General features: G+C 33.7%; 3 protein-coding genes across 5 annotated transcripts; 1 reads left to right on the forward strand and 2 right to left on the reverse strand.

Annotated features, from left to right (window-relative positions):
• Positions 1-4899: 4899 nt before the first annotated feature.
• On the reverse strand, positions 4900-32313 carry LOC150110344 (macrophage mannose receptor 1-like). The gene is made up of 13 exons (XM_090393113.1): positions 32185-32313; positions 29369-29556; positions 27271-27418; positions 24489-24629; positions 21431-21559; positions 18581-18738; positions 18060-18159; positions 14640-14872; positions 14324-14504; positions 11649-11795; positions 10385-10495; positions 10050-10226; positions 4900-5086 (listed from the first exon to the last, which is right to left on the reverse strand). The coding sequence occupies exons 1-13, from the start codon at positions 32243-32245 to the stop codon at positions 5073-5075; spliced, it is 1788 nt and encodes a 595-aa protein (XP_090249239.1). The 5' UTR covers positions 32246-32313; the 3' UTR covers positions 4900-5072.
• On the forward strand, positions 31207-83140 carry LOC150110345 (uncharacterized). 3 transcript variants are annotated; one of them, XM_090393140.1, is made up of 12 exons: positions 31207-31300; positions 54625-54762; positions 56505-56662; positions 58462-58514; positions 63236-63396; positions 66081-66263; positions 69821-69961; positions 75924-75999; positions 76092-76144; positions 76813-76897; positions 78936-78993; positions 82838-83140. In XM_090393140.1, exons 3-12 carry the CDS (start codon positions 56540-56542, stop codon positions 82913-82915), a joined length of 1011 nt encoding a protein of 336 aa, XP_090249266.1. In that variant the 5' UTR covers positions 31207-31300; positions 54625-54762; positions 56505-56539; the 3' UTR covers positions 82916-83140. The 3 variants fall into 3 exon arrangements, with proteins under 3 accessions (XP_090249266.1, XP_090249249.1, XP_090249257.1); XM_090393123.1 differs by lacking the exon at positions 31207-31300 and adding an exon at positions 46368-46460; XM_090393131.1 differs by lacking the exon at positions 31207-31300 and adding an exon at positions 46368-46460 and having other exon boundaries at positions 66099-66263.
• An 11598-nt stretch (positions 83141-94738) lies between these two features.
• LOC150110346 (uncharacterized) lies at positions 94739-121762 on the reverse strand. Its single transcript, XM_090396138.1, has 8 exons — positions 121699-121762; positions 120864-120998; positions 116056-116181; positions 104294-104366; positions 103955-104010; positions 100164-100251; positions 99565-99625; positions 94739-94902 (listed from the first exon to the last, which is right to left on the reverse strand). The coding sequence occupies exons 1-8, from the start codon at positions 121760-121762 to the stop codon at positions 94855-94857; spliced, it is 651 nt and encodes a 216-aa protein (XP_090252264.1). The 3' UTR covers positions 94739-94854.
• Between the last annotated feature and the right edge of the window lie 22417 nt (positions 121763-144179).

A 144179-nucleotide genomic window follows, 5' to 3' on the forward strand; every position in this document is an offset into this window, starting at 1 on the left:
GAAACATGAACCGTTTCTTACATACTATCAGTCAAGAAATGTACAGGATATTATGGTAGTACAACATAAGATCATATTAATACTAGCTTTCTGTCAATTGTTTTCTTTGGGATTAATTTGCTGCGGTAGGCTATTGCTATAGCTAATCCCTAGAGACCAGAGATTAGTTTGTTATAGCATATAGTGAATGCACAATAAAAAAGCGCGCCAAACAAGCAAAAATCACAAATTAACCAAAAAGAATTGCAAATATCATAAACTTAATCATGTAACAGGACACGAAATCACCTTGCAATTTCCACAAAGAAATTTGCAAGAGATAAATGAAATCATGAACAAAAGAAATAACGGAAGCAGAACAAAGGATATAGTAATAAAAATTCCGGAAATAGCATGAAAGTAATTATGAAACTGCAGAAAACAAAGCCCATGGTGAGAAATAGTGCAGTGAATAAAACAAGCTTGGCAGGAACCATGCATAAAGTGCATATAACGACAATGTGAAAAAAAAAACAAATGCAAATAATAAAGAGATAAAGGAAATAAATTTATTAAATTACCATTCTGTGCCATTAAAATCCGAAAACTTCAGCGCATCTCCAATTACAAAGAGAAAAAAGTGATGAACATTAGTCTGAATTACTAAGTCTGAGGGTGATTCAAAAGTTGTAAACACAGCTGATGTTAATGTCAACTTCTTGATTGCCCAGAGACCCTGTGCTGTAGAGTTGGCATAAATTGATGCTCTTCTCTTAGAACTGCAAATTAAATATTTCTCTAATTTAAACTTGTAAAAGTGAAGAAATTTGTTTAACGGTTCATTCTATGTTTGAAAAACTATAAGGTAAATTCAAAAACATTTTTTTTTTTGATTTCTAACCTAAATTTTTGATTTTAATCGTAAAACCCTGAATTTATTTAAAACTAAGCTTGTTTGTGAATTTAGAACTCCTGTAAAAGTCCTGGTTTTTTTAAATCTGTTTTATTGTTTTTCCCTTAGAAAATTTGTGTAGATTTTCATGTATTTAATGTTTTATAACATTTTTTTTTTTATTAAGATATTGCTAATAAATACAGTTCAAAATGGCGCCAAAACGCCCAAGAAATGTAACGCTAAGAAGAGTAGCGAAGTCGAGAACAAGAAGGCTTTCCCCGCTAAGGAGGTTATTGAAGATATTATTGAAAATGAACTAACCTCCAAAATAGTGAAATTAAAGCAAATTATCAGAGAGACGATGCAGAATTACGGAAAGTAAAGAGATGTTTGAATGAATATAGGAAAAGAAAATTAAGCAGCAAAATACGAAACACCAAAGTACAGAAACAAGTAAGTCAGTAAGTAACGAAATTCAGGTATGTAAGGTTGCTTGTAAAGAGAACGACGTTATTTGGTATGGCGACTATATCATAAAACATGCTGTTGATGTGCGGGTTATAACACCAAGTTTTCCAGGAGCGAAAAATAAAAAAAATGTAGCACATGCAAATTCAAAAAGAGAGAAAAAAGTGAGACAAGAGTATACAAAAGAATACAAAAGAACATGCAGGTAGCTTACGTCTATACGAATGCTAGGAGTATCAAAAACAAAGGGGTACCGTTTGTTGCCTTGGTCAATATATAGGGACTTCAGATTGTAGGCATTAGTGAGAATTGGTTATCAGAATCAGACATACTGAGTGTAAAGGGTACAGTATTTTTTAGGGAAGGATAGACAGGGGAGGAGGGGGCATGCTGCTAATGATATTAGATGACTTGAATCCAATTAGTATTCACACCAGATGAAGCCATCTGGTGTGAAGTGGAATCTAACAAAATCAATTACATAGTTGGACGTTGTTACAAACCTGGTGGGTCGGTTGCTTGTGACGAAGAAATACATCGCCAAATAGAGACAAAGGGCACAAGGAGTAATCATAATAGGAGACCTTAATTATACAAATATTGATCGGATAGCAGTAAAATCTCAAGAGAAGAATGAAACTGAATTTATTGAGCTGTTGTGGGACAACTTCCTCAAGTATCATGTGACAGAAGGAACTCGAGGTCAAAGAGTGTTAGATTTGATTATAGCGTCAGAGGGCGTTTCAGTTAAAGATGTAACTATTCTGTCGCTGGTTGGCAGTGATCATGCAGTACTCACTTGGGGAGTGTCTAAGTTTATGAGTTCCATTCAGAAGAGGTTACTTGCTGAACTACAAAGAAGGAATATTAGACTGAGGAGTACACTGAGTTCATAAGAATGATATCACTTGCTGAATGGAAAGAATAATGACAGTGCATGGGAAACATTCAAAGAAGAAGAAAAAACTTAAACGTTGCAATATCAGAATGTGCGCTGTGTGTTCGAAGAATATATAGGGTAGGAGTCAAATGGATGTGTAATCTTATTAAGCAAGAAATTCGTAAGAAACGGATGATGTGGATAGAATACTTGATACACAAGGATAATGTCTGTTATGAAAATTATAAGCAGCAGGCCAGAAGAGCCACAAGTTGCGGCTCTTCTGGCCTGCTGCTTATAATTTTCTTTTCATATAATTTCTTTTCATATAACAGTTGTGGCCCACAACTGTAATATGAAAAGAAACTGGCTCTGCAAGCTAAAGACAACTCACGAGAATTCTGTCGATATGCTGTAAGTAAAAGAGAGAGAGAGAGAGAGAGAGAGAGAGAGAGAGAGAGAGAGAGAATGAATATGAAAGAATAACTTCTGAATGCAGATAGTGTGAGAGCGACAGATGCAGAAGAGGTTGTTTAATTAATGAGTGTTTATTTGCTAAGCAGTGAACTCAGTGTTGCATACATGAGGTTGATAGCTTATAGCAAAATAGGTATTAGAGCTGTTGCACGAACTGAATAAGAATCCAAAAGAATTCTAACATTATGTTGCAAGTAAAAGAAAGAATGAATAATTCTCTTCAATATCGATGGTATGCGAGTGGCAGAAGAGACAACTAATGAGTGCCTATTTTGCTAAAAACTCTCAACCTAGTGTATGTATCACAAGCTGAATGCTAGCGCTACACTCCAGGGAGAAAGTCAAGTGTATGAGGAAGAGGTGCTAGAATTGTTGTATAAACTGAATATGAATTCAGCAATAGAAACTGATGGGATATCAGCATGGATTCTAAAAGAGTGTTCAGCTGAACTGGCTGTTCCTTTGACGTGGCTGTATAATTTGAATTTTAGCAAATACATTTTTTCCACAGAAGTGGAAAGAATGTATGGTAATCCCATTTGCACAAGGGTAGTGCAATCGGTCTCGTATTGAACTATGAGTATCTCTGGTGGTGAAGATTTTGAAAAGTTTGTAAGAGCTTGCACACAGAAATGGGTGAGAATGAATCTATACTTCCAAATGAACACGATAGATTCACTAAGGGAAGATGATGTTTGAGTAACTTGCTCACATTATATAATATGATGGTTGAACTACGCAAGAGCAATAGACATACCATTATACCTTAGGGCTTCGCTAGTCAACAGCATGGACGGCTGTTGCATAAGTTAAGATAATATGGGATAGATATAAACAGCTTGGATAAGAGGCTGGCTGGCTGACAGAGATTAAAAAGTGGTATATAGGGGATGTGAGTCTGCAAAATTTAAAATGACTAGTGGTGTACCCCAGGGATCAGTCCTTAATCCACCATTATTCAATAAATTCAATTCAGTTTACATTAATGACATTAGTAGGATTTAGCAGGAGTCACGTTTTGCTTATGGTGAAAAACTTGGCAGAGTAATCAGGAACGCTGTTGATATGCAATACTTGTTGAACGAATTGAATAAGCTGGAACTGTGAACATGTGCAAATGATTATCAATTCAATTTGAAGTGTATCACTTTAGTGTATTGAGCGATTCAACGGCATGTTATATCAGCGGGATTAAGTTACAAGAATTTACCAAGCTAGAGATCATGGAGTTTTAGTAGATAGGAAGTTGCAATTTTAGGGGCCATAAAACAGTGATTGTGAATAGCACTCAGAGGATAATTGCAATGGTGAAATGATTATTAACAAGTAAGAATATTGAAGTCATTTTCATCTTTACAACAGTTTGGTGCAACCTCACGTGGACTATTGTGCGCAGATCTGGTCTCTTCATTTCTGAAGTGATGCTGAAGATTTTGGTCTTCAGCATCATACAATACAATGCAGATTATAAGGAGAGATTGAGAATTTATGGACACAGATACTAGAAAACAGGAGAAAGAGGGATGATATGATAACGACCAACAAATTTCCGAGAAAGTCCTATGTGTGTGTGTAGCGTACCAGTAGATGGATTGTCTCATTTTATGGAGGGCGGAAAGCAGATGATAGAGCCTCCATCGAAGTTGAAAATGAATGTTGTCAATATGCTAATTTTACCCCATAGTCAGTGTTTTACTGGAATGACTTATCTAAAGAGGTTGTGAACCTAAATAGTGTGAGTGGATTCAAGAGAAGGTATGACATGTGGTGTCATACCTTCTCTTGAAGGTATGACATGGTGTGAGTGATATGTGGGCTTCCTCGATGAGTCTTGACTCCATTGAGAGCTCTTGCTAAAAATAAAATAAATAATAAAATCAGTAGTGCTTTTCTGAGTACTGGAGTTAAAAATCTGATTTTCTCTAAAATCAAATCCGCCATACCACACCAAAACTCAACTAATCGAGAAACTAATTGAAATGGAAACTAAAAAAAACAAAACAAAAAAACTTATTGTTGACTAAACACTGAACCTAAGTTTTTCCTTTTCATGTGATAAACATTACCAAAGTTACTCAAATTCCTTGAATATGAAAATGTTACAGGTGATTTTAATATATAAGTGAATTGCCAAAATAGGCCACTATATAAATATTATTAGCACTCAAAGACATCTCAAAATAGGCCAATTTATAAAACATTTGTCACTAATGAATACAGTTGTATTTTATTGTTACTGCAAAAATATACAGGAATCAATAGTTTTATACATATAATCCAAGCTAGAAATAGTGGAGTTTTAGCAGATAGGAAGTTGCCAGTGAGCCAGTATAATCCAGTTTCCAAAATTCATAAGAACTCCTTTTGCTCATTTCAGATACCATCAACTACAAGAAAGAAATTATAAAAAATATTATTTTGTTAATTCTTTAATTAATATATTCTTTCTACAAATGTAGAAATCTGTGTATTAGTATATTGCAGTTGGAAAGAGGAAAAAAATGTTTTATATACGTATATAAACCAGCTCATTCATATGTACATGTTTTGTAAAATAACAGCTTCTTGGATGATATTGTAGCGCCGCAATCACATGAATTAACATGACATTCTATATAACACTTTACTGGAAGTCAGTTAACTACTCGTATAGACCATTCCATTGTTCCATATTGTATTCATCTGCAGTAGTGTAGCATATACAGTATGTCCTAGCCTATATACTTCCCTGTGTCATTACGTATTAGCAGCTGGTACGAAGTATTTGAAAAAAAAAAATGTTACCCCTCTGCATTATATTACACAATAAGAGAAGAATTGAAGCTTTCTGAATGGCTGATTAAGAACGTTTCCAGTATAATCTTTTTTTTTTTTTTTGATCCATCACTTAAAAAAACAACAATTTGTCCTTATTGCAAACATATAAAGGTTTATTAAAATGAAGAAAAGTTGATAAGAGGGTTTGACTGATGAGTGATAGGAGGGTTATAATAATAATAATAATAATAATAATAATAATAATAATAATAATGGTGAATAATAGTCAATATACCTATGGTATATTGACTAGTAGCAGGAAACAACATGCGTAAGTAAGGAGACTGAATTTCATTTTCTACTTGGGTATAACTACTTTATGCAGTATGTAGTTGAAGCAACAAGTGGAACACAAGTGCTGGCATTAATAATATAACTTTATTTAGTTATAGTAAAAGAAATCAAGATGTCAGCAATTACGAAGAGTTCTCATGCGGTTTTCACGTGGAAAGTGACTAGGCAGATACAAGCGTCAAAGATATCAAAAAGATGTATTGAATTTTGATTTTCATAAATTTAGGAAACAGATTGGTGATGTGAAGTGGATTGATCAATTGAAAGGAAGAGACATCTGCAGTACATGGGACTTGGTCCGAAATCGGTTACTTATAGCAGTGCTGTCGTATTCTTAAGGTTACGAAGATAAATCAACTAGGGATGAAATAATGGAATTATACAGGAGCTTCTGAGAAGGATGATATTATGGAAGAGACATAAAGAACAGGACACCTCTCAGCATGTAAAGTATAAGGCACAGGCTAGGAAGGCAGCTAGGAAAGAGACACTGAAATATGAAAGGAAATTAACTGAAGCAGTAAAGCAGAATTCTGAAGTTATTGTGCTAGCAGAAGAAAAAGTATATATGGTTAGTTGGTCGATTTGAATTTTACTAGAGCAAGGATAGCAAAGATCATACTGCGCTAACCATAGACTAATGATATCGTCATCAAATTCCTGCCATGTACCCTTAAGGGGACAGTATTACATGAAAATTTTACATCATGATTAACTTCCTATCTACAATTTTCCTCCAAATCAGTTTGTTACTTGGCAAACCTCTAACATTATGATCTTATATTTCTATCATCTAAGGCACTTTTTACCGTATCAATCCACCTATATCTTGGTTTTCCTCTAGGTCTTTTTCCTGCAAACCTGGCAGAGAACCCTTGTTTCGCTAATGTTTCCTCTCCCATTCTGTTTAAGTGACCGTACCACCTGAGATTAGCCCTGCTAACACATTCCTGGATACTGACAATGTCAAGTTCTAATGTCCTCGTTTTAATATGATATTGCCATTGATACCGTCTGTTTACACTCCTAATCATTCTCAGGACTTTCATATCTGCGTTCTCTAGTCTTTCGTCAAGTGTTTTACTTCTGACCCATTTCTTAGATCCATAAGTTAAAATTGGTTTTGAACACTGTCTTGTATACAGCTAATTTTGTGTTTTGACTAATTTCTCTTATTCCATATAAATTTATTCAGTTGACTTCCTCCCATACCAGTTTTTGATTCTGTTGTCTATTTACATATGTAACATACCATTTTTACTAAAAATAGTGCCTGAATAGCTGAAATGTTTTTCTTGTTCTGTAGTTCTCCATTCACAATAAAGTTGATATTTTCAATGTTTCTGCCTATTTTTATTGTCTTTGTCTTGTTATTGCTCACCTTCATGCCATATCTATTACAACACTTATTCAATTAAGTCAAGGAATCTTGCAGACTTCTGGCGGATTTATTTAGAAGTATAACATCATTCGCATAAAGCAAAGAGCTGAGATTAACATCTCCAATTTTGATATCAAGTTTAATGCCACTTTCCTTCATAATGTGATCGATATAGATAATGAATAACAGAGGGGGATAATGTACATCCTTGTCTGACACCAGATTTAACATTAAATCATCTTCATGTACTTCCTTCAATTCTAACTGCTGACTTACAACTCAAATAAAGACTAAGTATTGATTGATAAAATGCCCCATTAACACCATATAACTGTAGCGTTTTGAATAGCTTCTCTCTTGGCACCTTGTCATATGCCTTTTCCAGATCTACAAAACTTAAATACAGACCTTTGTTATATTCCCATGTTACATTCTCAACCAGTTGCCGTAAAGCGAAAATGTGATCCTGACACCCTGTATTTGGCCTGAATCCAGCTTGTTATTCACCAAGCTTTTGTTCCACAATCCTTTTCAACCGTTTTTCAAGTGATATCCGGAGAGTTCATCGAAAAGGCAATTAATTGAATGAACAATTCATCGAACGACAATTCGTCGAAAATGAAATTCATAGAAAAACAATTCACCGAAAATTTTAACTTTTCTAAAATGTTGTGATAAAAGTAATCCATTTAGAACAAATACTGAACCGTGCAGAATAAGAAAGCAATGCTAATTTAACAGGGAATAATTATAGAACAATATGGCTTCTTATTGACTTTCTTGTCCGATAACTGTTTCATGTCTGTTCATGGGACTGATTTGCCTGTTTCCGGGGAGGAAAAGCCCAGCCTACGCAGGCTTCATTATTATTATTCTTACTAGTAGTAATATGCGACTTCAATACAGCAATAATTACGGGATGAATTTTATTAATCCCATAATAATCCTATTTGAATTATTATGGGATGAATAAAAGTTTAGCGAATCTGATACAGATTCGCTATTTGAAACTTTACAAGAAAATGGCGGACCGTTCCAGTTTTCAGTTCAGCTATGTCCAAGGCAACAAAGAAATAACGTGTCCAAATTATATATTACAATAACTCTCTGACTTAGCGGAATTAGTAGAAGCTGTCGGTACAAGAATCTGTTGCACGGTCCAGTTTTTGTTCTAAATGAATCACTTTTATGATAAAAGTTTCGAAATGATATTAGCAATTCCGCTTTGGCTGGATCAATTTAACGAAAGTAGTTAAAATTTTCTGTGAATTGTTTTCTCAATGAATTGCATTTTCGACGAATTGTTCGTTCGATGAATTGTCTTTCGATTAACTGTATTTTCTATGAATTTTCATGGATAGATAGATAGATAGAGAGAGAGAGAGAGAGAGAGAGGGAGGAGAGAGAGAGAGAGAGAGAGAGAGAGAGAGAGAGAGAGAGAGAGAGAGAGAGAGAGAGAGAGAAAATATTAATAAATCAGGATGAGAGAATAAAATCTCTCATCCTGAGATTTTATTTAATAAGGTCAAAGCACCTTGTGGCAACTTGTTTAGGTAAAATTCATAAGCTCTGCATTACTTCAACCTTAGCATTGTCAGGTCTGGCTCCCACTGACAACGGTCACTACCTATACCGGTTTCGACCTTTATTGAGGTCTCCTCAATAAAGGTCGAAACCGGTATGGGTAGTGACCATTGCCTTTAATGCATAGCATCATACATCTCCGCAAGGGGATGTGCTTTATATTAAGGGAAAAACACTACGGAAAGTGATCAGAGCTCCACCTTTACCACGAGTTACCTAGCTAAGTGGCACTACCATGAGTTGCCTCAGACTTGCACTACGTGCAGGCGCAAACTTGTCTGTTTGCTCACTTGGGAAATAGGATTAAAAACCAAGTTTATATAAAATTACTTGGTATCTAGTAATATGTATATATATATATATATATATTACTTGGTATATAAATATATAGTCTTAGGTAAACACAGTGATGCTAGTGTGTCTTCGCCCTCCTAAGTGCTACAAGATGGATTTTTATTATTTTTTATACAAAATAAGAGAATTGTATAGGATTGATAAAATTAAATATTACAAGTAAATATAAATAAATTAATATATATATATATGTATATATATATATATATATATATATTAAAGATACCAAGTAATTTTAAACCTGGTTTTACTCCATTTCCCAAGTAAGCAAACAGACTAAAAGTCAAGTTTGCGCCTGCAATTGATGCAAGTCTAACTGATCCCACAGGTAGTGCAGGACCAGGGCAACTTGTGGCAAAGGTGGAACAAGCTCCGATCACTAATCTTAATATTTACCCTTAATGCCAAAACACATCTCCAAGAATGGGATGTATGATGTTTTGTATTAAAGGCAAGGGGCCACGAGTTGCCCTGGTCCTGCACTACCTGTGGGATCAGTTAGACTTGCATCAATTGCAGGCGCAAACTTGACTTTTAGTCTGTTTGCTTACTTGGGAAATGGAGTAAAACCAGGTTTAAAATTACTTGGTATCTTTAACATATTTATACCCAAGGTAAAAATACTTCCTACATATATATATATATATATATTACTTGGTATATAAATATATAGTCTTAGGTAAACACAGTGCTGCTAGTGTGTCTTCGCCCACCTAAGAGTGCTACAAGATGGATTTTTATTATTTTTTATACAAAATAAGAGAATTGTATAGAATTGATAAAATTAAATATTACAAGTAAATATAAATAAATTAATATATATATATATATATATATATATATATATATATATATATATAGAGAGAGAGAGAGAGAGAGAGAGAGAGAGAGAGAAGAATAATTCTGCGCAATATGCAAACCTTTTTGTGACCTGCACATTATTCCACCAAAATCGGAACACACAGTTGGTTGCCAAACACCAAATCTTGAAGATAACTGAACGCAGTCTTTTTGATAATTTTTGGACCAAGCACTAGGTTCATTTTTTTCCCAATTAGTAAATTTGACTTCTGTGTTGTCTATCCAGCCAAAAGTTTCTGAAAAACAGTAATATTTATTATACTTAATAACTGAGAGATTGCACAGGAGAAATACGAAAAACGGAACTAACCATAAAAAGAAAAATAAGGCCTGAACGGAAAGATTTATTATGTCAGTCCCAAAATGTAAAATTTTAAGGATTGATTAAACTTACCGCCATCGTATTTTCGAATTAGTCCAATCCAGAAAGAGGGAGTGTACTTCCATACGTATGGGTGAATTAATTTTTGTATTTCTTCGGAATATATTGTTACCAATTCAGCATCTAAAAAATAAAATTATTTTTATTTTATTTAATTGAGGAAAAGCGATATCATTTTTATCGCTTTTCCTCAAATTCGGTTTTTAGAGAAAGTGAGCCGAATTGAACCAAAGGATCCACACTTAAAAAAAAAAAAAAGGGATATCTCAGATTAGCAGCTCTCATTAACCGCAAAAAGTGAAGTGGAGAATGCGCTTCAATAGATAAGATCAACCTAATTTACGTAGCCACGGTGCAAAACTGGTTCTGGTTAGAGTTTTCAAGACATTCGTACAAATCGACTCAAAATAACCTCTGATTCATTTTCCCTTCTCTATTTATCGTGATAATATAATGTTATAAAGTTAATTTTTAATAACAGTAAACTTTTATGCAAGTTCTGTATGCGTTTCTGTAGAAGTTAAGCCCTAAAGAAAGCATAGTTATTATATGTAGCGGAATATAATTTCCTTTCATATTCTGAAGTTAATCTGCTTTACAAACTATGATACAACTACCAGCATTTTTGCGTTTTATATTCCAAAATGTTAAAAGTTTGAAAATGGTAATAATAAAAAAGCGTTTTCTCTTATTTGCAAATTCCACCTAATTTAAGATGTGCCTATTAATGTTTTTCAGTATACTATTTGTACTCCAGAAATTACTGAAAGAAGTTCAATAATGCTATTTCCTAAGTGAACTTGATGATATCTATGAGGATAAGATCTAATTTTAAAACGTATGATCCATTTTAAATGTTCAATATATTCTCTGGACGTTCCAAAAAGTTAGTTACGGTAGTGAACTATTCTATTTTATATACGGGATCTATTAAAATAATTCCAAGATAGAATTTTCTGTAGAGAAATGAAAGCACATATGATTTGAGTACAAATCGATCCAAATACAACTTTTTTGTTGTACGCATTGATTCCAGAGAATTCTTCATTGTTCAGTGAATGTGTTTTGTTTTCTCTAAGTAAGGCGTGATAATACAGCTGCATTGCGTTTTCGGTGAAGGTTTTCAAGAAGTATATAGATATCCAATGAGTTCCTTACTCCTTGGAAGTAACTATGTTATAATAAATAATAATAAAAAGAATATAGAGAATAATTACTCATATTATCTATATGTATTAAACATTGCATTGAAAAAAAAAAAAAAAGAGATACTTACCCCGCGCGAGACAATAGAACATGGCATCTCCCCACTTCATCTGCTTATTTAGAATGTGATAACAATACTTGTCGCCTATATCAATCCAGTTATTCAAAACCGAAGGACAGGCACCAACAATATCGTTTCTAACTTTCGGAGGCACATCTGTAAAGTCATGCAGTTTTTAAAAGCTTTGTATATTTGATATAAGCTAGTTTGTGAATCGCAAAACTCATATCCAATGAAAGTAACTTGGCTCACTTATTAAATAAATAACTATTAATAATGGTAAAAATATACTAAACAAATTGAATTGCAAGGAACTGGAGGACATTCTAAGCATTTTAAACAAATGCTAAGCCTTTTGACTCTTTAGTTTAATAAATGTTAAGCTTTTCTCTATTTTCTGGGATGACAAACTTTTGGAATATATGAAACTTACATGATACGTAAACTATTATGTCACTTACACAAATTGAAATCCCATTCATTCTTCCAAAGATTATTTTTCATACATCTTTAAACGGGTTAGGTGTTCAAAAACTAGTAAAAGGGCGTTTATTTGTTTATTTATTTTTGTTCATTTATACAAATCACATAATGTCATGGAGTTTGTTCATCAGCCCGCAGAAAATCGTAAGGACAGTTTAAATCACATGCAGAATGCATAAAAGTGTCTGCAATTTCCCCATAAGTCACACATAGAGAAGTGAACAACAAAATAAGCAATTTATTTATTTTCTTTTCATTTGCCAAAATAATAAAAACAAACTCTTGTTAAAAAAATATATAACTGAACGTAAAGCTTAATTTACTGAAATATTTTTTGATATCAGCATGCTGATATTTTTAAAAATAATATTATTTAAATATAGTCACTAAATTAATAAAATATTTTTACATTTTATTTTTTTATATATCTCTTGCACATTACTTTTTGCTCATGTTATTAAAAAAAAAAAATTCTGAATTTCCGAGGTCGCAGAAGACTGCAGATTCCCCACCTCCGCACTATGGTTTTAAGATTTTTAATTTTTAAATAAGTGGCCATTTTCTCCACTTTTTTTTTTTTTTTGCTCGGAATGGAGCGTAAGACATACATAACTAAATTACAGCAAATGATAAGAATCTCCCTAGCTAAGTCGGTTTCGAGGAAGCTCTTTCGTTGGAAAAATCTGGATTCGAATACTTTCTAGGACGCGAAGAATCTTTATTAAGTGATTTTCATTTGAAGGTGAGTTAGCCGATCTCATAGGGAGGTAGCAGGGTTTTTCCTCTCGGTTTTGTTTTGTCCAGCAAAACAAATCAGCCAGAAGAACACACACGCAGTTTATAAACACGGGATTCTATGGGAATAAGGATTAACCACAATATTCTACCGGATCGGATTTTAAAGGCTTGTATGGTTTACGCATAAGTGTAAAAAAACGAAGGAAGGAAGAAGGGACAGCGAATCTGGTTGGCCGAGTAATTAGTGTACCCGCTCTCCAACCAACAGGCTACTGGTTTGAATCCCCCCCCCCCCGATGTTTGTGATTGTCTTTAGGTGAGAGAGGAATTTCATAGTTCGGTGTGCCACCACCGTCTGGTTTATTGAATGCCTGAAGTAGCTTGAAAAGTTCCATGTTTGGTGTTTAGAGTAGGGTTTCTGGACTATGGAAAAATAAATAAATAAATAAGTGAAAAATACAAAACATCTTTAAAATTGATAGAAAAAAAATATTTTTAGCTCGCCCATAATACAAATCTGCTACAGGTTTGCAAATAGCCTTTCGTAGGTGGGAACAACATTATAAAAAAAAAAAAAAAAAACTAATGATGATTTATAGCAGGCCTTGCTTCACTAAAGTCGATATTAACCTTTAAATATCTGAATGCATCTAGCATTACCTCCTTTATATATTTATCTCTATAATTAACTGCCTTTATAAATGTTCATTATAATTCTATTGAAAACGAGTTAACCGATCTCGCAAGGAGGTCGATTAGTTTTTATTTCTGAAACTTTTGGGAGAAAAGATTTTCTCCGGCAAAAACAGATCAGGTGACTGGTGAATACGTCAAATAAACAGGCATACTATACTCATCATGCCCTAGTTGCTCGGGCGCAATTTAAATATTTATCATTCATAGTTAATGATCGTGGGAAGCATTTATTTAAATTACCGTGTCACTGACTGGATTCTTTCCTTCGGTGAACCCTTTTTAATTTAAGCATGATAAAATTCGAACGTGAGGGTTTAAGACTGACTGTTTATTTAAGTGTATAATCTCGGTCAGGATCATTGGCCTCCAGATTATATGTCGATGATAATTTCGTGTATGGTGGCATCTATAGCCCGTCTGTTTTTCTTATATCTTGCAAACGCAGCTGCAGCAACAAGATATCATTCACATTCAACCCAACTTGGGATTCACTAGATATGAACTACTTATGATATGTTCGTATAACATCTTCTAATGTCATTTTCCTTAAATGCACTCGTGAATCTGCCCATCCAGCCCCACATACACACTTTCGATTTTCAGGGAGAGAGAGAGAGAGAGAGAGAGAGAGAGAGAGAGAGAAAGAGAGAGATACTTTCTACCATATCATGAATGGAATGTATAATAAATAATATATACATATCACGCGCGTGTGGTCAGTGTATATATTTAAATATGAATTAAATTATTAAAAATCACCTGTTTACCTTTGGTAAATTTGCAAATGAAAGGATGTTTTTCCTCACACCTGGATACATTCCACTGAGTCTGATTTGTTGTCATTATTGTACATCGTGTAGCTCCTAATACGTATTGGGCTGGTTGATTTTCAGCCCAGTTAGCATAATATACGGGCTGTTTGTCAGTCCAGTGGAAAATTCCGTTTTCCTATATAGAAGGTACAAAATGTCTATGTAAAATGTAACAGACCTTCAGGATTTAATTTATTCAGAACTATTAACTTATTATTGATAGTGAGCGTGGGAACAGTCACTCTGCATTAATATTTAGTCATTGATTTACCTTGTCACTAAGACCAATCCAAGTGTTTGCAGAATCTTGCAGAGCATAAAGAAATGCTTGTTCGAAAGGATCCGTGATGGATACCAAATGTCCACCGTTTGTTTGACAGGCAGTTTCAGCTTTATCCCACGTACTTTTTAGAGAGTTGTATCGATAACAGGAAGAACGATAACTGAAGTCGCTTTTATCAGCACAGGTATTTGTTTCGGGTGGTGGCTTAGGTAATGAGGGATCTGAAATTATATAAAAATGATCATTAAAAATGCTGTTCTTCCATATTTTTTGAAGTTTTCTTAGCTGTTAACATTTTTTTTTATTTGCCTTGACTGAAACATTCAGAAACTAGAAACATTTACTTGGGAATGAATAATTACATGTTTTAACTGTACAGAAAAATAATCGAATATCGAAACAAGTCATGCCATATGTTTTTTCACGATTTTTTTTTACATGTCGCTTCGTAGTAATGAAGATTTTAACTATTATATACTTTGCATTTATTATCAGTAAATAAAGTGGCAATGAACTTCGTCATTTAGAGATTTCGAAAGAATTTTCCTCTTCGGACAAGTCGAACTTGGCTGATCTCTTAGATGGAAGAGAATGATTCTGTTTAGCAATTCTTGTACATGTGAAAAACAAAAGTGAGTGAACATCGCATTTGATACACATGAACACCTCAAATCCTTATGATATAGACCCAACGAGGAATTTACTAAAATTAATTATTACAGCGGTTTCGCTTAAACAGTTGTTACTGTTTAAGCGAAGTGATTTGGATTCAGATTTCTTGTTTCAAAACAATTCGCGTAGGTAAGACTTCATGATTTCTTTGTAAAAATATATATATATTTTTTTGAGCACCTCACTTGATTTTTAAGACAATCAGAAATATTTCTTCACTCAGTTTAACTAAAACGAAATAACCATAAAATGAAAATAAAAACTGAATTAAATTAAAATAAATATTTCTTCTTTATAAAGAAAACAGTCTAAAATAAGACTGAATCTTGAATGATGTCACTCTATGATCAGGGAGTAAATTCACTTTCGGATGGATCGAGAAAGGTTTAGAATGTCAAGCCACGCAATATCGAAAGATTTTCATAGCTTTTTGAAATTATTGTATTAGAAATACAACAAAACGTATTAATACTCTGAGTTTTCACAGAAATTTTATCATACTTCTAGCATTTAATATCGACAAGGAAAAGCAAAGCTATTTTTGTAATGGAGCTTCCCCCTCTACTCAACTTAGGCTAAAATAACCTAAATTAAATACGAATTATCATATTAAAGAAGATATCTTTAATTTAATTTAAAATACCTTTACTTTGACTTAATTTCACAGATAATATACAACCTTGCCTTACTCCTTTTTCTATTGAATTTTAAAAATTTCTCAATAAGATGACTGAGATTTGATCTCTGGTGCCTCTTTCCTGCATGAATCTGGCCTGATCTAAACAGATATCTAATAAACCTATTTGATAACGTGTTACTAATTCTTACTGCACTGTGGTTATTGTTGTAAAGATGACATTAACTGGATAAGATGTTAGCGAAAACAAGAATTAAACATTATTTCCTGTACCACTCTCCAATTTACGAAGTCGAAGGCTCTAGTGTAGTCAATAAAGCAAAAATATGCAGGGCTATTGAATTTTCAAAATTTCTCAATAAGATGACTGAGATTTGAGATTCGATCTCTGGTGCCTCTTTCCTACATGAATCTGACCTGTTATAAACAAATATGAGCACTTGAAGGTGATTATTAATTCTATCATTGATAACATAGAGCATGATTTTACTTGGTTTGAAATACACAAGCAGGTATGACAAAAATTGTCTTCATCCAATTCATTGGCCAGACGTCAATATCCCAAATTTGAATGCATAATCTCAGCATTATTTTTATTATCTCGGTATAAATTCCATCATTACATAGTGTTTTTCCAGTTTTCATATTTTTGATAGCGAATTCCACCTCTCTGAGATTGTGAGGTTAATTTTCCCATGTTCAAACATTCATCATCTAATATATTTTAATTTTTGGGTAGGTCCTCACAGCATTCTTTACATCTCTGTAAAATTTCATTTTTTTTATTTGCTTTGATTCTCTTAGAGTGCTTTGATTTTTGGTACCTCTTTGTTTCATCACCGTTTGCATGGGACTCATTTACTCATGTATTTTCTTGATGCTTGTTTCTTTATCCTTCCTAAAAGATCTCTCTATTCATTTACTGAATTCTTTGTAATATTTTCTATTGCGCTTTCGTTCGTAATTCCCTGTATTTAATTTCTTTCCTGAGGTTAGCCATATCAGATGTTTCTCTTAAAAGAATCTTATTAATTTTATTTCCATTTATTTTTTACAGCACAATGATTTGCTCTTTCAATCAAGGTCTGGCTCCATAATTCATCTGACTTGGCATCATCTGCATGTTGTACAACCTCAAGGAATCTTTCTTTGCTTATATGCTTCAGGGATTCTGGTAAAAACCATATCTGTTTACAGTTTCGTTCTATATGGTTTTTAAACGAATCCTAATATCAGCATTCAGCAGTTGGTGATATGATCTACAATCTGTTCCGAGATAAGTTTTCCATCTGTTTCTAATCATCTAAACTATTTGTTTCAAAATCCATCTCTAGCGGACCTCGAAGTAAGTTTTATTTTTTTGAAAAAAATGTCTTCACGCGGAGACAGTTCATTCTCAATGTTAAAATCTATTCGCATTTTTATCTCTCTCTCTCATTTCTAACTCCAAATCGATATCACGCACACACTCTCGGTTCTAGATAAATATTTCTATTCTCAATAATCGGCTTATCATCTTCAACCCCTCTTAATTATATACCAACTCAGCTCAGATCAGGTTCTGTACCAAGTGTCTCGTCATCCTCACCTTCAAAAAATACACAAGCAGTTATGTCAACTTAATAATTCTCTCATATAATGATTCCTATTTCATTTCGATCTTTTCTTAACTTAAATTAGATAGAGGGGCAGCTCTATTACCAAAATAGCATTGCTTTTCTTCGTTGATACAAACAAAATGTACAATATAATAACAGAAAAGAACTTTAAGACGAAATTTCACATGCTTAGTTTTATGTATTTTTCATGTTATATGTTTTTTTGTATTTCTGCTGATGAACTATTCACTTTCACTAATTTTAATAATTATAGTAATAATTGAAAGGACAAAAATATAAATAAATAATCTTATATCGCAATTTAAAGGCAAACTCTGTTCGTTTCTTTCATTGGTTCTGTATTTTTTTAAATTTTATTCGCCATGGAGTAAGGGAAGAGAGGAGAGTTCTCTTCTGATAGTGTGATATCATTCAAGAATGGTCCTGAAATTATGAAAACTTTTGATTTCAAAACTGAAAATATGATGTTTTTCTACTCACCTGGATTTGTCTGGCATATGTAACCCATTTTATCGGTGCACGTTTCTAACATCCATTGACCAGCAGAGAGACTGTCGGCATTTAAATATCCACAGTTTTTCTAGAGTGAAAAATATATTATTTGGGATCATTTACTGTATATATCTCAGAAGATTGCTTTTCAAAACATTCTGTTGTTTTTAATGGGGCAGAATTCTTCAACCATTTAACATTATTTTTTCTTTAATTTCTTGAAGTTAAGATGATCATATACAAATATGAAGCAGGCAAAAATTGAAGCATGATATAATAGGAAAAACTGTATCAATTAGTTTACATTAAATTAAATTAAACCCGTACTTCGATCTTTGCACGAAAATGACAAGAAAAGACTCATTGAAGAGCTGCTAGTACTTTTTTATAATCATTATGATAGTCATTCTTAATAAGAATATTTTTTTCGGATTTTTTATATTCAAACTTTACTATTGAAGATAAATTTTGAAATTATTCAGAAGAGTGTTGAATAAAATTGGACTTACCCAAGCTAAAAATTCTCCGTAGGGATGTCCTGGAGCCCAATATTCAAAGTCTTTCTGAGTGTTATCTGTCCAAGCATATTCCCTTGCTGTAGCTTCTAACTTGAACAGACCAATCCAAGAATTAAACTGGTGGAAAGTCATGTGACTGGTCAAGAACACTTCAGAAAGGAAAAAAAAAACTTTGTAATCAAGTTGTATAGTTTCTTCTAAAATATGAAACCCTATTAGGGTGTTATATTACAGTAAGGGGTAAACAGATAAAAATTTTAAATCAATTCTTGATTTAAAAGAATTATCCTAATGAGAAACTGTGTACGTGTTCATATTTTAAAAATTTGAACACTTTCTTTTAAACCAAATTAATATTATTCCCTCTAGTGTAAAGTAGGAATGTAACATTAAACATTTTAAATGGCTGCATTTAACTTTCCGGACGTCATTTTCTGGTTGAAAAAATCCAACGTTTTGTGCAAGGTGTGTATGTTGTTCAGCACGATCACATGATTACATAACACGTAACAGAGAATCTCTAATAATGGTCTGTAAATAAATAAAAAAAAGGAATAAAGATATATATGGAGAATTAGGCATTATTAAGAAGACGCAAAATAGGAACAACATAAGTAGGTTTTGTTAGCATTGAAGTTAATGAGTGTCATCCCACTAAAGAATGACCAGGAGAATTATGTTTAAGGCACTGGTTATGGGAAATCAAGTTCTGAATATCTGAGCACTTCAAAGTTTGGGAAACGACGTGGAAGTATTGGAGTTTATTCTAATTATTATTATTATTATTATTATTATTATTCCTGATACCTCCAAGGAGTCCGAAGACTCATCACGGGAGGACATCTACAACTGTCTCTACACCTAACCGCTACTACGAATCATCTCCATCAACGCCATCTACCGCCCACCTCCAACACCACCACAACTAGTAATTTTTGTCTGTAAATTGCGTGTGTTCTGAAGGGCCGATTTGTATGTATGCGGGATGAAAAACCCGAGTTTCCGGGAGAAAAAACCCTGCTACCTCCGTATGAGATCGGCTAACTTAACAGCAAAACTTTTTGAAATCTGTGAAAGAAAGCTATTCATGTGTAGGAGAAAGAAAAGTAAGGTAAATACTGTCAATTACGTGTAGGATAAAAAAGAATTAAAGTGAATACTGTGCTCTGGGGGGAGGGGGTCTCGGGCATTTGCAAAGAATGAAAAAAGAAAGTTCACCATCCCGACACACAGTGAATGATAAGAAGAAACTGACCACTTAATGACAAATGTGGAAGGTATACGCTCCATGACAGAACAAATAAACTCATAAATGTCTAGAATGACACCATGGGTTTTGCTAAACCTTCCCACATGTTATACGTGGTGGTTGATATTATTCGTGACATCAGCTGTGGAAAGAAAATGGTGGAATCCATATTAGTGCTCACTAATTAATTCGCCAGTTTCCGGTGGATCAGTAATTAATCAGTGACTAAACGTTGACCGTCGATGATTCTTTTCATTATTTTTGCTATATTTGATGTAGAGTACGTCTTGAATGAGTGGTTTATGTTAGGCTTAAATCATTTAATTCAGCAAATCTACAGACACAGCTTAAGGATTAAATGAGTTCGTATTTTGTATAGAGCTAGTAGGACGCTAAGTAAAGAACTGCTTGGCGTCAGCGTCAACGGGCTGCTGCGGAACACGAGCAGGACTATCAATCATGACAATCAACAGCACAAAATTTATTGATGTAAGAAACACCGTGAGTGGTACGTATGGTGCGGTGTTTATGATGTGGATAACGGATTACATTTACGCTTTTTGCTGAATAGACCTAGAGAATTTTTTATGCCCGAGTGCCCTGTTATAACTGTGAAGTTTGATGGACGGGTTGTAATAGTATCGAGCCATTTGTTTTCATGTGAACGACATTTAGTTGAAGTGTCTGGAAGAACAAAGGCAAACCAAGAGCGACACACACAGACACACACATTTAATTTATGTTTGTTTTGAAGTAATTCAGCACTGATTATTAAACAAATCGCTAATCGATGGTAATGATTTAATTATTAATAAAATATTATTCCCAGAAACTAACATCCAGAGCGCATTTCGATTCATTGGAAAAACTTAGAGAAACTTAGTACCTCAACAAAGTGGTTAAACAGTTGTGTCATAGGTAAGGCATCACTGAGGTACAATGAATATGATAAGGACAATATTAAAACAACACTTTTTTTTCTAAAGAAATTGGTTGGTTGGTCATGATTATAGCCTTTCGGATGTTTAGGAACAGCCATATATACGTCACTATCTAGGGAAATGACTATGAGCAAGGTGGTTTTCTGTTGCCTTCCTTGCCTTACTATATCCCATGACTGTATCCTCTGTGTTCAAGGGGCGGGTTTGCCCGCTTGCACGATGAAAAACTCCAGATAAACTGGCAGAAAAAACCCTATTGTGCACGCCCAAAACCGGCTAACTTGGATATGGCTGATGAAAATCCTTAAGCTCCTCACGTCGTCGAAGGGAAGTGAACTTCTTCCCCAGACATATGGTCGCGAATCGCATAGCCACTAGGCTAACCGCGCAGACCTAAAGAAATTAAAGACGATTATATACTTACAGTTTGCATCATCAAAAGTATTGAGGTGTTCACAGAGAACCGCCAAATATTCAGTCGCTGGCAGTTTAATATTTAGCGCTTCTCCCTCTTCCATTTCACTCGTTATTTTAATACTCAAAATTTTTAGCAACTTATTACAAATTTTTAATCCAATCGGAATTAGCAATATCACAAACCACTATGCCAAACAGGGACTATAGTAACTTGTCCGTAGCATTAAAACTTACTTTGTTCATCCATGCTATGGATCGATATCAACTCATGACCAGGTCCAAATGATCGACAAGCATGGTACGCAGCTGACCAGTTCTTTTTGTCTTCTTCTAGACTTCCGAAATATCGTATGCATTTGTTTCCTATGAAGAAAACATTTAAAAAATGATAAACTAAAAATATAACACCGTAAAAGACGGAAAAATAGTTTTTGGTTAAGATTTAACTCGGTCACTAATCCCTAAGTTTAACGTATTATTATTTTATTTAGTATATCAGGAGTTGAAACGTTTTAGCCGGACAGCAAAGATTTCTTTAGTCTAAATGGCTTGTCAATATCTATACACTTATCTTAACACTTATTCTCAGAATTTATGCAGTGACATTTTATCATTTAGGTTTTTTTAGACAAAGCACCTTTCAATTTCATTTACTACAAGAATGCTTATTTACAGAATACAACTGTAATTTATATCTTGGAGTTACCTGAATTCATATCAATGCAAAACAATGATTGCAATTTATTCAAACTCCAATACTCGACAATGATATACGTTTGGTGTATTAAAATGACATCTGTGTGATATATCGTTAAGCTTCGTTGGAAGTGTTTTAGACAAGAAAATCCAATCTTCTTCAAGAAGCAGAAAACTGCCGAGAGCATTCAAGCAGTAATCTAGAGAGCAGTTCCTTATCTGTTTTGATAAAGGCTGCAGATTAATCAAAACTTTCAATGTTAGAATTAGGTAAAAATTATTCATAGAAAATTAGTTTTTTTTTTTTTAATTAGAGAAGGGTCTTCTAGGAATCATGTTTATTTCATATTTACATGAGTTTGGAAATGTATTAATTACTTGAATTTGTTAATTTAACGAAGTTAACTAAGCGTAAATTATATCAAAATAAGCGTAAAGACAAATATTATGATAATTTTCTTCATCAACAGATAGAATAATAATGGTTTCTTAATAACCCAACAAAGTTCTGTAATATTGATCAGTATGAAGGCGCTCAACTATTAAATACATAACTTTGTAATATTTTCACTACCACTTATAATATATTGTCCTCATTTATCCAGGGAGGACTGTATTGGTTGAAAAAAAAAGAGTATGAGAGCATGAAGAAGTCTATGCCAAAAAACAGAGGTAGTATAAATAAAGGAAGATGAAAAAGTGAAGACAGTTCGATATTCTTGGAGTTTAACTGTGTGCCAATTTGGCTGCTTGTGTGCGTATACGAAAGTATCTATAAAAAGGTATAATCAGGAAACATAACGCCTAGGAACTCCTAGACGTTCCTAGGATTAGGAACTCCTAAGGAGTTTTGGGTGCAGCACTCCAAATGTGAGAACAATATTATAAATTCGGTCGAATTCGGGATTTATAATATATTTTACTAGTCATGCAGGAGAGACGTAGTGTTTGGGAGGAAAAAGCATATAGAGTTTCTTGGAGTAGGATGACCTAGATGTGAAAGTTAGCCCAAGAAGAGACAACTGTTCTTGAATGGAAATCGGAACAATTGCAATTTTCTGAAGGGCGATAAGACATGAATGCATTTTAATATCATTGCGATTCACTAGATTATCTTCACCCTATGTGAGAATGGTGAGTAGATCAGTTAAAATATTTTGGAAGTTTGAAGCTTGAATCATTTGAACATGACAAGGTTACTCAAATGAAGGAGAGGAATGGAAAGTATTGTCATCAGCAAAATAGGAATTGAAGTTAGAAACAGAGAGAAGATCATTGATGTATAGGAGGTGCAGCATACAGAACTTAAAGATTCTGTACACTCTTCTATCTCCCAGATATTGGTATATATGCTGACGACTAGAGAAGAAGGTAGCAATTCTGGAATACAAATGGAGTGATGCTATCTGGACCAGAATACTTATTTGTATAAATACTAATGAAGTTTTTCTGATGTCCGTCTGGCTAAGGATTAGAGGGGACATGCTATAATCAGTTCGCTGTATTGCATGAGGTGATTTTCCTTGGTCATATCTACAAGTGGAGGTATAGACTGATCACAGGCGGTCTGCTTTATCATTGGATGATTTTAAATGGTACCATCAAGATGTGAGAGAAAGGTAGAAACAATTTCAGAAGTTGCATTCAACAGCCTTAGCATTTGAATGGAACAGTTTACATGTCGCGGGTCGAATCAGAGAGTGCGTGAAGATAAAAGTTATTCATCTGGCCATGCGCATGAAGTGAGCATAGCCAGATGAATGGGGATGACATATAAAATATAAAAGTTGCTATGGGTAGATGAATGGGGATTAAAGATAAACGTCGTTGTGAGCAGATGAATGGTCTCAACGGGACGGCGCTGACATTCCCCATTCTGACATTGCCCATGGTACCAACGGCGCTAAAAAAATTGTTGTGGGGGTCCCGCTGAGACCCCCCAGATGAATGAGGGTCTCAGCAGGACGGCGCTGATATACCCATTCATTTGCCCACAGCATATCGGAAACTGATACCTTTTTGTTTAATAAAAATTAAAACTTTGTTCAGTGATGATGCACTTTTAATCGTTTACTTCCAACTTAGAATGTTATAAAAGGCACAGATTTTCCAAAATGTTGGTAATATCCACATACATTAAAAAAATACATAACGTAGTGGTCCTTAGGCATTTTGCTGGTCCTTGGGCTTAGAAAGGTTGAGAAACTGATCTACATAATAGATCATTATCGTTTAATTTGCTCTCACATTTGTTATTCATTCCAACATTACTTATTCCATTAACTATAATAATACCGAATAGTATACTACACGAGTTGATCTCGCTTCTACTATTTCACATAAGTATGGTCTTTTACATTATTTTTAAAGTGTTTCATATGCAACGGTATTTTTATATACTACTTTAAGGAACTAAATTGGACTTAATATTACACTTCCTAGTTATGTAATAAGTCTATTCCCTTATTGAACATTAATATATCATCACATTATCATATTAATATTGCTATTAATCTTTTACATATTTAAACAACAATGTTCACAACGTTACACCATATGACAAGAATATATTATTACTCTATAAAGCTTAAATTACCAAACTGATACCAGTCTTCCGGACAGTTTCCCTCAGGTGGTGGGACTGGAGTTATCGGAGGTATTGGGGTTGGATCGGAAGTACCATTTCTTTTACAGATGGGTGAAAGGGACCTTCCACAATGCTCCACTTTCCATTTCCCTAAATGGGGGATAGCAGGAGAGAGTTATACGGAATAGAACAAATTTACATAGAATATATTTATTTACTGAAGAAATATACCAATAATAAACTTGAAACTATATATATATATTTTTTTTTTAAGTGCTGTAATTATATAATTTGTGTAATTCACTAAAACATTAACTTGTATAGGTCACTAATAGCAAAGTCACATGCACAAGAAGTTATTAAACCTATAACACTAAAGTGAGAAGTAAGATAGAGGTTAACAACACGGAAGACATTTATACAGAGCTTATTATTTTAATTATGTTGAAAGCCATGTAAATCCTATTTATATGAAGACGATTAATTATGATAATTTTATCTTGTAGTGAGCAGTAGTTCAAGATAAATATTCAATCCCTTTGGAAGTCATTATTTCTAAATTACATATTAAGTAATTTGTATGTATAAGTACTCGTATATACTTATAAAATTAATAAATAATTTTGTATAATAATTAAGCAAACTATTTACATTCTGAACACACAAAGAAATCAGCAATCACCTGCATCTAATTTGGTCTCTAAATTTCCAGTGGCTAAATGCATTTTTTCTAATATGCATTTTATCTTTTGATAAGAAATTCGGCAGCAATAGTACATGTCGAAAATTCCTAAAAAATCAGCTTTCGTGAAGTCTTCCGTAACTTGCACGTATTTGTAGGCGAACTGAAAGATTTAGCGCACACTTTCCAGACATTTTTCCAAAAGACAGAACTATGACAGTTAACAAAGTTAAGAGACTAATATGACGCATAGCAATCAGCGATGGCTTCACATGAGTTTGAGATCCTCGAGTTAGAAGTACAGGCTACATAAAATGCAATAGTGATACAAGCAGTTGCACGCGTGCATACGAAATCAATATTAGCAGATATAAACATAGGGAGTGTTATACAAAATGTAACATTACATGCATAATAAAAATTGCCTTTTAAAATAATTTTCTGTTTTGGTCACCATAAAGTGATTGAGGTCTCAATTTGGAAGTCACTAAATTTAAAATACGGATGGAAAACTGTTGCTAATTCATAAAACTTTGCAAACAGTTTATAATCAATTTGACTTGAAGAAAAAAAATTTAAGAATTATATTATAAAAAGAACTTATAGCATTCACACTACAATCGAGAGAAAAGCGAAAATAAAGATGTGCGGACAAAATTTGTCGCTATATAAAAATAACTTACATTGTGCAGAAGTGATGGAGTTAACGTTGCCCGAGTATTTATGTATTTATTTCTGTAAGAACTTGGAATTAATTTCAAAATAATTTGTTTATTTATTTTTAGATCCTAGGCACAGGCAAGTAAAGTTTTAAACTCCACGAACTCGAGTGTGCTTAACCTCACAACTCAAGAAAATCCATTTTAGAACTTACACTATTTCTGTAAATAATATATAGTGTTATGCTAGGGACCACGAGATGGCGGCAGTTGTCTGCTGTACTCTCCTCCCGGATACTTCTGAAATCACTGATGACTGAAGATTAGTTTTTCACTAGTAATTAAAAAGTTAGGTTTAAACAGCCTTGTCTACTTGTTTCGAGAACAAAAAGCATTAGAGGATTTTATTTCATTTTATTTTAATACATTCAAATAAAATAAATCCTTTAATAAATATGCTAATGGTTTTTATTTCGTACAGGAAGTAGGCGAGGCCGATTTTAGCCCTATCTTGATTTTGGTGGAGAGGGGGGAAAGTTAATTTCCACCAGCAGCCAATCAAAGAGAGCTGGCCTAAGACTGCCATTAATTATAAATGGCATCCGGCGATAAAAGAAAATAAATCATCTATAGCCTTTTATTTTCGAAAGGAAGTAGATGTAGCTTCTCCAAATCGGACTATTTTGAATACTAATTGCCAGCCGACCTCCATCCTTCAAGCATTGATAGCAAGCCCGAACTATCAATTAATGAAAGTTTTCAGTAGAGAGAGAGAGAGAGAGAGAGAGAGAGAGAGAGAGAGAGAGAGAGAGAGAGAGAGAGAGAGAGAATTTCCACCCTTTTAATATATAAAATGTCTATTATATTGTATATTGAGTAACCAAAAAAGTGTAGGGAGGGAACGTAAGCAATATAGAAATTTCATTCCTCTAATTTTTAATCTACTTTATAAATGGAACAAAATTTACTTCGTCTGATTCCAAGACGAATTATTAACTGCACAGCTTTTATCTTTTATTTTTAACCTTCTAGTCAAAATTAAAATGAATAGAAGTAATTCTATAAAGGAATCGAACAGAATAAAGGCAGTGAGAAGGCATGTATCGGATTCCGCATTGAAATCAGCACCACATACTTTTTTTAGTAAACAGGTCAATGAAACCAATGATCTCGTGTTTGATATTAGTGCATAAGGCCAATATACAATTACGAAAGTGTTGTTAAAAACTTTCTCAGAACATCTGATAAACCTGATGGTTTTGATTATGGAAAAGCCTTACAAGGGTGAAATATTGTTTCACATATTTCACAAAATATCCTTTCATTTTATATTTCTAAAAATGACAATTTATTAAAAATAATTCTATGGTTTATGATTTATGCATTTCTTATTTAATTGAAGAATAATCAGGAATACAGAGATAAAGATTTAGAAAATAGATGGTCGTACCTGTGGACTTTTCGTAAATAAAGCATTTCTCTTTATCCAGTTGAACGGGGCTGTCATAATTCCTAAAGTCTGCTGGTGATCCATCTGACCACTTCAGCGCATTAAGTCCTATCCACTGCTTCTCTAGAAAGGAAGCTGTTGTACGCAACTGAAAAATAAATAAATAAATAAATAAATAAAAAAAGTTTAAGTGGACCATCTTTACAAAGTAAGGTAAGAATTAATTTGGAAGTCAATAAATCATAAATAATTATAAAAGCGTAATTGGTCAAATTACGCTTTTATAATTCAAAAGAAAAATTAATGGATAGCAATAATTTTGTCGAATTCACCAGATGTTATAGAGACTCCTACAGACTCGTGTTTCTAAACTTCCTCTATTCCTTAAACTGATAATATATTGGAATTCGACAAAATTACTATTATCCATGCATCCCTATCCTTCTCTCACTTTTGGTTTCTCATGCTGAGCATAATGAGCTGTTGTTGAACTAATATGCATTGCTTGTATTTTCTCTATTATGTAGAAGGTGATTTCCTACTCCTCTCATAAATTTTAAAGACTTCTCTCATAAATTTTACACTTCAACACGAACGAATAGGTCCCAATAAATATCGGTTCAGAACCATGCATTTCTTGATAGTTCTGTGAAAGCAATGCAAATAGAAGGCAAAATATCAGAAAAAGCACGAGCCACATAAATACCTTGATAATTAGCAAAAGGAACACTGTATAGTGAATGTACTGCCTCACACTAGATGTTCAAAATGACCTCTGTTTTCAGCTGTTGGGCCTGAAAAGTTGCTGGGTAGTGTCTCATGGCTGATATAACGTGCGGAACTCACGTTCAACACGTTCCTGCTGTACACATAGTTTCAAATGACCCACAAATTCAACTCCACAGGATTTAGGTTAGGTGACAGAGAAGGCCATGTAAATATTCCACCTTAACCAAACTTATCTTTCAGGAAAGCTTTGATCAAGATATCCTTGCACCTCACAACTGAAATGTGGTGGAGCTCTGTCATGCATGGACTGCATGTTTCTCCTCCGTTTCCAGAGAACATCATCGAGCATATCAGGGAAGATGTTTTCTACCAGATTTTACAATTGCTCAGGATGCATAGTCCAAACAGGCTTAAAAATCCTGTAAGCCTGTTTGGCAAGTCATACATCCCCTTGATCTATCTCCAGAGATACATTAATGGAGAATTGCAGCTGATCTCTTGAATAAATAAGTACAGTATATGTGGATTTTCATTGATCTGTACGTGGTTGTTGTGATAAGTGAAAGAAGTCATATCAGGTGAATTTAACATTATCTCATCCGTGAAAAGCACACAAGAGAGAAATCGTTGATCTCTCGTATATTGTTGTAGAAATAATTGACAAAACAGCAATCGATGGTTATGATCGTTTAAAAGTGCTTGTATCTGCTGGAGATAGTGTGGAGTAAGCCGATTTTTGTGAACCCTCAATATAACTATTTGGAAGACATCCTCTTCACCAGTAATCTGCAATGTGTTTTTTACAATTCCTGGTATCCTAATGGTTCTTCCTCTCAAAACTCAAGAAAATCGACGTGGAAGTTGCTTCACTGAATGCCAATGAAATCACTAACAGCCTTATGTCGGCTATCAGTGAGTGCAAAGGGTAGAGATTGGCAACCTCTCTTAAAAAGATGCTTGTTAAGGCGTTAAAATTCTTCATCTATCTTTTCTGAGCAACAAAAGGCTTTAGACGGTTAAGACGTTAGAAGTTCACACACACACACACACACACACACACACACACACACACACACACACACACACACACACACACACACACACACACACACACACACACACACACACACACACACACACACACACACACACACACACACACACACACACACACACACACACACACACACAAATATAAACTATAAAGAATGCATTGGACTGGATTAGATTTCATTTTAACGACAACGCATAACGATTGATTTGTACGATGTTTTCTGATTTTATTAATGCATAACTGTTGCCGAAGCCGAAGATATTGGCAGAAGAAGATGAAGTGTTTTTGGAAAGCTAACATCATAAAATGACATACCTTTCTCTGAATAAAATCATTTTCTTCTTCTGAATGAATGGATGCTAAATATGCTCCCTGGGACCGACACCAGTTTTCAGCATCATGCCATGGAAGTTTGAGTTCGTAGGAGTAAGAAAACTTGTAATAGTAGCCATCAAAATAGTCCCACTCACGAGCATAGGATTCAGATTGGATGGTAATTTGTACTGCAAAAATAAGATGAGTCCTTAATCAATATAATATAATATAATTATAGGGGTAAGGAAGTTAAATTGCAGATTAAGCCATAACGTTTAAATGCTGCGTATGCAAATAATTCTTCATATGATAATTTTGGCATTCAATATTCTTTCAATAATTAAATCTATAATATTAAATCACTTTAATTTAATACTTAACTAATATTTAATAAATCACAAAAGACTAATATTAAATATTGAACATTTTCATTCAGTTCAATGTATTCAAATTACTTAGGGTATTTATTAATATTCTAATTTATTAATATTTAAATAATAATTATTTTTCTTAAATATTAATAATTTAACTGAATATTTTAAATAAGTAAAACAATATTAAATATAACTAGGAAGTCGATGAGATTGCGGAGAACTCCTCATTTGATTTACAAAAAAATTCAGCAAACATAAAATAATTAAGTAATATGTTTCTTTATTGGTAAAAATTGTGTTAATAAATTATTGTAGAAAATAATAAAATGACGACCATTGTCATCTTTTTATTATTGTCATTGTCATTTCTCTGCCTTTAGCTGTGCGATTTCTTATACAATGTAACCTAAAATATTCTTTTTGTAAGGTAAACGTAAATGTTTTAAATCGGAATTAACTGTTGTAGCTGTTAGTGTTGAATTATTAACTGAAATTTGTTATGCAATTAACTAAATGAAAATAAAAAAAAAAGCTCAAGCATTATTAAGAAATCGCTCAGATATGTAAGTGTGTTATTTTGAAGATGCATGTTCATCTCTACTTGATCTACCAGATAATCAGGAATATCAAACATTCTATCGAGAGGTGACCTTTAAAATATACACTTCTAATCTTGATCCCCCCCCCAACCCCAGAAGGCATTGAATTATGTCGCTATCATGAGGAGTCTTGAAGCAACCGAAGTATGGAGGAAAAAAAACTTTCCTTCCCTTCACTTGTTGGCATCAAGGAGTCGAAATTAAACATGCAACTAACATAGAGGTGCGCATATTTAAATACTGGGGAGGAAGGAAGAACGTTTCGAGTACTAAAAAACTGATTCGGAGTTCCCTCTACGTATTATAGGAATACGAAATAACACGAGGAACAACATACACTTGAAAGATGCCAACGTTTTCTCGTCGTGAACGAGAAATCTGCTAATTTTATGCTGATAACAGACCTATTTATTACCAGAATAAAAATCCTTATATACAATTATGCATTCCCGAGTAAATCTGTATCACACGAGCACAAGTAGTAATGCATCAAATGACGTCTATCCAAGACAAGATGAACTAACGTTGCCACTGCTTCTGCTCAAGTGAAAACGAAGATTTCAGTGATATTTATGCAAATTCTATACTTCTGGCAGACGAAAAAGGAATCTTTTGATATTTTCATGGTTTATGATAAATTTAGTTTAATCCTTTATCCAAGTGTGAGCAAACAAAGTTTGCGCCTGAAAATATCTTCAGGACTGAGGTAAGGTAATACAACACCGGGCAACTCGCAGCAAAGGTGGATCAAGTTCCCAACTCCTTGTCTCAGTATCTTCCATAATGCACAGCACATCACCTTGCGGACATGTATACTGCTATGCATTAAGGGAATGGCCACTACCCATACCGGTTTCGACCTTTATTGTGGTCTCATCAGTGGGAACCAGGCCCAGAGTGGAGATAATAAGACAGAAGCAATAGGAGAGGTCATCCTTACCTATAGGAGTTGCCAAAAGGTGTGCCAACTTATTATTAAATTATTCTAGATTTAGAGAAAGCTCTTGAAAGTTTATTTTTCACTTGGTTAGACTATAATAAATTTAGTTTAATCCTTTATCCAAGTATGTCTAAAGAATTGAACTTGGATAAAGTGATACTTTATCCAAGTATCAGGCGCAAACTTTGTTTGCTCAACTTGGATAAAGGATTAAAATAAATTTATTATAGTCTAACCAAGTGAAAAATAAACTTTTCAAACATCTTTCATGGTTTAAATTTACAAGATTGCTTACCAAATTAAAGGGTTACTTTTATTTAAAGCTGAAACACACATTGTAAATTGGATAACAACCTCCTGATCACCCAAGCTAACCTAAGAGTTGCTAAAGAATCTAAACATTTGAAATAAAATCAGACAAAAAAAAAAGACATGTGAATTGCCTCCATACTATGTGTGCAGTTCATTTTTGAAATTTCATCAACGAAAGATAAGCTGAGATTATTATTAATTTTATATATATATATATTTTTTTCATTTATGCTTGCTCTCAAACTACACACTAAGCTAGAAACTGTAAGCTGAATTTTATAAATATGTGAGTTGGTATTTTTGTTGTTAAGAAGCAAACACTCATTAATATTTAGTTACCCAAGAGCTGAAGTAATAGACTTATTTTGGAATCTTTCAAAGTGCAAAATATAGGAGATATTCGCAGCCAATTATGTCGTATTATATCATGTAGTATTTTATCTTTTGCTCTTATGGTGTTAGAAGCGGAATACAAGTTATTTTATGCGTTTTATGCATGTTTTTTTTTCTTTCAAAGAATAACCTGCATAAAAAAATTTAAAAAACATGTAATACGAACTTCGAAATTCTAAAAAAAAAAAGATAACTTACCTAGACACAAAGTGATTATCAAGACAACTAAATAAGTTATATTTCTCATTTCTCCGAACATCTTTCTAAGTAAGCTCACCTGGAGAGGAGACTGGACAGCTGAGCCACTGTTTAAGTAATATCTTAGCAGGTGTCGAAATTCCTAGAGAAAAACAAGCTGTAGAACTTTGAAAATGACGTGAATATCCACATGAAATACTGAAGACTTGATAAGATAAATAAACCGTCATCTCTTGTAGATAACTTCATTTTGCCGTCTCGCACTTAGGCTAATATATTACCAGTCTAGAAAATGTTTTGTCTACGATATTCATCATCAGCATGGTTTATGATCCATTTCTTTATTCTCATTTCGTCAATTTTGGAAATGGGACATATTATCAGTTGCTTCTTATTAGCAATAACAGAATCGCTGTTACAAGTCACAGTATTACTAAAAATGTATTGAGATTAACATGACCAGTATTATTGTTGTTATTTTCCGTAGGAGACAAAAAATATTGAATCTAGGGAGAACTAGCCTAGCAAAATATTTTTTAAAAAAAAAGAAAGAAAAAAATTATAATGTATACATGCAAAATACCTTTATAAACCCTGTATTGATGAATTCTATTAGATGTTTAAATTGTCTTTAAATTTTTGCGTTTTATACACATACGCATATTTATTTATATTCGTTTAACTAGACATGTTACACATATTTAGTGTTTATATTAAAATATAAATTCAAGAAGATGCAGGTTATTTTTTGACGAATAATAAAAAAAAAACCTCTGTCGAATTTTTGCCAGCCAACAGACTCAATACCATGCCACTGATGATGAAACTAATTATGTTGTTAATAAATAATTAGAACTCGAACTTCTTCTGTGTTTTGCGTGTGTATGTATACATAAATTGACATAAACCTATATATTATTAAATGTTCAAATTTAATAATATATATGTTTATGAATAGGTTTATGGTTTATACATAATTTCTCAATATCTTTTTCAACTTATAGCCATTTCTACAAGCTTCCTTCGAGTCTAATATTAGTATTATAGAAACGGTAATGATAACAATTGCGACTAGTACTAATTATGGATATTATTAGTCAAAAAGTATTATCATTATAATATCCATTCTTAACTATTAGATAATAAATATTACCATATAATGTCTGCTATTAATCAAGTATTTAATGATAACAGATGTTTTGAAAATGTCAGGGTTACACGAATAAAAAAATCCAGATTCCACGAAACAGCTAAATATTACTGGTTAAGTTGAGCGGAATGCATTGTCTGGGTGCGTTGTGGACACATTGGATCAGTTTAAGACGAGGTTGGATGAGCATTGTATGCAATAGTGAGTACCTCCCACGATGAGTCTCTGACTCAATGGAGGTCGGGTGTTGAAAATAATAATAATTATGAACATTCCAAAATTGTTTTATCTACCTGAATCATTATTGTACAACTAAACAGTTAAATATTTATACAAGTAATGTATATTTCAAAGGTATTTTGATATCTGCTTTAATACATAAAACAGACCATAATTCATCTAAATGCATGCATAATAAGCAAACTAACCGAAACAGAAGGGGGGGGGGGAGATCAGGACTAGTAGTTGTTTTTGAAGTAATTGTTTAACTTGTTGCTTCTGTTTTACGAGATTAAATATGGACATTGATATGGCTTTTCAAACGTAGCGGAACAGCAACAGAACAGCTGTGTTCAGTATAAAGTATGTGATAATTTTTTTTTTTTGATTATACTTCATTATTATTAGTTTTTTATATTCAATATTAACAGAGTTCACAGTCGAAGAGTAACAAGAAATATGAAACTGAAGAAAGTTTTTTAAACTTTTTATTATCTGGAAAGAGCTTCTTATTTATTTATTAAACCGTGTAATGGTTCACTTGTAAATTAAATAATAGCTCCCTTGGTTTCTCGAATTTACAACTAACTAGACATTAAAAATGTTCATCTTTAGAGAAAGCAAACTTACACTAATAGATTTAATGACTCTCATCATTACAGATTCCAAATATGCATTTCCTCATCACTGGTAATGAGAAATTCACTCTAGAAAATCACTAGGAATTTATCGTTGTGAATAAATTTTAAACCATTAAATCCTGTGTACTGCTCCTATTGTAAGAATAGTTAGTGAGCGGATTCAGATTTCTAAGCACGCAGGTAAGATCCTAGATAAATGAATTTGCTGTGAAAATTATTTGCTATCTATTCTCAAAATTCAATCTGAACTTCAATAATAATTAAATAAATTGAGTCGTCGCAACTCTCTCTCTCTCTCTCTCTCTCTCTAATATATATATATATATATATATATATATATATATATATATATATATATATATATATATATATATATATATATATATATATATTATAATTCATTTTTACTCGGTGAGAAATATTATTAAAAAGAACAAGTATAAAAAGACAGTAGCGTGTTTGAAAACAAAATGCCAGCTTGAGTTCCAAATTAACGTAAACCAGAGAATAATTGGAATGTACAAAGTAAAGATGTGATTTATCCAGTCGTTAATAAATCCATACTGCCTTGGCATAACAATAAAATGAACACTTTAACAGCGATATTTTACTTAGAAATTATCAAGTCATGCCAGTTCCTCAATTAGTTTAAACTATAAATCATAAAGTCCGCGGGGTTAGCCTAGTGGCTGTGCTCTACTCAACCATATGCCTGGTGAAGGAGTGTCTTAGGTTCGATTCTCGTCGGTGACGTGATGAGCTGAAGGATCTTCTTCAGCCATAGCTAAGTTAGCCGGTCTTGGGCGCAGGCAGTAGTTTTCCCCAGTTTATCCTGGGTTTTTCATCCCGCAAAGCAGACAAACGGACCTTGAGAACTCAACACTACAGACATAGGACACACTGGGACGTAAGGCTGACCACCTTATCCTGTGAACGGTTTGAGGTCTGATGATTAATAAACCCTCGACACGGCAAGGTAAGAGGGAAAAACGAAGATGAGATAAATCATAAGATGAAGCCCGTACTTGGGCAGTCCTTCTTTGTTGAAAATATCATTTAAAATATGAAATACAGCGAATATAATTTAAAAATCCTGAACACAAACATGTTGAAACCGAAACATTTAAACTGAGACAAAAGTAAACAAACTTATACTAAGGTTTTTATTTTTTATTTTTATTTTTATGTGTGTTTGGGGGGAGGGGAGGGGAGGAATGTAATGCTAGTAAGAGTCTCTTGCAGTTTAAGATCTCGTGTGCTTCAGATAAAAAGAATGAAACGCAACGCAATGCCGCTAACTTTATTATTTGAGCAAACTTTACGCCATGGCTGTGCTGTATCTTATCAGTAAATAGTTGCGTGGTCTGATAACTCATAATGCAATACTTTGGTTTTAAGTAAGATTTCTTAATTTTCATGATTTGATAAAAGTTGCGTTGCATTTTTCCTTCTCACTTGGAAAGTTAAAATTTTCATTTGAAACATCTGCAACAAGTGTGTGCATCCTTAATATATTCTTATTACTTGATGCACATTTTCACAGACCACATGAGATTTGTGAGTACAAAAATCACCCCAAATATGGCATTCTCTAGTCGTCGTTTTCTTCGATTATGAATATAATACTAATGTGTAAAGATCCACTTTTTTCCAAGTTTATTTTGATGTGATTTTTAATAATAGTTTTATTAGCTCATACTTATCCGTGCGTTTTCGTAATAGTGTGATATATCAGAATTATCTGCTTTCATAATCATGCCTACGATCATAATTTAAAATAGACCGCGGCATGTTGTGCTATCAAAAATTATTTGAAAATTTTATGCATTACCGTGATGATTTCAAGAATGACTAAACCAGTTTTAAAAATCTAAGTCCTGGAATTATTAGTCTTTTTTTTTAAAAAGATTTCGCAAAGTTTAAAAGTCTACGAAATCTTATAATAATAATAATAATTATTATTATTATTATTTTACACTTCATTTCTCAAAGTTCAGATTTGAGAAATGAACTACAAACTTCTCAAAGTTTTGAAATAGATTTAAAGTAAATTCTACGCTTTTTTATTTTAGTATTTTTATTTGTGTTAATTTTCTAACTTTGCGAAAATAAATGAATAATATTTGAAAGCATCACAAATTTATTGCCTTATATTAAGCAAGGTATTTTCAGTTTGTTATCCTTTCCAGCCCGATTCTGATTTCGCTTATCTGAAAGACACAACGTTCAATGTATTAAAATCTATAATTATCAATAAGAATATACTGAAAGGATCTTTTACGTGATAGAAATATATTATTTACAACAGCGTAACGAATAATAACAGCAATTTTGACCAGAAACATTCGCATATCAGTGCTGATATTCGTGATAAAACTTGAAAAAAATGTTTGTTCGTTTTTCTTGCGGTGAAAATCTCTTCTCTGTCCCGTCTCTTGATGCAGTCGCATATAGTTGAATATAAGTGGAGTATTTAGCTCTCATATCCACTCCTCTTAACTTTGAATATGTAGAAAGTATTTTACGGTGGGTATAATAAATGTTAAAGATACCAAGCTATTTTAAACCTGGTTTTACTCCATTTCCCAAGTAAGCAAACAGACAAACAAGTCAAGTTTGCACCTGTAAGTGTTGCAAGTCTAGCTGACCCTGCACGTAATGCAAGACCAAGGCAACTCATGGTAAAAGTAGAATAAGCTCTGATCACTAATCTTAATATTTACCCCTAATGCAAAGCACATCTCCTGGAGGAGATGTATGATGCTTTGTATTAAAGGCAAGGGGCCACTACCCAGATAGGTTTCGACCTTTTAAATAAGTAAAGCCGTCTCTAAAAATTCGAATGATCCCTAGGCCACTCAATTGTAGGCGAAAGACCGTCCATCTCAGCGTTGGCTCCACTCAGTGATGGTCTTCCACCCACCACCACCACCACCACCGAGCAGATCCGCTCATATTCCGAAGAAAAGCATTCACCGACAGAACCCCTCACCGGGCCGTACCGGAAAACACTCTCCCCGGAGACTCAAATTTCTCCCTTAAGGCAAAAACCTTAAGAGAGCGAACTCATATTAGCACCTCATCGGTTTCAAACTTTTTTGAGGTCTCATCAGTGGGAGCCAGGCTAGAAATACCAAGATTTGACAATTGACATTTATGTCTTTAAGGGTGAAGCAAGATGCTTTTCATATTCCCCGCTATCTGTTGTGGTTACAGTGAGAGTAAAATTTACGAGCAGTTTGCTCGCTCTGAATAGGCATGGAGATTATGCATCGTTATAGGAGGCTAATATAGCTTTTGGTCTTCTATATTTGAATATGTCCGTTGGCTCGTATGCTGCAGCTTGTTGAACAAAATCGTTGGGGTGTGTGGATGTCTTTAGGAAAAACTTGGATGCTAAGGATTGTAGAAAAGAGAGAATATAGGGAATATTTGTGTCTCTGTGGAGTTGGTTGTTTCTAACATACCACGGGGCGTTCAGAATCATTCTCAAGCACTTGTTCTGCACTCGCTGTATTTTGATAATGTTAGTATTAGAGGTGTGGCTCCAGGCCGGAGAGGCATAGGTGATTATTGGACGAATCATCATCTGGTATAGTTGCAATTTGATTCTGTTGCTGAGCTTGCTATTTCTATTAATTAGCAGATAGATCTGAACTATGGCTTTAGATGCTTTTACGCACGCAGACTTGATGTGTTGGTTGAAAGATAGCTTTTTGTCGAGAATCACATCCAGGTAATTTGTTTCTGTCTGCCAGGGAATTTTAGTATTGAATAGTAACACATCTCCTGCAGGAGACATTGGCCATTTTGAGAAAAGAACGGCTGAGCTTTTCAGGGGGCTGACTTCCAATCTCCACTTGGAGAACCAACCCTCCAGCTTTAGAAGGTTTTCTTGAAGCTTTCTGGTAACGAAGTGGGGTCTGAGAGATCTGGTTAGTATTGCCTTAAGGGAGCATGAGTCTTGAGGGAAAGTGTTTTCCGCCACGGCCCGGTGAGGGGCTTTGTCAGTGAATGCTTTTCTTCGGAATATGAGCGGTTCTGCTCGGTGGTGGTGGTGGTGGTGGGTGGAAGGCCATCACTGAGTGGAGCCAACGATGAGATGGACGGTCTTTCGCCTACAATTGAGTGGCCTAGGGATCGTCCGAATTTTTAGAGACGGCTTTACTTATTTAAAAGGTCGAAACCTATCTGGGTAGTGGCCCCTTACCTTTAATATAAAGCATCATACATCTCCTCCAGGAGATGTGCTTTGCATTAGGGGTAAATATTAAGATTAGTGATCAGAGCTTATTCTACTTTTACCATGAGTTGCCTTGGTCTTGCACTACGTGCAGGGTCAGCTAGACTTGCAACACTTACAGGCGCAAACTTGACTTGTTTGTCTGTTTCCTTACTTGGGAAATGGAGTAAAACCAGGTTTAAAATCGCTTGGTATCTTTAACATATATATATATATATATATATATATATATATATAAAGTTGAACTACCGGATAGAACTATATCTGGTAGTTCACCTTAAAGCTATAGCCATAGCTTTTGTCATATATAATATCCTTATGGGTTGCTGTTTGTTTAATGTCTTTACCCTGTCGATAAATCAATAATTGTTATGATTTGTTGTGGAAAAATTCGCCGCATTTTCAAAAGCACGTAGTTCTCTGTTTCAGCATTGCGATATATCTTCTTTCGTCGATTTCTATTCGAACTTCGAGTTTCTTCTTAGTAGTGTTTGCCCCTGAACGTTCCCCTCTTCTGATCAGTATGCTCAAGCTAAAAACAATATTCTTGAGTTTAAGGACCTCATAGTTTAGCTCGTTCACCATACAAACACCTAGCCGAGTGTAACTTTACTTGCAAAATTTATTACCCCCTAAGAAATAATATCCAACTATTATCTTATCTTTTCATAGAAATATGTCGAGCTTTGAAATGTTACAAACATGTGTAGCATTTAAAGTATTATCGTTATCATTTTTTATTTACCGTCTTTCGTTCTGTTTGTTTCTAAATCTTGTATATGTATAGTGTATATCATCGTTTATCACAATGCATTTGTAAAGGCCATTTCTCAATATGCACAGTTTTGAACTTTGAAAACTGTCTTTCAATAAACTGAAGAAGTGATGCTGATGGTTAATATTTTATAAATTCAGGAAAACAGTTTTTTTAGACAAGAAAGTGCTTAATATTTTGAATAAAGCCAAATTTTAATGTTTAATGAAATATATTAGCTAGGACCAAATGGAGCTCGCAATCGACAGCAAATTCAATCTTCTCCGGCTTGCGGAAAAAAAACATTTTGTGTAAAAGCAGTATGTCTGGATGTGTTCTCTGCTTTTGTCATTTGTTAGTGACTGTTTTATAGGAACAAAAAAAAGTGATATATTTTATCATCATTGGTTTTCCCTTCAAGTTTCAGTCTCAATGACAGTCAGAGTCAAGGTGCTTGGCATTGTAGGAATCTGTTTACTATAATGATGGGACAGGAATGCAATCTACATTAGACTTCTCTGCCTGTCAAATCGTGAATTACTGTTTTATGGAATAAAACACATTTTTTTCGCGAATCAAACTCTTTCCGCTATATACGAGACTGGCTAACTCGAGTTCCGTTTAAAATTACATCCTCAATATCGAAAGACGTATAGTTGTTACATTTTCGATACTTTAAAGCTTACATATTTTCTTATTTAATTGTGGGCTTGCGTTTTTTATTTCATTAATTGTAGTCTTGGTTTTTTAATTCAAAATTATGTCTCCTTGAAGGTGACTTCCCCGTGAATATATATATATATATATATATTTCAAAAAATAGATTTAATGACTCCAAGACCGAGATAACATATAAAGATTTTAATGATAAATACTACTAGTTTCGGCATGTAGCAGCCTTCTTCAGGTATTTATAAAGGAAAGGAATACTAATAAACATTGAATTATTTAAACAAACTGGAAATTACAGGTACAAATTGCCTCACATAATCGATACATAAAAACGTTGTATTTTTCAAGTTGTTCAAACTTGCAAGTTGGAACAACTTGAAAAATACAACGTTTTTATGTATCGATTATGTGAGGCAATTTGTACCTGTAATTTCCAGTTTGTTTAAATAATTCAATGTTTATTAGTATTCCTTTCCTTTATAAATACCTTATAAATACCTGAAGAAGGCTGCTATATCCTGAAACTAGTAGTATTTATCATTAAAATCTTTATATGTTATCTCGGTCTTGGAGTCATTAAATCTATTTTTTGAAATGTATAACGACCGAGTAAAAACTAATCGACACATATATATATATAGCTTGGTATCTTTAACATATACTACACCCAAGGTAAAAAAAAAAATTCTATATATATATCTGTATATCTGTTCAGGAAAACATCTATGATACCGGCTAACTCCCTTTCAATTGAAAAAACTCTGATTTGGATATCCTGATTGGAAAATGTTTCAAGCCAATTATTTGTCATTATTTGTTATTTCTCAATGGAACGTGTCATTTTTCAAACAGCTGATTGAACACACTGATTTTATTTATTTATTCGTATGGGGTTCCCCTTGTTCCTCGACAGCCCTTTAGGACTGGTCGAGCTTCCCGGAGAGAAAAAAAAAAAGAGGGATTAAGTATGTATTTTATTTCTGTAGATCTGCGTGTGTTCACTGGCCAGTTTGCCTGTTCTGAGGGACGAAAAACCCGAGGAGTCGCTTCACGCCATGGACGTGAAACGAACCCAGGTCTTTCTGACCACAGGGCTTCGTCTATACCGACTGAACTACGAAGGCTCTAACACACTGATTGAGTGAAAGTGAAAGTGAAAGGAAACTATTGCAAGCGATTGTGCTTCACATCATGCATTTTTGTTTCAGCGCTTTACTTTTTTTTTTACTTTGGTGCAGTTTACCAATCGATCGCTTTTTCGTAAACGGACCTGAACATTTCCAGTTATCAGAGGCGTAGGAATGCTATAGCACTGGAGCAGTTGCCAAGGGAGCCGGAGTCAGAAAGGCGCATCTGAGCAGATATTTTAACAGTTATCCGAATTTTAGTTAAGATAAAAAGCCAAATGGCTAGTTTTCTGGCACCTTAATATAGAAAATAAGGAGATAAACATCCTTTGTTGTTTTATATAGCCAGTAAGCGAAACTAAAGATCGATAACTACGATCTATAAGTTTCATGCCGAAAAACTATCGGCGAAGGCAGTTCGAAGTAAAGGTGGAGCAAGCTCCCTCACTATTCTTGATATTTATCGATCTATCCTAGTTATCGATCTTTAGTTCCGCTTACTGGCTATAAAACAACAAAGGATGTTTATCCCCTTATTTTCAGTTATCCAAATTGTCACACTGAAAACAGACGCGTAGAAACGAGTTTAACAAGGGGGACAGCAACTTATCAATTTTACTGTCGATTATTAATACTTTTTTAATTAATAGTAGAATTAACAAATACGCTTTCTTTTAATTTAGAGAACATGGATTTTGCTAAGGCAAACACTTTTCTTGTGGAATTAAGATATAAAACTCGTAATTAGAATTAGAATGGAAATCACTTATTTGCGTTTTTTTTTTTTTTAATTATCACAAATCTGATTGTCGTCAGTGGACATGTTTGGTTATCTTCCCATAAATTTCATTTTAATTTTCTTATCTACAAGCGAAATTATACCGATGACTAGTATGTTTCATTTTTATCAGCAATTAGAATGCTTTCATAAAAGGATATGATAAAAATAAAACATATAACGAGTATTTATTTATTTATTTATTACATTTAAAAAAGAGACATTAAAAGATTCATTATACTGCATTAAATCTTCTCGGGTACATATATTAATGTCAATTAAACAGCATCGCAGAAGATGATCCATGGTTTGTGTTTGAGCAGCTGTCATTGTCTGTGTAGTCCCATCTGGCCATATTCTGCTTTGATCTGCCCATTCCGGAACGAAGTCTCTTCATTGTCTTCCATCTTTGCCAGTCAAGATGTAAGAAAGAAGGAAGAGATTCGTTTAAGTTCAGAGCCTCTGGAGATTGTTCTTGCCTTATTATTGACCTTGTAGCTTTTATGGAATCAACCAACGGTTCCACTGAGTGAATAAAACTTTTCCTTGATCTTCCTCTAATGTACTGCAACATGTCCATACAAAGGATGCCGTTCATCATTTAGTTGTTGTTTCCGCTCATATGTACTCTGCGTAGTCCTTCTGATGTGAGGAGGTGCAATACCAGACAGTGAGTATAGATGGTCAATTTTTTATGCTTATGGCAGCCGGTAAAAACATGCTTCATTAAGAACCTTATCAACAATTTTGACATGTGATGGTCTTTCTCAAACAGGGATAGCATACTCGGCTATCGAAAAGCAGAGTGCCGGTGCAGAGGTGCTCAGTACTTGTGGATTTGCATCCCACCGAGATGATGTTAATCGGCGCAGAATATTATTACGTGTTTGAGTTTTAGCTGCTGTGTTCTCTGTGTCGCTTATAATTTAGGGTCCCATCTACTGTAACACTTATGTAAGTTGTATTTGGATAACTGACCGGTTTTACACCATTCCATTCTATATTGAACTCTCTCCTCGCCTCCCTATTATGGAAATGGAAAGCACATTTGGGTTTTACTGTGATTTGGTTTCAGTTGATTTTCCTTATAGTAAACTGTAAGAGTTTCTAGCTGTTGTGTGAGCTGCTTCTCAATGTCATCAATATAACCAGTAATCTAAAAACACGCTGCCTTCATAGTTTATATATACCTAATTAATGTATACCTAAATATCTAATCACGTAGTACAAATAACATTACATTCAGGATGTGGATTATAAAACTGCATCACTAACTTTCTTTAGTTTTATTTTGAATTAAAAGATAAACCATATAAACTGCATTTTATCATTTGAATTGAAATATATAAGGATTTTTTTATTTTTCAAGAGAAATATAAAATTATGAAAATCTAGTATCAGAAATAATAATACTCGGCAAAAGTTTTATTTTATATTTCTGATTTTTACTATTTCAATCATTCATTTCCCAAAATAATGTTTTAAAGAGTTCTTTCATGGATGAAAAAACGCCCTAAATATCATATGATATTTGTTTTTTTGCGATAGAACTTCATGTGATGAAAACGAAACTGAAAATCGATAAGCTAGCTTCTAGAATGTCAGTAAATTAAAATTGACAGTTTTTCTTTGGAAAATCATATGAATAACATCCTTAAAACATTGGTAAATGATTGTATTAAAATGATTCTATTTGAATTTCTGTTTCATGCTTCTTTTTTACCAGATGGTCAGAAAAACATGCCTGTCAAAAATAAAATAAAACAAAATAAAATAATAATATAAGAATTCACGAATTCATCAAGACAAGATTATTTAGTTGTTTTTGTTTTCTACTGTAGGAATGCTGGACAGTATTCTTGCACGCTAGAAGGTGGAAAAGAAACAACATAATCGGCAACAAAAAAACCTGCTTTCTTCTCTCAATCATTGAGATTTTCAAAGCAACATTCATTCGTAATTATTAGTGAAACACGTGCATCATATTCATCGGATGTTAATCCAGAACAATTGGAAGTTTAACCGTAATAATAAGCCAGCTGCTGTGAACATCATGAGAAAATTTGTTACGAGATAGGATCAACTCAGTGCATTAGTCTTTCACTATATTAAGCAGGATCGGTTACGTCCATCATTGGTTCACACAAAGTTCGTTTAAACTGTTCCACAAGCCTACATTTCACTTTTAAGGTGTTTTATGTTAGATGTCGCCTCTTTACTGTATAATATATCAATGACGAAATCATAAAACTGCAACATGAGTGGTGTGAATTTCTAGCAACTGAATTTACGTCGATTCCTTCTAGATAATATTATGATCAAAGCTATGTAAAAATTATCTAGTTCATATATCGAACAGGTGGCAGGTTTCGTACAACGTATGATGCATATGCAATGTCACTACAACTTTTCCCAATTTAAATCCTGAAAATCTCAAAAATTATATGTATATATTTTCATGGTAAATACTGAAGTAATAAGTACCAAGATTAACAAAGAAGATCGTGCTCGGCATTTCCTTTAAAGTAGCTTGTATTACTACTTGATCTTATACTGCAACTAAAAAGAACGAGTCAGCATCACTGAATGCGAAGTAAAAAATAATTTATTTGAAAAAAAAAATAAAAAATAAATAAAACTTAAACTGATGCCCTAATTCAGTGTGGGGCAACTTGGGTATTTTTTTCTTAAGTCTTTTCGTTTATTTTTAAATCATATAATTTATTTTTTTTTTCAGGGGAAAGAGGACTGGAGTTTAATTAAATTCTTTCACTTAGATGATTTAGATCACTAAATCATCAGTTTCTTGCTAAATAAAGAAACATTTTAAGGAAATTCTAGTAGATCTATTAGGATCATCAGAATTTCTAGTAAATTCATTTCTTTATTAAAAGAATTTTTGTCTTTAATACAAAATTATTCAATCTTAACTTTCCGTCATATAGTACTTCTAATTACAGTACAGTACTTCTAATGTTTTATGCATATGTTTGCAGCATACCGCTGTTTTTTTTTTTCTAAATCTCAAAATTCAAGTTTTTTTTTTTTTTCCCAGAAAATCGATTGATCTAGTAAGTTTGGGCTCTGTATTGATGCTACTGTCCTCTGATACAAAAATGACATTTTTTTACTAAAATATAATAATAAAGAAAGATTTCTTTATTATTTGTCTTTTCAATAAATTAAATAGACATTTATAGTAAACCTGTGAAATTTAAAATTTTTCACATTCCAATTTTAAACATTAACAGATTATAAAGTCCCCAAAGCAAATTATGTTGCAAAGGAAAACATCCTAACCTCCCTAAAAAGAAAATATTCTACAGTTGTATACTTTCGGTTATGACATATGGAAGTAAAACATGGATACTGACTAAAACAATTGACCAACAAGTTGAGGATTACCCAGAGAAAAATGGAAAGATCATTACTCGGTATTAGCATTCTAGATAGAAACACGCGATACTTGAGTAAGAACTTAGACTTGGGCGAGAGACATTATAATAGTCATTAAAAGATCCAAATGGCAATGGGCAGATCATATTGCAAGCAGTAACATTCAAAAATGGACAAAGCTGATATCAGAATTGTATCATAGAGATGTAAAGAAAGCTAGAAGGTCTAAGAGATGGTGGGAAGATGAGGATAAAGAGATGGCACGAATTCAGTGGCATAAAATGGCTCACGAAGTAATGAATAGAGGACTTGGGGGGGGGAGGCTTTCGTCCAGAAGTGGACAGAAAATGGTTGACGATGAATTTCGTCAAACACAGAGAAACGTGTAATAGATCACTGAGTAATACAGAAGCGATACGTTGCTGACATCATTGGGATAGTTTAAAGCCTTTCAATAACTTCATAAATGAGAATATGAAAACCTTAGCCTTCCTACACTCAAAAACTCGAAACTCCACAAGTCTATCTAAGTTCGTGCTTTAATTAGAAGTTTAAAAGAACCCTGAACTAATTAACTGTTAAAAAAAAAACATTTCTCACTATCATCCCTCATAGGATTCTTCCTACACCAATTAGTTACGTTTTTATTACATATGCGTTTGTACTTTCTAAAATTAAAATGGAAAATAAAATAAGGAATTTATCATATTTTTATATTCACATATTCACATTAGTTTCCTACAGCGATTGCTTTTGAACTGAAAGAAAAACGTGTTTGCCTGTTATTAAATTATTAATTCCCCTTTCACTAAGTACGAACATTTAGTTTTGTTAGGACAAACAACCGTGTCTGTGACCGTGATTGGCGAGGAGTCACAAATAATACGAATTCTAACCGTATAAAAGTCAAACATGTAGAAATAATTTTATCTGTGGAGGCACCAATGATTCTCATAAAGTTCTGTTAAAACTTTAACTGACATCAATAATTCAATTGAGCAGAATGGATATTACTCATGATTTAAATATGCGAAGAATACTGATTTGTTGTTTTACGCGATAATGTAATCTGTAGAGAGGTCAGTGTGATACGACGATATTAACATCTTATCATTCATGGATAAAATAGCGCAATCGCTATTTCTGCTGTTAAATTCCCCAAGTCCCCTGAAATATATCATATCGACCCCGAAAATTTATCAGCTTTCATTCAGAACTCAACGAGTGCAATGGAACATTCAAAGCACTTCCTATTTTTGTTATTATTGATTTTTCTGATTATTTATGGTGCTTGCGGTAAGTACACTATTTGCATTTCTTTCATTTTTTGTTTAAATATTTAAACATCGCATGTGATAATCATCATGTTTAATCATTAAATTAAATATTTAATCTGTATTTGTTTCTTAACTAAAATTTCGTCAGTTTATTTAGATCTGATATCTTAATGTGCGGGACGATTTATTCCGTGGAAGGGTTTCCCGTAAAAACAAGCAAACTTGCTAGAAGAAAATAACACTTTAAATTAACGGATGTAATATACTGGCTTCATAGTCATTAGAAAACCACCAAAGGAAACTGTTTCAAAGGAAACATCCTCATCTGCTTTGAAATAAAAATATTCGACAGTTGAAGAATATGTTATCGAATGCTTCGATCGTAATTCAAAAAGCAATCCCTCCTTTGGATCCCTGAATATTTGGGGGGTACCTTTCCCCCCCAAATGATTTAAACAATTACTACTAAAATAATTGTATATTTTACAATGCATTAATTTCAAATTCTTTCAAAATAATTAAATGAAACGATGAACCAACTGTTAATTTCAGCAGGATTTCGTCAAAAAGTCGTGGAGGAAGTTATGATCTATTTTGAGGAAATTATTAGTTTTTCTTCAAATATATTGTCGGTTTTTTTTCTTCTTCTTGTATGTATTATAAAATGGAATAGTTTTTTTATTTTGTTTCGTTTCATTTGATTTCATTTCATAAAATATAGGCGCATGACAACGTAGATGGGCGATAATGCAGTTTTAAAAGCGAAATAAAATAATCCTGTATGGCATTTTATTATGCAGTTTTTAGTCCTAATTAACTTTTTGGAACGAAGTCGGTAGGCAGCCGATCTCTGCTCATAAACATCGCCAATAGTTGAATTCATGGCTGTCGATGATTTTGGGGATGTCAGTCAAAGACTTTGGGAAGAAATAAGGCAGAAATCTGCCCCATCTCGCATTTCAAACTTCTAAATGGTATTATTATCTGAAACAGCGTGACTTCTATATTCGAGTTTTCTAAATTGAAGCGGAAAAATAAAATAAAACATACTTGCCGGCTTAGCAACCAGAAAGCTGCCTAAAGAAAGTTCTTCTAGTCGGCAACCCGAATCAAACCTACAATGATCCCAAATTCTGGCATTGCAGAAATAGAAATGTTTGCAACAAAGATGCACAAGCATCTAAATCACTTTTATTATTCCTAGTTTTTATTTATTACTTCTTGTTTTCATTAGATTTTACAATGAATTCTAAATATGATTATTAACACATAAAAATGATTATTCCTGATTCGAAAAAGAAAAAAATGAATAAATAAAACAAGTTCTGAAGACAACTTTTGCTCTGTTAAAAGTTTTCGCGTCGCATTAACATCATGTAAGGCATTTCGAAGTGATATTAAGTCAAAAGGCAGAGACGCTGTATTCTTGGCCAACTAGGCTAAAAAGGCCTGATTGATACATTATACATGACTTATTTTATTTTATTTTTTTCTGTAGCTTAAAATCCCACAGTGTCATGCATGCCTGCAAATGGTTTTAGGTAGTAGATAGATTTCATCTATCAATGATACTCTCGCTGCTTATTAGATGCCTGAAGTGGCTTGAAAAAGTACAGTGTTCAGTCTCTGGAGTAGAGGTTTCTAATTTTTCGATCTACGTCTTGCATTTTATATTAGTAAATGTATAATAGATTCGCAAACTTTCACGGATGAGATTAATATAAAAAAATATGTTATCCTTGCGAGCTTGGTGATGTAGAAAAGACTCTGGTCTTCTCTTTACTATCCAGTATTCTAGAGTACGATTTACACTCAGACATGGGTATTCTGAAGGTTATTAGGAAATGATTATTATCACCAGGTGCGAGACTTGCTTACTGTGGGCTTGAAATGGATTGGCACATTAATTTTGGGTTTCTAGATTAGGGTTTCCAAATTAGATAATTATCATCCAATTTAGCCTACCCACGATACTAAATATCATACACATTGTACTACCCCCCCAAGTGGGGGTTCAAAATAATTATATTATTTGAACCCACTTGGGGATTTAGCATAATAGTATCATTTCAATAGTAAATTATAATAATAAAAGCTGTAATAGCATAGCATAAGTTTGATGGAATGTTTAGAAATGTTCTCGATGAAAGTTTTGAATCCATTCGGTAGCAACGTTTGTGACGATTTCCAGAAGCAAAAATGCTTTTAAGCTTACGAATACAAATACATTACTGATTTTGGGTTATGAATTTAGCAGAAGTTTTTTATCACCAAAGAAAACAAACTATCACTGTCGGGCCACATTAGCTTTTTTTTTTTTTGTTGTGAATATTGGAGTGCGACTAACTGCCATAAACTTTAACCTAAAATTCCGAAATTAAAAGAGCACTTTTGTTTTCCACGGTGCACGAGTGACAGAGCACAAAAACCCCACATCTGTTTAATAATCTGTTTACTGCAATTTGTTGTTGCTCCTTATGCGCGCAATCAGTTCGATATGTCAGAATTTGACTTTGCTTTGATACAAGATATCTTTAGAACGTTAACCTTAAAATATCTGATCGACAAGCACATAAGTTGACACATGTCTTTGACAGTATTTTGGATGAATGAACAATCGGATTTTTACGAGGGGAGAAACACGTAATCTCTAAAGAGATTACTTTATTAGAAAATATTATATTAACTTTCGGTTAAAACCGAAAGTTAATATAATATTTTCAAGATGCTTCACGGGGAAACAAGAATTGCTTTTTTTTTTTTTTCATGTGACTGTCACCGACGAAAGGTTGTAAACCTGTAGCATATTAGTACCATGGGTGCGGTATAGATTTTTTTCTTGTATTTATATTTTTGTATTTATTTTTTACATAATCCCGAAAGTGATCAAATGTAGAACTTTTTCCACGTAGGCTTTATTTAGAGTGCTTGTTGAATGATTACTTTATACATTATAAGTGGATGCTGCCGATTTCTAGAAACAAAAACACTGACAAGTGAAGAAACACCACAGCACAAACTTTCTTCATGTGAAAGCCTGTTAAATGTCAAAACTTACATTATTTTAAAGTAGATTTGTCAAAATTTATCGATGTGAAAATTAGTCAGTTACAGACCTGGGTTTTGTAATGCTTGCAATTCATATTTTAAGCTCATTCCTGTAGCTCTAGAATATTTCTTGAATTGTGTTTTGATTATTATTTAGATATTTTCCTGTTATTAAATAACCTAATCAGATTATTATTATTATTATTTTATTCACATAATTGATACACAGTCAAAACAAGATATCATATAAATAAAAATTTGACTGGTGATTATTATTATTATTATTATTATTATTATTATTATCGAATGCCTGAGGAGTAGCTATTTTTTAAGTTTGAAAGTAATATTAAAATGATCATGTCCATAGTCATCAGGGAATACGCAAATCGGCTGGTTATTTATTTATTTTTTTTTGATGGGTTATCATTGCCATGGCAATTAATGAGTCAAGCACCAGGTTAATTTACGTATGAAAAGGAGGGCTTTTAATGAAAATTTAAAATGAATTTTAAATTTTATTAAGAAGTAACTGGAACCTACGTGCCTGTTCCTTTTTCATTTCATTTTCGTCTAATGAACAGCTAGCCAGCTACAACTTCCAGCTTTTCAAGAAAAATATCAATGGATTCTTCCTTAATAGCCTTTCCTAAACAAACCACTAATCTGCTGTTTGTTCTGCAACATTTTATACGTAAGAATGACATAAAAAGTAAAATTAGGTAATAAAGATGAAAGAGAAATAAAATGTTTAGATTTTTTAATGTAGATTCATATCTTATTAGTTGCACCTCTTTCTCTCTCTCGGTTTGGTCGTATACTGCTTGAAAGACGTCAACGGGCACCTTTGATGTAGGACCTTTCGCTGCGATGACTGCAGCAATCCTATAGGGCATGTTTTCCACAAGCGTACGATAGCGATCAATGGGAATTTTCGACCATTCTTCCTGTAGGCATGTATTGAGGTTCTAGACAGCTGTAGGGTCCACGTCCCTTGACCTTATCCCATGCTTCAGTTTATCCAACAGATATTCAGTAGAGTTGAGGTCACGGCTGTGTGGAGACGTTCATGTCCACAAACAACGCAGTTACAGCAGTAGCGCCTTATGGCATTGCTGAAAGAGATAATGGTTAGTTCTGTAGAAAGGCCACAAAGTAGGAAGCACTGCAATGTCCAGAATGTTCAGATATCTCTCAGAGTTCTGTGTTCGTGGCACCACAAATAGAGGTCCGAGGCCAAACAAGGAAAAACAGTACCATACCATCACACCGCGACCACTGAATTTCATAATTGGGATTACGCATTTTGGTAAGTGACGTTCACCAGGCCCCGCCATACCCACATCCCATCCATCCGTTCTGTACAGAGTGTAGCATGATTCAGCTCTCTATAAAACAGTTTTCTCAGCTACCATTTCCCACTTTGCACGCTCTTTGTGCCACTGAAGTCGTTGCTGCATTTTAGTTCGGATAATGTGGAGATTACATATTGCGGTCCCACCATGGAAACTCATGTTGCGAGCCTTAGTTCTGAATGTTTTTGTCCAGTCGATGCCCGGAATTCCTCATTTAACTTGTCGGCCGACGAATAGTGGGTTTACATATTATCCTTCGTAGCACTACCGTCACTTTCGATTTAGTATGGCGGGTCGTCTATTGCGGGTTGCGCTTGCAGTTGATTGTTGATCTGGAATGGCTCAATTTGTCAACAATTTGCAGAACAGATACGCCTACAACATAGCAGTTCAAAACGTCTCTTTCGAACTCCGTCCTCGCAGCCATTTCACTAGCACACAGTCACACTGATTTGGTAGTAGCATCATATTTTAATTCCTCCGATTTATACTGGTTACAAACACGTGACTCGTTACATGGCACGATGCCCCTTGCCCATGGGGATGTTCGTTGACTTCTTTCCAATGAATGTATATGAATGGACTATTGTTTGGAGCAGAATGGGAAAGGAAGGCCTTCGTTCTGGTAAGAATTATTTATTATTCAATGAACGTATGTTGATGACAAGAGCAAAATTAGTAATCATCTGAATGAAAGAAGGCTTAAAATAACGAAACTTATTAATGTTGACAGTGCCAAAAGACACTAAAATGATTGGAAGAATAATATTATGTAGAAAAGGAAATTTTCTTGAGTTTATGGCTGAGTTATGAAGACGAGAGTTGAAACTACTATATATCTGGAAGCATAAGTAATTAAGAAGATATGAAGGGTGTTGGAAGGCTAGAGAGAACTAACTGGTATTCGGATGAATAGATAGCAAAATGCTGAGTTGTAAACGTTGTACTCCTCAAGGAAGGCTACCTTAGGATATGAGCATTTGAACTGCAGAAAATCTTTAAAGGGACTGTAAGAATCTTTAAAGGGAACTAATGAAAAATGACAATTTCTTATAAGACTACTGGGAGCAACAGATAGAACAAATTAATGCAAAGAAATAGGATAAGGAAATAAGCTAGAGCATATCGAAAAGAAAAGATTCACAGTTTCACTATCCCTAGGTTTGGATTGTGAAACCTTATGATTCCTTCTACCACCCACTGATAGAAGGAATCATAGAGAGCATGATTCGAAAGGTTGAGACGGACAAATAGTTATTTAGGATACCAGGTGAGATTATGTTAGGAATAACAGAGTTTAGATGTATGTGAGTGGTGGTGGTGCATAGAAATGCACCACCATTACAGTACACTGTATCCAACCTCTTCGTTTGACAAACATAATAGTCTTGAACGTTCCAAGCTTCTAGAATATCATTTAACTGCTTCCTTAAGCTCAGATCTCACTGCTATTCTCTACTAGAGTGAGGAAAACTTCACAACTTCCTTGTTTCAAAACCACTCTTTCTTTCTCACAACAATGATCTAACTCCGCTCCCTCCCTTGATGATACTCAGACTTTCAGGCAGGATTGTATTTCTTTTCATGGGCTGGTTGAAACCTTCAGCCTTTCTTTTTTTTTTTCTTTTCTTTACTCATCTTCTTACATTTTGGACCGTGCACTAAAATCTACTTAATATTTTTTGATGGTGTTTAGAAGAGAGCAGTTTTGTTAGCTGGTCATCTCTCTCTCTCTCTCTCTCTCTCTCTCCCCCTCTCTCTCTCTCTCTTGCTGGCTCATTTCGCTCACTTTCTCAGAAATTCTGTTTCCGCTTTATGGCTTTCTTCATTTAGTTATACTTATTTAGTTATTATTTCAATGTTTATTTCAACACAGTGTTGCATCGATTTTAGTTCCACTAGAATAACCGCTCGATTATTGTACTGTCCCGCCAGTCTGAGGAAGCAATTGTTTTTCTTGAATTTCTTTTTTTACTAGGAATTCAGCGGATGTATGTTTCTGCCGATGTTGGCTAAACTTCCTAAAGAATGCCAACAATTGCTATTGGAGCAGTTCCTTGCCAGAGCGTCTCATAAGAGGCAATATCTTAGTCGCTATTGGCGAGAAAATATCCTAATCATCTGCTCGCTCTTCAATCATCATAGACGTGAAGGGTGGGGTATTTTTCAGCATAAGTATATTAGTATATCACAGGAGAGAGAGAGAGAGAGAGAGAGAGAGAGCACTTTTTTATATTGTAACAAAATTAGAAGAAAAAAGGAATTCAATGGGAAAAATTCAATGGATGGCAGAGATCATGCAATTCTGTTTATCCAAAATACGGTCTAATTAATATTCGCACCACTCGAGATAGTATTAAGTCCATTTACGATTTAAAAGGGGTCAGAGGACAGCAATATTAGAATGAGGGTCAGTTTGCATGACATGTGCTATATGCGGGAGGTGAAGCACAATATGATAATTGTCCTATTGAATGGAGGATGGCAATTTTTCCTGTTGTTGTTGTACTTAAATCAGTATGTCAGAATGTGATATCTTTCTACTTGACGATAGCGACTGTATAGGTAGTTCTTCCTGATTTTTGTCTTTATAGAAGTCAAGTTCAAATCAATTTTGCTTTAGGAATACCCATTTATTTTTGTGAATCCCCTAGGTTCCGAAAGATCGAACTTTCCTTTGTTCTCGCATGTTTTATTTATTTCTTTGTTTATCTATTTTATTTTATTATTATTATTTTAATTTTTGGAATATTGTTGGAATGATACTGTTTTAGTGGTATATGCTCGCACATTAGTGCAAGCTACAGAATCAAGATATGATGCTTGATTCTTGATGCCTTTTCAGATTTTAGAGCATTTCAGAAGGATTAGAGAATATGCAATTTGATTGTTTCATCCTACCCAATGGTAGGAAGGTTTTTGGTTGATACCATGTTAACTTCTTTACACTTGAAATGCGCTAGTGAGCTGTCACATACTGATTTTTTAATTAATAGCCCAACTCTCTTCTTCTTCTAGGTCGTCGATCAGGTCTTGCTATGATATGAAGTGCAAAGAGTTTATAAATCTCTAATGTTTTGCTATTATAGGTATTCATTCTATATCTATATAATGAATACCTTTCATTATATAGGTATAGAATGAAAGGTGTTCATTCTATACCTATACATTTAGAATGAATACCTTTCATTCTAAACGTTTAGCTTAAGATGATTAAAAACGTATGATAAGGCATAAGTTACACAGACTGCTCTAGTGATCAAATATTTTACTTTTTTTTTATCCCGAATCATTTTAGGCCGGCGGTAGACTGCTGTTGATATCATATGGTCAATTAATCCATATGATGTCAATAATGTGTACTCAAAAAATTACAATACATGAGGTTCATGTTGTATTGGAGATTATATAATAAGGGAACCTGCTCTACAGACTAAAGATGGTAATCCCCCCATCACCCCTTCCCCCAAGCCAGTTTAGACTTGTAATAAATAAGTTGGGGGAGAGAGTTTTACCCTGGATAAGTAAAATTCTCTGACAGATGAACACCTATTTAACAGTGGGATTCAATCTAGAAGCTGGTGGTTGGAGAGCGAAGACGCTATCCACTTAATCAGCTAATCAATCAAAGGTGGAATGTGTACACAGATTGTTGGATTGATTAGCATTGAAAGTGTATAATAAAAAGAATTTTTTAAAATTTAAATATATTTAAACAATAAAAATTTAAATGGAATGCTAAGAGTTACAATTCAAAACTGATTTGAATTATATGTTTTAAAGAAGCCTGTGACACGTTCCACAATAGACAAAAATGCATTATTCGTGGTGCTGTCTGCGTTGAAGATCAAAATAATCAACCAACATGCAGGTGTCCTATTGGGTTTCAACCATATACGGAAGGAGAGAGCTGTGTGCTTGGTGAGTATTTCTTGACAACCTTATGATATGAATAATTCAGTATGTGCAGAATCACACTTTTGTAAGCATTATATTTACTTCTACTAAGAATAAACTGCCATGTTTACTCTCAATATTATATTATTAATAAACATATTAAAATGAGGCTGCAGTCATGGAGAATTCATTGCACTCTTGATTTACACTTCAGGATTTATCTCATTTAATCAATTATACAGTATATTTAATCTAAGAATTAATCATTCATACAGTTAATATGATAATTAGTATCGCTGTTGTTATGATAATCAGATTAGAAATGCCGTGCTTTTTTTTTTTTTTGAAAAACAATAGGTGACGGTACTACGTCCTTGCTAGCAGATTGTAGAAGATGAAAAGGATAGGAAAAGAAAAACTAAACATTATTTACTTAGTTTTTACTTCATAGTGGGATAAGATTATTTTACAAGTATATGAAAAACAAGTAAAATGTATGCAATAGATAGTTCTAATACAAATTTTATACAGAAGATATAAAAAATTATTGCATAGCAAGTATCTTAACAATCAATATCCATAGTGAAAAGTATAAACGCCTTTGATAACCAAGCTTACTTGCATGCCAGATAAAGGTGTAATTATGCGGATCCCACCCATGGATGGTAGTAAAATATTACTTAAGAAGTCCATGGTTTTTTAAACAATAAAATTTGTTTGGGCACTAATATGCTAGTAGTGAAAATGAGTTGAACAACATTGAGGAGGAAAAATAAAAGTTAGAACAAAGAATCTATTAATTTCATTCTCTGCATCCGACTGTGTACATTCGATCTTATTAATTACTTCATTCATTATTGTGCGGGTTTAGTTGTTTGGGATTACATTTAATATTAGCTGAATTAGCTACGATACAGGAAAAGATAATGGGTACATCACAGTCTATTAGAATTCCTCTCAAGTTCGATTCATCTTATCTCATTTGCACCTCTGTTGTCTTATGGTATCAGTTCTTTCATTTCGTTCTTTTCAGAACGATATTCAGAGAGGTATAACTCATTATCATATAAATACAAAATTATAGAAAGAAATCATATATGCAAAGCAAAAACATACACCTTTACTAGTACGTAAGCTTCATTTTTACCTTGTGCCAGATTGCTACATCATCTGCTATTTTTGTGTCATTTGTTATGTGAGGATGGATATTGTTCATATAGATGAGAAACAGGAGTAGGCTTAAGACAGAACCTTGTGGGACTCCATCCCAAGTTCGATGCATGTTGGAATAAATTCCATTATTTTATAGGGAACTCTATCAACATATATTATTTTATACGTTGATAGAGTTCGCGTCACACTTTATGGCTATTATTTCCGATATTCTAAGCATTGTTTCATTGTCTTGTCTGTCTACTATGATGGCCTTGTCGATCTGCGGGGTATGTTTTTGTTCAAAGGCGTGGACAGCTATTTCCGTTTTACCTGTGCTTGTGCCACAACACCCAGAAAAAGGTATGTGCAAATTTCTTGTCCTCTATGCAACATATATTTATTGATAAATATACATCTACAATGCCCTAAGAATCCGTGAGAAAAGAGCCAATGGCATTTAAACTGGGGCACTCCTAAACAGAAGCAGGCAAATAGCCGTAAATATAATTGTTTGTTAAGAGGAGTAACATGGGAGTTTCCCAGAAATAATATCCATAAAAAAATATGATTGCATAAAATAATATTTCCTTAATCCTCTTTTCTTTTTTCAGCAAAATATTCATTTTTAATCCACTTGCAACCTGGAATGAAATACAGATCACCACCAGAACTCCTATTCACCAGTACAACAACGGCCTTAGTAAAAAAATTGTCCTCTTATCCAGACATGTTTAATCTCGAAGTATTTATAGACGATATCAACAAATCGGTATGTAATCGACATTTACGATTTTGTTATGGATATTCTTTGCTAATCAATTTGTTATGCAATATATTCCAGTTTAGAGAATTAAGAAAAATCTGATAAGGAGGACGAGTATCAGAAGGACATCATTCGTCGGACGACTCTTTCTCATTCACCGGTTACCTGCCTGATTGATAGTGAGATCCCAGAAAGATTTGGGCTTCTCTTCAAGACGGACACATATTTCTCAAGACATACGAGTATGCTTGAGTAAAACATGATTTTTTTTGTTATTAGTGAATTCAATAGCATTTGTTTCATATTTTTTGAAAAATATAAATTCTTCTATTCCTTTAAAAACTTTTACATTATCTAGTTATTTTCGGCCAATATGGAGATTCTGGATGAAGACCTTCAAGATGACTTGAAGATTGTTAATGACTTTTTTCCATGGTCGCTCATGCAGGTTTAATGATTACGTCAATTGATTCGTGATTTTGGTCGCTTTGCTTCCCATAGAATCCAATCCAGTACTTCTTTTGTCCATCATTCGTCTTGTCGTCGAGCATTATGTCCAAAAGTGTCATTTCAGATGTTTCACTCTTTGGTTTGATTTCTTATCGAAGTATTTCGTTTGTGATCAAGGCTTGTTTAATACAAGAATTCATCTTTTAATAATAAATTTTGTCGATCTTACATTTTGAGTTTCCTTTGGGTTTAGTTTCTATGTTTCACAGCATATGCCAGTATAAAGATTTCCATATTATATACAAATAATATTTACTACAGTCGTACAATAAAGTACACCAAATAATTAAACTGCAATTGTAGTTATTCAAAAATGTATAATTTTAAACCAATCTTATTTCAAAATAGCCTCGTTAATTAATGTTCTTATCTTTGAGCTGAGGAAAAGACGGCTGCTTCACATTATGTTTAGAGTTTGGAAAGTTTAAAATTATACAACGCTAATAGCCACCATAATCCAAAAAATTACAGGAAGCTTGAAAATCTTTGCATTAATGTTGGATTATGCTGCATTATGCAACACTTTTCGTGAAAAGCAGATACTCTCTCTCTCTCTCTCTCTCTCACACACACACACACACACACATACAGGGTTCTTTCACTACGCCAACTAGTACGTGAGCTATAAGTGTTAGACACAGGTTGACTTATAGGTTTTCAGCGGTAGTGTCAAGTTCAAATTGAATAACCTTCATTGTGCAGCGTGATGTAGAAGACATTGAAAATATTACCACCGACACTGGTAATGAAGGTTGCATGCAGTTTAGAAGTTAGAGTTTTCTCGGTCGTATGCAGTGGTCCTTTCAGTGAAGGTAAGTCGAGTGGACTATGATTATAAAAATGTGCTGAAACGGTTATAAAACTACCACAATCTTCCTGCAAGAAATCATGTGTCAACAAGTTATAGAGAACAAGCGGACTCCTTAATATAACATCAATGTAAACATTGATGTTATGCTCTTCCACCTCTGTATGAGACAGGCTAACTGATCTAAACTTGAGAAGGTTCTAATAAAGGTTCTTGAAATCCTAGATGGGATTCGAACCCCGCTTTTTCCATCGAAGGGAATCATCTAAACCGACTTAGCATTGGTGGTTAATATATACCACGCAGACATAAAGTATGCAAAATAAAATTTCATTCCTTGATCTAAGTAAAATATGACCCACTGAGTTCTATGCAAATTATTAATTTATAAATTTTTATCCACAGGAATGTGTTTTTACTTTCTTTATGCAATTTTTCTCCAGCTTCAATTCTTGTTTAAAAACGGCAAATTTACTATTTATTTTAGATGAAATTTATCTTCGAAGTACGAAGGCCTTCTTGGATCAACGTATTCTGCAAGTAAGAGCCTAGGATATTAAATATTATATATCTACCAAAATGTTCTTTACTAGCGATAAGATAATCTTAAAGTTCCCACTGGTCATTTCTATTAGCATTTATTTTTCATTATATCATTCACAAACATAATTATATTTATAATAGCATGATAATTCGCCATATAACAAGAAATAATGGACGAAATTGTCTTGTTTTGATATCATTCGGTTATGAGTTATTTTGCCTCGTATGCTATTTTTAAAATTTTTTATCATAGTGGCAAATGAAATATTTTAGTGGACTGCCGTTGCTTCAACACAAAAGACAGCATTTCTCACTTGATGCGAAAAACAGCAACTAATTTCGTATCGCATCCTGTCAGAAAACTCCTCATAGCATATGTTTTTAAAAAATATTTATTTCATTAAAACCTACATGTTCTCGAGGGTTAGAAAGTGAGGAAACTCTGTTCTAGAAGCATGGGACGTTTGTAAATCTTGGAGATGAAATTCATCTATCACTGAAATGCCAGATTACTTCCTCCAAGATCACAGTTAGCGAGTTGCTGTTGTTGTTGTTGTTCCGAATTACTGCTCAACTAACTCAGGCTGTGGGACGAGTAAATTATATTTGTTAATTGCATGTGTCCTTCTAACCGGTTTTCCTTCAATGAGGAATGAAAAACATGAATTTTCGAAAAGACAGATCCTTCCTCTTCCGTGTGATACTCACTTTCAGTTAAAATCCTTATAAAGTTTCCTTGAGTGTTAGAAGGGATTCGAATGCATCTCTTTCCAGCCAGATGGCATCGTCGATATCTATTGAGCTGAGGTGACATAGTGAAAAAAAAGTGTCGTAGACCCGTAGTGCGATTCCACTGAATTAGGTGGTCGGCAGTGTAATGGTTGGTGAAAGTGTTTAGCTGATAGATTAATTTCATTGCTCAATTTCATCACCACTTTACTGATTAGAGGACTGAAGTGGCTTGAAAAGAAGCCATGATTGGTCTCTAAAGCAGAAGACCCAATTAACAAATTCTAGCCCGCTTTTGGTTTAGTGCAATAGCTTACAACTTTTTATGGGTAATAACTCATGCTTGCATGTTCAGCAGAAAGGCATGCATAATCTTAAGTCCACAATAGACTCTGTCAACCTATCCGACTAATTCACTATCCTCCAAGCAAAAATCTAGTCCTCATATCCCGGTTAACTACACTATTTCTCAGTTTCCAAGGATAGCCCTAGTTCTTTCATCCCCAGACTCGTTCTGAACAATATTCTCTGTATTAATCTTGAAAACAAAACTTTCAGTAATTTGAATGTCTCCATCACATCACCCCTTTTCCGCCTCTAACCAATTTCTATAATCCACAATTCTTCAACCGGCTCTCGTAACGTTCATTCCATAGACCTGCTACCAACTTGGGCACTCGCCTCTGGATCTTCTCCACCTCTTCCTCATCGCCAATAAACCCAGACGACCAGATCTGGGAGCAGTAGTCAAGCTAGTCTTATCATGGCTCGAAAAAAGAGGAATAATAACCTGCTTATCTCTACTGCTCAAAGGATTCTTCAGTAACCAAGTAATCCGATGAGCTGATTTAGCAACTTTTGCTATGTGCCCTCTAAACTCCAACTTCATCTCCACCAACATTCTCAAATCTCTGGCTTCGTTAGTTTACTGCAGAGTTTTGACAAGATTAATATTAATTTTACAAGATTAAACAGCAACGATCAAGATTAATTGCTAGTCACTAGCCTTCTTCAGGACTCGACTCCTGAATAAACTAATCTCTGAGACAAATGGTTATCCTTTTGGCTTGTGCTTTGCACTGCTCATGTGTCTGCTTGCCGCCTTTCTACTTGAATTCCCTACATATATATATTTTTTCTAGCTCCAGCTTAATGAGGTATTCATCCATTTAACTCCCACTCAATTTATTCTCCTGACTGTTACTTGCAGTCTGCTGTTACTTCCCTCAAACACTCCTTTACCACTTGTCATGCACTATCGACATCCTGTATGCCATTGCACTGATCCAAGCAATCTTCTATGCTTATCATGCCTAACATCCCTGTAATTCCACATATACCCCGTCTTAACCGAAAATTCCACACATTTAGCCATCTCCCAGGTCAAGACCATATCATCACTCTCAGCAGTTGACGGAAATGTGATCATATTGGTTATGAACAACTTCTCTGATGCAATTACTAGATCCAGCACTCTCAAACCTCTAGTATATTCCATAACACGTTGCCTCATGTAATTATTGCTTAGTAATTGAATAAATTCCATTTCCTTCCTTCCATGTGTCCCTCTATTCCTCTTTAACATCTATGTTCCCATAGTCGAAATATACTGTATATTATGTTATGCTGGCCTCTGTGTCACACTAGATGGCCTAAAATGTGCTATTTTTACTTGCCTGCAGTTGATCTTCTACTCTCTTTGGTTGCAGTTCATCAACCACCATCAATGATACTCCTAGTTTCCTGAACTCATTATACCCTAATATTCCATCCCACTAACTATATTATCTTCCGTCAGCCATTTCTCAGTAATGCCAATAGCCTTAGTAAGAAATGACTAGAATGAACTAACCAATGCCAAAAGCTATTCCCTTTGTTCCGAATTCCTGGTATTAGTGTACATAAAGTGCAAAATCCCTTTAGGCCCACCACTGTTCTGACACTTCACTTCATACTAACTATCCCATTTTGGTTTGGTTCCAATGGTAACGTAGACATTTTATTCACATTATTACACCCATCTGCCCCACTGATATCTGTGTATCCACTCAACATCTTCCCCCCACCCTAAAAGCTCTAGTGTCCCTGATTTTAATATTCACTGTCACTTCATTCAGCAACACATTTTCCAGACTATGAACGTCAAATCCATTCAGATGCAAACCATCCTTCTTGTACAAGTCCTTTCGTCCGTTAATCTCAAAGCCTACTCCACACAACCACAAATTCTACACCATTCCTCCTGCATAAGCTACGCATTGACTCTTTCGCTATGTGGCCCTCCTCTACTCGACTCGATCATACCGCGTGATCAAACTTACTATGTTAACTCTGTCAATTTTTTCTTTTGCTACTTTCAGTAATTCTTTCATGTCGTCCTTCATACCATACTTTTCTCCTTTAAAATCATAATATAATCAGTAATATTTCAATGTACAATATCACCCGTTTTAATCGTACTCAATTTTTAAAATAATCATTATAGCTTTTCCGAGACTAAACGAGAAGGATGATTCGGATCACAATAAAACATATTGTGTTAGAATATTTTTCTCCCTTTTTGTGGGTGATCAACATCTGTAATTTCATGGCAAACATATAAGAAAACTAAACATATTTTTTGTTACATATTATACCTTACTTAATAAAGTCTCACTGTCGTGATTTGATTATATGAATAACTATATCAGCCTCCTTTACGTGTGAGCTGATATTTTGTATTCAACCAACACACGCACGCACGCACACACACACACACACACACACACACACACACACACACACACACACACACACACACACACACACACACACACACACACACACACACACACACACACACACACACACACACACACACACACACACACACACACACACACACACACACACAGGGTGTTCGGGATTAATTTGACAGTTTCGTAAGGAAAAAGAAAATCTTCTTTGTATCTATTAAATTTAATGAATTGACAAAAAAACATTACAGGCAGAGTTAATTACAATACTATCAACAAGATTTACTCAAAATAACCACCATTAGCATCGATCACAGCTTCAATTCTGCTTCGGAACCTCGAACAAGCTGATGCTACAGTCTCCCTGGGAAGGGCCGCAAAAACTGTTTTAATTTTATCCATTAACTGGGCTTTTGTATTACTGGAAGTGCGATTGGTGTCTTTTTCAACTGCGCCCCATACAAAATAATCCATGGGGTTAAGGTCTGGGGAGTTTGGAGGCCAAACATTTGGACTGGTGAAGTCGTAGAAATTTTCAGACAACCATTTTTGACTTTTCCCAGAGGTGTGGCAAGGGGCCGAATCCTGCTGCCATACATACGGCCTACCATTGGCTACCCTTGTTATCCAGGGCTTGACTACAGTTAGCAACTCCACGAACAAAGCCCGAATTCCAATGCCAGGGTTCTTCAACACCTGTTCCTGCAGATTTGCGAGGAATTCTGCTGTACGAACGCAATCAGATCGTCTGCTAGGGATCTTTCTTCTTGCTACATCCTCGTAGTCACCATTGCAAGTCTCTAGTTCATGCCTGATTGTTTTTACTGTATTCAGGGAGCATTGGGCAGCAGTCGTAATATCCTTATTTTGATGGCGGGCACGAATCATCATGATACAAGTTATTCTCTTCCATGATTCAGGTGGGTTCCAGCTATCCATCCTTTCTGACATCTTGTATATGAATGAAGAATGGTCCAAACTTTTAAATGAAGAGAAGTGTGTGTTAATACATGTAACTTACGGAAAAATATAATTAATTATAAATATGTCAAATTTATCCCGAACACCCTGTATGTATATATATATATATATATATATATATATATATATTTATTTATTTGACTCATTTCTTGAATAGTATAGTTCTCATATTTTATTTCTTCTTTTAAAAACAATAAAACATTTTTTTTTCCTGATTTATATCTTGGATGAAAGATAATTTATTTTATTTTATATTTTCCCTTTTACTTTTAGCTTTCGGTCTAGTGAAGATTGCTTGTTAGAACTTCAGTTTCCCATCGCATCACTTGATGAAGTTAACATCTTGAAAGACAAATGCTATAATAAAGATGATGCAAACGAAGAATGCATAATTCCTCCTTCTCTGCATCTCAACAAAGTCTCACTTCTGAACAGTAGGTTATTAACATCTGTTGTAGATAAAAAAAGGGGGGGGATTCGTTTGTTACATGATTTCAACTGTGTTCACAATGAACGCAGACTGGTTATGTAGCTAAAACACTGTGAACACAGTTTAACTTTTCAATTACTTTTGGATGAGAAAAAAAGTAATTTGAGAAATTTCTGGGTTCTACTTAAAACAGTTGAATATTACTTAATTTGAATTCTTAATTTATAAATCAGTGAAATCTCTTCCCAACTGGTGAAAATAATAATAAAAACAGCAATTTCGAGACATCACTCTCTGAGAGAGTCACAATAGTGTTATGTTCACAATCATTTAGTTATCATTTCACAATTACAAAAATTTTGCTCCAACTTAAATTTTAAGATAAAATATCAATGCGACTTTACTATTATTTTTGTAATACTTACACTTTTATCCTTACTCATGATAACTTTGCCTTTCATTTCATAGTGTGTTTTGAATGAGTAGTGTATTTTGAATGTGTTTTGAATGAATAAATGAGCTAGTCTAGTTACAATGGACTTTTTCAAAAGAAAAATCATTCGCCCATTCCTTTTCAATATTCTTAAAATATTTTTACTTTATATAGCTGTCACGTGCTTTATTATACCTTATTGCATCATTCCTGTCTATTTTCCGATTTATTTCATTCATTAGGATACACCTTTCGTTTTCATTTATATGTGATGAAAATCAGTGGTATCTGGTTTTCATCATCCAGCATGGGAACTGCTCCCAGCTTAATTTACTGGCCTAAAACTCTACACCATATCTAGTCTCAATTTATAGCAGTGTTTCCAAATTACCTAATCTTTAGGTAATTTGAAAAGACCTGAATTCGAATCTCTAGGATTCAATGTACTTTAAAATGACTTTTCATTAGAAGGTGAGTTGGACAGCCTCTTGATGTGATAGCATGGTTTCCCACAAAATGGACAAATCTAGTTGGTGAACACAGAACAACTGGAAGACGTAATCTTGTGGTCTTAGTAACTTTTACCCTAATATTAGGTTTATAAAAAGTGTGACATCTCATCCACTTTGACGTTTTTCTATTCTCAATTAATTCTTCCCCTCCCCTTGTGTCTATTTCTTCACTCTCTGTTTCATGACAAAATATACAGCAAGTATATTTTGCTTCCACATTTTCAGACGTTTGTATAGTGCACTGTTTCACTCTCTTTCTTCATTTGCTGCATCGATACTCCACTACCTCATTATTGCCAATAGTACAACTTATTTTATTTTAATGTCAGCTACTTGAGGTCAGCAATAAGCAGGATAATGATCCGGCACAGGGAGATGCCATGCTAACACTTTCACAAATATCGATGCACTAAGAAGCTATTTGTTTGCGAGAGGGATACAATCCATTCGACCAGTCAGGATGGCTGTTAGATGAATAAGATTTATGAAAGTGTTTTAGATATCCGTTTGTTTATACTGTAAACAATGCTATAAAAGTAAACCAAAATATATTTAAAGCCGCTCAACAGAAAATTAGACTGTAATCACTTATGATAACTGAAAACGAATTGAACACGGTAATATAAAAATTCCTCAAGAAAGATAACATGCTTTTTTTCTGGCAACTATTCCAATTTTCGCAAATAATCCATGAGATTTATAAAGATGATAATGAAACTATGTATAGCTCAGTAGCCTGCCTGAGCGGTTTTTGCTTATTATTAAAAAATTACTTCTTTCATGCGTTGTGTTTTGGGTTGTTACCAGTTGTCTTTCGTATTTGTCAATTAAGAAACCAATTTCTCTCTCTCTCTCTCTCTCTCTCTCTCACACTCACTCTGTCTTTGTTTCTTATCCAAAATCTCTCAGTTAAATGTATCCATAGAAAACAGCTAATTAAATAACAAAGTAATACATTATGCAAAAACGTTAGTGATCGAGTGTAATTTCATACAATGGCAGTGGTGCTTATTAGTCGAAGTAGTAAACAAAAACCACTGCTATTGTATGAAATAATATTTTGTTATTAGATGTTGACATTATTCTAATGGGTGAATTACTGAAATGGCCGGATTTATGACAATGTTCTCGTTTTGTAGTTTCATTAATGATAATATCTTCCTTTGCCTGATTTTGATAATTAAGGAAATTGGATGTCTCTTTACATGTTAATATTTTGTATATTTTTTTCCGCCATTAGAAAGTTTGAAAATAGAATCTTTTTCTTCACGTCTCATAAGCAGAAAAAGAAGTAAATTCTATGCTTAATTTTTCATTGGTTAAAGGAGCAGCGATGGTGAATTTCCTTCTCTCTTATTATAACATTTAGGGCTAACTCAGTATTTCACGTTTCAACATCCATCGAACAATTTAATTTGAATGAATTTTTTTTTAAAAAAAGGTCGTGGATTAGTATTCCATTATAGGCAGGAATGCTTGTAAATGTCTTGGTTGATAGATGAATTTCATCGATATAAGTTCCCCACCACTATGTTCATCGAAGAAGCCTAAGCGGATTTCAAAAAAAAAAGACACGTGTTTGGTCTCTATTGGAAGTTTCCCCATTATCTGACCTTTTACTCGCTCTAATACTAATATATGATCTATTTGCAACATTCAGCACACGAGATTCATATGGGGCTCTGTAAAGTACCATCTTAAGTTATATTTTGTTAATTATACATCAATTGTTTTTAATTTCAGCAAGTTTCGTTTCTACAGACCCATGTGAAGAAAATATTCGTCCCTCATTCTGCAATGATAACGTTCATGATTGTATCTACGCAACAACAATCCAACCTAAACTGTCATGTGAATGCAAATCTGGATACAGGACTATTGATATTTTCAAGATCAGCAACGACGTGAACACTGAGTCCTGTTTAGGTTAGTATAGAATAATAAACGTTCTTCTGAAAACTCAGTCTTCAGCTCTTTAGACCAAAATATTAATATATGTTGAAATTCATCCATGACAAGCACATAATTTGCTTTGATTTTAACTTCTCTGTTATTAAAAATAGTTATCCACCTTAATCTTGAAAATATTTTCATTAATAGATTTTTATTCATTTAAATAATGAAAGTACTGTTGTGTAGGTCAGCAATTTAATTCATAATAATAAGAACTATTCTGATAAGAGTTAACCTGGTATGGTTTGACTAGTGGATAGTGTACCTACAGTCCAGCTAATAGGCCTGGACTGGAGTTGCACCGTGGACATAGCTGTTTGCCATTGTCTTTCGGGATGAATTCCGTAGTCCGGTGTGAAGATATTAGTCGGACCACCATCATGCTTTTGGAGGCGTAAAATGTTTGGCCTCTGGAGCAGGACTTCAGGATCATCTAAACATTAGACCACTGACTGTAGTAAATTCATTAAATTTAAGTTGTCGTGAAACTTGTAATTTTGAGCTTACCCAAGTAGCTATTGCGATACTTTACGCAGAGTGCAATAGCATTTCCTTAATCCTTATTTCAAGCTCACCGCAAAATATTTTCTGCAATCCATAAGAATTCTACTAGGATAGCTATTTTGTAATATACTTCCTAAAATACAGGAAGTATTTTAGGAAGTATTTTATTCCTGTATTTTATCACTTCCTGTGATTCCCCAGTTTTACCATTAGCACAATTTCATTTGCATAATGTATTTATATCTTGAAAGCACCTCCGTACTAGAGAAACTTAGTGTTTGCCCACTTGTTGATAACACTGGATTTTTAATTCTATCTTAAAACCAAGGGACTTTTATAAGAATGTTTATAAAGGTCCCTTGGTTTTAAGATAGAATTAAAGACAGATGAGTTAGTTTTATACTGAAGTGGTAGGGTTTTTAATTTTGCAAACCGTCAAAAGAACACATGCCATTAATAGATATAATACACTAGCTTTATAGCAATAGTTGCTTAGAGCATAATCCCAGTCATTACCTGGAGTTTTCACGAATTACCAAAATTTTTAGTTTAGAAATGCAATGAATATGAAAACACATCTTAATTCTTCAGCCAATCAAGCACTGGTAAAATCTAAATGTCAAAAACATACACATATTAGTATTGAAAATAAACCATAATGTCAAGTAATAACACATTAATTTAATGAACAAAATATTATAATTTAGTAACTAAAAATAAAATAGCACTTAAAAAAACATGTTCATTATATCAAATAATGTAATTATTTTAAATCCTTTCTACGATATATGACCTAATTTGTCATTTTTGATAAGCGGATAGAATGGGGTTGTATACGAATTATATATATATATATATATATTTTTTTTTTTTTTTTTTCCCGGCTGTACTTTAGAACAAGACGCAAGCGAGCTTAAGGTAAAGCATCACAGTGGCAACAGTGCTTTCGGCGGCAACCTCCCTCGGCAGTTTGTAATAGTGGACCTAGCAAATAATCTGAATCTCGAAGTGAATGATGACGACATAATTCAACTCAGCAGTCTCCCTCGGCAGTTGCCACATGTCTTCGACAGTTCCTCTGTTGATTTTGTGTTTGAGAAATAGGTTATCGTTAAATATTTTGCGATGTTTTGTGCAACATGGCCCCCTACACGCACAATCAAAAAACCTAGTGAAGAATCACAGAAAAAGTGGCGAGCAATTGATCTTGAAACGAAGTTGCAAGTTATAAAGCAATATGAAGCTGGTAAGCCCGTCAGTGTGATCGCACGTGACTTCGGATGGTCTCATTCTATAGTGATGACCATTTTGAAAAATAAGGATGAAATCGTAGAGGCTGTGAAAGGATCTGCTCTCATTAAATCGACGATAGTGACGAAGCAACGACAAGATCCTATCGGTGATATGGAAAAACTAGAGGACCTGAACCAAAAGCGCATACCTCTTAGTACTGTGACCATAACCGCTAAGACACCAAGTCTCTTCAATATGATGAAGGAGAAAGCAAAACCCCATTATGACTACGAATTCAGCGCTTCTTCTATTGGGTTCATAAGATTCAAGCAGCGTTTTGCGCTGCATAATGTGAAAATGTATGGGAATCTACAAGTGCAGAGAAGGCTGCTAAGGAGTTTGTGGAAAAAGTGGATAAAATTATTACTTAGGAAAATTATTTGACACTGCAAATATTTAATATGGATGAGACGTTGTTGTTTCGGAAAAAAATGCCCGAGCGGACGTTCATCCACAAAAAAGCTAAAATAGTTTTAAAACTCTTAATGCCGTGTTACGATTCTATTACCGGTAATATAGGTGGATATAAACTGAAACCATTTGTGATATGGCACAGTGAGAATCAACGAATCTTTAAAAGCATTAGGAAGCATACTCTCAGTTCATTATCGGAGCAATAAGAAGTCGTGGATGACTCAAAATTTATTTGAGGATGCCTTAGTCAACTGTTATGCGAGTGAAATAAATAGCTATTGTGTGAAATAAAATGTAGAATTTAAAATTTTATTTCTAGATAATGCCCTAGTTCATCTGTCTTTTACGTCTTATAGCGGTGATCTTCACCAAGTTCATGGTTATGTTTCTCCCTCCAAACACTAATTCATTGATCCGACCGATGGACCAGGGAATTCTTGCAGTGTTTAAGGCTTATTATCTACGGAGAGCTTTTTCACAAGCCATTTCTGCTACTAAAGGAAATGACCAGACTCTCATGTAATTCTGGAACGCATTCAATATTTATAACTATTAAAAATATTGCTGTGGCTTGGGACGAAGTGATCTCTCAATGCATATGGGTGGAATACGGAAAAAGACATTAAAATTTTCTGTGCTTGATTTTGGAAGTTTGTAATAGTGGATCTAGTAAACAATCTGAATCTTGAAGTGAATGATGACGACATAATTCAACTCATAGAAAGTTTCCCTGAAGAGTTGACCAACAAAGATTGGTCGAACTGGAGGAACAAGTATTGCAGAAGAGGATAAACGAGAAAAGGAACAGGGAAAAGAGAAACAGGAGAGGTAATTAAACAATTTACAGTGAAGAATCTCGCAGAAATGTTTTTTGCAGTTAGCGATGTTCTCAAAATGGCTCAAGACATGGACCCCAATGTTGAACGTTACTTAATAATAGAAACGAAAGTACACGATGCGTTTGCTTGCTATGAAGAAATTTATGATGAAAAGAAGAAGAGGAATAAGCAAAGCACATTGGATATTTTCATCAAAAAAACAAAGGTTACTCCAGAAGAGCCACAGCCTGATCGTTCACACAGGGAAGGTAATGAAGTTGTGATTATGGAGGAAGATTTGGGTGATTATTCTCCTGTTTTATAGTGGCGGTAACACACAGTGCAGTTTTATAATAAGGTTTAAAAATTAAAATGAGAGTATACTTATTACTGTTAAATCCCTAACCCCTATAACTCTTTTGATTTAGTCTATCGACTTACGTCCTGCATTTTAGTAGTCATTGTAGACTGTTATATTATACATTTTTAATTGTCTTTTAGATGTGAATGAATGTCAGGAGATGTATAATGCATGTCAGAGATTCTCAGAATGTGTTAATCTCCCCGGTACCTATGAGTGTAAGTGTATAAAGGGTTACAAACCTGACAACCGCTCGGATCCTAAACATAAGGATTGTGTTGGTAAGTATGAGTTTACATTCACTCTGTTTAGAGTTCTAAATTGGAAAATCAAAAAAAAAAAAAACAATAATGAATTTAAAAATTAAAATTAAAATTTTTGTTTTAGTTGAAATGAAGTGGAACATTTCACTTGGGTTTCTTAAATTTCAGTACATTGCTGAAAACGATATACCAAAAAACTTCTAATTTCTTATTACGGTGTTTATCAATCACACGACAATAGTAGGAAACAACTGATCAGTAAACTCTCTCTCAGATATTGACAGTTAAACGACGTCTAAATTTCATTACACGTGTCAAATTTAGAAATTTTCCACTGAACAAAACTACCTTGGAACAAACTAGTTCAAAACTGTATAATATTTCAGGTGGTATACGTGCGTTACATTTGCAGTTATTAAGCACAGTCGCAAACTGAATTCACTATATAAAGAATTTTATGGATAGCGAATCTTAGAGATTAAGATATGTATGAACTGATTGAAATACACTGGAACAGTATCCGTTGATTGACCAACAAGTATCTAGTTACAACTTGAAGGCATTAAAATCATAAATAGGTGAATATTTCATATGGACTGACAGCGAGGATCATGTTATTCATTAGTCAAAATCGCATTTTAGATACACTGAAGTTGATTGTGTAATTTGCTCGTTGACGATTTTATTAAGAGCTAAAGTTATTTATTCATTCCACTGTTATGTTGTAATGATGAGAAGCTTTAAATAAAACTGAGGAGCATACTTGAGGAATTAATAAATTAATAACAGTGAAATGAACTGTTGGTTGTGAGGGTTCTTATTGATTCAACGAGAGAGAGAGAGAGAGAGAGAGAGAGAGAGAGAGAGAGAGAGAGAGAATTTTTCTGTAAATTATCTTGAAACACCTGTATATTTGATTTCGCTGCATGCAGGCTTGTTTTTAATCTTACGGTTATTAATGATACATGAACTTAATAAAAGTGAAAGTCGCAATGATATTTGACAAACCACTTTGGCACACTAACGACAACATCGCAAGACGCATTATCCTGCTAGAATACATCAGGGAAGACAACCACAGTGAACGAGTATATTTGATCAGCCACAGTAAATAGGGTAGGGTGCAGCATTCATACTGCTACCAATGGATATAAGGCTGCAAGAAATTCCCAGCGAAACATCCCCCATACTAGTGCTGCCACTTCCAATATATGGGATGATTCTTCTCCCCAGGGTTTACCTAACTCTCCATCTACCGAACACACGGCACAGCTAAAAATGAGATTAATTCAAAGAAGCAACTCTTTCTAGTTTCAGTGTTCGATGACTGTTTTCAGATGAAAACTGTAGACGTAGTCGATGATTAGGAGTAAGCATGGGTATTTTGACTAGGCTTCTACTTTTGAGACTCATAAGAAGAAGAACGTTGTCTTGGATTATGGCATGGAAAACGCCCTCGCTAGTCTCCTGTTGAATTAGTCAGCCGTTTCATAAGTTTCCATTTATGGAAACTTATGAAACGATGAATACTGATAATGATAATGATGATGATAATGATTCATCGGTAATCATTATTCATCAGGAGCATCGATGAGGCATGAGCGCCCACCATTGGCCCAACGACTGCTGTTCTAATGTCTCCACCCTTCCACTCTTAATAAACCTTATTTACAGCATTCCATGAACAATCTACAATATTGGAAGTTTCCTGGATAGTTTCAACTTTAACAAGTAGCCTACAATCATGCGCTTTTCGAGGCCCGCCATACCACGTCCCTTTCCGATGTCTATGAGCACCTTTAAATGAAAGAAATTCACACATCCAGCATCACGCACATTGGCTTTCATCATGATACAGATGTCACCTGGAGGAATTAGAATGCGAAATAACGGGGATGATGTTAATGCGAGGGTTGTAAGTAAAGTAGTGGCAATATGTGCAAAAATGTGAAACAGTTTTTTTTTTTTAATTTTAATTAAGGGGATATTAGATCCCACATTAGACTATTACACTTTTTTATAAAATCTTTATCAAGTAGCTTTATTTTTATCCTCCTACATGTTTCGCCAATCTGTTTCTATTGGCATCCTCAGGGAATACAAATCAGTAAGCACAAAATGAAGGTTACAGACTAGGTTATAACCGATGGTTCTAAATCATACAAAAATTGGTATTGTGCGTGACAATGTGCGTGTCTCGTTGATTTATTCGTGATGACTCATGACGTAATTGTTATGAAAGTTCATTTCTTTGATATTTAATGATCTGATAAAAGTTTTCCAAATTTCTGATAAAATTAGACCTTGATTCTTGTTTAGGTTTTCAGTTTTACGGACGACTGTAGCTGCTTCTTTAAAGGTTCTTGAATGGTAGTTATCTTCTATGTATGGCATAAGGCTCTTATCCCACTCAATGTGATGGTTAGTAGAGGCAAAGTGGCATGAAAGGCCTGAAATGTCTTGTCTGTTATTTCTGACATATCCTATGTGTTCTTTCTTTCTCGTTTCGAAGCTTCTAGATGTCTGACCTACGTAACTAATACCACATGAGCAAGGAATATTATATACTCCAGAGTATTTGTAGAATGGGTGAGGATCTTTCGGTGATCTTAAAAATTTCCGAATAGTATTGATTGGTTTGAATGCCACTCTGATCTTGTATGGTTTTAAAAGGTTAGCTAATTTTTCCATAAATTTGGAAAAATTTTATCAAATCATTAAATATCAAAGAAATGAACTTTCATAACAATTACGTCATGAGTCATCACGAATAAATCACGTTAACGAGACACGCATATTGTCACGCACAATACCAATTTTTGTATGATTTAGAACCATCGGTTATAACCTAGTCTGTAACCTTCATTTTGTGCTTACTGATTTGTATTCCCTGAGGATGCCAATAGAAACAGATTGGCGAAACATGTAGGAGGATAAAAATAAAGCTACTTGATAAATATTTTATAAAAAAGTGTAATAGTCTTATGAATAATTGTCAAGAAAAAATTCAACAGATAGATCCCACATTGTTTTAAAACCGAATAAGAAACTCAAAGATTGGAATCAGAGAGTTTCATGCCGAATATAGTATAAAAAACTATAAAAGTATCGGCGAATACTAGCGTGAGCTAATGCAAGTAGTCCTAGAGCGTAGTACAAACACGGGCAACTCGTTGCAAAGGTGGGTAAGGTTCTGATCGCTAATCTTTGAGTTTATTATTCGGTTTTAAAGCAATGTGGGATCTAATATCCCCTTAATTTAAATAATGTTTATATATCGCCGAAATGAAGCCTGTTGGCTCTTTATATTTAAGTGAAACAGTTTATTTATCCAGTCCATACAATTGTGGTAGACGCAAATTGCAAACTGAATAGCATCAGCAGCATGTTGCCTGTTGATATCACTGATATCAACACTGCGACCTACTACTCGAATCAGTAGTATAGTGCGACCTACTGCTCGAAGAACCTCTTGCACATCGCGAAACCGCAGACCTCTGATAGGTTTTTCATTTTGGGGAACAAGTCGAAGTCGCAAGTACTCATATCTAGAGAATACGGAACATGTTCCAATACTTCACATTGCCAACTGCCAACATCTCCATCAGAAATGGCAAAATTATCCTGCGCCAAACACAGTGGAGAACTCCTGAAAAAAATGTGCTCATTAAAACTGGACGCAAGTGGTGCTCCAGAAATCGTCGATATACTGTGCTTTAACAGTTTGCCCTTAGGAGACAGCATGATGAAGAAGAATGACATCCTGAACGTTGTAAAACTATCGGCATGATTTTAACTTTGCTGGGATTCTTGTGAAATTTGTTTTGGACTGGGTGATTCTACAAAATATATAGTAGAATTTTAAATAGCAAACTAATGAAATATTCCGAAAATTTTATTTTAGAAGTACAGAAAGGATTTAGGAAAGGACGATCATGTACAGACCCGGCCTTTTGCCTAAAATTAATAATAGAGAAAAGAAGAGAATACAATTTAGAAACACATAATACATTTATTGACTTTGAAAAAACATTTGACAAAGTTAAAAGAAGCATTTTATTTAACATATTAAAAGAAAGACAAATACCAAATAATATCCTAAAGGCTATCACAAGTATATATGAAAATAATCAAATACAAATAAGATTAAATCATAAGCTATCATATGCGAGAGAGATAAACCAAGGGGTCGCCTCTCAGCAACTCTTTTTAATATTTACCTAAATGAAATAAAATAAAATGGAATAAAAATTTACATCAAGGAATTAAACTTTCTCCTACTATGAACTTACACACTCTCCTCTTTGCCGACGACCAAATAATAATTAAAAATTCTAAAGATAACTGACAGAAAGTTATTTTAGATCTAAATGAGATATCCAAAGATTATAGTATGATAATATCAACAGAAAAATCAAAAACTATGGCCTTTAAAGGACAAGATCCAGCAAGAACTAAAATAGTAATGGATAACAAGATCTTAGAACAGATGAATTCATTTAACTATCTTGGATGTATGATCACATATGAAAATGAAAACGATATACCACAAATATTGCAAAATATTTAAAAATAACAGGTGTAATTAACTCTATATTTAAACCAAACCTAGTTCAAAAACAAACCAGACTAAAAGTATACAATACATTAGCCCTACCAGTCTTATTGTATGGAAGTGAAATCTGGACAATAAAACAAAAAGACAAGCAAAGATTAATAACAGCAAAATCAAGTTTATGAGAAAAACTGCAAGGTATACTCTATTTGATCACAAAAGAAACGAAGAAATTATAAAGAATTGAACCAAGAATCAGTAATAGAAAAAATTAAAAAATATAAACATAAATGGATGGAACATGTTCAAAGAATGAAAATAGAAAGATTACCAAAATAATCCTTAAAGTACAAGCCATTAGGAAAAAGAAAATCAGGACGTCCTCTTAAAAGATTCAACGATGACTTCTGAGGCCGGAGAAGGCCACGCTAGGCCTAAATCCTTGATATCCATGATGATGATGATGATGATGATGAGTCTGAATGGTACCATTCTGTGGATTGTCTCTTCAGTTCAGGTTCATAAGTCCATGCCCAGTTTCATCAATAGCTACGATACGATTCAGAAATGAATCACCCCCTCCCCCTTTGTTTTCGTATCGTGCCAGATGGAGGCCAGCAACCGCGTACCTGTGCCATTTTTGCATATCATATAAGTGATGTGAAACACAACGAGCTGAAATATTGTGCATAACGAGCCTCTCTTTTTAGGATAATCTAGGAAGCTAGTTTCCTGAGCCAAGTGGCGTACAGCCCTTCGCTGATCAACTACGAGGAGGCCACTAACAAACTCAATATGTTCATCTGAAATGGCGCGTCATCCTGCATGGCGATTTTCATTCGGGTAATCTCGCCCTGAACGAAATGCACTGAGCCTCTTTCCGACAGCTCGGTATGGTAGGACACTGTCGCCATAGGCTTTCCAAGGCTATAAAAACAGTCGCTCGCAGTTCTACTTCATGCAACCCAGACCTTGATTCACGATCGATTTTCTAATCTTGATAACATATCTTAGAGCATTGCACATTGAGACGTTGACTTTAACCAATTCCCACACATAGACACATGTTAGAATGGGCTGCGCATGCACAGTACATATGTACTGCGTATGCACAGTACATACAGCTAACGCCTCTCTCTCTCTCTGTCAAGAGCAACATATGATTTACCAATTACGTCTCCTGACGATGTTGTTACTACATTATTTACAACCATCGCAATTTGAATAAACTATGCACAAGTAATCTATGCAAAGATGGACTTCGGAAATGAAACACTCTGCAGTATTTGTTACTGTTTGTTTTTTAAAGGTATTTTAACGTTTTGTATTTGTGCTTTTATCCAGAATGACTTGTTTTGTAAATGCCAATGCTTTTAGATAGTTGAAATAAATCCTCATATTTCTCTCTTGTATTTATTATTGTAGATATGTGCAGTTCAGAAATCTGCTCAAATAATGGTGAATGCATGAAAAATAACTTGACAAACCAGTTATTCTGCAAGTAAGTTACGTTTTAATACAGTTTTATAAATGCTTATAAGAATTCCCTGGTATGATATGGCATATAATAACGAATAATCCATATTTTGGTAGGTGCAGGGAAGGATTTTCAGGATCAGATTGCAAAAGAATGGTGAAGAAACAAGGTTAGTAAATATGAGCAACATGCATTTTTACCGGCATAATAATAAAATAACAAACTACCAGAACCAATCCAATTCGAGCAGCATTTATCCACCAAAATACTTTCACGTGCTGAATATAGTTCAAATTCTCAGTACGCTGTTATTATTTAGATTTAAGATATTTCATTCATTAAGATTTAAGTCATTATAAGCCATTATAAGTACAGTGGTAACTTATCGTCTTAGAGCTTATTCTCATTTCGTTGAGTTCAAAAGGAATTAAGTGTTCCCTTGAGCACAAATAGTATTCAAATGAGAATCATTACCTATTCTAAATCTTTGAAATTATCATTCATTCCTTATTTATGGATGACTCTCACCCACGTCCTTTCGTGGGTGAGAGTCATCCATAAAATAAAATAAAATAAAATAAAAACATATAGCACATTAGTAGCATGGATAAGCCAAGAATTTTTCAATTTTTTTAAATTTTGTTTAAAATGTTTAAACAAAAGTCTTTATTTTTTATTTTAAAATATTTATTAAATTTTTATTTAGAATTTTTTATTTAATTATTAAGACGCTTTAGGCTTCCAATGAGAGGGAATGAGTTAAACAAATAGAATTGAAATTTTAAATGAGATATGGATCACAGTATTTCTAAACTATTTCTCATTTTTGTTTCATAGACGATGAGAAGGCAGTCATCGTTGGAGCGGTACTAGGCGTTATGTTGGTTATTTTCATCACTGTCGGTGTATTTGTCATTGTTAGGTACGTAAAGAAACGTGTTTTATATGATTCTTTCTTTCTTTCTTTTTTTTTTTTTAAATTTGAAACATATTGATTCCTTTTTATAATTCAGTGTTATACAATGAAATTTCTCTCATTTTTCAAAAATATACGTTTTATATGTGTTTATAAAATATGCATGAAGTGATTAACACATCGCTTAATCTTCGGTATTCTGGCTAAATAGAGAAAACATCGTAATGCTGTTTTATTTCTTGATATATCATTAACCACTACATTCAAGAAATAAAACATCACAAGTAACCAAACAATTACATTTGGCTCGATTGGACATTTCTTCCACGCTATCTCGTAGATCAACGAATATGACTCTTGTTTTAATTGCTAATAGCAGATAAACTATGGCGCATTCATTTTGGACTTCATATACTTAAGGCATATAAAACTTACGATGTTTTAAACATTGTGCCAAATCAAGTTTAGGAGCAAATGAGCCCAAAATATCCTTTAAGTTATAGCCGAAATTTAAACGGCAATTACCTTTGATCTCATTTTCAGTATATATCGAAAGAACTGATACTTCTCAACATCACCTCGTTAGAAAGACATAAAATATTATTATACTTTGTAATTTCTCGATTGGTCATTAGTGTGAGCTGCTCTTTTCATAGCGTATTGAAAGACGAGATCAGATCTCCGAATTCAATATACACATATGCATATTCAAAAGTACAGCCGAATTTGGATATTTTCAATGAGTTCAACATTACAGATGAAAAGATGGGATGTACTATTCACTCTGTAGTAGTACCGTCTCTTGATGCAGTCGCATATAGCTGATTATAAGTGGAGTATTTAGCTCTCATATCCACTTCTCTTAACTTTGAATGTTTGCTTTTATAGATATATATATATATATCTCACTTCCGAACCCAAAATTTGAAAATTCCATTTTTTTAATCCTATACGAGAGGCCTAAAGAACTATTATATGACAGTACCATTTACGGGCAAGAGAAATAGAAGGTTGTTTGTTTATTTGTTTTTTGAAGAGTTTGAGGTCGCATGCATAGTGGAAAATTCAACGGAAACGACTCGTACAAAGAATAGAAGTATGCGGAATTAAGTAAGAAGATGAATGGATGGTTCCATGGGTATGGAGCTGAATGATATACGGATGTAGAGTAGCTAACTCGTAACTAAATAACTTAAGTAGATAACTCTTGTTCGTACATGATCAGAGGGAATTGTATAGGTCAAGAAGTTTTTCTATTTTTTATTAATTTTGAATATTTGGCAGCTTGTTTAGTTAAGCAGCGTTCATGCAAATGCCTATAGAAAAGACAATACAGAAAGAGAGAGATTCTTAGTGTTACATGAAATTCATCGCCTCGTTTGAGACCAACATCCCTTTTATTGGAGGTCTGAACAGAGTGCGTGAAAGCAACATACAAATATGATTTTAAAGACTGTAGCACAGCATGACCAATACATGTGAATAAGAGAACTATTTATAAAGAATAGCAACCATTCAAGTTCAAGTCCCGTTTTGATTTACCTTTAATACGTCCATATTTAAAGTTGATGAAAAGTTATTTTATCATGGAATATTTTAACGAGGGGGTGACGATATTTTTCTTAAGTCATGGAAAAAGGATATTTTAATATTTTGATTAAAATTAAATTGTTAAAAATTTAATTTTAATTAAATTAAAATTAAAATTTCAGTAAATTTTATCATCTTAATTTTTTCGACCAACCAACTGCAAATCGTATTCAGAATATAAACATCTGAAGATAAGATAAAATAACCGTTTATTAAAGAGTTACCTTTTAGGCTGAGAATGTTATTACAAATAAATGAACCATGAACTAATATGATATATGATAATAATAGGACGATAACGTCTTGTCAACTTTCAACGTCTTGCTGAAGTCATTAAAAACAACCCATTATGAATAGCACTTCTTAATACTGACCAATTAAAATATTCGTTTTTGAAAGTTTAACATTCTTACTACATCATTATCTAATTCGTTTTTTTTTTCTATATGGAAAGGTTTAGAGAGAAGCTGAAAAGTATTTACCCAGTTCGTCTAAGACAAGAAAAAGAAATGGTAAGAAATCAAATTACGGTTATTGGCTTCTTTAATCCATGCTATACTTTAAAGTTTCTTCAGAGTAAGTTATTAACTTTGGAAAACCAAGTAAGGGAAAACTCTAGAAAACGACAGTGGCTAGAACTCAATATATCTTTTTCAGGCTGCCCGAAGGTCAAAGAAGTTACCATCAGATTAATCAATGCATTAAAGATTAATGCATTTAAAGAAATGCTATATTATTAAATTATTATTATTATTTCAACCTGGATACCGAGTGGGCAGCGTCTCCAATCTAACTACAGGCTGAATTTAAATTCCACAAAATCTTTGCTGTTTGAGAACGTCGTTAGGTGGAAAATTATTTTTATCACCATTGAGAAATAATTACATCGATTATTAGAGAAACGACGTGGCTCAAGTTCATTGTTTAGCTCTGTAGAGCAGGGCTGCAGATTTTATAATTCATATATGATATGGATTACAACTATGATGATAGTTAGGCTAAGGGTAATCTGGAAATCCATTTCAAATGTGATTAACCTTTTCGTTAAATTAAACAAAGTTGTTTTGTGTAAAGTCCATATTTCGCTAATCAATAATAACACTTGTCTTATATAACTCAAATCATTAATTGGAAAAAGTTGTTTTATTGATCTTTCTTCTAGTATTTTCTTACTTTCATTAATTTTTGTCTTTCATTAAACCAATAATTTTTGGTTTTCATTTATATAAATAATATACCACATTCTAAATAAATCATGCATATAAATAATATTCACATAATAAATAATGTACATATCTGAGATTGCTAATATTTACTGCATTAACTTATCGGGGTAATTGGAGTTAATTGAGGAAAAAATGAAACAGGGATCATTAAATTCTTCCTCTTTAATTTTTTTCTCTATTATTGATTTCGACTCGTCGACATTATAACGACGGATAATGTATGTTTTCAATCACACTCCTGCTTTAATTGGTAACCCTTTATTTCTTCTAATATTCCTTCTAATATTTGTGTTGTAATTATAATAAAACATTTTGTATAATTCGACATCTTTTGCCGTTTTATGTGTTTCAGAAAAAAAATGCAAGAGTTTAATATGTCGCATTATGATTAATTCCTAGGCAGAATGAATATTCCACGATGTATGCATTCAACAATATTTCAATAATTGTTCATTCATCATCATCATCATCACGAACCATGGGCTCACTGCCCGTTGATGTCTGATGCCTGTTTCACTATCTTCTTCCACCTTTCTTTGTCCAGTGCACAGTGTCGCAGTTGTACACCCATTCCACACCAGTCTTTTATATCGTCTATGCATTCTCTGTATGGTCTACCTTCTATTTAAACCATCCAAAATACCAAACATAAATGTCTTTATCTTCCGGTCCTCACTCATTCTACAGATGTGTCCAAATAATTGCAGCCTCCTTGTTATAATTTTCTGCATTAGATTCTGTTTTGATTGTATCTTTTGATAGAGTTCTTCATTGGTGATTTTCTGTATCCCTCATATTCTTAGAATCTTCCTGTAACAAGTTCTTTCAAATGCCAAACTTCTTTTTCTTGATTCCTTATTTATTATCCACGTTTCAGATCCGTGCAGTACACCGCTGAAGATGCATGTTTCCAGTACTCTTAGTTTTGTTTGCAGACTGATTACTTTACTTTTTCAGATGTTATCCATGGCCTTCAGATTTGTTCTTCCTTTTGCAATCCTGATCTTTATTTCTTTTTTACAGTCCAAGTCATGTGTCAGTTTACTTCCCAAATATGTGAATTGTTCTACATTTTCTATATCAGTTCCATCCACTTGTATCTTTTGTTTCATGTTCTTCTCATGCTTAGTAATTGTTCATTACTAAGCCTTTACTTCTATATTGTTAGGCATAGCAAATGTTTTGTAATTGTATCATTGAGGAATATGATATCTGGGAGAGCATAATTATACATGAATGCAGTTCCTTCGCCATTTCTCCTGTATTGCATATATTCTTCAAAAATTTATCAATTGTTTAATAGAATCGTTGATATATTTTATTGGGTTTGAAAGTAAGCCTATTGTTCCCAATGTTTCATTTATTTTAAAGTTTGAAAGGCATCATACTTCTTCCAGTATTCTGAGACAATAACCGTTTACGTGCTGCATCACGTAATTTCTGGATACGTGTTCAATGTATTCTATATATATTTTATTTTCTTCATGCAAGATTTGATTTCTACTGATTTTTTTTCTTATATGTCCATTCAATATTATTTTTTCATCTATATAATTTATTTCTATTATATTATTTATTGCCTCTAGCTATTCTATTTCAAACTTTGCAATTTCTTCGTGGCACTAATTATTTCTTTGGAATCAATAAGTTTATTTTCGATTTCCTTTTTTAAGACTCTATATTGTTATACAGTACATTCGTATTCTCGTTCTTCATCCCCTTTGTCTAAGATGGACATAATGACTTTTGGTTAACTCACCTGTGTTCAGATCTCGTGAACGAAAAGAATCTTTACAAAACGTTCAAAATAAACGGCAAGCTAGTCGGTCTCTGTTCCTGTGAAGCAGCTTAAGAGGTAACTGACACTAGAGATTTGTTCACTTTCGCAGTATTTTCAAATAATCCAACTCAGGTGATCTTCTCTGCCATTAAGTCCATTATTCCTTTTGTCATTCTCACGTTTTCATTTCCTCCGTTCAGTTTTTGAATTCTTAGATTAACTGCGTCATACTACGTCCTGTTTCGTATCAATACTGAGGAATAATGACAGAATTTGTTTATAAGTTGTTTCTTAGTTGTTTTCCTTGGAGAGTTACCTGCTGTGCAGTACTTTTGTTGTTAATACAATTCTAGAGATAATGTTTTATTTCTAGTCTCCACTGGGAATATATTTTTGAACCCCACACTGATCAGTATAATTCGTTTTGATTCCTTCCTAATTATTTCAGCTAGGCTATATCCTAGGGCTTTTTATACATAATCTCTTCCAAGAAGGTGACACTAATAAACTTTATTTAACTAAATTCGATGAATTCAATTAAATTCAATGAGTGAATAAAATATGAATTAAATTAATCGTCATTCCCTTATTTTTTTTCAACCCTTTTCCAGCGGATTAGCAACAGTCAGAACTGAACCTCACCTAATTTGCATTACAGTCTCCTGCAGTGATAATATTTTCATACTATTTTATAGGCAGGAGATTAATGAAATTGTGTACTATGATTTCATTAATCTGTGTCCTAATTTGCATTCGCCTTTATCCAATTAGCAACATTTTCAGGATATTTAGAATTTGTATCCGTGCACATTCCTGCAAACAATCCATTACCTATTTCTTGTTTACTTCTAAAGCCAAAGAAGTTTCAGTTGATCATTAAGAGGAAAATATTGATGGGTTTTTTATTTCACTCATTTTTGTTCTCCTTGTAACAGTAACCGCGGCCTATATTTAAGGGATTAATCTATTCGAGATTTTTTCGCAACACTAAAGCAGACCAATATTTGCTTTGGAGCCCTATTCTGGATTTCTTAATTCATTGTTTCGATGAGATGACGCATTCCCAGCTTTGCATTTTAAGTATTATAAATTATCATTTAAAACTGTAAACATTGTAGTTTTACTGCTATAGTTTTAATACATAGTAATAATAACAATAATAATAATTTGAGTGTGAATACGTTTCGCTCTGACCTCATTTTGATAACTGCCAACTACATATTTTACATGTTATTTGAATATTAAGGATGGTAGTATTTCTGTACTAGAAAATTATTATTGAAATATTAATGGTTTATTTTTATAATAAATAGTTTATTTATTTTTATTATTTTTTTACAACAATTGTAGAGAGAAGTCGCTTCTGATGAGGCAGGCTTCGAAAACAAAACGTATGATGAGCTCACGAACGCTACCGTTGGTATATGATGGTTATTTCCTAAAGATATGATGACGATAATCCACGAGCCAGCTGGATAACCTCTTCTTACTTATTTTTAGTATTGGGGAAGCCTTTAATGTAACGCACAACTAAACTGACATAAATATACTGAACAACTGTACACCAATACGATGAACTTCTAGAAAATGTAGCATTCTGAATACTTTGTATAAATCAATAAGTGCGGATAATAAAATATGATTTGTTTCGTATTTTTAGAATATTATTTTTCAAAATTACACACATTTGCGATATAAGTAAAAAGTGATATTTTCCACATAAGGCAGTGCATCTTGTTATCATTAATCCTTTCTTGTTATGGCAGAATAGATTTTAAAACCTTTGTTTGCAAATAGTCGCCGTTCTGCAAAACAATTTTCAATCGCTTTTATCTTGGACATCTTGGATGGATCTCCAATTTAGGACGAATTCATCTTTTAAGGAAAAGAAAAAATAGAGCATTCATGATTTTTCTCTAGGAATAATCATGAATGCTTACAGTACTTTTCATACAAGAAAATTCTTCACATTTATATTTGTTAGGATTTTCAATTATATTCTTTTCATAAATATATTTAAGATTATTTTTTATTTCCTGTCACACTGACTTCACCAGTAAATATCATTGACCTTTTACCTCTATCATAGAATGACGATTATCTGGTGAGGTAACAAAAAATAAGTTCTTTAATAGATACTGAAGGTTAAGAAATCGTGAATGCACTTACATCTTCTGTGAAAATAGATTATGCTTATTTTAGAAACAGATCTTGCCTAGAATACACATATCTCTCCTTCGTCATCATTGATCCTAATAAAATATTCGAATAAAAAAAGGGACATTAAAATCATCCAAGTGACAAACTTCAGTAAAGTGTATGAGAAGTGTACATCATTTAACCCAAGTCACATCTTTTCATATCATTCTATCAGTGAAAGGGTTGTAAATCTTTTCGTGGATGGCTGCAGCCCTTAATGGTAAGAAAATCTAGAAATCCATTCTAGCGTAAAAAATCATATTTGTTTAGATATATTGTACACTTATATCATGAAGTCAATGTTACCAAAATTCCATATAAGTTTATTCTTTTTTTTTTTAACTTCAGTAATTACAGTACACAATTTAATATTATTTACGCCCCATTTTTTGAATGGGGATATAAATCAATAAATCAGTTATGCTTAGAAACAGAAGATATTTAAAAAAAAAATCAGCTAACGCCTTTTTCATTTTAAAATCATTTTTTAAAATGAGAAACTGCTGAGTTTAACCAGAAAAATTGAAAGACTTATGAACATGCACCGCTTGGAAAGAAGTCAACGGACATCCCCATATGCAAGGTGCATCGAGCCATGTAATGAGTCACGTCTTTGTAGCCGGTATAATTTGGAGGAATATGATGCTCCCGAGTCAGTGCAACTGTTTTCCGGTAAAATCGCTGCGAAAGAGGGAACTGAGGGAGTTTTTTAAAGAAGCGATGTAATAGAATTTCATGTTGTAAGCCTACCTGTTCGGCAAATTGGACCATTCCAGGTCAACAATCAGTGATACCATACTGAGTTGGAAGAGCAGGGAGTCAACTACAAGTGTTACTCGCAGTGGACGACCCACCGAACCTGACCGGAGGGTACTACGAAGAATAATGTGTAAGGACTGCTACCATCGGCCGACACGTAGAATGCCCACTTCCGGGAGACGACTGGAACACGAATCTGCACAAAAACACCCAGAACAGAGGCTCACACAACTTGCGTTTCCATTGTAGGATCGCAATATGCCAGTCCCAAATTATCCGAACCAACATGCAGCGTCGTTTTCAATGGTGCAAATAGCGTGTACACTGGGATGGGGAAGATTGGAAGGCTGTGTTATGGAGTGACAAATCACACTACGCCCTCTTCCGAGCAGATGGACAGTGTGGGTGTGGCGGATGGCGGGAGAATGTCTCTTACCAGAGTACGTAATCGCAGCTATGAAATTCAGAGGTGGTGGCGGTATAATGGTATGCGGTCCTGTTTTTCCTGGTTTGGAGACCTCTGTTTTTGGAGACATTAGGAGACCTCCGTTTGTGGTGCCACGGACATTGAACTCCGAGAGGTATCTGAACATTCTGGACTTTACATCCTACAATTCTTCCTACTTTCTGGCGTTTTCTACCTAAATGACCATTGTCTCTTTCAGCAAGACAATGCACTTTGCCATAAGGCTGATGCTGTAACTTCGTGGTTTGGGGACATAAACATCACCACACTTGACTGGCTTCTACAGAGCCCTGATCTCAACTCTGTTGAACGTCTTTTGGATGAACTGGAGTGTTGGGTAAAGTCAAGGAACATCTTACCCACAATATCTATGCCTTTATTACATGCCTACAGGAATTCTCAATGATTGCTATCGTACAAATTCTCAATGATTGCTATCGTACGCTTGTGGAAAATTTGTCCGGTAGGACTGCGGCAGTCACCGCAGCTAAAGGAGCAATTGCATCTTACTAAATGAACGTCTTTTTTAGTTAAAATTTTTAAATTTAAATTGCTGTTCTTTACACTGTTGTGTACGTAGACTTTTTGCCAAGCAATGAACTTAGAATTTCTGAGGTGATAACAACAGACACTTTCTCGATGTTACAACGTTATATCTTTCCAGAATCTCTTCTTTCTGTCTGTATTTACCATGAAACACACACACCCACACACACCCACACACACACACACACACACACACACACACACACACACACACACACACACACACACACACACACACACACACACACACACACACACACACACACACACACACACACACACACACACACACACACACACACACACACAATCTTGGCATTTTTAAAATGACAAATCATGATCTTCAGGGATTTTTAACAGGCGCTTAATTGCCCACGATATATCAGGTATCCTTGCAAGATTTTGCAATCATAGTGAATTGGATGTGCTCTACTGGAAAGTTTACCTCTTTGCTTCACGAAAAAACCTAAGTTTCTGGAGAAATCCTTTCCAACTCAAAAATAGGCGCTTCACTCAATTTTATCCTACACAAGTAATTTTAGGTGTTAGGTGTCCTGCAAAATTAACTGAAGATGCAACAGGGTTTCACTTCATATATCAAGGATTTATTTATGGATTCATGTGGATGTGCTGTAAATTTACTCTCTGCACAGCAGTGAAAAACAGATATTGTGTTGTTGAAGTGGTTTTCATTTTTTTATTATTTTTTTTCTAATAATAAGAAGCTATCTCTCTCAGTAAAATGGCATGTGGGTCCACTGCGCTAACCCCCGAATGAAGAGCATCCCATCCCAAGTTCGATCCCAGTTGGCGACTAGAGAAGCTTTTTCTGAGCCTTTTTTGCCTTAATCGATCTCTCACGGTTAAGTGGTTTTAAGCTGGCTTTTTCTCTCCGAAATTCGAGATTTTCGTCACGTAAACTGAAAAAATCGACCTTAGAACCCACACTATTTCAGAAAGTAAAATATAGTGTTAGAATTACGGACTACGAGATGGCAGCACTCGTCAGCTGCTTCTCTTCACCCGGTGCTGTGTATAATTAGTGATAATCTTTGGCAGCTATCTCTGATTGGCTAACAGCGGAGATTGAAATGTCCACTCACTCTCCAGATATTAGATAGGGCTAAAACAGCTTCTCTTACTCCTAATAACAATAGAGGGGACCTGCTATAAATTATCAACAATTTATCCTGCAAAAGCAAGTTGTACATAACCTGCATTATTCAACTTATTACTTTTTTCGAGTTGCTTATTGACTATCATAAATCGCAATGCATGAGTAAGGATTGATTAAATAATTTTAATTAATTACACTAAATTTTATGACAACCGAAAAAGATGTAATTTCAAATATGAAAAAAAAAGATAGGGCTATTAGTATATTGGCATAGTATCTATTAGTATAGTATAGTTGCTGGTACTCATTCTTTGTTACTAGGAAAACAATTAAATTAATAGGATATGATAACTAAAAAGATTATTAATTGATATTTTTACTTCATAGTGTGATAATGTTTTTGGAATAAGAAGAGCCAGTTAATTACATAAAGCTCAGTTTATTAAGCATCAATTACAAGTATATACAAAATAAATAAACGATATTACAATAACTTTTAATAAAATTTTACATGATAAATATCTTAACAATAGACATAGTGAAAATATAAATTTCATGAAATAACTAAGATTATTTGCATACTAGATGAACGTTTAAAAATTACTGAATACCACAGATCTCCAAATATACTGCATCCGTATGTCACACGCCATTGTTGATGAAGGTGCGGTATGCTATGCCGTTGCGTGCCTTCCCCCCCCCCCCCCCCCAAAAGGACCAACTCATAATTGTATTACTTTAATATCTTAGGGAAATTGCTTTTAGTCGAATTTCTTTAAAATATTCTTTATTTATACTGTTTCCGAACACACATAGAACTCAATTTAAAGCTTATTAATTTTGAGAGAGGAAATTTATTTTGAATAAACTTCTCGCTTTTAACTATTCATTTTCTATGAGGGGTAGTCCAGAAGTGATGCTTGTGCCCTTCCCAGAATTTTGAGCGTGAATGGCATTGAAACATGTGTGGCCTAGTTTCGATCCTGTATCCTTTCTACAGTTTGGTATACAGGGGGGGGGGGGGTTCGATCGAAGTTGTATTTCTCGTGTTATTGCATACACAAAAGACGAGACTTTTATAATTTTCGTGTAAAAGCGTGTAAAACAGCGCGCAATAATCGAATTTTTGACACACACAAATGCAAATGACTTTTATACGAGTTGTGTCTTGAATGGATCAGAAGTGGTGCACTCTGGCTGTATGACGCTTTCAAATTGGCACCATCAGTACTGTTATTTGATTAAGGAGATTTCAATTACGATCGGTTTGGTTTTTCCAAGAAAGGTGAAGGCATGTATAGGCTTGCTTGATCAGGAGGTATTTGTTGCTGCCAGAAGTTTGCAAGCAAGAAATGACTCTTGATACGTTGTTGAAAACAACAATAAACCCTACTTGATCACTTCTATGAATTTTATGTCAGAAGAATAATAGACGCTCGAACTACAACAATAATAAATACTTGAACTATGTTTTTCGCAAAGGGAAAGCTCTCCAAAAATTATCCGCTGCTTTTAAGCTACATTAAAATAATAAATTAATGAGTACAAATGATTTACGAGTACAAACAAAGACTGCATTAAAAAAATATTACTTGTTCATGAATAAAAGTTATTACTGAATTTGTTAATAGGTTTCCGAAACTGAACTTTACAAGAATCATGTTATTGTGTATCTTGCTTAGTATCCAAAATTTAGATAGTTTAAGAAATTTCGAGAGCCTATTTTAATACTGTCTGCGATTTTTCGAATTTAAATGATGACATAATAGACATAAATGATTCTTGTTAAGAATATGCAAACTAAACAATTTAGATTAATATAAACTATTAAGCAGCGTTTCCCAAACTATGTCGGGCAGAACACCAGTGTTCTACGGAACGTGAATACGTGTTTCGTGAAAAATTGTCAAAATGAATATGAGCCTGGAATGGTTTTAAATGCTGCGACAAGTTCAAACATGTTTGAAAATCAGGAGCTCCTCACTTTGCGTGTGGATTGCGCTATTAAGGGAGGCTTGACTCAGCCTCCCTCGTTCGTTGACACCTCCGAGCGTGAGTGAAATACAGAGGTATCTATTCTAGGAAACATGAGGTCACACGCTAGGTCATTCCGATGCGATGCCGCTCAGCACTCCTGTAGTGTGCGCTGTAACATTTTTGTGATGAGATACAGCCTGCTGCAGCGATAGTGTGAGCTTTACACTGAATACGAAACGATGATACTCGTCTCTAACCAAGGTGTTCCGTTAAAATTTCAGGATTTTTGAAGTGTTCCGTCGTAGAAAAAGTTTGAGAAACCTTGTAGAGTGATGTTTACTCCGTGTGTTGTAGAGAGTTTTTCATGTCAATACATGTAGACAAACCTATGTCACTGTCTAAAGGACATCTCATAAATCTGACATCTTCTTTTGAAGGGAGAAGCAGAAACATTTTCGTTCAGGAAATGGTTCTGAAGGGAATTATGCTGAAGGCAGTAGGAATTAATTGCCGCTTGCAAGGGACTCTGTTTCTTAGTTGTGGGGGTGGTTTATTTTATATGTATTGTTTGCGTGAAGAGATTAACGGTTTCCTTTCCCGAACATTGCTTCTCTTAGCCGCTCACGCGTGAAGAAGAAGAAGAGAAATTTCTGTGCTGATTTAGTTTGTTGTCCATTGTAATTCAGTGGTTTTTCTTCCTATGGCTGAGTTGAAGTTGTTTCTGTATTATCGCTGTGTTATTTCTTGTTTAAGTTCAATAATAAATACTGGATTAAAAAATAATTAAATCCTCATATCCTGAGAGAGTCTCAAGAAATCAGACTTCATTGCATTAAGGGATTCTTTTGTAAAGAAAATTGTATGCAGAATTTTGTTTATGTTGTTTTAAAGTTGAGAGTAGTTTTTAGGAATTCTTTTGCTGTAGTTGGCGAACATTGTTTGCCAGGTTATGCAGGAGGGTAGTCAATTCCCAATCAATTCTCACTGGAAAAGAACTTTCTTTCTGTTACTGGTGATGTTTAATTTTAGATGTGTTATCTGCGTAGAGGAGTTAAGATTTTCTTTCTCGAACATAGACTTCTTTTTTTTGCCTCCGTTTGAAGGAAGAGCACATATGTCCTCTTGTGGTGGTTTTGACTTTGCTTAAATGTATATTTCTGTTTTTGTTTTTCTCTCCCGTTGGTGTTTTGAAAATGGTTCTTTATTTCTCCGGAATCAAATCTTCTTCTAGTCCAGTAATCTAGACTACACAGCAAAGCATTAAATCCTTAAGACATCAAATACACATGTACTACAAACTGAATCCCAGTTAAAGAAAATTATATGCATACATGAAAAAGATGCTTCCTCGGCAATACGAGAAAGTACTTATTCCACATTCTTGAACATTCGATGCTGCTTAGAGGAAAGTAAAAAAAAATCATTCAACCCTCAAAAAAAAAATCAAACAGCACAACATATAATCACTCTCCCTCCAAGATGCAAAAAAGACTAGAACATTTCATCAAATTCCAACCACGCCCTAAGGAACCAACCACCCACCACACAAAATCTCAGCTCAGCACAGAAAGACACCACCCACTACCTCACATAAACAAACAAACAAAACAAAACAAATAAACAAACGAAAAAAAAAAAGCAGAGGCGCGAAGTTACAGGAAATGTAATCTCCTGTAATTTCAACGCTCCCATCATAAGGCAGAGAAAAATCCCGCGCGGAACCAACACAAGACACAAAAGAGAGACATCACCGGTTCCCCCCCCCCCCCCCCCCCCCAGCTTGTTTATATCTTCTTGTATAGCTAAGCAAATCAAGTGTTTTATTATTGCATCAGTTAGTAATATACTAATTTGTGGGATGGATATAATTATAGATGAATGATGAATGGAATTCCTTCGCTCTTGCTACTATATTGTGTTTCGTTAATCACAAATTTTGTTAATCCTTAATAGCATAATCGTCATATATTTATTAGTTCTTATGGTAAGAAGTTTGTTATAGTTTCCTTTTTTAAAACTTTCCAAGATATATATGTTGCACTTCTTTCAATGTTAAGAGATTATAATTGTTTTCAGTGTTTTGTGACGTACGTGATGGGGAATTTGGCACGTGATGGAGAATCGTTATAGAGTACTTTTCTTTAAATTTGTTATGTCTTTTTTCTTTTCTCAGTGCTGATTCTGGTTTTTCCTGAATAATTTTCAGAATGTACATCTATCATGTATTCTTTCCGTTTACGAAAGCGTCTAATGCATTTTATGTGTTTCTTTTATGTTATGTATTAAGTTCTTCTATACTATTACAATGTATTTGCATCTGGACCTTAATTAATTCTTTGTAATTAATTATTATTGTTTTCTTTTTTGATTTCTAGTTGTAGGTCTTTGTTTCATTATTATTATTGGTGAGCATTCTCTCTGTCTTAGTTGGTAACGATAACGGCTTTTGGTTAAAAAGACCTGGGTTCAAATCTTATCTATGTCAGGGCTACCTTTATTAAAGCTTTTTTTAGCTGACACTGAGTTTACTGCTCTTAAATGGAGATGGACGTGATTATTATCCTAAAATATGCAAACCGGAAGAAGACATGTGAAGCTGTAGAAGAGCCTATAAAAAGCAAAACCATGTGTGAGAATATTCAGGAGTAGAGTAATCTACTGATATTCTTCTTGAACCATTGCAGATTGTAGTCCTTTGGAAATGCTTAACTGCGAAGGTTGTTCTTCCACGGAAATGAGGTGGAAGGAATGAAAGATGACTGGGGCTAGTAGGTTCGGTGAATATGCAGTTCTAATGTACAAGAATGTCGAATGCCTGTTGATCGAGTTCCTGTGGATTTGGCAGAAATGGGAGGCATAATGGATTCTAATTCTAAGGAATAATTACCATGAAAATATCTTTAAAAGAGACACAATGAGGAACTGATCTTTCATGAGGGGCGAAGAGAGTCTTCAAGAGAATATTATTAATCAACCGAGCTGCTCTTTTCTGAAAAGCAACAAAAAGTTTTAGGTCTTAGTTGCATCACAACAAATATAAGTGCAGTATTCCAATATTAGTCGGTTTCAGATCTTTATAGAGTAAGTAATTTCAGCTGAGCAGAAAAGGATGTCAAGTTTTTGGAAGCTGATGATGCTGTAGAGGCGATATGATAGTGCATATTTCTGTTTCCAATTATTCCATTTCATAGTTCCTCATAGTTTCATAGATTTCATAGTTCCTCATAGTTTCATAGTTCTTCAATGACAGATTTGTTTAATTCAGTTATTTGTTTTCTACTTGCTTCTCTTGGAAACGTATCTGCTGTACTGTATTTCTTTCTCTGTAGTACTTTAGAATGTTTCGCTTTCTTCCATAATCTGTGTTTTAAATTTTAATTTAAAAATTCCAAGGAAACTTTGATTTGATTCAAAGTCTGCACTCAAATCATATTTTTGAACTCTTAACTGACCATTGTAATTTATTTAGTTTCTAATTATTTGAGCTTGGGTATTTCTTGGGTAGAACTTTATACATTTGATATATAAAGTTCTATGAAATGGACGAATACTACTAATCTTCTCCTCGCTCTTTTTCTTCCTCAGACAGTGGAATGGCAGCATGAATATCTTACACCCATCTACTTTCCATTAAAGTCTCTCATCATAACGATAATAATTTTATTGGTAGCAGATTAATGAAATCTGCCATTGTGATTTCATTAATCTCTGGCTTGAATTTGTATCTTTGATAGTTATTGCTGACCTAACTATGATTTTGTGTTTGTCTAATTAGCCAGATTTCATTTGTTTTGAAAACAAGAGTGAGTGAAATCAACCGCTGAAGTAGCTATTGCAGTAGTTGATGCTTACAAACTTTCGCCATACCCCAATCTTGCAGTCCATTACTTCTCTGTTGTTTCTTACTAAATCAAAGAAATTTCAACTAGCCATTCAGAGGATGGTGCTATTCAAAATCTTTTCGCTAATCCGTAGTTTTAAAAATTTATATACAAAAACGAACAGAATGTAATAAATGACTTATGTTTTCAATGAGTCCGCTACTGTCCTTTTAAGCACGCTTGATTGCGAAAAAGCACATTTTGTATTTCTTTTATTCATGTTTTAAGTATTAAATGACCTGACTGCTCCATTTCGAAAAGCCTAGTTTCGTTTAGATTAGAAATTAAGCAGAACATGAAAGATGGGCATTATGTTTCAAAATAAATAAATGAAATAATATAAAAAGAAAAGAAAATAGTGGAATATTTTGGAGAAAATATTTCTTTAAAATACCATTTCTGAGTGTGGTAAGCTTTATAATTTTATAAAACGTTTAATTTTCTATATAAATCACATCATGCAAAACACTATACACTTTTTTTTATTTAGCAAAAGACCCCTCACAAATCGGATTTTTTTCAACATGTGTTGATTATACCACTACTATTGATATTAATAACAATATTAACGCGGTTCTTCTTCGAGGAGAATTGAAATATCACGAAGATTTGTTTAACTTACTTTAACACATTTATTAACATTTTAAATTATATAATTTACTGCAGATTTATTTAAGATTATTTTATATCCCGCGATATTGTCTACATAAATAAATGTTAGTGAGCTTCTCTCTCTCAGAGAAGGACGGTTGTCTGGTAATGCATCAAGAAGATTAATGACTTAATCGCTTAAACATTGAGTGCTTGAAATTTAATGTCTTACTTTTTCTCATATCATATATATACATATATATATATATATATATGTATATATATATATATATATATATATATATATATATATATATATATATATATATATATATATATATATATATATATATATACAAGCTCTGTAGGATAACTTGAATAACCTCTCCATTGTGGTAAAAGGGAAATTATTACCGGTTGAATGTAGCAAATAAAAAGAAAGATTATAAGCATCTGGACTGAGAAGATTCCAACTTGTGTATTATTAATAGAACTATACTGCTAGAAATTGATGAAGTCAGAGATTTCGAGATTGTCATGGACAAGGAATTAAGTTCAGAAGACATATTATAAAAGAGCACAGCAGATCCCTTGAATGCCGAAAATCGCATTGACAAGCATGAACAAGTTATGAGAACTCTTTATAGGGTTTCGATATATGTATGTCTGGACTTCTCCCAGGCTTGGTTGCCTGTATTCTCCGGAATGAGGAGATCGTGCAGATGATTCAGAAGCGTGTAACTAAGATGATATGAAGTCTGTGGAATGCTCTGCATAAGGGTAGAGTGAAGATTGTTTGGCTGCAGAAATTGTTTGATGGACGGAGGAGAAGTGGAGCTCATCACAGACAAGTTAGTAAAGAGATTCTGATAATTTGATGCAGTGAAAATTTTCAAAGAGTGAGAAAGAAGGATATATAACTATTGTAAGCTGAGTAAAAGTGTGGTTGATAGGGAAGAGCGGAATAGATTTTTTTTAATTCTCAGAGGTGGTTTTGGATGCCTGTTTATGAATAAGAAATATGACATATAGTTTGTGAATAATACGTATTGTACACCCTGCCCCTCGTGATGAGTCTTGGGAGTTCATGGAAAAAAGACAGAAAACAAATTTGCAGAAATATCAATATCTTAATATCCATAACACAGTATGTACAGCAGCAGCAGCAGCCTCTTCCTGTAGATTCAAGTAATCACATTACACAGGGTTAATTTAAAAAAGGGCTTATTTGAAAATGTGTGAAAATTAAATAAAAACAATCACCGTATATTACATTGAAAGGTATATTAAATAAATATGCACATATATAAATCACAGTTTTTCAGATTTCGGGTTTTATTATTTGTACAGATTAATACCAGCAAAGAATCCTTTATAACACAATTGATAAAATCTATTTTCCGCAATCAGCAGAAAAGGAAAGACATATACTTTATTTTCCCAAAGCATAGAGAATAATGCAAGACACCTTCTTGAATAAGAATTTAAAATTAATAAATATAAAATAAAAATTTAAATTACGAGATTTAATTTAAATTTAAATTTAAATTAAATCTAAAATAAAAACCACTCATTTCAAAAAAATCATTTTTCTCCTAATAAACTAGAAATCTAAATGGTTTCCTCCTAATTTACGCAATTTGTATTGCTATTTTTATAACTCACGCAGCTATTTCTTATTCTTTGCACAGAAACAGAAGAATCAAGAAACGCTAATATTTTATTATGCTGTTTTTTCCCCTTTGAGTAATAGTCACGATCGTCCTTCCACTTTTTTTTTGAAAAGATGTCACTTAAATCGGTGTCATGGAATAGAATATAAGATTTTATCTCATTTATAGCTTATGTTGATAAACGCAGAATTTTGTGGCCGGCCACGCTGTAACAAACCAAAATATATTTCTATTATAATGAAATACTGTAGTCAGTCAGTTAACATGAGAAAAATAATATTTAGAAAAGTTCTTCTTGAAGTGAGACAGTGAAAAAGGTTATGCAAGACGTTAATCTTTTTCAAAAGTTGACTGTTCATTTTTATCGTTTTATCTTATGGCATATTATTGGATTTTAATGGAGAAATTAAATGTACGACATATATAATAATAAAATTAAAGTATCCTTGTCTAAGAACTTGTAGCGCGCCACTCAATGATCCAAATGCTGCGAAACGTTGCAAAAATACATTATGCGTTATGCGGAAGCGATATCTCAGAAAAAAAGTAGTCACAACACTAACCAAGGGGTTCATTGCTGGCAAATTATCAGGATGATCCCCCATAAACCACATCTTTGAGAACTCGTCAGAGCCAGAGGTCACGGGGAAGACAGATCAGATGAAAGAAACGGCCATGCTGTGGAAACTGCGGTGATCACTCTGGCTTCAGTAAATTTTCTCGAAGAACCTCCTGCACGGATCGACAAATCATTGTGGAGGAAACCCATTATGCATGAAAATGATTGAATCCATGCACAGACGCTGCTGCAGTTGTGGCACAATAAAATTGTTTATTATATCGTGATGCCTCTCTTCAGTAAGTAAGTAGGGCATAGAACCAGACTGGAGAAAATCCTTAAGAAGATGTTCATCCAGTGATGAATCAAACTGTAAACCAGCACCAGACAGTAACTTTGGGTGAATTATGGGTGAATGCAAAGGAATTTGTTGAATTGCATGCGAGTTTTGCGTACCCGGCGATTGTGGGTATTGACAACTCCGTTCAGGTAAAAGTGCGCCTCTTCTTCCACAAAATCATCTACAGCCACGAAGCGTCCAACTCTACTCGAGCAAGGAATGTTAAAGAGAATGTCAGTCGACTTTCAAAGTTCTATGGACGCAACTTCTGTGTCAGGGTTATCTTGAACGGATGAAAAATAATTGATGCGTTTCCAAAACACATTACGCTTAAAAGACATAAATATCTTATCCTCCATCCCTCTTTTTAAAAACGGAAACCAAATATCATCAGACTAAAAGCACTCAAGTAAAAAACACCAATAGAAAAGTCAGAGTGTGAACTTCAATTAATCTGCCGATTTTTTTTAATGTCAGTCGCACACAGTAAGGTGTTAACTTGCCATACATTTAGTACCTTATGGAATAGATAATGTTTCTAACTCTCTTGAAAGGAAGAGATGGGAAAGACGTCTGTATCGAGGTCTACAGGAAGTCCTTCAATGGCTCGGAGAGGGTTCCGACTCAACATCTTTGGGTGCGTGAAGGAGCAAGAATGTTGCCTGGATCGTAGAATATGGATATGGTCAAGACCACAATAAACGACCTTCCTAACAAGGCTAGTATAGCCCGAGGTAGGCATAATATACTACTTGTAATTCTGGATGTTGATTCAGAGAAACTAACACATACTTGTATATATCTCAATGTTGTTTTAGTACCCATATCATTAGAGTTAAAAGACATGATGCAATACGTGCCATCATAAAGAACCGACTAGAACAAATAGATGATTAGTCGGAAAGAAGCTAAATATTAGGATTGAGGTAGACATAAGAAAGTCTGACCATTTGTCATCAAAAAGTTTAAGAATACACCAAAAGTATTTTGAAGGTATCTGGTAAAGAGGTGAACCCTAATGTTTTAAAGGACGGCTGAAAAATAATAACATCAAAAACAAACTGATTAACATATATAATTTGGCCAACAAAACAATTGCTGAGATACTGAAGAGATTAAAAAAAAGAATTATAGCGACTGCACCGAAAATTAAAAGATATGAAGCAAGAATAAACCAATATGTACAAAATGTGCAATTTCGACAGAACCAACGTCAGTTCTACCAGTCTCTCCAGAGAAATACAAATGTAAACCATTATTCAATAGGAAAAGGAAACATATAGGATTATCCCAGATTGGAAGTCAATCTTGGATAATCCTATTGAACACAATAAAGATGCTTCATGGATTAAGGAAATAGAATTAGAAATGAAACAAAAACAAATGCAAAATGTCATTACATTAAGAAATGATCAGTGATTAAGTTAGAAAATGAAACAATTTGAGTGCCCCTGGCAAATACGAACTACATGGATTTTGGTAAAAGCATCTAACCAGTCTACATGATCGAATGGCAGAACAATTTAATTATTTGTTGCAGTCAGGCTCAGTGGAAGATTGGGTGATATCTGGACACAAGTTTCTTTTCATGAAAGATAAGGATAAGAATTTAGACCCAAGTAACTACCGCGCAGTAACATGCCTAACAACAATGCTTAAGGTCTTCACTACAATAAGAACAAATTCCATACACCACTACCTTAGCAAGTAATCAGATTTATCCGATTGAACAAATAGTCAATTTTCTAAAATCCAGAGGAACAAGAGACCGAAGTTATGAAGCCAAGATAAAAATTTGGGAGGACTTAGATGGTGCCGTTCCCCCCTTTAAAAAGGGGGGGCTCACGGACGTGTACCATTACACGGAAGGAAGTACACTAGTATCTATTAAATTACGATTCGGTTTATATTTCTTTTCAGAAATAAAACTGTTTACTTGATACATTTTAATTTTTGACGTCTATAACGTGATTTGATTACCCTTTATTTTATAAGGATATCCATATATGTATTCTAAATTTGATAATACTCCTAGAAAAAATCATTTAATTTTATACATGATTATCTAATCTTAAAGAAACCAAAAAAATTGAATATATATTACATTTTAAGAAGTTTATACTCAGAAGGTTTAATTTAATTTTAGATTTAGTTTTAGTACATGTAAGTATATACGTAGGCTGTTCAATAAGTAATAAGACTAATTTTACTGTCGCGAAACCGCTCATCACAATATTAATTTCTTTGGAATAAAGAAATGTTGCTGTCAGTATTAACAAAAGAGGTTGATAGATGGCGTATATGGGCTGATGTGCCAGAGTGTCACGTGATTAAACGCAAGCTTGTTTCGGTGCGCCTACGAGCGATTAAATTTTGTGTGATTTTGCAAAAATCGGCATCGGACAAGCTTAAGAAGTTGTCGCCTTCTTGTTCCAGTCTTTCTTTCCATTCTGTGCACACATCCACTCGATGCTGCATTTGCTCCGGTGTCAAGAGTTTGGGAATCCATCAGGCGCCAACACGTTTCAGTCCCAAATGAGTGAACACTTCCCACAGAAATATTCAGGACAACATGCAGCTGGCGTACTCTAATTCTGCGACCCTCCTTGATGATAATCGCTGCTGTGTTGACTATTGTCTCTGTGATGGACGTTGAAGGTCTTCTCTCACGTTCAAGATCTTCCACATTTTGCCTTCCTTAAAAGTTTTATGCCAGCGAAAAACACTTGCCCTCGACATTGCTTCATCGTGGAAAGCTTCGCGTATCATGTTAAAAGTGTCCGATGCCGATTTTTGCAAACGCACACAAAATTTAATCGCATAACGTTGTTCCAATTACGGGAATTTTTTCTTTTTTTTTTTTTTGAATAACTCCTTTTCATGTCAAGTCTCAAACTTTATTTAAAATTCTAGATAAGTTTTCTTATATAAAGTCAGCATCCGCAATACTTCAAATACTATTCACGATATCGCATTTTGAAATGACATAAATCAATAAATGATATTTTGAAATGACATAAATCAATAAATGATATTTTGAAATGACATAAATCAATAAATTATTTATGTTGGTAATCGATAGAAGAGTTTTCAATCATTTTAACATTTCTAAATATGTAAATGAAATTTCTTAGATTAATAATTGCAAACACTTGTATGAAAATATTTCGAATTTTTAACGTTATTATTCGACAACTCACACACACACACACACACACACACACACACACACACACACACACACACACACACACACACACACACACACACACACACACACACACACACACACACACACACACACACACACACACACACACACACACACACACACCATCAATTGCTAGTACGATATTCAATAATAATTCCTAACTAAATAAGCACACTACTACTTATTATTTTGTTCCTCCCTTGTGGATTAATCTTCATAAAAACTAAATTTTAAATTTTACTGTTTGTACTGGGAGCGAAACATCGCTTTATTTCACTAAATCAACTACTAAAATTTTAATTCGTGTTAATGATTCACCTCAATGCACAATAAATTTATTTTGTTCACAGCAAATGTAAAAAAGAAATCTTTTATATCTTGAAGCTGAATTTTATAATTCTGAATTATTTTACTCCAAATAATGATGTAAAAAAGAAAGACAAACTGCTGTAAATTATTTATTCTTTATCCTACACCGGTAAATTATAAATATCCTGCATTATATTTGATCCTCATATTTTTATTATATATATATTCCCCCCTCTATGGAATAGTTTCCATTATTATGGCTGTTTCGGAATTATTTAAATAATGTTAAATTTTGTTGCACAAATATTACTTCCATTTTTTTTTTGACATCTTAAAAAAGTATGGAAAAATACGGAAATATATTTTTATATCGAATTATCGATATTAGTAATTTTCATGAAAATAATTGAAATAAGAAAATAATGCTTGATTTTAGTAAAGTTTCTTACCATTTCCTGTTCCTCTCTTCCATAATCAGGACAAGACTGATCTTTAATTTTTTTCTTTAGCCTTCGGAAAACAGAAAAAATCATTGTATCTTCAATAAGCCAATAACTATATATATATATATATATATATATATATATAAATAAATAATTGATGGTGGTCGCACATGTCATGCATGGGATATCACTAGGTTTAGTTCAGTAACATATTTGAGTTTTAAAATAGTTATGTTACTGTTAGTTTCATTTAAAATGTGTTTCAAGACGAATCATAAGAGACTTCTAAAGGATTATATTGATGGCTAATCTTGTTACCTTCTTGCTATGCTATTTAGTACTCTCCCAAGAACTTAAAAAAGAACTCTTCTGAGAACTTAACTTAATTCAAACATAGCACTTTCTTAAAATTAATAAAGTATTAACTACGCAGTATAACAGTAATTTACTGGAACTTAAAAACTTAATTCTAGTACCAATACAAAATAATTTGAAAGAAAAAGAAATGAGACTTAAACATTTATAAATGTTCAAACACAGTTCGAATTACACACCATAAGTTTCATGAGTGAAATATGATATGAATGCTAGAAAGAAGTATTCACCTGATGATCACTGCTACACTAATAATGATGGACAGAAATAAGAGAACTCCCAGGATCGCTCCTACAATCATTATGTTTGAATCGCATTCTGAAAAAAATATCAAGAAATATCAAAGATATCCAAAATTAGGCGACTGATTATCTGTACTTTATTGATCATCAGAACATTTACATAACATTACAGAAAACTGATTGCGTTGTTTATTATTTCCACGAATTTTAAGCGAGAGAAGCGATACAGTATTTACATACCAATGAACTCGAAACAACATTAACCAGTGTAACACATAAGTTATTGCATTTATTGGTTACTGAGTGTCGCTTTCAGATAAATAATCTGAGGAGAGACAGTGGTAGGCTGAGAACACCTATTCTAATCATAATGGTAAATTTTCTTACATTTTTGTCACAGCCTTATTAAAACCAATCTTCTGTTAAATATTTACTACAAAGACTTACAGAAGTAAACAATTCATAAATATTCTAATGCCCGAATAATTCGCGCAATCTTAGACATCAAGCGCACATATTGTTGCAGCACGTCAGCAGCAGAAAGCATGTGGAACTTGAGAGTTTCTCAATTCAGAGCAATAAACCATCTCTCGGAGAAATGGTTTCCAAGAAAACGAAATGTCACATCGTAACTGTCCAGAACTTTCGTGTACACAACCTGCCCACTGAAACAGAAACTTTTATTTAATACAGGTTTCACCTCATTTAGCCCGAATTATATGGCACATATGCCGTTGGCATGGATTCCGCGAAGAACTGGATTGCATCTACGTTCACAACACATCAAGCGTCCACCTGACAGCCTTTTAACTGCCTGAGATTTGACGGAAGAGAATTTGCCAATATTTGACCAATATTTTTTCTAACATATTCCATACATTTTCAGTGGGGTTCAGATCCAGGCTCTCGAGTGGCCAGGATATCTGCTGGAAGTCGCTGTCACATTCGCTGAACCACTGATGAACAAGTTTTGCACGCGATATATACAGTAGCGTTGTCATCCATGAAACAACCTCCTCTGTTGGATAAAATGTCAGCATTGCAGGTAGGACTTGATTGGTAACAATGTTCAGATATTCCTTGGAAAACACCCAACCTTTAACCAATATCATGGGACCCGTTCCGTACCGACAGAACATTCCCCACACCATAACCTAAAAGGAAGGTCATGCTCTCCCGCTTACCGTCGGTACAGAAAAAAGGTGTAATTTGACTCATCGGATCACATGAAGTTTTTTAGTCTTCCAGTGTCCAGTCACGATGTTCCGACTGTGTGAAGCAATTGAACATCGTTCAATTGCTTCACACAGGAAGTTCTGTTTGTCTGTACAAGCCTCTCAAGATGACGGCGATCTCTTTCCTGACAGGGTGTCGTAGGACCACAGCTACACCTCATGGTTCTTTTTCCACATTAAACACTTGGGATATCTCACCTTTTTGAGAAACCAGTCAACTCTGCTGTTTTCAAAATCGTGGCTCCAGCTAGACAGGTACCCGCAATTAGCCCTTTATTAAACTCTGAAATATTCTTTGTTTTTCACATTGTGATCAATACTATCGACAATTACTGACCAGCAACATTTTTAAGTAATTCTTTAAAACACTTAGTGACGCAAGTGTCCAAGTATTTTGCATATGCGCTGACGTTCACGTACGTCTGCATAAAGGATTGTAATTCACTGCCTGCATGTGTATCCCTAGTGTAAACAAACAAGGAGAAATGTTACTACTTACAAAAGAAGCTGCTGGGTTAACCAACATTCATACATAGTTCAACTCGAAACTTATTAAAGTACATTCTCCTCCTCAAATCATCACTGTCTTGGAACAGCCTCCGTTTTCACTATCTTCACAAATACTGACACATTTAATTATTCATGATACACATCACTAGATTCTTTTTCTCCTCTGATTACTTGCCCATACATGCAATTACTGAGCTGTACTGTAGGTTTTCTGACTTATCTTGTGTGTGTGTGTGTGTGTGTGTGTGTGTGTGTGTGTGTGTGTGTGTGTGTGTGTGTGTGTGTGTGTGTGTGTGTGTGTGTGTGAGGGGGGTAAACATAAAAAAAGCAATGCTTACTTTGTTGGTTGAAATTCTGCTTACAAACAAAACACTAAGCTACTCGTATTTGTATTATGTCTATTAATTGGTATTTCATCCGACTTATTTACCTCTTTTGAGGTCAAAATCATGAGGTAAAACGTAGTAACTTCCATATAAGGGCATCTAACTTGCTTTCAATTGAAGAAATTCTTATAGAGATTATTTGAATTCTAGATGGGATTCAAAACTTTGTCTTTTAACAATACAAATTACAAGTCTTCTGGTAAATGTCGTGACGTTCTTGAGTAAAAAAAAAAAACTTATATAAATGATTATTCTCCGTGGGTCATCCGCAAAGTGACTAACGGTGTCTAACTACAGACTTACTAATCAAACTTTTTGTTGTTGTGTAGTTCGGATTGCTTCAAAATAAATGTTCTAAAGTCGCAATCCATTTGTTGAAATATGTAGAGTTTTAATTTGAGGAGGAGAGAATATTAAGAAGTTTCTTAAGCGAAACAAGAAGTGTAATTTTATCATTTTTGTTATTTCTTAAATCAGAAGAGATAAAGCCAATTTTGAACTCCTCTAACGGTGATTATAATAAGGAAGAAAATGGCTAACTAAATGCCATAAAACCGTACATATTATGTCCACTCCATTTACGAAATTAAACCTTACTGCAATGCAATTTGATTCTTGTAACTCTGATATAGAAAAATGTATACAACATGATAAAAATACATACAATACAAAAATATATACAATCTTATTCTGATTATTATTTCCTTTAACACGTCTTACGTTCTAGCAGTTCGTATTTCAAGCCTCATAGTGTGTTGTCATAACTTGGTGTAGGGTCTTCATTGGACTCTATGTTAGACATTATAATAAAACTTGTTTATTTCATATATTTAGATAAGAAACAAACAAACAAACAGATGATAAATATTCCTGTTACTTTTACTCAAACAGAAAGTTTCAACAAATTCCTTAGGATGATTTATGAAAGATCTAAGTCAAGACTTAAGGAAATCTGATTAAAGAAGATATAATAATATTTCCTTATTCATTGAACTTGTACATTGCAATAAGAATAAGTTTTCATTATCTCTTCCAGTATTACAGATACACTATTTACACCCGTAAATATTTCAAATATTTCTGGATGCAAATTAATTATGACAAACATAATGGAGTTAACACAGAGTTGGCATTCCTCCACGATGCTGAAATGGTCTCAATGTTTGGCTTTTTGTACTGAAAGCATCCCTCCCCCCTAAAAAAAAACAAAAAGCTAAATTCCCACAAAAAATAATGTGATAGTCTATATCTTTTGCATAATTTTTAAACTGCACAGTGTAAAAAGTAGAAATTCTTAGCGAAGAAATATTATTTTCATTTCTTCCCATTAATCTCATAATTGTCACTGCTTACAAATCGAACTCCCTTCTCTTTCAAAGCAAGCTTTTTTGTGTGTAATATCTTGTAAGGAGAAATGATGAAATGATGAAATATTGCGTGCTTCTTATGGACTCAATGAAATATGGAATTAAAGTGGAAGTGGGTTACGCTTATAATTTAATTACTTGAACTCTGCAGAAATTGGAAAATATTGTGTGTGTTCTAAAGGTAAGAATAAGTGTGCACTTATATCATATTTTGAAGAAATTATAGTGTAATACACAGTACTATTTGATGAATTACATCTAAAATTAATATTAATACCTACTTGTTACATTTTTCGGCTCTATTTCGCAGTGTTCACCAGAAAATCCATCCTTGCAGCTGATTGAAAAAAAAAGTTTCATTATAATTAGCATCGATTCCATAAATGATCCATTTTTTAAATAAAATTACACCAACTGAATTTAATGTGACCACCCTCATGTTAAATATAAGGAAATTACATTAGAATGCTTTATACATATAGATACACATGAACGAGTTAATGTTTCTTATAACATAAATCCATTAGAATAATTTTATGAAACTAAATATGCCAGTTATTGATAATAAGGGGTTGGCATCGTAAATGTACCTATTTAATATGTATGTTGTTTTTACTTACTTGCAGAACCATTGATTATCGCCTCTGACTAGGCAACTTCCATTATTTTTACAAGGGTTTGAACTGCAGAGTGCTAAGAAAAAAAAACATAAAATACATTAGTACAGTTTAATAAGTTGACTTTAAAAATCTAAGATATCTAATACATTGAATATATAATTAACTCTGACAGCTATCATCTTTCACCTGCATAGGCAATACATCAATCACTCGTATAATTCTGTATGCCGCACAGCTAAAATATGCTTTTCACTAATATGCGATGTGCTTTAAGAAAACTATCCTACCATGTATATGCATTTTGTTTCTTTTTTTATGTTTTCAGTGAAGACTTCCGTATTAATTTCGATAGGTCATTTTAATTCCTGATAAATGCTCGAAAAGGTTGAGACGTGTACTCTAAGCCTGCCAGTTTATCGGAATCACTCTCTTTTTTACCATCACAAGACTAGCTTCATTCGAATTCTCGTGGAAAGGCTTCGATGTTGGTTATGCATTTTTTACTAAATAATTTAAGGAAATTACAACGTCAACTAGGATATATATTAAAATAAATTTTAATATACTTCAATTTTCAGCAACGTCACGTTGCCATTTTCAAGAAACTTAAGAACAAGAGAGGTAAGCTGAAAGCAGGTAAGCTGAAAGCTCTATTGTTAGATCGGGCTACTTATCTCCCTATCAAGTACAATCCCACCAACACACAAATTAGAAAACTCCACAGGCTCCTTAAGAAGGTCACTTCTTGGCCTATGGAAATCGCTAACAAATTAAAACCATTTAACTCCATACCCCCCATATTTATGGACTCCAAAAAATACATAAGGAAAATGTACCATTACGTCTCATAGTGGATGGCATTGATTCCCTCATATACAAACTAGCTAAACATTTGGCCAAAGCTCTCTCACACTATACTGGCAACACACCTTCACACATAAAAAAACTCAGCCCACTTCAAAGCCAGCATAGAAAACCTTACACTCAAACACACTGACATAATGGTCAGTTATGATATCTTCTTCTTGTTCAAAAATGTCTCACTCAAAGAATCCTTAGAGCTAATCCAAGCTAAATTTCCTCTAGATATCATAGCCCTATTTCAGTACACAATGAACTCAGGCTATTTTGTTTGGCAAGGAAAATTCTACAAACAAATAGAGGGGACAGCCATGGGTTCTTCACTCTCCCCACCCTTGGCCAACTTTTATATGGAGACTTTTGAAGAGAAAGCCGTAAACTCTGCCCCACAAAAACCAACCATTTGGCTTCGCTATGTTGATAACGTGTTCGCTATTTGGCCACATGGCTCCGATGCAGTCCTCTCTTTCCTAACACACTTAAACAACCAACACCCCAGAATGAAACTCACCCTGGAAGAAGAAAAAAACAACAGCCTTCCTTTCTTAGACACACTAGTCACCCTCCAGACTGATGGAACCTTGGTTTTCTCAGTCTATCGATACAAAATTAATAACGGAAAAAACTCACGTACAAAGATTATTTAATAATATAATTTTCGTCTGTGTGTCACAGGCATATTCAGTACATTAAGCTCAAATTAAACAATAACTGACAATTCCAAAAAGCGCCACCTAAGTAGCTGGTGTAAGATAACTAAAAAGGTCAATAAATTTCCTAAAAAAATAAAAAAAAATTAATATAATAAAAAGTTAGGAAAGATTAGCTGATTTGCAAAGTACCATCTCCGATAAAGGGGATAGACGTAAGTCATCGAATCTGTTTAAGTTAGGAGAATGAAGTAAAGTTTCACATGTTTCTTTATAAAGGCATTCCATGAGAAACTGACTTTTGTGAAGAACGCTTGTCTTTCTCCAATGAACTCTGCTAGTGAAGATGGCATGTTCTGCAAGTCCAGACTTTTCAGGTTTAAAGTATTCAATATAAGATTGGTGTTCTTCTAGCCGAATAGAGGCAGATCTTCCAGTGTGTCCGAAATAAGATAATCCACAAGAGCACGGAATCTGGTAGACACCTGGATGATTAAGATGTGGAAGCTTGTCCTTAGGAGAAGTGAGAAAGGTGGATATTTTTCTAAACGGTCGAAAGGCAACAAAAATATTCAGTGGTTTAAAAACTTTTGCTATACGTTCATTGATGCCTTGCACATAAGGGATAGTAATGCGCGTTATTTCTTTTGTGTTTGAAGAGGAAGACATATTAAAACTACTCAAAGTTTTTTTAATGAAGCAATTCTTATAACCATTAGATAGAAAGGAAGAAGTTATATATTGTAGTGCTTTCTGTAAAAGATCGTCTGAAGAACAAAAGGAGTGGGCCCGATGAACCAATGTTTTAATAATACTTGCCTTTTGACTGGGATGGTGATGAGATTCCGCACGGATATAATGGCTTGTATGAGTCTTCTGTCTATAAACTGAGAAATGTAGGTTACCATCTGGTTGACGAAGAATTAGAAGATCTAAAAAGGCTAACTGCTTATTTGATTCTACTTCTAGGGTAAACTTGATCCTAGGATGAAAAGCGTTTAACTTAGTGAGAAATTGTTGAAGTTCATCTGAAGAGCCATTCCATCGACATATCTGAACCAATGAGTAGGTGTGGGAGAAATGTTGTCAAAGATATGTTGTTCAAAATGTTCCATAAAGAAATTGGAGATAGCAGGAACAAGAGCATTGCCCATTGCTGTTCCTTCAATTTGTTGATACAACTTATTTTTAAGGAAAAATAATCCGAATGTATTACAAAATCAAATACGTTTACAATGTCTGAAGGAAATTCCTGTTGTAGTATTTTTCCTTTAAAAATAAGTTGTATCAACAAATTGAAGGAACAGCAATAGGCAATCCTCTTTCTCCTGCTATCTCCAATTTCTTTATGGAACATTTTGAACAACGTATCTTTGAACATTTTTTATCCCTTATTCGCTCTACTAAAGACCAACCTCCCCTCCTAGACCTACCTGGCGTATACCTGGTGCCTTGCAGCTGTAAGCTGTCCTACTTTGGCCAAACAGACAGAAGAGCAAATATCAGAATTTCAGAACACAAGGACTACATCCGGTTTTACAATACAGCCACTCTGGTCTTGCTGACCATGCGCTGGATACCTGTCATACAATATGGTGGAAGAAAGTCACGATAATACACCGTAGTAAATACAAATATGAAAGGCTTTTCATGGAATCAGCTTCAGCCCTAAGAAACAATCCAAACCTCAACAAATTTGGCTTCATGAGACTGCCTCAAATTTGGGAAACCTACATCAGAAGACCTTCAGCCCAATCGCCCAAGAATACCAACATTGCCCGCTAGGGGAACCATCAGGACTTTAGGAAAAATAATAGCTTCCTGCTTCTTCCTCAATTACTTTGTTGTGCCTGCGTGCACGTGTCTTGTTCTTAAGTTTCTTGAAAATGGCAACGTGACGTTGCTGAAATATTGAAGTATATTAAAATTTATTTTAATATATATCCTAGTTGACGTTGTAATTTCCTTAAATTATTTAGTAAAAAATAGCTTCATTCAAATTTCTGAAGACGAAAATAAACCTTTAAGGCCGTGCTAGACTATTTAAGCTGACTGGATTTGATTACGGTTTTGAATTTGGATATGGAATAAAAACTGTTGCTCTGATGCAGCAACTCTGTTTATTCCATGTCGAAGAATTGATGAGTTTCATAAACGATGTTTAAATGTAAGAATTTGAACATCGTTTAAATTTTGAATTTAAACGATGTTCAAAGAGAGATTTTGAATGTAAGAATATTTGACTTCTTGAATAATGATTAGATAAATTAGAGGGGTGGTCAGCCACATCATAGCACTACTTATGTAACGAAGAGCTAAGATGATTCGGACATGTTGTTAGAATGCAGAACATTTGATTGGGCAACAAGATTATGTAAAGTGATTCAGGACGTTTTAGGAAATCAGCTAGCTCTGAACAAGATAGATAGACAATATCAAAGAAGACTTTAATCGAACTGGCATACAGTGGCACGACGCAGAAGCGAACCGTAGCATAAGGAAAAACAAATCTGGGGAAGGAAGATATTTCATCTGGCGAGACATCCATGACTGCTGGTTGCTTGCTGAACTTTTATGCATTTATGTATGTAAGGCCGTGCTGTTTGAAAAAGTAAAATGTTCGGTCTTTACAGCAGGGTTTCAATTCATGCAAATCTTCTCATGTACCGTACTGATAATGTACGAACACAAAAACTTGATAACTTTTCTGGGAGTGATTCTTGTAAATAACGTTGAATTGTTTGTCTCTGTGTATTTCTTCGAAAACATCGGTTTTCTATGGGTCTCAAAACATCTAGAGATCTGTGATCTTTGAACAGAAATTTTACACTACAGAACTAATAGAACCACCACAACATAACACAGATATGGTGATTACGGAGGACAATGGACTACATTTATGTAGTTCTTGTGCAAAACATGTCGGTATATGACATGATAAAAAACTAATTTGAGTGAAAAACTAATTTGAGGTATGCCACTTTACTGGTCATTTTTCGGAATATTTTCTCTTAAAGATGTGGTCATTATTTATTGAAAATTTTAAAGCAAACAATTTCTGATGTACAGTTTCATAACTAAAGATAACGATAATCAATATCTTCGGATTTCACTGAGCTTTCCATTCTTTCTTTGGAGTAACGATGTTTAATGATGATGATGGCTTTTTCAAACATTTCAAAGATATCTAAAAGTGTGCGTGTGAACTAAATTAAAACAATCCCAGATACAAAATATTTACTTTTTCACCCGACTCAGTTGGAAAATCGCAGAACACAATAAGCAACTAAGAATTGATTGCTGACTTGAAAAAGAATTGAAAACTTCGAGCGCAGTAACACAACAATAAAATAATTTACAAACATCATTAAATGATAACCAATATGATATTATTCAGACTTTCTGATAATTTAAAACAGCTCTGTGAACGTTATTCTGATCATCCCCCCTTCATACTTTCTTACCAACAGCAATTTCGTTTACGGTATATAACAATTGCTTCCATATCTCCTGCTTATTATTCTTGTGCCCTAAGACTTCAGGCTACTCCACTGTAAGAAAAGTCAAGGAAATAAGTACGGCAACCACTTTTCTCACGCCATAGATTAAGCTACTTTTTTGTTGTCGTTCAGGTACGCCATAATCTGTAGAAACATGAAGGTGCTCCGTTATGCATCTTCATTATTCCTTGGGTATCAAGAGATATATGTTTTAAATTTAGTAAGTGTTCATTTTGGAAGTTCAGTATACAGGGTGAGTACCTAGAACAAAGAAGAGAATTAACTTTAGCTCTAAATTCTATCTTGCGTAATGGCAGTCCGTTGGAAAGTTTTTTAAGATTATTGATACTACATCTGTTACGAAATGTGCAGATAAATGCAAAAATAGTTATCATTTTTACTGCGTAGGTCTATGCGAAAGCCAATTTAAAAATATCTATAAAGACAGAAACCAAAACTGGAAATGCGCTTTGTGCAAATTCAGCGATCAACAAAGACCTGCTCAGTGTTCAAATTCTTTGTTCCACGATGGCGCCATTTAATGATAACCAACGCTCGCCGGCAACTTCTCCCGGGGGGGGGGGGTCATGAATTCTAGAGATTAGTAACATGGACAATATATGTAGTATAGATTTAATGGGGATAATGAAAGAATTAAAAAATTATAAAAAAAGACGTCAACGACTTATAAAGTAAGACAGAATACACCACCAACGAAATAGATGACTTTCTGGCTATCACCGCAGGCCTGACACAAGAAAAAAAGTAATTAAAGCAAGCAAAAAAAAAAAAAAAAACGAATTAAGAAACGCAAATATAGAGCTGCAAAAATAGCTTAAAAAACTCATGAAATATTGGATGACCCTAATCAAAAGGCAATAAGTTCAAGCCTTGATTTTGTTTGTGTTTCTCCATTAGCCACGCGAAAATATGCATGAAATAACTAAAAAAATTGCAAATAAAATCAAGATTAACTATAACGAAGATGAAATTGAGGCTATGCATCATGTTCCTAGTGAGCATAAAAACAGAGCAATGCCTTTATTATAAAATTTAAAAGAAAAGCTATCAGAGACAAAAGACTCGATGGACACAAAAATATCAAATATAGACTAATAAGCACAACTGATATATGTGACAATTTTAAGGATAGCAAAATATATTTAAACAAACACTTGATCGGAAATCTAAAACATCTGTTTATTGCAAAGAAATGTAAAGAAGAAAAAGAAGAAGAAAAAGAAGAAAAAGTGTACTAGAAATATCTCTAATCCAACAGGGCAAACGTTTCATGAGAAGAGACGATACATTAAAAATATGGCGAAATCAGATGCGAAGAAGACTTATGTAAACTCCAAGAAAAACAGCGAGAGTAAAAACTGACTCACGAACAACAGTGGCAGATGGGAATGAAAACTGCGATGTAACTTTCCATAAATGTATAGTAAGCCGTGATTATTCAGAAGAATTAAGAAACTTCTTATCCTGAGAAACTGTAAGTAGTTTGAACATTTTACATGTGATATAAGAATTATTCCAGATAAATAAGAACACATAGAAGTACTTATAGACAATTTAAACTATATGCTAGATGCTCTGATATTAACAGAAATCTGGGTTAAAGACGAAGCAGCTGATTTGTACTATTTAATAGAATTTAAAAATTATTATCAATGTAGAAATTCTAAAACAAATTTGGAGATGAAATTATCTTTATTCGAAACTATATATATATATATATATATATATATATAGTTTTATTCGAAACTATATATATATATATATATATATATATAATAAATTTTTTAAGTTGGGGACATTGTATATTTGGATAACTAAGTTATTTTATAAACTTGGTTATTTTAACTCCAATTCCCAAGTATGCAAACAATTAAGTTTGCGCCTGAAACAAAGTTCAAGTCTAATGATCATACAACACCAGGGAAACTCATTGTAAAGGTGGGTAAAGCTCTGATCAGTATTCTTAGTATTTCCCATAATGTAAAGCACATCTCACTAAAAGATGTATACTGCAATACATTATGGGTGGGGTCACTACCCACACCGGTTTCAACCTTTTTTGAGGTCTCCTCAGTGAGTAGCTAGACCCTAAATACCAAGGTTTTAGTAATACAGAGTCTTATCAGCTTTACCCCAAGTAATTTTATAACCAAGCTTATAAAATTACTTGGTTATCCTAATATACAATATCCCTAAGTTAAAAATTCATTTTCATATATATACATATATATTTATTATTTTTTTTTGTTTTTAATTTGTGTTTAATTTGAGGTTAAAAATGTACTGAAGATGCCTGTGACACACAGACGAAAATTATACTATTAAATAATGTTCGTACGTGAGTTTTCCGCTATTAATTTTGTATCTATATGTCTACTAACTGTATTCTTTTATTAAAACTCACTGAAAAGTTTAATCTCTTATAAATCTAATAATCTCCTAGGACATGGGTTTTATATTATGGGAAATACTAAGAATAGCGATCAGAACTTCACCACCTTTGCTACGAGTTGCCCTAGTTTGTACTACGCACTTCGGACTACGTTCTTTAGCTTACGTTAGTAGTCGCCGATACTTTTATATTTTCTATATTCGGCATGAAACTCTCTGATTCCAATCTTTGAGTTTCTTATTCGGTTTTGAAACAATGTGGGATTTAATATCCTCTTAATTCAAATAATGTTTACATCGCCGAAATGAATCCTATTGGCTCTTTATTTTAAATAATGTAATGCGATATTTTTTCGCATTACAACCTACTCGCCCTCTTTGCCCTCTACAAGCCTCTTCGCTCTCTAACAAGCCTCTTCGCTCTATAGTGGATTGTATTGATTCTCCTACTTATCGCATAGCCAAATATCTAGCTAAATTATTGAAACACACGTGTGCAACTCACGCTCTTTTTTTGGAAAAACTCTTCGGATTTCGTAAATGAATTGAAAAATATCGCACTACAACTTACAGATCTTATGGTTAGCTTTGATATAGAATCTTTATATACGAATGTACCTGTCAAAGAAATTTTAGAATTACTTGCTGACATCTTCCCACATGACATTATAAAGTTATTTGATTTCGTAATGCACTCTGGATATTTCTTATGTCAAAAAAAATTTTACAATCAAGTGGAAGGAACAGCCGTGGGAAGTCCTCTCTCTCCTGTTGTAGCCAACTTTTATTTGGAACATCTAGAAGAAGTCCTGTTCTCATCTATATTCCCCCAACTATCCTTTTAGGTAAGATATATAGACGACATCTTTGCTGTATGGCATCATAACATAGACTTCTTACCCTCATTTTTAAGTAGTATCAATTCCTTACATCCTCGTATAAGGTTTACCATGGAGATTGAAAAAGACAACGAGTTCTCATTTTTAGACGTCCTCCTCATCCGTTCACCTTCAGGTATTCTCACAACAACAGTTTACAGAAAACCACCTTTCACAGGTCGTTATATTCTCAAAGAATCTGCCCATCAACCTTGTCAAAAAACAGGAATCATAAAAATGTTTAATCCGACGAGCTAAAACTAATTGTTCAACTTCTCATTTATTACAGAAAGAACTTTCGACTATCAAACATCACATGAATCTAAACGGCTTTTCCGAAAAGAGTACACAACATCTTTTTGATTCTTAAAATCCAACACAAAACAGCAAAGATTCAATACGTCGAGTTCCAATTCTTTACATTTCCGGGATTTCAGAACCAATTTCAAGAATTCTGAAGAAATATGATTTAACAGCCACTGATAAACCTATTAACAAATTATCCACCCATTTTCCTTCTTCTAAAGATAAACGCTCAACTATGTCTCTGCCTGGTGTGTGTCAAGTTCCTTGTAACTGTATGCTTTCATGCTTTGGACAAACTGGACGTTTTATAGAAAAAAGAATTCAAGAGCATCAATCATCCATTCAACACAACAAACCCGAGAAATCTGGATTAGCTCAGCACGGAATAGAAACAAGCCACAATATCCTTTGGTCCAAGGCTCTCCTCCTACACAAATGTCGCTATAAATTTGAATCTTTATTTAAAGAAAGTGTGGAGGCCTTACTTCAACGTCCTAACTTGAACCGTAATGACTGTATATCTGTATCAAAAATGTGGAAAAGTTTAATCAGGATAACGCATTAATTTTTTTTTATTTCCTATATTAGTCTAATGTTATTTAAGATTATAACATGAATTTCTGAATTAATATCTTTAATTTAATAATGAATGTGATAAAAAATGTTTACTTTTCTAATACTTAGCGATATGACATCACACGGCTCGTTCTATTTCTGAATGATCAATTGTTCGTATTTCATCTTGTTTTTTAAAACTATTCCTATGTAGCCATTGAAGACGGTCTGTAATATTCAGAATGAAATATCTGGCAAATTAAATAATATTCTTGTGGAAACGTGTATATATTTTATAATGTAATACATAGATTCAGAGAAACTGATTACTTTGGGAGATATTTTAATAAATAATATAAGTTCTATAATGTTTTGTACAATTTTATTGCCAGAAATATTTTTTTGTATTTTTTGAAAATGGTAGGAATATAGAAGGCTTCTGAGTTCTACTGTTCTTGAACTACTTCACATATATACCGATGACCTACAAAATTTAGGCGCTCGATATGATTATATTTCTACACATTTTCTCATTGTGTTGTGCTAACCACAGCAAGGGTACGTCTAACTACGTGAATTTTATGTTTCTTATATGCACCTGTAAGCTAGCTTTAACAGAAACAAGGGAGAAGAATTTTTTACTCTTGGGTTTTAAATTGGTACTCTGTGTCTAAGCATTCTGATTCCTTTTTACAGATGCAATCATATTACCTGGAATTGAATGCAAAATGTACAATATTGTCAGGAAGGCTAGAAATGATTGAGAAGGAAGTATTTTTATGGATATAAAATGTCCTGTATCTATTATATTTCCGATATTTGGTTTTAATATGAGTAACAAATTTTCACGAGACTCTAATCCTGAAACCATGGTTGTGAATTGGAATGTCATCAGGTTGTTTACATAGAGTTGGGATGCTGCACACCTGGTGATACTTTCTTGTGAATTAGAAACTTATTCGACAAAAAATACGATTAGTACAAAAAACAAATAGCAAGTTCTCCGAGCTGGAGAACTTGCTTTTTCTCACCATTGAGTGTGTGTTAATAAAATCGCGAAAAGACAATGAAACTGAATCGAATGAGGTCTTTCAAGAAATCTTGCCCATGTAACATGTGCCATAAGCTACTCTACGTAAACATTTTTATTTCTGATTAGGTAGTCAAATGTGGTTTCAGATAAACGGAGAATCATCCTGCCTACATATGTTACAGATGTCATGCTGGACTTATTTTTTCTTTCAGAAAATCGGCCTCAGGTGTAAAGGTAAACGGACCAAGGGTTTCTAAACAATGGCTTGATACGTAGTCACTTGGAGTTTTGCACTCACGTCTTCTATGTTAGTTAACTTTCTGATTATCATATTAGGGAGGGCATGGAAGATTTGTGAGAAAATAATATGATGGTTTCAGAATGAAGTTGACGATAATATGTGGAGCGTGTCCTAAGTGAAAACATGAAATAGAGTGTGATGTGTTTGAGTCTGCAAAAAGTCTAAAAGGTATAAACAGAAATTAAGAAAACAGAACGTTGTCTTTTATTGAGGGAATTAAATCGAACCGGGGATATACTTGGAATTTCCTAGCTGCAAACATGAAATAGAGGGTGATTTGTTTGAGTTTACAAAAAGTCTAAATGGTATAAACAGAAATTAGGAAGACAGAAAGTATCCTTTTATTGAGGGAATTAATTCGAACCCAGGGTATACGTGGAATTTCAGAATAAATGCTCTCAAAAAAGTGAATAATCATGGATATATTTCAAACATGTTGCGTGATTTGAATGGAATAATGAAATATACGGAGGGTCTTCATGTTTTATTGGAGAGGAATTTGAAAGTGAAGTGTAATAGAAGAATAATTAAAAACAACATTCCAAGAATAATTGCAGCGAGGAACCCATCCTTGATATTTAAGGATAAAGATGCCATTTGTATCTTTTCAACAATAGATAAGTTCCTCACCTGAAAAAGGCACTAGAATCTGGTCAACTGATGAAAATCAGTTGACCAGAATTATTTTGATATAGAGAACCAGAGTTATTTTGATATAGAGAGCCAGAGTTATTTTGATATAGAGAACCAGAGTTATTTTGATATAGAGAACATTTTGCATAGAAATTAGTGAAAAATCATATGACGTTTCGCAATAAAGATGGTGATCACTTATTGAGAGTTTCCAGGCAGCTATCTTTAGCAAGAAGGGTTAGATTGTTGACTGTAACAAACTTCTCAAAGTGATAAACAGATACACAGATACTGATTTCATTGTTGAAATTAAAAGGAGCCTTGAAGTTATCCGGGAATTGGAGAAATAACGCTCTCAGTAAGGGGAGGAGAGGGATGCAATTTATTTACCATAAAATTCTATTGTGTTTGCATAGGGATACTGTTGGATATCGTGTCCAAATAGCGAGAATAATTTAAAGAATGGTTATAACAATTTGTAGAAATCCCTTGGCAAATTTGAAGTAGATCCTGATTCTCTGCCGCTAACTCTTAATAATTATAATATTGATATATGACTGGATCCTAATTTATCGACATATAACAAACAAGGTTAAATATTGTTGCACATAATAGAAATTTTTCAGGTCTCACCTATACATCTGCCATCTGTTCCTGCGGTATAATTTGTTTTGCAATTGCAGTTTACTTTATTTTCGTTTAGAACACAAGTTCCGTCTTCGGCATCGTCGTTGTCACAGTTCAAACCATCACAGTTAACTGTAATAAATACATTAGAAATAATAACTAAGCAATGGATTTATATATAATTTCTGATTCATTTCACACTGTCATACATATCTATACTTAAATGATACTAAAACTAAAACTAAAATTAAATTTATGCCATTCACCATAAACTTCGTAAAGCATCATATATAGTCAATATTTTGATTTCTTTAAGATTACATAATCATGAATAAAATTAAATGGTTTATGGGAGGTATTTGGATAAATAATATAAGTTAGATAATATTTAGTACAATTTTAATGGCAGAAAGATTTTATTATTTTTATTAAATTAAGATTTGGAGAATTCTTTTGAGATCTACTGTTGCTGATTTACTTGACATGTTTACGGATGATCTGCGCAATTAAGGCACTCGACACGAGTATATTTCTGCACGTTTTTCCATTGTCTTTTGCTGAACACAGGCAAGTGTACGCCCAATTGCACGAGTCTTATTTTTCATATATGAACAGGTAAACTAGATGTAACAGAATTAAGGGAGAACATTGTATGCTATTCACTTTTAAATTGGAATTCTGTGTCTAAGTATTCGCGATTCCTTCCGCCAGTTGCAATCATACTGCCCGGTATTGAGTGCAAAACGTATTGTCACAAGATTGTCACTAAGGCTAGAAATGACTGAAACTGAAAGGCTTTGATGAATAGATATAAAACATCCCATATCAATTATATTTCAGATATTTGGTTTTAATATGAGTAAAAAATGTTCATGAAGCTTTGAGCCTCATGGATGTGAACTGAAATCTTACCAGGTTGTTTACCCAGAGTGTTGATGCTGAACACCTGGTGGATATTTTCTTGTGAATAAGAAACTCATTATTCAATAAATACGATTGGTACGAAAAGAATAGTCGACATATGTAGGGCTAGCTTTTTCTCAACATTCAGTGTGTCTTAATAAAATCGTGTAAAGAAAATAAAACTGAATTGAACGACGTCTTTCAGTAAATCTTCCTCAAGTAACATGGCACAAAAGCTACTCTACGTAAACATTGTTATTACTGATTAGGTAGTCAAAGATGGTTTCAGATAAACGGGCAACCATCCTGCCTACCTAAGTTACAGATGTCGTACTGTACTTATTTTTGCATTTCGGAAACCGACCTTAGATATATAATTAAAGAGGCCATTTGTTTCTCAACATTGGCTTGATAAGAAGTCACTTGGATTTTTGCAGTCACGTCTTATATGTTTGTTTAATTTCTGATTCTGATATCAGAGAGAAGATAGAAAATGTGTGAGAAAAACGATATGATGAAATCGGAAGGACGTTGACGATGATATGTGTAGCGATTCCTAGCTGCAAACATGAAATAGGAGGGGAGGGTGATGTGATTGAGTATAAAAAATCCAAAAGCCTTAAGAGAAATTACGTAGACGGAACGCTTCCGTTTATTGAGAGACTGGTGTCTCTCAATGAACGGAATTCGAAACGGGTGTATACTAATTTCAGAATAAATGCTCTCAAAAAGAGAATAATGATGGATGATTTTCATACATGTTGCGTGATTCGAATGGATTACGCTTAGGTGAGATTGACATTGAATGTACAGAGGGTCTTCATGTATATTTCGACAGGAATTTGAAAGTGAAGGGTAATAAAGCAATAATTGAAAACAGCATTCTAAAAATTATTGCAGGGAGGAAATCATTCGTGATATTTAAGGATAAGGAAGCCATGTGTTTCTGTTCAACAGTGGATACGTTCCTCACCTGATAAACGCAGTCAATTCTGCTCAGGTGGTTTTAGTTTTTACATTGATATACGGAATATTTTGCATAGAAATATGTGAAACATGATGTGATGATTTCGCAATACAGAAGGTGATAACGTAGTGAGAGTTTCCAGTCAGATATGTGGAGCAAGACGGGTTATAATATTGCCTGTACAAACTTCTCAAAATGATAAACAGATATACAGAAGAATAATGTTTCGATTTCATTGATGAAATTAAAAGAAGGCTCGAAGATATCCGTGTAATTGGAGAAATAATCCTCTCAAGAAGGGAAGGAGTGGGATACAATTTTTTTTACCATACTTTGTTTTGTGATTGCACAGGGCTACTCTTGGATATTGGGAACAAATAGCGTCAATAAATTAAAAAACAGTTATGAGAATTTGTGAAAACCCCATGGCAACTTTTAAGTAGATCGTGATTCCCTGTCGTGAACTCTTAATAATTATAATATTAATGTATGATTGGACCCTAAATTATTAACATATAACAGACAGGGCTTAATACGTTTGCAGTTAATATAACTTTTTCGGGTCTCACCTATACATCTGCCATCTGCCCCTGCGATATAATTTGCTTTGCAATTGCAGTTTGGTTTGTTTCCGTTTAGAACACAAGTTCCGTCTTCCGCATCCTCGTTTTCACATTTCAAACCATCACAGTTAACTGTAATATATACATTAGAGATAATGACTGAGAAATGGATTTTACTGTCATATGTATATATATATAATATATATATATATATATAAACTAAAATAAAATTAAAGAAATTGACCATAAACTTCATAAAGCATCATCATATGTATTCAATTTTTTGGTTGTTTTAAGATTATATAATCATTCGTAAAATTAAGTAATTTTTTGAAGCATTTTGATAAATAATATAAATTCGATATTGTTTCTTACAATGTTAATGGGAGAAAGATTATATTATTTTTATTAGATTACGGTTTTGGAAAACTCTTCTCTGTTCTACTGTTGCTGACCTACTTGTCATATTTCCCGATTTTCTACACTATTCAGGCGCTCGATGTGAGTATATTTCTACATCTTTTCTCATTGTGTTTTGCTGAACATAGGCAAGTGTAAGCTAGCTGTAAAAGAACCAAAGGAGAAGATTTTTTGCTATTGTTTTTAAATTGGTATTATGTGTCTATGTATTCGTGATTCCTTTCTACAGTTGAAATCATACTACTTGGTAGTGGGTGCAAAATGTACAAATTGCGAAGAAGGCTAGAAATGACTGAAAAGGAAGGCCTTTGATGAATTGATATAAACTGAACCGTATTCATTATATTTCAGATATTTAATTTAATTATGCGTACTTCAGGCTCATGAGACTTTGAGCCTGAAGCCATGGTTGTGAACTGGAATCTTACCAGGTTGTTTACCCATAGAGGTAATGCTGCACACCTGGAAAATATTTTTTTTGTGAATAAGAAACTCATTAGTCAATAAATACGATATCCACGAAAAAAAAATAATATACCTGGAGGACTTGGATTTTCTCTGCATTGAGTGTGTCTTAATTGCGTAAAGAAAATGAAACTGAATCGAATGAGATATTTCAGAAAATCTTACTCAAGTAACATGGTACAGAAGCTACTTAAGTAAACATTGTGATTTCTAATTAATAAGTCAAACGTGGGTTCAGATAAACGGGCAACCATCCTGCATAAATATGTTACAAATGTCATGCCGTACTTATTTTTGCGTTTTATCAAACCGACCTTAGGTGCATAGGTAAAGTGGCTGTAGTTTTCTCAACATTGGCTTGATAAGAAGTCACTTGGAGTTTTGCATTCACGTCTTCTATGTTGGTTTTCTTTCTGATTCTCATATGAGAGAGAACATAGAAGATGAGTGAGAAAAATTATATGATGATTTCGGAATGACGTTGACGATAATATGTGTAGTGTTTCATAGCTGTAAACAAGAAATTGAGAGAGGGATTTGACTGAGTCTAAAAAAAATCTAAAAGGCATAAACAGAAATTAAATAGATGGAAGGTTTCCTTTCATTGAGGGACTTAAATCGAACCAGGGGTATACTTGGAATTTCGGAATAAATGCAACCAAAAAAAGGGAATAATGGTGGATATTTTTCATACATTTTGTGTGATTTGAATAGATTACGCTTGGGTGAGACTAACATTGAATGTATGGAGGGTCTTCGTGTTTTATTCGACAGGAATGTGGAAGTGTAGGGAATAAAGCAATAATTGAAAACAACATTCTAAAAATAACTGCAGGGAGGAAAGCAACCTTGATGTCTAAGGTTAAGGAAGCCTTCTCTCTCTCTCTCTCTCTCTCTCTCTCTCTCTCTTTCTCTCTGTATAACAGTGGATATGTTCCGCACCAGAAAGGCACTCAATTCTGGTCAACTGATTTTCGTTGTTATTCTGATATAAGGAATATTTTACACAGAAATGTGTGAAACATAATAGGATGATTTCGCAATTCAGATGGTGATAACGTAGTGAGAGTTTCCAGGCAACTATCTGGAGTAAGAGTGGTTATATCATTGACTCTAACAAATTTCTCAAAGTGATAAACACAAGAAGTAATGTTTGATTTCATTAATGAAATTAAAAGAAGCCTCGAAGATATCCATATAATTGGAGAAATAACGTTCTCAAGATGGAGAGGAGAAGGATGCAAATTTTTTACCATATATTCTTTTTTGATTGAACAGGGCTACTCTTGGATGTTTGGTCCAAATAGCGTGAATAGTTTAAAGAACAGTTATGACAACTTGTGGAAACCCCCATGGCAACTTTTAAGTAGATCCTGATTCCCTGCCGGTAACTCTTATTAAGTATAATATTACTCTATGGTTGGGCTCTAAATTATAAAAATATAACAGACAGGGATTAATATGGTTGCACGTAATAGAAATTTTTAAAGTCTCACCTATACATCTGCGGTCTTTCCCTGCGATATAATTTGCTTTGCAATTGCAGTTTACTTCATTTCCATTTAGAACACAAGTTCCGTCTTCGGCATCCTCGTTTTCACATTTCAAACCATAACAGTTAACTGTAGTATCTACATTAGAGATAATAAAACTAAAATAAAACCAAAATTTAATTAAAGCCATTCGCCGTAAACTTTTGAAAGCATAATATATATTCAATTTTTTGGTCTCTTTAATATTATATAATCATGAATAAAATTAAACGATTTTTGGAAGGTATTTTGAAAAATAATATAAGTTCGGTAATGTTTCGTACAATATTAATGGCGGATAGATTTTATTATTTTTATTAAATCAAGGTTTGAAGAAGACTTGTGAATTCTACTGTTACTGATCTTCTTGGCATATCTCCCGATGATCTACACAATTCAACCGCACCATAAAATTATATTTCTGCACGTTTTCGCATTGTGTTTTGCTGAACACAGGATGTAGATGTACGCCCAATTCATGAAATTTATTTTTCACATAAGCACCTCTAAAGTAGCTGTAACAGAAACAAGGAGAAGGCTATTTGGCTATTGGTTTTTAAATTGGTACTCTGTATTTAAGCATTCGCGATTCCTTTTTACAGTTGAAATCTTATTACCTGGAGTTGAATGCAAAATGTACAAGATTGTCAGGAAGGCTAGAAATGATTGAAAAGGAAGGCCTTTGATGATTAGATATAAACTGTCCCATATCCAGTATATGTAAGATAGTCGGTTTTAATATGAGTAACAAATTTTGATGAGGCTTTGAGTCTGAAGCCATGATGAACTGGAATCTTACCAGGTTGTTTACCCTGGTGATGCTGAACAACTGATGGATATTTTCTTGTGAAAAGGAAACTCATTATTCAATAAATACGACTGGTAAGAAAACAAAAATCGACTTGGTGGGCTTGCTTTTTTTCAACATTGTGTGTGTCTAAATAAAATTGCGTCAAGAAAATGAAACTGAAACTAATGAGGCCTTTCAGGAAATCTTGCTCAAATAACATGCCAAAGAAGATAATCAGAAATATTTCATAATCAGAAATATTTGACTGTTTAATCAGAAATAACATCGTAAACGATGTTATTTCTGATTAAACAGTCAAATGTGGTTTCAGAAAAATGGGCAAGCATCCTGCCTAATTAGGTTACAGATGTCATCCTGAACTTATTTTCCGTTTCATAAAACCGTCCTTAGTTATAAAGATAAAGAGGCTATTAGTTTCTCAACATTGACTTGATAAGAAGTCACTTGGAGTTTTGCATTCACATCTTCTATATTGGTTTTCATTATGATTCTCATATCAGGAAGACCATAGAAGATGTGTGAGAAAAATAATATGATGATTTCGAAATGAAATTGACGATAATATGTGGAGCGTTTCCCAGCTGCAAACATGAAATAGAGTGGTGATGTGATTGAATTCAAAAAAATCTAAAAGGCATGAACGGAAATTAAGTAGAGAGAAAGTTTAATTTTAATAAGGGACTTAAATCGAACCAGGTATAATAGGAATTTAAGAATAAATGCTCCCAAACAAGGAAGAACAATCGGTTTTTTCATACCTATTTTCTGATTTGAATGGAGTAAGCTTGGGTGAGACTGACATTGACCATACGGAGTGTCTTCCTGTTTTTTTGGACAGCAATTTGAATGTGAAGGGTAATAAAGCAATAATTTAAAACGGCATTCTAAGAATAATTGCAGGAAGGAAACCATCCTTGATATATTTCAGCATAAGGAAGACATCTGTCTCTGTTCAACACTGGATGCGTTCCTCACTTGAAGAATGCAATATATTCTGGTAAACTGGTTTTCGTAGTTATTCTGATATAATAAATATTTTGCATACAACTGGGTGAAAACGCATATGATGATTTCGCCACACAAACGGTGATTCCTGATAGAGTTTCTAGGCAGCTATCTGGTTTAAGAGCGATTGCATTATTGACTCTAACAAATTTCTCAACGTAATAAACAGATACACAGTAGAAGTAATGTTTTGATTTGATTGATGAAATTAAAAGGAGCCTCGAACATATCCGTGAGATTGGAGAAATAACGCTCTCAAGAAGGGAAGGAGAAAGATGCAAGTTTATTACCATTCATTTCTTTTGTGATTGCACAGGGCTGCTCTTGGATGTTGGGTCCCAATAGCGTGAATAATGTAAAGAAGCTTAAGAAAACTAATGGAAATACCATGCCAACTTTCAAGTAGATCATGATTCCCTGCCGATAACTCTTAAGAATTACATTATTAATATATGATTCTGCCCTAAATTATCAACGTATAACAGACACGTCTAAATATTGTTGCACGTAAGAGAAATTTTTCCGGTCTCACCTATACATCTGCCACCTGTCCCTCCGATATAATTTGTTTTGCAATTGCAGATTGGTTTGTTTCCGTTTAGAACACAAGTTCCGTCTTCGGCATCCTCGTTGTCACATTTCAAACCATCACAATTAACTGTAATATATACATTAGAGATAATGACTGAGCAATGAATTACATACAATTTTTGATTTATTTTAGACTCTCATATATATTATATACTTTTATGATACAAAAACTGAAACTAAAATTAAATTAAAGCAAATTGACTATAAACCTTTTAATATAATATACATTCAATTTTTTGGTTTCTTTTAGGATATATAATTATCCATAAAATTAAATCAAATTTTTCTAGTATAATTCTCAAACATACAATACATACATGCATGTCCTAATAAATTAACGTTAATTAAATAACGTTATCGAAGACTAAAATTAAATTATATCAAGAAAACCGTTTTAGCTTTGAAAGGAAATATATACCGAAGTGTAATTTAGTAGACACTTGGGATACAATAGCGATAAGCTCAGTAGAGTTATGGCATGAAATATCGATATAGAATATCACAGATTGCAGTATGAAATTGTACAATAAATTAATTCCATCATTGAATTTGTTAACCTTCTATTGAGAGGAGACGTACGATGGAATACGAATCGATGTATACGCTGTGTAGAAGAAATTCAAGTAAGGTTATTGATTTATTGTTAATTGATAAGAGTATTGAGGTTGAGAGAGGAATAGATTTGTATTCGAAGGAAATACTCTTCTTGAATGAGTTTGGCCTCACAATACTCGAAAAGATTTCATCTCTTATGAATCCTACTACATAGATTCAGAGAAAATAATTTTATGGGAGATATTTTTATAAATAAATAAGTTCGATAATGTTTCATACAATTTTAATGGCAGAAATATATTTCTTATATTTTTGAAAATGGTAGGAATAGAGAAGGATTCTGAGTTCTACAGTTCATGAACTTCTTGGCATATATAGCGATGAATACACAGGCGCTCCATATGAATATATTTGTCCACTTTTTCTTATTGTGTTTTGCTGCCCACAGGCAAGTGTACGCCAAATTGCATGAATATTAAGTTTCATATAGGCACCAGTAAGCTAGCCGTAACAGAAATAAGGAAAAATACTTTTTTGCGCTTGGTTTTTAAATTGGTACTTTGTATCTAAGCATTCGCGATTCCATTTTACAGTTGAAATCATACTACCAGGAATTGAATTCAAAATGTACAAGATTGTCAGGAATGCTAGAAATGATTGAGAAGGAAGGCCTTTGATGAATAGATATAAAATGCCTTTTATCCATTATATTTCAGATATATATGAGTAATAAATTTCATGAGTCTCTTAGCCTGAGACCATAGTTGTGAATTGGAATATCACCAGGTTATTTACCCAGAGCGGGGATGCTGCACACCTGGAAGATATTACTTGTGAATTAGAAACTCATTCGATAAAAAATAGGATTGGTACAAAAACATTTACCGAGCTGGAGAACTTGCTTTTTTAGGAAATCTTGCTCAAGAAAAATGGGCGATAAGCTACTCTACATGAACATCGTTATTTCTGATTAGGCAGTCAAATATGGTTTCAGATAAACGGATAACCATCCTGCCTACATGTGTTGCAGATGTCAAGCTTGATTTATTTTTTGTTTCAGAAAACCGTCCTAGGTTTATGGTAAAGGGACCAAGGGTTTCTCAACAATGGCTTGATAAAAAGTCATTTGAACCTTTTGAACTCACGTCTTCTATGTTGGATTGGTTTCTGATTCTCATATCAGGGAGAGCATGGAGCGTTTGTGAGAAAAATAATATGATGTTTTAGGAATATAGTTGACAATAATATGTGGAGCGTCTCCTAACTGCAAACATGAACGAGAGGGTGATGTGTTTGAGTCTACAAAAATTCTGAAAGTTATTAACAGAAATTAAGTAGAACGAAACTTTCCTTTTATTGAGGGAATTAAATCGAATCGTGGGTAAACTAAGAATTTAAGAATAAATGCTCAAATAAAAGGGAATAATAACGGATATATTTCGTAAATGTTGCTTGAATTGTAATAAATAGGCTAGGCTAAGACAGACGTTGAATGTACGTAGGGTCTTCATGTGCTATTGAAGACGAATTTGAATGTGAAGGGTAATAAAGCAATAATTGAAAACAGCACTAAGAATAATTGCAGAAGGAAACCATCCTTGATATTTAAGGATAAGGAACGCATCTGTTTCTGTTCAACACTGGATACGTTCCTCAACTGAAAAATGCAGAATATTCTGGTGAAGTGATTTTCGTTGTTATTCTGATAAACTAACAAAGCACAGATCATGGTTAAATAAAACCGTGGGTATACTTGGAATTTTAGAATAAATGCTCCAATACAAAGGAATAATAATGGATATTTTTCAAACATCTTGCTTGATTTGAACTGAATACGCTAGGGGGAGATGGAAATTGAATAAATAGTGGGGTCTTCATCTTTTATTGGAAAGGGATTTGAATGTAAAGGGTAATAAAGTAATACTTGAAAGCAGCATTCTAAGAATAATTGCAGGAAGGAAACCATTTTTGATATTTTATGATAAGGAAGATATTGTTTCACACCGGATACGTTCCTCACCTGAAAAATGCAATATATTCTTGTCAACTGGATTTCGTTGTTATTCTGATACAATAAATATTTTGCATAGAATTATGTGAAAAATCATATGTGAATTTTGCTATACAGATGGTGATCCCTTACTGAGAGTTCCCACTTAGCAATCTGGTGTAAGATGGGTTGTTTTATTGACTCTAACAAATTTATCAATGAAATACACAGATACATAGTAGAATAAATGTTTTGATTTGATTGAAGAAATTAAAAGGAGCCTCGACCATATCCGCGTGATTGGAGAAATAACGTTCTCAGGAAGGGGAGAAGAGGGATGCAATCTTTTCACCACTCAAGCTTTTGTGATTGCACAGATCTATTCTTGCTTGTTGGGTCCCAGTAGCGTGAATAATATTAATAGCCTTTACGAAAACTAGTGGAAATACCATTTCAACTTTCAAGTAGATCATGATTCCCTGCCGATAACTCTTAATAATTACATTAATAATATATGATTCTTCCCTAATTATCAACGTATAACAGATACGGCTAACTATTGTTGCACGTAACAAAAATTTTTCCGATCTCACCTATACATCTGCCATCTGTCCCTGTGATATAATTTGCTTTGCAATAGCAGTTTGGTTTGTTTCCATTTAGAACACAAGTTCCGTCTTCGGCATTACCGTTGTCACATTTCAAGCCATCACAATTAACTGTAATATATACACTGGAGATAATGACTGAACAATGGAATTATGACATATTTCTGACAGTAAAACAGAAAATAAAATTAAATTAAAGCAAATGACCATAAACTTCTTAAAGCATAATATAAATTCAATTTTTTTGTTTCTTTTAGGATATATAATCATGCATAAAATTAAATGAATTTTTTCTAGCATAATTGTTAAACATACAATACATATATGCATATTCTTATAAAATAACAGTAATAAATCACTTTATAGAAGTCAAAAGATAAAGTATATCAAGAAAACCGTTTACGTTCTGAAATTAAATATATAAAGAAGCGTCAGTTAGCAGATACTTGCGATACTACTAGAAATAAGCTCAGTAGAGTTGTGGCCTGAAATGTATTTTAGAATATGAGAGATTGCAGTAGGAAAGGTGTATAATAGTTTTTTAATTCCTTAATTTAACTTGTTAAACTTTTATTGTGAGGAGATGTACGATGGCATACGAATCAATGTATAGGTTGCGTAGAAGGAATTCATGTAAGTTTATTGTTTTTTGTTAATTGATTGGAGTATTTAAGTTGAGAGAGGAACATATTTGTGATCGAAGGATGTGCTAATCTTGGATGATTTTGACTTACAATATCCGAAAAGTTTTCATCTCTTTTAAACCCTACTGCATATATTCAGAAAAACTGATTTCTTTGGGAGATATTTTTATAAATATATAAGTTCGATAATGTTTCATACAATTTTAATGGCAGAAATATATTTTTTCGTTTTTATGAAAATGGTAGGAATAGGATAGTTTTCTGAGTTCTACTGTTCCTGAAATACCTGGCATATATATCGGTGACTGCACAATTCAGACGCCCGAATAAATGTATTTCTGACCACAAGCAAGTGTACGTCGAATTGCATAAACGTTATGTTTCTTGGACGCATCTGTAAGCGAGCTGTAACAGAAACGTGGGAAAATAATTTTTTTGTTTTGGTTTTTACATTGGTACTCTGTGTCTAAGTATATTAGCTATTTCCTTTTACAGTTGCAATCATATTACCTGGAATTGAATGCAAAATGAACACAGTTGTCAGAAATGCTAGAAATGATTGAGAAGGAAGGCCTGTGTACCAATGTAAAAACCAAAATAAAAACCAATGTAAGAACAAATTTTCATGGGTCTCTGAGCCTGAGACCATGGTTATGAATTGGAATATCACCAGGTTATTTACCCAGAGCGGGGATGCTGCACAACTGGAGGATATTACTTGTGAATTAGAAACTCATTCGATAAAAATTAGGATTGGAATAAAAACAATTACCAAGCTGGAGAACTTGCTTTATCAGGAAATCTTGCTCAAGAAACATGGGCGATAAGCTACTCTACATGAACATCGTTAGTTCTGATTAGGCAGTCAAATATGGTTTCAGATAAACGGATAACCATCCTGCCTACATGTGTTACAGATGTCAAGCTTGACTTATTTTTTGTTTCAGAAAACTGTCCTAGGTTTATGGTAAAGGGACCAAGCGTTTCTCAACAATGGCTTAATGATATATTCATGTAAACGCTAGAAAGATATTTATTTAACCAAATATTTCGGTCTGGAAATAGCAGACCATCTTCAGTGGTATTACAAGAACAGTTTAAAAAATACAAGCTAGAAAACTAACAACAGATCGTTAAAATAGAACACGCCGCGTGATGTTATATCACTAAGTATAAAACGGAATATTTTGAAGTAGAGACATGATTGAAAAAAAAATTAATGAGTAATCTTGATTAGACTTTCCCAGATTTTTGATATAGATATACAGTCATTATGATTCAGGTTGGGACGATGGAGCAAGGCTTCCACGCTTTCCTTGAACAAACGTTCGAACCTATAACGGGATCTATGTAAGAGGCGAGTCCTGCACCAAAGGATGCTGTGGTCAGTTTCAATCCCATGTTGAGCCAATCCGGACTTTTCAGGTTTGTTGTGAAGAATGGAGGATTGATGTTTTTGGATTCTTTTTTCAAGAGAAAGTCCAGTCTATCCAAAATAGGAGAGATCACAGTTGCACGGAATTTGATGAACTCCAGGAAGAGATAAAACTGAGCGTTTGTCTTTAGGAGAAGGAAAATGAGAAGACAATTTGTTAATAGGTGAATACGTAGTTGTTAAATCATATTTCTTTAAAATTCTTGTGATAGTTCTAAAATACCGGAGATATAAGGAATAGGCACTCGACGTATTAAAACTTTGTTGTTTTGTGGAGCATTATAAGATTTGAGAAGATGTTGAGTACTTTTTTCAGAAAAGTCATTGAGTTTCATGTGTTGTTGGATAGTAGAAAGTTCTTTCTGTAGATAATCAAACGTAGAACAATTAGTTTTGACTCTTCTGATGAGGCATTTTATAATTCCTGTTTTTTGACATGGATGATGGGCTGATTCTATAAGAATATAATGACCTGCGAACGTTGGTTTCCTGTATACTGTAGTTGTAAGAATAATTAAAGGTGACACTTCAAATATTCCAAAATTCTGAAAGTTATAAACAGAAATTAAGTAGAATGAAACTTTCCTTTTATTTTTTGATATTTAAGGATAAGGAAGACACTGTCTCTGTTCAAAACTGGATAAGTTCCTCACCTGAAAAATGCAATATATTTCTGGTCAAATGGATTTCATTTTTATTCTGATATAATAAATATTTTGCATAGAATTGTGTGAAAAATCATATGTGGATTTTAATGCAGATGGTGATCCCTTATTGAGAGATCTCACGTAGCAATCTGGTGTAAGATGGGTTGTTTTATTGACTCTAACAAATGTCTCAATGAAATACACAGATACACAGTAGAAGAAATGTTTTGATTTGATCGAAGAAAATTGAAAGGAGCTTCGAACATATCCGCGTGATGGGAGAAATAACGTTCTCAACACCAGATGGGAAGGAGATTGATGCAAATTTTTACTATTCATTATTTTGTGATTGCACAGGGCTACTCTTGGATGTTGGTTCCCAGTAGCGTGAATAATTTAAAGAACCTTTATAAAAAATAGTGGAAATACCATGGCAACTTTCAAGTTGATCATGATTCCCTGCCGTTAACTCTTAATAATTACATTAATAATATATGATTCTTCCCTAAATTATCAACGTATAACAGATACGGCTAAATATTGTTACATGTAATAAAATTTTCCGTTCTCTCCTACATCTGCCATCAGTCCCTGCGATATAATTTGCTTTGCAATTGCAGTTTGGTTTGTTTCCGTTTAGAACGCAAGTTTCATCTTCGGCATCCTTATTGTCACATTTCAAACCATCACAATTAACTTGAAAAAAAAAATATATATATATGAAGGGTACAGGAGAAAAACAACTTCAGTCCAATTTTTGTGAATTCAACCTAATGCTGCCATCTGTTGGGGATTAAAGGAAGGTTTCATCTCATAAATCCGACTTTCTGCATAAACAACCTGATTCCAGACAAATGAACGGAGAATATTTCTTAAACTTGGGAAGAACACCCTCAGTCCGAGCGGTTGTATGGAAAAACAACTTCAGTCCAATCACATCAACTATTATCACTATTGCTTCAATGGGGTTGTTAAACCAAAAATCTTTCACGGAAACTCCGGACGACTGGAGAGAAGTTTTACGTATCAGTCGAGATAAACCTATACCTTTTGAAGTGATTGACTGTGGAAAGAATTTTGATTTCCAAAATTGGAAAGATCATTTATCACCTTTGTATAAAGCGAGATGCCCTTTTCCCACGAGACCAATTCGTATGCTGCAAATTTTAAAGGACAAAAAACCTACAGCGATATTTTATAAGTCGGCTTATTCCGGGGCTATGAAAGTGCATCTATTGTAAAGAAAACTATAAAGAATCAGAAGAATAAAAAAATAAATAACAGAAAAAATGCGCTACTGAGCTTATACACTGCCATAGTACCCATAAAGTTAGCGAAGTATAACGACCTATTCCACATGTCTTAATTTTTAGAGCGGCCAAATTCAAAAAACTTTTACGAAGACTTGCTGTATAATAATGCTCAAGAGGATGGCAATGACAACAACGTTGATGACCATCCAATAGATGATTGAAATAAATGATTATTTTAAAACTACAATATTTTAACTACTTAAAATTTATTACTTTTTACTTCATTTTTTGTGTATTATTGCTTGCTTAATAAAGAAGTACTCACCAACCTTTGTTAGTATAATAATTCCCTTAATACCTATTATCTTTAAAACAAGGGATGCGATCTGATCATTATTTATAAATTAAATAATTAATTAATTAAAAAATCAGATATTATCAATCCGATTAATACAAAAATGTGCATAACAACCATTTTTTTATATAGGCATCAACTTAAACGGAATTTACAGGGATAAACCACTTCAGTCCGCCATTTCGACAGAAAGGCCATTATTTGCCATTTATGTTTTTAATTTTTAAGTATACTATTTAAATTAATTATGCTTATTATACATGAATGTACCATATCTATTATTTTTTTATTTTGTTATGTTATGTTTACTTGCATTTTGATAACAAGGAAAATTTAATTACATTTTTTTCAGAAGTCAATATCGTGGACTGAAGTTGTTTTTCCCTGCACCCTTCATATATATACACTTGTATGATACTAAATTGAAAAAAAAATAATTAAAGCAAACAACCATAAGCTTCTTAAAGAATAATAAATATTTAATTTTTTGGTTACTTTTAGGTTATAAAATTAGTCATAAAATTAAATGATTTTTTTTTTTAATAATTTTCAAATATCCATTACATATAGGTATATCCTTATAAAATAACGGTAATAAATCACGTTATAGAAGTCAAAAATTAAAATATATCAAGAAAACCGTTTACGTTCAGAAATTAAATATAAACCGAAGCGTAACTTAGTGGACACTTGGGATACAACTAGCGATAAGCTTAGTGGAGTTGTGGCATGAAATATGTTTTACAATATGAGGGATTGCAGTAGTAAAGTGTATAATTATTTAATTCCTTAATTCAATTTGTTAAACATTTATTGAGAAGAGACATACGATGGAATAAGAATCGACGTATAGGCTGTGTAGAAGGAATTTATGTAAGTTTATTGTTTTTTTGTTAATTGATGGGAGTATTTCGGTTGAGAGAGGATGATATTTGTATTTGAAGGCTGTCCTCCTCTTGAAAGAGATTGGCCTCAAAATAACCGTAACGTTTTCATCTCTTTTAAACCCTACTACATAAATTCAGAGAAACTGATTTATTTGGGAGATATTTTTATAAATAAATAAGATCGACAATGTTCCATACAATTTTTATGGCAGAAATATATTATTTTTTGTTTTTATGAAAATGGTAGAAATAGAATAGGTTTCTGATTTCTACTGTTCCTGAAATACTTGGCAAGTATACCGGTAACTACAAAATTCAGTCTCCCGAATAAATATATTTCTGCACTTTTTCTCATTGTGTTTTGCTGACCATAGGCAAGTCAACATCAAATTGCATGAATGTTATGTTTCTTATAAGCACCTGCAAATGAGCTGTAACAGAAACAAGGGAGAAGAATTTTTTTTTGATCTGGTTTTTAAATTAGAACTCTGCGTGTAAGAATTCGCGATTCCTTTTTCCAGTTGCAATCATATTACCTGGAATTGAATGCAAAATGTACACAATAGTCAGGAAGGCTAGACATGACTGAGAATCAAGGCCTTTGATGAAGAGATATAAAATATCTTTTATTCATTAAATATCAGATATTTGTTTTAATATGAATAAAATATTTTCATCAGTCTATGAGCCTGAGACCATGGTTGTGAATGGCAATGTCACCAGGTTATTTACCCAGCGTGGGGATGCTGCAAACCTGGTCGATTCTTTCTTGTGAATTAGAAACTCATTCGGCAAAAAATACAATTGGTACAAAACAATTACCGACTGAGAACTTTCTTTTTCTCACCATTCAGAGTGTGTTAATAAAATTTCGTAAAGAAAATTAAACTGAATCGAATGAGGTCTATCAGGAAAAATTGCTCAAGAAATATTGGCGATAAGCTACTCTACATAAACATTGTTATTTCTGATTAGGCTGTCAATATGGTTTCAGATAAACGGACAACCATCCTGACTAAATGTGGTACAGATGCCAAGCTGGAATTGTTTCTATTGTTTCAGAAAACCGGACGTACGTTTATGGCAAAGGGACCAAGGGTTTCTCTACAATGACATGAAAGAAATCACTTTTGACTTTTGTACTCACGTCTTCTATGTTGGTTTTCTTTCTGTTTCTCATAACAGGGAGAGCATATAAGGTTTGTGAGAAACATAATACGATGTTTTCGGAATGTAGTTGATGATAATATGTGGAGCGTATCCTAACTGCAAACATGAAATAGTGGGTGATGTGTTTGAGTCTACAAAAATTTTAAAAGGTATAAACATAAATTAAGTAGACTGAAAGTTTCCTTTTATTAAGTGAATTAAATCGAACCGTGCGTATAATTGGATTTTACAATAATTACTCCAATAAAACGACGGAATAATGATTGATATTTTTTAAGCTTGTTCATTATTTCGGTGGAATATGATAGGATGAGACTGCTTTGAATATACGGAGGAGCGTCATGTTTATTGGACAGGAATATGAATGTGAAGGGCAATAAAGCAATCATTGTAAACAGCATTCTAAGAATAATTGCAGGGAGGAGAACTTCTTTGATATTCAAGGATAAGTAAGACTAGACATCTGTCTCTGTTCAACACTGGATACGTTACTTACCTTATAAATTCAATATATTCCGGTGAGCTGGTTTTCGTTGTTATTCTGATATAATAAATATTTTGCCTAGACGTGTGTGGAAAATCATATGTGGATTTTGCTTTAGAGATGATCCCTTATTGAGCGTTTCCACACAGCAATCTGGTGTACGATATGTTGTATTATTGACTCTAACAAATTTCTCAATGAAATAAACAGATACACAATGACGTAGTATTTTGATTGGATTGTTGAAATTAAAATGAGCCTCGATCATATCATTCTGATTGGAGAAATAACGCTCTCGGATGGGAAGGAGAGTGATGTAAATTTTTACCATTCATTCATTTCTGATTGCACAGGGCTGCTCTTGGAAGTTGGGTCCCAGTAGTGTGAATAATTTAATGACACTTCATGAAAACTAATCTAAATACCATGACAACGTTCAAGTTGTTCATGATTCCCTGCCGTTAACTCTTAATAATCACGTTATTAATATATGATTCATCCATAAATTAGAAATGTATAACATACACGGCTAAATATTGTTGCATGTAATAAAACATTTTATTATATATACATATAAATATATATATAAATTGAAAATAAAATTAAACTAAAGAAATGATCATAAACTTCTTAAAGTATAATATATATTCAATATTTTGGTTTCTGTTAAGTTATATAATTAGTCATAAAATTAAATGAATTTTTCTAGAATAATTCTCAAAAATACAATACATATATGTATATACTTATAATATAACGGTAATAAATCACCTAATAAAAGTGAAAAATTAAAATGTATCAAGATATCTGTTTACCTACTGAAAGGAAATGTCTACTGAAGCGTAATTTAGTAGACACCTGGGATACAAGAAGCGGTAAACTCAGTTGCGTTATTGCATGAAATACGTTTTAGAAAATGAGAGATTGTAATAGGAAAAATTGTATAATTAATTAACTCCTTAATTCCACTTTTTAAACTTTTATTGAAAGGAGATGTACGATGGAATCCGAATCGATGTACAGGTTGTGTTGAAGGAATTCATTTCAGTTTATTGTTTTATTATTAATTGATGGGAGAATAGAGTTTGAGAGAGGAATACATTTCTTTCGAAGCATGACTTCCACTTGAATGTTCGACTATTGTGAGTTTCGCCTCACAATAGTCGAACCGTTTTCATCATATCTAAGTCCTTCTACATAGCTTCATAGAAATTGATTTTTTTCGGAGATACGTTTATAAATAAACAAGAGTTCGATAATGTTTCAAACAGTTGTAATGGTAGAAATATGTTTTGTATTTTTTTGAAAATTCAGGAAAAAAGAAGGCTTCTGAGTAGTTCAGGGACTGTAGAAGTCCCTGAACTACTTGGCATGTATACCGATGAATACACAATTCAGGCGCTCGACATGAATATATTTCTGGACATTTTCTCATGTCATTGTTTTCTGCTGATCACAGGCATTCTACTTGCAAATTACATGAATTTTATGTTTCTTTTACGCACATATAAGGGATCTGTAACAGAAACAAGGGAGAAGAATTGTTTTGCTCTGGTTTTTACATTGGTATTCTGTGTATAAACATTCGCGATTCCTTTTTCCAATTGTAATCATATTACCCGAATTGAATACAAAATGTTTCAAGATTGAAAGGTAGGCTAGAAATGATTGAGGAGGAAGGTCATAGATGAATAGATATAAAATGTCTTTTATCCATTATTCATCAGATATTTGTTAAATATGAGTAATAAAACATTTTCATGTTTCTCTGAGTCTTGGACCACGGTTGTGATTTGGAATGTCACCAGGTTACTTACCCAGAGTTGAGAAGGTGTAGACCTGGTGGATACGTTCTTGTGAATTTGTACCTCATTAGACAAAAATTCGATTGGCACAAAAACTATTACCGAGTGGAAAACTTTCTATTTCTCGCCATTCAGAATTTGTTAAAAAATGTCGTAAAGGAAATTAAACTGAATCGAATGAGGTATTTTAGAAAAAAAATTTCTCAAGAAACATTGACGATAACCTAGATGAGTCATTGACTCCATGAGGTCTTGTTTAGTAATAATAATAAACATTGTTATTTCTGAATTGAAACGAGTAGATGAACTCAGAAGACGTAGACCTGGTGGATACGATCTTGTGAATTAGAACCTCAATAGACAAAAAATTCGACTGGTACAAAAACCAATACCGAATGTAAAACTTTCTATTTCTTGCCACTGAGAATTTGTTAATAAAATGTCGTAAAGGAAATTAAACTGAATAGAATGATGTCTTTTAGGAAAAATTGCTCAAGAAATATTGGCGATAAACTAATCTACATAAACATTATTATTACTGATTAGGCTGTCAAATATGGTTTCAGATAAACGGACAACCATTCTTACTAAATGTGTTACAGATGACAAGCTGCAATTGTTTCTATTGTTTCAGAACACCGGACCTACGTTTATGGCAAAGAGATCAAGGGTTTCTCAACAATTACATGAAAAAAGTCACTTGGATTTTCATAATCACGTCTTCTATGTTGGTTTACTTTCTGATTCTAATATCACGGAGAACATTTAAGGTTTGTGAGAAACATAATATAAAGTTATCGTAATGTAGTTGATGATAATATGTAGAGCGTGTCCTTACTGCAAACATGAAACAGAGGGTGATGTGTTTGATCTACACAAATTCTAAAAGGTATAAACACAAATTAAGTAGACTGAAAGTCTCCTTTTATTGAGTGAATTAATTCGAACAGTGGGTTTATTTGGATTGTACAATAATTACTCCAAGAAAATGGAATAATGATAGATATTTTCCAAACTGGTTGCTTGATTTCAGTGTAATAGGATAAGAGAGACTGACTTTGAATATACGGAGGGTCGTCATATTTATTGGACTGGAATATGAATGTGAAAGGTAATAAAGCAATAATTGAAAACAGCATTCCAAGAAAAATTCTAGTGATCTAACTTTCCTTGATATTCAAGGATAAGGAAAACGTCGGTCTCTGTTCACCACCGGATAAGTTCCTCACCTTATTAATTTAATATATTCTGGTCAGCTGGTTTTCGTTGTTATTCTGATATAATACATATTTTGCCTAAACGTGTGTGAAAAATCATATGAGTATTTTGCTTTACAGATGGTGATCCCTTATTAAACGTTTCCACCAAGCAATCTGGTGTACGATGGATTGTATTACTGTCTATAACAAATTTCTCAAAGAAATAAACAGATACACGATAGACGTAGTATTTCGAGTGGATTTACGAAAGTAAAATTATCCTCGTTCATATCATTCTGAATGGAGAAATAACGCCCTGCGATGGGGGGGAAAAAGATGGAAATTTTTACCATTCATTCTTTTCCGATTGCTCAGGGCTACTCTTGGATGTTCGGTCCCATAAGTGTGAATAATTTAATGACACTTTATGAAAACTTGTCTAAATACCATAGCAACTTTCACGTTGTTCGTGATTCCCTGCGGTTAACTCTTAATAATTACGTTATTAATATATGACTCATCCATAAATTATGAATGTATAACATACACGGGTAAATATTGTTGCATGAAATATAAAATGTTCCTTGCTCACCTATACATCTGCCATCTGTCCCTGGAATATACTTTTCTTTGCAATAGCAGTTCGGTTTGTTTCCGTTTAGAACACAAGATCCGTATTCTGCCTTCTCGTTGTCACATTTCAAACCATCACAATTAACTGTAATATATACATTAGAGATAATGACCGAGCATTAGAATTATATATACATTCTAGACACACACACACACACACACACACACACACACACACACACACACACACACACACACACACACACACACACACACACACACACACACACACACACATATACTTATATGATATTTAACTGAAAATAAAATTAAATTAAAGGAAATGACCATAAACTTCTTAAAGCATAATATATATTCAATTATTTGGTTTCTGTTAAGTTATATAATTATTCATAAAATTAAATGAATTTTTCCTAGAATAATTCTCAAAAATACTATACATGTATGTATATTCTCATAATATAACGGTAATAAATCACCTAATAAAAGTCAAAAATTAAAAGGTATCAAGACATCTGTTTAACTTCCGTACTGAAGCGTAATTTAAAAGACACTTGTGATAAAACTAGTGGTAAACTCAGTTTGGTGATGGCATGAAATAGGTTTTAGAAAATGACAGATTGTAGTAGGAAATTTTATAATTAATTTACTCCTTAATTCCACTTGATAAACTTTGATTGAGAGGAGATGTGCGAAAGAAGCCGAATCGATGTACAGGTTGTGTTAAAGGAATTCATGTAAGTTTATTGTTTTATTTTTAATTGATGGGAGTATAGAGTTTGAGGGAGAGGAATACATTTGTATTCGTAGCCTATCCTCCACTTGAATGAGTTTCGCCTCACAATATTCGAAACGTTTTCATCATATCTAAATCCTACTACATAAATAACTTCACAGAAATGGATTTCTTTCGAACTTCTGAGTTCTACTATCCATGAACTAATTAGCATGTATACCGATGAAAACACAATTCAGGCGTTTGACATGAATATATTTCTTCATATATTCTCATCTCATTGTGTTTGTCTAACCACAGGCACGCTACTGGCAAAATGAACGAAATTTATGTTTCTTTTACGAACATCTAAGCGATCTGTAACAGAAACAAGGGACAAAAATTGTGTTGTTCTGGTTTTTACATTGGTGTCCTGTGTATAAACATTCGCGATTCCTTTTTCCATTTGCAATCATACTACCTGGAATTGAATGCAAAATGTTCAAGATTGATAGGAAGGCTAGAAATGATTGAGAAGGAAGGCCTTAGATGAATAGATATAAAATGTCTTTTATCCATTATTTATCAGATATTTGTTTAATATGAGTAATAAAACATTTAAGGGTTTTTCTGAGTCTTGTACCACGGTTGTGAATTGGAATGTCACCAGGATATTTACCCAGAGTTGAGAAGAAGTAGACCTGGTGGATACGTTTTTATAAATTAGAACCTCAATAGGCCAAAAATTCGATTGGTACAAAAACCAAGACCGAGTGGAAAACTTTCTATTTCTTGCGATTGAGTATTTGTTAATAAAATGTCGTAAAGGAAATTAAACTGAATAGAATGATGTCTTTTAGGAAAAATTGCTCAAGAAATATTGACGATAAGCTAATCTACATAAACATTGTCATTACTGATTAGGCTGTCAAATATGGTTTCAGATAAACGGACAACCATCCTGACTAAATGTGTTACAGATGACAAGCTGCAATTGTTTCTATTGTTTCAGAACACCGGACCCACGTTTATGGCAAAGAGATCAAGGGTTTCTCAACAATTACATGAAAGAAGTCACTTTGACTTTTGTAATCACGTCCTCTATGTTGGTTTGCTTTTTGATTCTAATATCACGGAGAACATTTAAGGTTTGAGAGAAACATAATATAATGTTACCGGAATGTAGTTGATGATAATATGTGGAACGTGTCCTTACTGCAAACATGAAATTTTATTGGACAGGAATATGAATGTGAAAGGTAATAAAGTATTAATTGAAAACAGCATTCCAAGAATAATTGCAGTGATGAAACCTTCCTTGATATTCACGGATAAGGAAGACATCGGTGCAAAAGACATCGGTGCAAAACCGGATACTTTCCTTACCTTATTAATTTAATATATTTTGGTCAGCTGGTTTTAGTTGTTATTCTGATATAATAAACATTTTGCATAGACGTGTGTGGAAAATCATATGTGTGTTTTGATTTCCAGATGGTGATCAATTATTGAGCGTTTCCACCTAGCAATCTGCTGTAGGATGGGTTGTATTATTGACTCTAACAAATTTCTCAATGAAATAAACAGATGCAGAATAGAAGCAGTGTTTTGAGTGGATTAATGAAATTAAAAAAGCCTTGATCATATCATTGTGATTGGAGAAATAACGCTCTCAGATGAAAGAAGTGATGAAAACTTCTACCTTTCATTCTTTTCTGATTGCACAGGGTTACTCTTGGATGTTCTGTCCCATAAGTGTGAATAATTTAATGACACTTTATGAAAACTAGTCTAAATACCATGGAAACTTTCAAGTTGTTCAACATTCCCGGCCGTTAAATGTTAATAATTACGTTATTAATATATCATTCATCCATAAATTATGAGTGTATAACATACACAGCTAAATATTGTTCCATATAATAAAAAAGTTTCCGTGCTCACCTATACATCTGCCATCTGTCCCTGCGATATAATTTTCTTTGCAATAGCAGACTGGTTTGTTTTCTATTATAACACAAGTTCCGTTTTCGGCCTTCTCGTTGTCACATGTCAAACCATCACAATTAACTGAAATATATACAGTACAGATAATGATCGAGCATTGGAATTATATATACATTCTGATTTATTTAATATTCTAATATATATATATATATATATATATATATATTAGAATATTATATATGTTCTAAAGGTTTATAGTTATTCATAAAATTAAAGGAATTTTTCTAGAATAATTCTCATAAAAACTTGTTTAGCTTCTGAAAGAAATATGTACTGAAGCTTAATTTAGTAGACACTTGGGATACAACAAGCGGTAATCTCAGTTGGGTTATAGCATGAAATAGGTTTTAGAAAATGAGAGAATGTTGAAGGAAATTGTATAATTAATTAACTCCTTAATTCCACTTGTTAAACTTTAATTGAGAGGAAATGTGCGATGGAATCCGAATCGATGTACAGGTTGTGGTGAAGGAATTCATTCAAGTTTATTGTTTAATTATAAATTGATTGGAGAATAGAGTTTGAGAGAGGAATATATTTCTATTCGAAGCCTGACTTCCACTTGAATGAGTTTCGCGTCACAATAGTCGAACTGTTTTCATCATATCTAAGTCCTTCTACGTAGCTCATTGAAATTGATTTCTTTCGGAGATATTTTTATAAATAAACAAGGGTTCGATAATGTTTCAAACAGTTTTAATGGCAGAAATATGTTTTGTATTTTTTTAAAAATGCAGGAATCAAGAAGGCTTCTGAATTCTACAGTCCCTGAACTACTTGGCATGTATACCGATGGATACACAATTCAGACGCTCGACATGGATATATTTCTGAACATTTTCTCATCTCATTGTGTTCTGCTGACCACAGGCACGCTACTGGAAAATTACACGAATTTTATGTTTCTTTTAAGCATATATAAGTGATCTGTAACAGAAACAATGGAGACGAATTGTTTTGCTCTGGTTTTTACATTGGTATTCTGTGTATAAACATTCGCGATTAATTTTTCCACTTTTAATCATATTACCTGGAATTGAAGGCAGAATGGTCAAGATTGACAGGAAGCCTAGAAATGATTGAGGTGGAAGGTCTTAGATGAATAGATAAAAATGTCTTTTATTCATTTTTTATCAGATATTTGTTTAATATGAGTAATAAAACATTTTCATGTTTCTCTGAGCCTTGGACGACGGTTGTGATTTGAAATGTTACCAGGTTACTTACCCAGATTTGAGAAGGTGTAGACCTGGTGGACATGTTCTTTTGAATTAGAACCTCATTAGACAAAAAATTCGATTGGTACAAAAACTATTACCGAGTGGAAAACTTTCTATTTCTCGTCATTGAGAATTTGTTAAAAAATGTCGTAAAGGAAATTAAACTGAATCGAATGAGGTGTTTTAGAAAAAAAATTTCTCAAGAAATATTGACGGTTACCTAGATGAGTCTTTCACTCCATGAGGTCTTGTTTAATAATAATAATAAATATTGTTATTTCTGAATTGGCTGTCAAATATGGTTGCAGGTAAACCGATCACCAACCTGACTAAATGTGGTACAGATATCAAACTGGAATTGTTTCTATTGTTTCAGAAAACGGGACCTACGTTTATGTCACAGGGAACGAGGGTTTCTCAACAATGATATGAAAGAAGTCACTTAGACGTTTGGACGTTTTGTCCCAGTCGTGTGAATAATGTAATGACACTTTATGAAAACTAGTCTAAATACCATGGTAACTTTCAAGTTGTTCAACATTCCCGGCGTTAAATGTTAATAATTACGTTATTAATATATTATTCACCCATACATTATGAGTGTATAACATACACAGCTAAATATTGTTCCATGTATCAAAATATTTCCTGCTCACCTATACATCTGCCATCTGTCCCTGCGATATAATTTTCTTTGCAATAGCAGATTGGTTTGTTTTCTATTAGAACACAAGTTCCATTTTCGGCCATATCGTTGTCACATGTCAAACCATCACAATTAACTGAAATATATACAGTACAGTTAATGATCGAGCATTGGAGTTATATATACATTCTGATTTATTTAATATTCTAAGATATATATATATATATACTTATGTGATAATAAAACTTAAAAATAAAATTAAATTAAAGGAAATGACCATAAACTTCTTAAAGTATAATATATATTCAATTTTTCGGTTTCCATTAAGTTGTATAATTATTCATAAAATGAAATGAATTTTTCTAGAATAATTCTCATAAATACCTGTTTAGCTAATGAAAGAAATATGTACTGAAGCTTAATTTAGTAGACACTTGGGATACAACAAGCAGTAATCTCAGTTGGGTTATAACATGAAATAGGTTTTAGAAAATGAAAGAATGTAGTAGGAAATTGTATAATTAATTAACTCCTTAATTCCACTTCTTAAACTTTTATTGAGAGGAGATGTGCGATGGAATCCGAATCGATGTACAGATTGTGTTGTAAGAATTCATTTAAGTTTATTGTTTTATTATTAATTGATTGGAGAATAGAGTTTGAGAGAGGAAAATATTTCTATTCGAATCCTGACTTCCACTTGAATGAGTTTCGCCTCACAATAGTCGAACCGTTTTCATCGTATCCAACTCCTTCTATATAACTTCATACAAATTGATTTCTTTCGGATATTTTTATAAATAAACAAGAGTTCGATAATTTTTCAAACAATTTTAATGGCCGAAATATGTTTTGTATTTTTTTGAAAATGCAGAAATAAAGAAGGCTTCTGAGTTCTACAGTCCCTGAACTATTTGGCATGTATACCGATGAATACACAATTCAGGCGCTCGACATGAATATATTTCTGGACATTTTCTCAACTCATTGTTTTCTGCTAATCACAGGTATTCTACTTGCAAATTACATGAATTTTATGTTTCTTTTACGCACATATAAGGGAGGTGTAACAGAAACAAGGGAGAAGGATTATTTTGCTCTGGTTTTTACATTGGTATTCTCTGTATAAACATTCGCGATTCCGTTTTCAGGTTTGTAATCATATTACCTGGAATTGAAAGCAAAATGATCAAGATTGATAGGAAGGCTCGAAATGTTTGAGAAGGAAGGCCTTAGATGAATAGATATAAAATGCCTTTTATCCATTATTTATCAGATATTTGTTTAATATGAGTAATAAAACATTTACGCGTTTTTCTGAGCCTCGGACCACCGTTGTGATTTGGAATGTCACCAGATGATTTACCCAGAGTTGAGAAGACGTTGACCCGGTGGATACGTTTTTGTGAATTAGAACCTGAATAGTCAAAAAATTCGATTGGTACAAAAATCAATACCGAGTGGAAAACTTTCGATTTCTCGCCATTGAGAATTTGTTAATAAAATGTCGTAAAGGAAATTAAACTGAATAGAATGATGTCGTTTAGGAAAATTTGCTTAAGAAATATTGGCGATTAGCTAATCTACATAAACATTGCTATTACTGATTAGGCTGTCCAATATGGTTTCAGGTAAACGGACAACCATCCTGACTAAATGTGTTACAGATGACGAGCTGCAATTGTTTCTATTGTTTCAGAACACCGGACCTACACGATTGTAATCTACCCTGGTGTAATCTAGCTCGGCTCCTCGTGGTGCACCCTGGGTAACGCTAATTGAGCTAGAGCGATTTGGCAGCCAGTCTAACAATTAGTTCTCCTGGCTAAGGCATGCAGTCAAACAATAGTGATTTTTCTAATTTTATTGATGATGCTGAAAAAAAACTGGGATTTAGCATTAAGATATGTCAACTGAATATCGAGGGAATTAACATAGCAAAATGTGACTATCTCTGCAAAATACTACAAGAAAATAACATTGACGTTGTGCTTCTTCAAGAAACACATGCTGAAAACGAAGACGACCTTAATAGAAGAGGAAAAATAACTGGTTACACTCTGATTGGTGCTACATACCACGGGAATTATGGCATTGCAACATATATCAAGGATGATATAGAAAATGCTGCTGTCCTGACAACGAGATGTGATAATGATACCCATCTTGTGAGTGTGAAAATTCACAACATAACAATAGTCAATGTATATAATCCTCCTTTAACATCATGGTCTATAGATGTGATACCTACTTATCAGCATCCAACAGTATGGATTGGTGATTTTAATAGCCATCATAAAGAATGGAAGTACCGTGACAACAACGACTGCGGGACTACCCTCGTTCAATGGGCAGAAAATAATATACACCTTGTATTTGATGCCAAAGATAGAAACACCTTTAGATCATCAGCATGGCAAACAGAGTCTAATCCAGACTTATATTTTGTTTCAATAAACACAGAAGGGCAAACATTACCAGCAAAACGATATGTACTTTCTAACTCACAGTCAACATCGACCGGTGTTACTGGAAATTGGTATGATACTACCTATAGCAAGATCCTTTCCACGACCGCATTGGAATTTTAAAAAAGCAAATTGGAGAAATTTTGCGAATGAATTGGATAAATGTGTTCGGTGGATACCTGCTAGAGTTG

The sequence above is a fragment of the Typopeltis vanoorti genome, chromosome 1 (assembly GCF_054136105.1).
Source record: "Typopeltis vanoorti isolate ZY-2024b chromosome 1, IOZ_Tvanoo_1.0, whole genome shotgun sequence".
Lineage (NCBI taxonomy): Eukaryota > Metazoa > Arthropoda > Arachnida > Uropygi > Thelyphonidae > Typopeltis > Typopeltis vanoorti.

Excerpts from the sequence above, each read along its gene's own strand:
- LOC150110345 (XM_090393123.1), top strand. The coding sequence starts at position 46,394 with ATGGAACATTCAAAGCACTTCCTATTTTTGTTATTATTGATTTTTCTG. Across the intron at positions 69,962-75,923 it reads TAAACATAAGGATTGTGTTG|ATATGTGCAGTTCAGAAATC; the intron begins GTAAGTATGAGT and ends TTATTATTGTAG. Across the intron at positions 78,994-82,837 it reads TAAGACAAGAAAAAGAAATG|AGAGAAGTCGCTTCTGATGA; the intron begins GTAAGAAATCAA and ends CAACAATTGTAG.
- LOC150110346 (XM_090396138.1), bottom strand. The coding sequence starts at position 121,762 with ATGAGTTTCCTTTTCACAAGAAAATATCCATCAGTTGTTCAGCATCAC. Across the intron at positions 116,182-120,863 it reads GAAAGACCGCAGATGTATAG|TTAACTGTGATGGTTTGAAC; the intron begins GTGAGACTTTAA and ends TATTTATTACAG. Across the intron at positions 104,011-104,293 it reads GATAATCAATGGTTCTGCAA|CTGCAAGGATGGATTTTCTG; the intron begins GTAAGTAAAAAC and ends TTTTTCAATCAG.
- LOC150110344 (XM_090393113.1), bottom strand. The coding sequence starts at position 32,245 with ATGTTCGGAGAAATGAGAAATATAACTTATTTAGTTGTCTTGATAATC. Across the intron at positions 18,160-18,580 it reads ACGGAGAATTTTTAGCTTGG|AAAAACTGTGGATATTTAAA; the intron begins GTAAGTCCAATT and ends TTTTCACTCTAG. Across the intron at positions 11,796-14,323 it reads CATTTGCAAATTTACCAAAG|ATGTGCCTCCGAAAGTTAGA; the intron begins GTAAACAGGTGA and ends ATGACTTTACAG.